Here is a 144,179-nt window from a genome sequence, read left to right as displayed (position 1 = left end):
TCCTTCTCAAAACAATACAACTGCAAAAATAAAGAAACCCTTCAGCATGTTAGAAAAGAAACAGAAAGATATTTGTGGATAAAGACATGCATTTTACCTGGAATCTTCTACCTTTTAGCACTCACAAATAGTGAAGGCCATGCAGGTTTCAGTGTGACAACTCCCAAATGTGTGGGAACAAAAGCCATGAGACAAATATAATAAGATAACTAAGGATTCCAATTTTTAGAGGCACAAGACATCACTTAAAATGACTTGTTTTCTGGACCATTGAGTAAAAGCTCTGACAGTGAGTTATCTGCAAACTTTAGTTAAATTTTAGTCATGGAGATGTCTGAAGGAATTGAATAATCCTGAGATGTCTGCAATGATGGACTCAAGGGCTAAGAATGAGTCAGCATCAGAGTAGGGACAAACCAGAACAATTGCCTGAGCAGTTAATAGTACCCAATTTAATGTCATGAAACACTGATTTCCTTCTCTCCTTAATTTGAAAGCCAATCTGACAAGAGAGCTTCCTCCATTTGCTCTGCTGCTTCATCACTGTGGGAGGAATAAAGATATTATCGTCAAAAGCTCTGAGATTCCACACAGAAATGGCAGCACCTCTACCATCTCCATCCCATTCCTCAGGCAATTCTTTTTCCTGAAGAGTCATTTTTAGTATCTAAATTCATGTTGGACCTGCAATCTGAATCCACTTATCTTGCAATCGCTGCCAAAGACTGCCATGGGAAGATTTGTTTGTGGTAAGGTAAATTATAATTTGCTCTACTGCCAGAGAAAATTTATAAATGAGGTTCCTCATTTTCTGAACCTAAATAATTAAATAATGATATTTTTCTTTTATTTTAGCAAATCTTGTCCATGTATTTGAAGATATCCATACATTAAGGATTATCACTGCATCTGCACAGAATGATACATTCAGGACAGTGAAAAAAGGATTTACAGAATCATCATTTGAGTTACAAATGCTGAAAGATTTTTCTTCCAAAATAATGAGTATTCCCTATAAAGAAGGAGGAATGAGAGACTGGGTTTGTGACATTAATTCATAATAATGCCAAATCCCTATCTAAAAAAAAAAAAAAAAAATTAAAAAAAAAAAAATCCACATTCAGCAGAGCATTTGCTTAAAATGACAGCTTGAGAGGTTTCCCTCTGGAACCTGTAAACAGGAAGATCCCCAGCCTGTCTTCTTCCTGTCTCAAAAATTGTGAGCCAATCAAGGAAAAACCATGGAAGTGAAACAAACCTTTCCCAACTGTTTCAAGCCTATTTTCTCCGTGTAATGCCTGTCAAGTTCTTAGTAAAGCTAAAGGGATTTATTTGCATTTGAATCTGAGCAAGTACTGAACACCTCATTTCATCTTAATTGTATGGACTGAATTCTGCAGCTAAAATGGAGCTCGCAGTTGTTAAGTAAACTGAAAAGCTCCTCTAATTGATTGCAAGACACCTGCATGGTTTGTGCTTTATTCAAAAAGAAGTGGTAGCATGTCTAGTCTTCTAGTGGAAGGTTCCCTGCCCATGGCAGAGTGGTTGGAACCAGATGGTCTTTGAGGTCCCTTCCAACCCAAACCATTCTGTGAATCTATGAGAAAGAAAATCCAAATATAATTAATATAATCAAACAAAAGCTAAATTTCACCAAGATTAAAATACTATGAATTTTCAAACATTTTTATAACAACCATGCTCTGGAGCCCCACTGGGGCTTGGGGCTTGCTGTAAAACAAATATCCACATACATATGCACGCTATTTCTTTTTACAGAAAGTGTCCATTTACAGCTTTATAACATACAGCAAACCTCCCATTTACAAAGGAAAATTCAAAACGAGTAAGAGGCTGGTAGGTGAGTTCAATCCCTGTGCACACTCCCTGGCCATCTCTCCTGCTATTGTACAACTGGATTTGCAGCTCCCAGCAGCTACAGATCCCACTGGCAATGTGCAGACCCCAGTCTCCAAGTCCCATTCAGTGTTCCAAATATAGCAGCTTATAATTGTGATCATCTGCATTTTATATTGGGAACACACTCACCAAGGACATGACCTGGTTTTTGTTGGGTGTGAAAGGGGGACATCAGAACTTCTTCCTGTGCTGATGCTCCTTCTGCCTCTGCAACTTCTCTGAGGTCACGAGAGGTTGGACAGGATTGTAGAACCGAGCTACCTAAATGGCATGGTGCTAAAAACATATTTATTCAGAATGGCTAATTAAGGTGAATGACTACCAGTCTTCATTAGCACTGAAGTGGTGTTAATTTGATTAGACTTCTGGCCTAGATAGACTTGCAAGGCGTTATGTTCCTAATGCAATTTCTCTAACGAGAAAGCATTTCAGATGAAATGTTACCCCTCAGTGTCTTTCTTTGTATAAATATTAAGTAGACGTTTGCCTTTTAATGCTGATGTAATTTTTAGGATGCAGGGAAACAGTGAAGATGTGACATCTGTATTGCCTTGGGATATGGGGAGAATGTGAGAAAATAAACTTGCAATTCTTGCTCCAGTTTCATTATTTAAATAGTTTGCAACATTTTCACAGTAGAAAGTCATACTTGAAAAGTGCTCATCAAACCTGACTTTTCTTTAAACATACCATTATGTATTTATTGCTCTTAACTACAAACTCTCGTCAATCAATATTTCTATGTTTAAACATAGTTAACATGGCAACATAAAATTTAGATTAGGAAAAATGCCTTCTGCTGTGTTCCTTTTACCATAAGCTGGGGGGAATAGGAGGAACATACTGTTTACTTATTAATTAGAGCTCAAAATGATCTGTGTTGGAATAATGCTCAAGAAAAAAATACCCATTTAGTTGGGCTATGTTCCTTCAGCACAGGAAGTCTTGTCTAATGACTCCTGAACTATAAGGTTTAGCCATCATCAGAAATCTAGACATGCCTAGTCCCTCTCTTCCATCTCCTCCACATGACACAGACCTCACTCATCCTCCTACCTCACTTCTCCAAAATGTTTCCTCTACACAGTTTTCCTCCACTCCCTTCCCTTGTAGCCATCACTTAATTTCATTTCACTTCATCTATAGAAGAAATTAAGAAACAACATCACTTGTCATCACTGGTGTGGCAAAATTAAATTTCCCCTGCCATCACAGGACACTTTATGCTGGATCTGTCATTTCCCGAAGTAGACTTATGGAAATCTCTTGTAAAGATACGCAGCGGGGAACCAGCTGCCATGAACAGGAAAAACAAGTTTTAACAAGGACAAGTGGGACTGGCAATTCCAAACTTCTTAGATCTATTTCAAAAAAATCTCTGGGAGAAAAATGTTAAATTTATTTGTATTTAACATTTTCTCAGTGTGTTTATAAACATACTTTTGAACAATAAAATTGTGTGGCAATGACAATTCAATAGTTTTGAGTAGAAGATGATGGAGGGCTCTGCCGAAGTAAAGGACCAGAATCTGGTCCATGGGGAATAAACTTACCCTATATTTTACTCCAATTTATCTTATGGTCTTGAGCATGGAACGAAAATTCTGCAGATGGAATATGCAGAGTATATACTTGGCTCTTGGAATGGCAAAAGCTGTGACTATTGCTTTGCCCTAGTGATTTCTCCTTAAAAACCCAACACAAAACAAAACCAAGCAAAATAAAACAACCCCCCCAAAAAACCAAAACAGAACCAAAAACCAAAAAAAACCACACCCCACAACAAACCAACAAACAAGCCCTAATCTTCTTAATATCATACTTAATCTCACTCAAAAATTTCCTCTTTTAAACTAACTAAATATTTTTAAGCACTTTTTTCAGGTTTGAGTCAACTACATAGCATAGGTTATTTTACTTCCTTATTAGTAAAAATAGTTGCCAGTAATTAAGAACCTTAACAAGAAGCAGTCAGAACTATTAGAGTGATTGGGCCAACATTTCAGTAAAGTCAGTGCTCAGTACTGATTGGAAAGAATGGAGTTTATATATATGTATATACAACTGGAGTTTTAGTACTGCCACCTCCATAATCCAGGTTGGGATTGTTTTTAAATTGATATATGTTATTTAACCCTAAAATGCAGATAAATCCATGGCAAATGGCCTGTGAGCCAAGGTAAGCTGGATGACAAAAGCACTGGGAGGAAGAGGAGGGTTCTGGAGTCATGGTATATGACTGTAACTGTGATTCACTCTGGCTGTCAACAGTATCTTGTTGAAGAAATAACTTTATTCCCCCTCTTTCAAAAAAGCATTGCAGAAGACAGCTCAAGAGAATGGATTAATGGTTGCACCCTTGTGTTCAGTAATATTAAATGCAGGGAATGCTTTTTTCATCATTGAAGCTTTATATGTAATTAAAATTTCTAAATAGATTTTTATAAAAGCTTCACCAGAATTTATAAGGCCAATTTTTGAAAAAATGATGGTCAATAGCACCATAAAAGATGCTCGTTCTCCCAAAATTAAAAAGTTGGCATCACAATAAATAAGGAAGTGCATTATAAACTAGTAAAAATTTTACATGCACCAATGCTCCCAACCACTTTACTACCCTTTTAGAGGACAGAAAAGCAAGGACTTCCATTTCATTTGATCAAAGCAACTTGAATGTTTAACTCCATTCACCAAGTTTCTGCAGCCTCTGAAGACTTATGTCCTTTTCTAATAAACAAGATTTTGTCTCAATATTATAAGACTGATCTAATAAAGACATTATAGAATCTAATGGAGTTATATTAAACAGACATGGCCTGGTTTAAATAGTCAAACACTTACTGATATTTCATAGTGAAATATCATATTCTAAAAGTTTTCCAGTGTTTCTTTTCATACTTATTAAAAGTTTTTCCATGAGCTGGACCTTTTCTCCTTGCCTGTGGACAAAACAAAGTATCATCTTCTACACAAGCTATTAATTATCAATTCTATTGAAACAAATTAATCTAAATTAAAATCTTTTTAAGAACAGAACTCAGCTAACTTTATAGACATTAGTTAGATACATATCAAATGAAACTGGATGTTATCTAAGGAAAAGTGAAAAACAAAAGTTGGTTTAACAAGTCAATCCAAGTAAAATCAGGTCTTCAGGTATCAGGACAGAGACACAATGTGTATTTCATATAAAGAGTAGGAACAGTCCAACATATGCTCTAAACTATATCCATCCAATATATTGATTGTAAATTGATAAGCCAGAAAACAGAATTCAGCACTTTATAATGCAAAAAGTAAGGAGCTAGTACACCTTGTCTGGGTATGTCCTTGCCTATCTAAGTACCTCTGGATGCAGTTAAGTTTTCATCAAATGATACTTTGAACCTATTGCCATCATCATCCATCTTTCTCACTTCTATTTCATTGTTATCTTCTATATCATAATGCACACTGGAATTGAAAATAAAAGTATAATTTTTTTTAAATTTGAAAATATAATTATGAGATTGAAGTTTTTGAGGGAAGCTAGGAGTGGATCTACCCAAGAGAACATAAACAGCGCAGTGGGGAGAAATAAAACCATTCATTGTTCTGTGCAGATTTTCTGGGCCCTTTTCTCATAAAGGTGGAAAAAACCCGCAGCTTATTTAACATTTTATGTTTAAATAATTTATTAGATACCACAGAAGAAAACATGTGGAGATGAATTTGACATAGTACAAGGGTGTTAAGGATAAGGGTGTCATTTATTCTTGGATCTGTTTTTCTACTACATAATCTTCAGATGCACTTAAGAGAGAGAAAAGTACACTTTGAGAAGAAAAGGGGCACAATAGAATATCTTACTTCTTTTTTACCTAAGCTCAAACCTCACCTTGACCTCGTCTTCCAGTCTTTTCATGGTGCCTTTCTGAGTGATTCCCTGTTCAAACTCATTCCTGTCTTTCCAATTAGAGATTTCCATCCTCCTGTGACAGGTCTGATCACAGAGAGCCTGAATGCACTGCTCTCCTCTCCTGAGGTGGGGGGAGTTGGGAGCCTGAGTTCTTGCTCCACAACAGGTATATTTTGCTTTTGTGAATTTCAAAAAAAATCTGCATCTTTCTCTGAGTCCAGTCAGAACTAAGTGTACTGGGTCTTTATGATGTCCAGAGTGTTACATGGATTATTGAGAACTTACAGGTGCCAGGGAGACCCTGTGTCAGAGAAGCAGGGCTGTAAAACTTTGTTAAGATTCCTCTTTAGTCCTTCAAATATGCATCTTCTCTCTCATTAAGGGCTGAGTTACACCATGCTTTGGAACAAGGTGCAGAGGTGCCGAAGCTGTTGAAGATCTGAGTAGTCAGCCAACAGACAGCATTTCCATCTGCAGAGCTGCTCAAGTTTCTGTACACCCATGGGGAAGGCCTGCCCCAATTTTCTCAGAGATAAAGAGCAGGATGTTCAGATTTGATACCCCAATCCCTGCAGGACACAGCAGCTTGTTGAAATCACGTCTGTTAAACCCCTGGTTGTGCTCACTGGTGCTGCAGGATCCTGGTGGAGATGGTGTTTAGTGGGGCCATGGGCCTTGAGGCACAGGCTGTTGCTCTTTTCCAGCCAAGACATGACATGGCTGCTGTTAAAAAATAATGTCTAGAGGGTGGAAGAGAGAGTAAAGGTCAAAATAATGGCTTTTATGTCAGTTCCTCAGCTTAGAACTCTCACAAAAATAGATGTCCCCAACTGGAAGAAAAACCAGAGAACCCTCCTGCAGTATTGCATTCTATTTCTTCAGTGAATGGGCCTGTAAATATAGAAACATTGAAGCAAAGAAACATAGAATATCCTGAGCTGGGAGGGACCCATTAGGATAATTAAAGTCCAACTCCCGTCCCTGCACAGGACAGCCCCAAGAATCTCCACATGTGCCTGAGAATGTTGTCCAAACATTTCTTGAACCCTGGCAGGCTTGGTAATCCCACTTTAAGAGGCAACCTAAAACTTGGGAGTGGAAAAATTGATCTCAGAGGAAAGAAACGGATGAAGGGAGTGTGTGAATGTGGAATTAGGAGCTTGCTGTGGGATTTCACAAGTTTTCAGATTCAAGAGTTTACCAGGCACTGAAGCACTGGCATGGGCACAAGCAATTAGTAGCAGTGTTAGAAAATCACTGATTAGATGTTGCAGAGTGCTCAGCTGTGCAGGAGTCTGCAAAGAGAATAAGGCCATGAGGAGGGAAAAGCACTGACTCAGATAAGAGCAGTTTTGCAGAAGGGGCAGGAAACAGCACAGATGCTCCTTTGCCTCTTTCCACAGCTAACATTGCTGTGGATGGAGCAGGCTTCTAGATGGGAAAGCTTTCAGGGAAAGATCCCCTGTGAAAGCAAGCAAAAAAATGCTTTCAGCACAAAAAGAAGAGCCCAGCAGCAACTAACAAACTAACCCAGCTTGTCACTTCCTTTATTACAGCTTGGAAGCCAGTAGGTCCCCTTGTGGGACTGAGGCTAGTGCACTGACAAAAATACACAGTTTTCTTGCCAAATGGACACATTTGGAGAATCTGTTATTTCATCATGATGAGACATTTAATTTGCCTTGCCATCTAATAGAAAAAATGAAAAAAAAAGGGGCTCTAAAGCATAGCACTGATGTTCCAAGCTTCTGAGCTCCTCTCCCTCAGATAACACATTTCCTGCATTAACGAGATGGAGGCACTCATGTGTGGTGCAATAAAGACAAAACCAAGTGTTCTTTCACAATGTTCTGTCAAATCCTCCAGGAGAATCTGTGGCTGCAGCTTTTATGCCCTGATTCAGAATTATATTGGAGAAAGATATAAAAAAGCAGAATTCAATATGGACAGACTCATTTTGGAGGCTGAAGAAGTTTCTGAGCATTTTAACATTTCTAGGGCATAATTAGGCAGAGGGCAGCACAATTAAACAGAACGTGGGAAGACTAAGGCCTAAAGTCTTTAAGGGTTTTGTTTGAGGGTTATTTTTTCTTTCACTGGGCTTGATGGAACACAGATTTGACTTTAACTGCATGTGTTAAATTTGTCCACAGTTTTACTGATGAGATTGTTCATCCTATTTTTCATCCCAGCATGAAGATTTTGTTGGTAGTTAGATGAAAACATGTAATTAATCAGGACTTCTACAGTAGCATGCATGCACTGTATTAAAAATATAAATCAGGCCACATGGGCTTCTTGCTTCTTTTTAATGAAAACTTGTTGCATCTTTTCTTCCTCATTATCTCTCAGAAATGAAAACAAGGAGCCAAAATTCACAGTTCAGAGTGCCTCCCACGTGGGACTCAGGCAGATACTACCCTTGATGTGCTATGCAAACAAAGCTTTTGCAGTGAAGTTGTCACTGCCCTCATGCTTGGTTCAGCGTGTCTGACCTGTGAGTCTCCCAGATGCTTCTCAGCCTTCATTTTAACAACACCTTAGTACAGCTGTTCCTTGCATTTCTTTCTATTCCTCTTAATGATTTTTTTTCCTCTGGAAAGGAAGATGGTTCACAAAAAGGTGCCGCGGGTAAGACACTTAAGTCTGGAGTCTTACAGGGCAGATGTGCAAGTTGGAGTAAGTCAGCACTTAGGTCTTTTCTTACTGTTAAATGGAAGAAAAAGAAGTACTTTTAGGAAACTTAATCTGACTTGTTTTGCTTTAGAATGAGGAGGATATTGCTCTAAAAATGTCTCAATATAGAAGCAGCCCAGGGTGACAGCACTATTCATAAATGTGGGTGTCTACATCCGGTGAGATGAAACATGCAAAACTCCCGGAAAACATTTCCAGACTATGTTCTCCTCCTTGCCAGTTTCTACAGGATGGAAAAGTGTGCACTTGCTGCAAAAACAAAAATTGAAGCTTTTACCATCCTTGTTTTTCCACCTGTAACATACTACAAGGCTTCATTTTATGTGGCATCCTGCAGAAGAACCATACGTCAAAAACCAAACATAATTAATTAAATACAGAGGTAAATCATCATTGAGAGGAAGGAAACAATGAGGTGATTTAGAAAAGGAAACAGATACTTGTTCTCAGTGGATGTTTGATGAGCCAATGCAAGTCAATGAGGCAGAGACAGAGGAGGGGTGTTCCAAAAGATTGGAGCCTCAGAGGAGAGATTCCTGACATGAACAGTTGTGATCTGTGTTGAGGTACACAGGGAAGAGAAGTGGAGGAGGGAGTGGGCAGCAGAGAAGCTCTGTAAAGGGCCATGACCACAGGCACTGGAAAGGCATGTAAAAAAACTTCAGTACGTATCTGAAAAAAAAAAAAAAGGATTTATTTGTTGCGGTGCAGTTACTCCTTTAAAAAGCTATAACTTTTCATTTTTGCAGTTATTTTTGCCTCCAGTCAGCTTGTGATGTTCACAGCCTGGTTCTCTTTCCATTAATGTTCCTCCAATAAACATGCTCTGATGTGCACTAAAGCATCTATCAGCAGCTCATATTACAGCAGAACCCCTATTTTTTTAACAATGAGATTAAGCTGTTTATGGAAGCTGCTGACTTTGGCTGGTCACTATTGGGATATTGGTTCTTTACCCTCTATGTTATCTCTGCTAAATCATCAGTTAGAAGGGCTCAGATGGGAATGCTCCAAGCTCCTTTATAGTCTTCCATCTAACCGGTGAGACAACACTGAAATACATGAACAAAAGTTTCAAAGTGTCCAAAGACAAAAAAGAGAGAAAAAAATACTAGATAAAAGATGTATTTTGCTCATTTCATTGGTACAATGAGGTTTGCAAGTAATTTTTTCTCATAGAGACTCATCTACTGGAGAAAGTGTGCAGCAGAGGTAGGAATCAGCCTTCATTAATCCAGTTACAACTAAGAAAGAAAGAATTTGTACCACAAGCAATTTATTCTGCTGAGATTTTATTTAAATTGCAAATGCAGGAAGGAAATAATTTCACTTTTGCCCTGTTCATCAGAAACTCCACCCTATCCCAAATCTATCAGCATCAGATCCAATCACAAAATATGCAAAACAATGTCATCAGAACAAACTTTAATTAGGAGATCATACCCAAAGGGCTTGGCACTTTTTTTCTAACTGAGTTTTTGTCCCCTTCAGATTAACATTTCAAAAGGTGTCACATGGAGTAAAGCCTTGGTCCTTTCCATCAGTTTTAGAGTCCTTTAAATTTGGGATATTACAGAAGGAAGAGATATGATACCTGTGTGAAATTGTGAAATTATGAAATTATGAACTGGCAGGCTGCTTTTTGAAAACAGGTAGATTTCTGTTTTATGAGAGTTTTTCTATGAAGAAGGAAGGAAGGAAGGAAGGAAGGAAGGAAGGAAGGAAGGAATTCGGAAGGAAGGAATTCGGAAGGAAGGAAGGAATTTGGAAGGAAGGAAGGAAGGAAGGAAGGAAGGAAGGAAGGAAGGAAGGAAGGAAGGAAGGAAGGAAGGAAGGAAGGAAGAGCAAATCTTATCACTAAAGTTAAAAAAAATACCCATGAAGTTTAGAAGTTTTTCTGCCAACTGGTGCTCCCTTTGTTCAGGTTACCACAACAGAAGTCTAAAATCCCCACACAGGTAGGGCAAGGCTCAGATGTTGCCAGGAAAATATTGGCAGCAGCTTCTTCATGCTCAAAAGCATTTTGACAAGGCAAACTTACTTAGTTACAATCAGTGTTTGAATAGAGATTGAAGAGAGCAGCTGCTAAGTGGTCTTCTCCTTTATTTCCCTTGATGGAAAGAGTCAAAAGATCAGTGGTTGTAGATGAGAAAAGATTAATGTGAAATATTATGAGCTGCAGGAAGTAATTGCCATATGTCCTGGTAGGTGATCACACATTCAGTACCCAACACCGGCAGAAATAGCATCCCCCACCCATTCCAGCTCCCACGCTTTCCTTTTCCGATGAACCAGGAGGGAAGGATGCTTACCATTGCTTAAGTGACCAAAGCTGCTGAAAGCAGATGGTCTTTTTATTTTCATCCTGTCCCTGCATACTGCAGGGCACCAAACCTCCTGCAACTGCCAGAAACATCTCTTGGAACCATCAGAGGACAGAAGGGCAGGAGGGATAAATAGGGAAGAGCCATGGAGAAGAGCAGTTCAGGGAAATGAAGGGCAGCCAGGTCCATCTCTGGGAAATTCTATGCCCTTGGAAAATCACAGCGAGAAGAATTGGTTAATTTAACCTTGGAAAAGAATGCTACATCAGGATTTGTGGTCTGTCACTGAAGGAAAAGTGGCTTTTTTTTCTTTTCCTGTAATTTCTAGAGAAAAAAATAAAGATCAAAAGAGCAGCATATCACTGGCAAAAAGCAAGACTGCTGAAGGAGAAACAGTATTATGATCAGCCTAAAAAATAAGAATCACTTTTATTTATTATTTGGAATTGTACAAGGGGCTTTGTTTTTGTGTGGCTTGCCTGTTTGTTTGAACTTGATTGATGCTCTGTGGAACAAAATTTTCAAATATTTCCCCATGTCAGAAGACTGCATTTTATCTCAAAATGAAAGTTTAGTTATTTATGCAGCAGGACATTAAAAAATGGGACCTTCAGGGAACCAAAACAAAAACATTAAATATCAGGAAGTTTGTCATAAAATCACAAAAGCTGATAGCACTGGCAAAATAGGAGAGTGTTTGCATATAGAGACAGTGTTCCATGTGCTGGTATACTGGGCCAAAATAGATTCCAGGCAACCTACAGCAGAGTGAAGAGGTGTTCAAAGCGGTGTCTGAACCATTAAGTTTGCAGATGATGCAGCACAGTGTGGCCTGGCCAGATCAGATCATTGTCTGGGCTGGACCTCTGCTCTCTGTGCAGAATTACCCTGCTGACAGCAGGGGCTGGCTCTGCCAGCCTGTGAGAACTCTGCTGCCCACCCTTCTGGTCCTGCACAGTGCCAAAATTCCCCTGGCCCAGGGCAGATTTCTCTGTGTCCGAGGCAGCCACCGCAGCCCCTCTTTGCAAGCAGAGATCTGTGCAATGCTCTTGGCCAGGCAGCTCCTTCGAAGGCAGGTCAGACAGGCAGCATTCCCAAAGGACACACTGCTTAGTGCCTGGAAAGAGGATTCTTGGAGACTTCATAGAATCATGTATTCACAGAATGGGTTGGGCTGGAAGAGACCTTAAAGACCATCTCATTCCAACACTTTCCATTTCCATTTCCACTGGGACACTTTCCATTATCCCAGGTTGCTCCAAGCCCCATCCAACCCGGCCTTGAACACGGCCAGTGATGGGGCATCCACAGCTTCTCTGGGCAACCTGTGCCAGGGCCTCACCACCCTCACAGTAAAGAATTTCCTCCTAATATCCAATCTAAATCTCGGGTATAGGCAGCTCTGTGACAGACATTCAACTTTAGATGAGAAAAATCCACCTTTTGAGGAAGAATGAATCCAGAGGGAGCAGTGGACACTACCAAGAGGGTTGTGAATATAAGAAGTCTTTTACTACATTAAGGATTCTATGTTTGTATGATCCCAGGAATCCCAACAGCAAGAGCCTCCAGTGAGGAGACCTCAGGCCGTGTGTGATCTTCTCAAAGAGCAGACACACACAAGCTTATGAGAAAGCTGCATCAACCTCTGTAACCTTCAAGGCCGATTAGCACAGCCTTTACTCAACTTGCACTGGACCTAGGAAAAGGAATAATTAATGTTTTCAGGAAAATTAATCTTGCTGGGAGCACTCAAGCACTAGCATTAATCTTTCTAACTATTATTGCTGCACTATTGTTTGCTTCCTTTTTTCTTGGCTTCAGTTATCCCTGACCTTGTTGACTATAAAAAAAAAATCAGGCGAAAATTTTATGTAGGGCAACAAGGAGGTCGAATTAGAAATTACAGGAGAAAATAATTCATTTTCTTAGCTCACAGGAATTAGTGATCTGATCTACTTAGCTATTCTTCAAGGTTCTTATGCATTAAAATAGTGAATAAGAATGTGCTATAAATAAGAAGACAACTAGTGAAATTTGAACATTTTTCCAAGGCTGCTTGAATGCCCTCTAAAGTCAATGCAGCAAAATAGAAGTGTGGGGCCTTGAGCTGGTTTTGATACTGGGAGGGATGAGTATAGGTAATGTAATGTCAATTTCCTTGGAAAAATATGGGATGTGAATTTGCTGCTCAGGTTACAGTTTGTGCAACTTATTATGGGAATAAGCTGTCATGTAAACATTAAATGCTTGCAAGACTTCAGTTCTGCTACAGAAATGAAGCAAAAGAAAGTGGGAAAAAACTTCCAGAGGGCAACAATTATTGATCTACATAAGGGAACACTTCAGGGGAGCAAAGTGAGCTTCACAGCTGTAGAATAGTTAAGATACATGGAGATTTGATTGTGTACAAATCTTCTCCCCCTGCCTTTGATATTCTGGTTCAGACACAATACTGACATCTCCATCAAATTGAAGGTTCTGGAAAATAGGAGATATTGAAACACTACATTTTCATCTGCTTTTGTTTCTGGGTTTTCTTCAAAATGTGATTTTCTGAAATTCAGATATTTCTCTTCAGCTTATTGAACTAAGTTCAAGCACTGCTTCATTGGTGTAGTAATCCCATCAACCATTACATGCTTTTTCTGAGCAGTAGTCAGGGTGCCATCAGCTTTCTCCTTTTGGCCATGCTTCTGGCTTGGATTGTGTCTCTCAAAAACACAATTATGTCATAACCAGTAAGAAGACCATTGGCTGAGACTGGAAAAACTAGTTTTGCTGTAGATCTGCAATCTAGCAGAAAACTCAGCGTGTAAGAGGAGAACAAGGGAACCAAGAATTAAAGTACAGCTCCAGAGGGAATTATGACACGTTATGTGGACAAATGTTAGTTCTGAAATAGATAAAAGATAACATGCATTGGGACTTTTTATGTTGGTGGGTTTTGTTTTTGTTGTTTTTTGGTTTGGTTTGGTTTGGGTTTTTTAAACATTATTACAGTAATTGTTTTTTAGTGGTAATAAGAGAGATGAAAATGGTAGAGGAAGATTGTGTTTTCTATTCAATTAACTGAAGTAAAATCAAGAAACTTTCAGATACTTAAACCTTTCTTCAAGTCTGAAGAAAGGCAAGAAACGTGAAAGCTATCTTGAGAAAAAGTCAGACCACACACAGTCTATGTACCTGTTCTAAGTACTCAAATAAACTGAGGCAAGAAGAGAAAATTTGGCTTGGCTTTTACCAATGATACGGCCTTACAAATGTCTCAATCACCTCTGGGATTGCTGCTTATATACGGAATCTGTCCTCCTCAGGACAAAACAAGATAAAGTTCAATCAGCTGAGAGGCTGTAAATCCCTTATCTGACCTAGCTGGGTTCATTGCAGAAAGACAGTGTCCAACTACTTTCCTGATCTGGTTTTTAAGCCCTCACACTACTTCCAGTCGTCATAAGGTGATGTCCTACCCTGGCCTTGAGCTTTGCAATCATCTCCTCCTGTGTTCATGTCATACCTGGCCAGTGCTGCCTTTATCTGAAATTGCTGCCACCATAACTGACAGAGGAATAGAAATTACTCTAGTTTAATAAATAATACTTTTGCCATAGTTCAGATTTTTTTTAAATTGATGAAGTATCGTATCAGTAACAGCCTTGGTTGTAGAAGACATCCTCATGTCCTTGTTTCTACTTCTAAGAATAACAAATAAATGATCCAGCAGAGGACCAAGAACACTGTTCTTCATCTGGAACCAAGCAGATGGCTTTTGTAGACTGAAAATTCATACAGACTCGAGCTTAAAGGAATTGAGATTTCACTGTGGGTTCTTTCTAGACGACTGAAAAATTCAGGTGACAGAAGATTTGAGGATACATAAGGGGGTTAAAAAAGATCCAGAAAATTATCAGAGAAAAAGAATTTAGGAAGCCAGGGAGAAGTAAAACAAAGTGGTGGGAAGGCAACACTTTTCTCTCTCTGTCCAGAAAATGGACGGAATGAAATGAGGGACCTGGGAAGGACATGAGTGGATTTACTAATCAGGAGCAGAAATACTCAGAAATACTCAGATATTCTGACTTCATCTGTCATCTGATCACAATCAAACCATTTGTAAGGACTGTTTATCTGAGACTAATGTTGGTCCAGGAATCTGGGAATGTTCTGATGAAAGTTTTTTTGGCTTCCTGCCTAGACATTTCTCCAGGACTGTCACAGACCAACCTTTATGAGTAAACTTATTGATAGATTGATTCAGATCTTTTTGGTCCAAATACCTGAGATCATCTTATGGGATCAGACTTTGTTTTGTTGTGAATCAAAAAAAGAATACATTTGATATTATTAAAATCCTCATTGAAATAAAACTTCTCCACTAAATGCTGCAAAGATCCCTTTTGTGAAAAGTTATGAAGTAGAGTCTGGGATAGTTAACTTTTTGTCTCTCTTTGTAAAATTCTGACAAGTTTGGTACCCTCTCTTTGAAGGTTACAAGTAGGTCCTAATGGTGCTTATTGTTCCCATTTTCAGATGCTGCATTTCTGGCTTTCACTGTGTGCAGGGCTCTTCTGGGTCTGCAAACACCTGAAATCTGTCCAGTGCTTCAGGCAGGAATTAAGCTGTGGTTCAAGCATAAGTGGGTAGGAAGGGGATATGTGATGTGAGGATTGTTCTGCAGCCTCCAGGGCAATCAGCACAGAGCAGCTCTTATTTCTGTGGCTGGACTTGCCTGGCACCCAAAACAGGGCTACATCCAAAGTGGCCATTGGGAAAGGCTGTTGGGAATGGATAATATAAACATCATTTACTAAGTAAGTATACCAGGGCAGAGATCTGAGCCTTGGCACGTGGCTGTTACTGAAATAGTCCCTCTTGGTGTTTTCCCCAGTCAGTTAGCATTGTTCCAGTGCTGCCTGGACACAGGAACTAGCCCTGGCCAGGAATATTCCCAATAGGAATGCTGAATGTAATTTTTCTTATTTAGAGTCGGAGAGTGTTTAACAACAAGGTTGTGTCCAAAAGGTGCCAGATGGCTTTGGGGCCAGTGAACAGGCCCTGGTGCTGCTTAGCATTAGAAGTACAGCCAGTGCAGGACCCTCTTCTCCAGCCTCTATCTCTACCATCTCCTGTATGGATTTTCCTCAGGGCCCTTGCATATCACCAGTCCTGCTGTGATCCACACATCAACATGTTCTCCAGAGCCTCTGGGCTCAGAGAGACACCTTCCCAACCTTGTCCCTGTCCTCTGCCATCCAGAGTTCATTCTGATGGGATTACTTTCCATTCCCAGGTGAGCCAGAGGCTATGTCCACAAATTTTCATTCCCATATTCATTTTTCCCCCCTTCCTTCACAGCACCCTCTTTCTCTCTCTCTCTCTCTCACTTTGAGATCCACCATTTAGGGTGTCAACACTTTAAACTGTTGGGAAACAGTACCGCTGAGACAATTTTTACACTGGAAAGTGTCAATATGTTCTGTCAACTGTTTATATGATATAGAGGCTGTGACAAGAGCTGGCTACTGACAGGATTTCAGCACGTCTGTCTAACACCAACATCTTCCTCCTCACTTCCCACATCTCGCCAAAATCAGCAGGCTTCTGCTTATATTAGATGCCCTCAGATATTCCACCTGGTTTCCATCTGCCAGATCAGAAGGATATGGGTATCTATACCTTCCAACCCTATGCAAACAGCTCAGGCATCTCCTGGGAATCTCAAATAAGCTGGGAAACTATGTGCCTACAACCAGAAATGATCCCCAAATGTTCTGTTCACTACAACAAGAATTAAGACCTCTGTTGTACCTGTACACACCTATGGACACCTGAACTTTGCTTAAACTGTGCTGAATCACTCTGTAGGTTCTCTCCAGTGTATTATTTGTAATGTGCAGATGCCTTGGGTAACCTGGGGGCATCACAAGGGGCACAAAACATCTATGCTCTGGCAGCAAAATCCCATTTCTAGAGCGCCTATAAGCAATTGCATGTTGACAACTAAATTCAGACCTTTTATCTCAAAGAGAGTTACACCTTTGAGGGCAAAGCTAAAACTACAAATCAAGTCTTTCACAGGCCAGATTTTAAAGCATTGTGTCTTACATTTTCGTTGACTTTCACAGTGCCAAGAGCCCAGGTCAGTTCAAACTTGTGGTCTCCAAAATAAACCCTTGTTTATATTACTAGCAAAGGAAAGTTACAATGCTACCCTATGTAAATGAGTAGTTAAATTTTAACCTTTTTCTTAACTCTATTAAGTGTTGGGAGAAAGAAGGGGAAAGAAGAGAAGGAGAAAGGAGAAGGAGAAAGGAGAAAGGAGAAGGAGAAGGAGAAGGAGGAGAAGGAGTTTTCTTCATCAGTGGGGCAGTGCAACACTTACAAAGATTGTCCAGCCTCCAGAGAGTTTGTGTGGTCTCCAAAATTGGATGTTTTGAAGACTTAAACAAAGCCAACATATGATCTGATCAAGTCTTAGCAATACTCCTCCCCTGAGTCAAAAGCTGGACTACGGGCTTCTAAGAGTCAATCCAACCAATATCTCTGTGATTGTATGATCTAAAAAGCTCTAAACTTTCACATACTATTTGAGTAGTAGTTGGAAGACTAGAGAACAGATTTTACCCTTGGATTTGCACTAAGCTTTCACTGATGTTAATGAGAATTATGAACATGTGATGTTGAGCTTTTGGCCCCAGAATGGAGATTCAAATGATATATTTGAGACATATGTCAAATTTTTTAGAAAGATTTTACAAGTGATACTTTTGCTGAGAAAGGTCAATGACAGGCATCTTATTATTAATGATAATTTCTAATAGAAGAGATCCTTTTCTCTGAACTGGAAACATTACATTCTGACTTGGAACCTGTGGCTAACCAATACCATACATCTTAATAGGGCTGCAGACCTTCCTGTGGGAAATGCTATCAAATCTTTAGAGCCAGTCTATTAAAGGAAATTGCAGACAGCTTGAAAACATCCATGATCCTTTATCCTGACATTGGCTTGTTAAAGCTGTGCCATGACTTTGTGTCACTGTTCTTTCTTATTTTGGTCTTTCACTTTATCTGACTTTGGCTTTCGTGTCATGTCTTATATATCACTTTGCCTCTTCTATCCCACCATCACCTCCTCCCTTTTCCTATTTCAGGTATGACAGGATCTATTTATTTTCTCCTGTGAGTGCTCTGCTCATGCAATTAATGAACAACAGCTGTGGGGGTTTTTTCATTCAAAATTTATTTTCTCTGCAAATGACACTTTCCATTTCACAGATTGGTCTTTAGGTAGGATCTTTGAGATAGGCATTGAGACCACTGTGGGTTTGGAGCCCATGGCACACCATAGAGTCCATGTCTCCCTTTCTTCTTAGTCTCAGCAGTCCAAATTCCTTGTCCCAGTGCTTTCATTATTTTTTTAGTAAAGGAGACAAGTAAGTCAAAATCTTTCCATTCTCTTTACAAAAGCTTGTCTGTTTTCACTGTCTGAGTACAAAGTTGACACATCATAGTTCAGTTCAACTGATAGTGAGGACATCACAGCTTTAAAGTCAGGCTATTTCAGCTGTTTACTTGAAAGACTAGGGACCAAGATGAATTTTCAAACTTTATTTTCTCCCACCTGAGGAAACAAATATCTTAGAATGATAGAAAAACAAGTTCCACCAAATTGTGAGGATGAAGAAAATAAGAGACTCTACAAACAAACAAAAAAAAGGGACAGATTTGTCCAAGCAATCTTTTTTATCATTATTTACAGCAAACGATTGCTGTTTTTATTGTCCTGACCTATTGTCAAATTTCATTTGAAAATATTGAAGATTTTTTCTCAAAAGAAGTAAAACGTCAGAGATGGAGTCTGAGGAGGAGGTATAGTGCTTTTCCTCTTGAACCATTTCTGTGAGAAGAAAGTCCCCAAAAATAGCTAAAAGCCAGTCTCAGTTTCACTCTTTCTTTAATCCCTTCCTACATCTCACCCCAGAGAAGCTTAGGAAACTCCCTCCCAGGAGCAGGGGCATCAGTCTGTTCCAGTGAGACAAGGAACTCCCCTTTCGTTATGGGACTTCCCACTTTCTGAAGGAGAACTCTAGTTACTGCATGGAAAAGAAATTCCTCTGTCAATCTGAAAATGGTATTTAAATTTATCTTTTGACTGTTCCCACTTTGCTTGAGTTAAAATGCTCCATCAAGAATAAAAAATCTTGTTTCGATCGATTTGTATTTTACCACAGATCATAAAGCAAAAATGAGAACTATGAGCCACCATAACATTTCCACTCACCCAAAGGCAAATTCCTTCCTCTGGTAGATCAAGGTTTCAATTCCAGAAATACGCTTTATTTTCCTCAGAATAAGAACAAATGGGAGTTAATGCAGACCTAAAGATTAAAATGAAAGAAAAATTATATAGGATTTGTAGCTATTTAATGAAAAAACATAGAATGGCCTTCTTATGCCAATAGCTTGGGTTGCGTCAAAAAAAGAGTCTGAAAAAATATGTCTGTGATCATGTTTAAACAGCAAAGTTGCAGGGAGATAAAAGAGGATTTTTATAGAAAGTGAAAAACAATGTTAAGAAATTCCAAAACCTAAGACATTTTCAAAACTCAGTCATTTAACTTGTGCTTTGTCTCCTCTCTTTGACTTGCATGTAGAAAAACATAATGGTCCCTAGGTTTGATGGGTAAAAGGAAGATTTGAGAACTGAAAGAGAATGTTACATATTTTTCAATGCAATTTATCAAAAAAGTAATATTTTTACCGAACAAAAATTAAAATACAAAGGTAAGAAATATGTTAAAAGCCTCTCAAGCTCTACTGTTCCTCAGTGGTAGATTAAAAAAACCGAGTTGGGAGATTTTAAAAAGTGCTATTTATTTTTATGAGTGTCTACACATACATTCCTACTTAACAGTAATTGCATGACCCAACCTGCATCAAATAAAGTGTGAGCAATTAAACCCCTTTTCCAAAATATACTTCAAGCCCTTAAGAGAGCTAAAGAGTGATTATAAACAAGTGAACAAAGGACAGTCACAATATTTATGCTCTGTTTTGGTTGATCCATCTCAAAGCATAAAAAGAGACATAAAGAATCTGTCCATTAAAAATGAAGCTTTTGTGATCTCATTATTTGGTAAGGAAGGAACTTTGAAGCTAAAATATGCTATTTATTAGGAAACATTTGCATTGTTCAAGAACACTTGGGTGGTGAAAAACCTTTGAGGAGTAGTTTAGGTGACCCTCAGGTCTTACAACAGTTGTAGTGAGTCAATGGGTATCCCTGACATCCACAGCATTGGCAGGCAATTACCCTGACTTGCAGAATTTCAGCAAATGCTGATTATATTTGTCTTCTTCCAACTATTGTTTATCACTATTCTGCAGGAAATAGCTTGAAAGTGTGAAAAATCATTTTGAAAATTATTTTAGCTGCATATTAGAGTCGCAGTTTCTAGACCAGTGTGCTGCTACCACCATGGAAACTACACTCAGTCAAGTTGGGATCTTCATCCAGGTGGCCAGGAGGGGACAAATCCCATAACAGACTGAACCTGGCTGGCTCTGTATCATGTGAGCAGCTGAAGCATCAGAAAACATTCAAAGGAAGACTGGAGAAGCTGGAGAAGAACTGAACCGTGAACAGGGAACCATAGATGTAAATCTGTAATTGTCAACTCCCTGACAAAAATATAAACAAATTTATATAATGTTGTTGCCATATTATGTGGAGAACACACATATCTCTAGATATTTTGAGAGCATTTTGCCACAACAGTTTTATGTGTCTCAAAAACCTTCACAAGAGTCAACATGTTCTTATAAAATCAGTAGGAGCACGCAAATAACTAAAAAGAGAAACAAAGGAAAACCTCGTAATTCTGAGTTATGGTAACATATTTGCTGCACCCCATCCTATTGCTTTTATTGGCTAAAGATGGATACTGAGTGCTGAAAACAGAAGGAAAGTGTCTGAGTCACAGGAAGGAAGAAAACAGATAGGTATAAAGAGTCTTTTGTAGAAGGTTGATGGCAAAGACCCCTCTTCCTCAGAAAAAAGTTTTGTTGTAATATTTCAGACTACAGCCCAGTTTTAGTGTTACCTTGTCTTAATATCCCAAAAGTTGTGAGGGGTGATAAACAAAATCCCTCCTCCTGACCATAGCACAGGACTCAATCCTTCTTCTGGGCTCAAAGAACTGTGTGTGGGGAATCCTCCTGGCTCCCAGGAGTGCATATACTTGGGTGGATCAAGAATCCTGGCAGCTCCCTGCTAGCACCCTGTCCAGGCCTTGTAGTGTCAGCAGTTTCCCATCACCTCCCAACAGTGAGTAGTTTTTTCAACTGAGCTTGGGTTTCTATTATTCCCTAAAACTATATATGTTCCATCTCATTTAAAAGCCGATGAGGAGAGTGGGAAGTGCCTTGGTCAGTGCTCCTTTGTTGATAAGGCTGAATGTCCATGACAATTCCCTGTGTCCTTCTGTTCCATGTATCAGCAAAACCAACCTGACTGGCTCAGACTCAGTCCTGTGAGGTATGTCCTGACAGGCTCAGCAGCACCTGTCCTGCTGACAGGAGAGAGCAGGGCTCAGCCTGCTTTTTTCTTCATGCAGCTGAGGAGACAAAGGCAGGGGAAGGACTCAGCTCCTGTGCCTGGCCAAAGCAATGATCCAGCTGCCATATCTGGAGAACTCCAGCAGCAGAGGGTCCCACACAGCAGGCACCTGCAGCCCCCATCAGCCCTCAGATCCTCCATGGAAGAGACTGCCAGACTCCAGCACTGGAGTTCAGGGAGCGGAAGAGGTTGACAGGGTGCACTTGTGGGGATCAGCCTCTTCTCCCAGGCACCTGGTGATGGGACAAGGGTAAATGGCCTCAAGTTGCACCAGGGGGGGTTCAGGTGGGTATTAGGAATAATTTCTTCACTGAAGGAGTGGTTAGGCATCAAAACAGCATCCCCAGGGAAGCAGTGGAGTCATCATCCCTGGGAGTGTTAAATAAATGAGTAGATATTGAAACAAAGATTAAAACCACAATGTGGTTTAGTGAGCATGGTGGTTGAAGGTTGAAGGTTGGACTTGGTGATCTTGGAGGTCCTTTCCAACCTTAATGATTGTACAATTCTGTGACTCTCTTGCTACCCTTGGAGGACAGCAGCAGCCCAGGTCACTCCCTCACCAGGCTGAAGTACATTCCCCTGTCCCTCAGGCTCTCTCACCATACTCAAAAAGATGACTGAATTTAGATGGAACTGGTGCATTTGCTGTGCTTGAGCCTAGTGGAAAAGAAGCTCTGGAGGCACCAAGCACAGAGCCATCCTCCCCTCAGCAAGGACAAGATGGCTGCTGGTGTGGCCATTGCTCCTCACAAAATGTCCACCATGGTGACCTGCCTGCACTGCAAAACCGCTGCCAGTACAAACACTACAAAAGTTCAGCTGGCTTCTTATAATTTTGCCCTTCCCCATTCCAGGAGTTTATTCTCTCTGCTGTTACAAATGTGGTCTCCACCTGCTGAAGGAGAGGTAGGCCTGGCACTTTCCTTCAGGGCACCATTAATAATCCTCCCACAAGGACAATGTGAGGAGGAAAGGTCACAGGCTCCCAGCCTCACTGGCACCTTCCCTCACTGCAAAGGTAATCTAGGGAGCTATGGGAGATTAAAAGACTACAATTCTTAATGTTATTGATATGGACCAAAGGAGATGAGGGAATGTAAACAGCCAGGGAAAAAGCACAGAGGAGAAAACAGAGATGGAAAGTGCAAAAAGGAAAATAGGCCAAGAATAAATTTGCATCTTAAATTCTGCTGAACTTAGTCTATTAATAAGTAGACAAATCTGTCAAATCTGCTCATCTGAATGGAAAGTTTTATATCAGGCTGCACATTCCCAGCAGAACTTAACACAGGTTGTGCAAAGAGAGGCAGCGAAAGCCCTACACGGAAAGAGTTGGCAGCTATTGATTGCCTGTTCTGAGGGGAAGCATGGCTGACAGCAGGGCAGGCTGTCCTGGTTTGACACTGGAAAATACAAATCTCTTTAACAAAATCAGATGTGTGCAAACTAGGAGGCAGCATCTTGGAAAGACTCCTGCCTCTGCTTGACTTGACCAAGTGGGAACAGCCACTGGAGTAATTGCAATGGAAATTAAACTTGTGAAGCACAAGTTAATCTTGATATTTTGATTTTTTTAGGAAACTCCAGGGTGCATTTTTCCTGAAGTGCCACTTTCTGGAGTCATGCCATTAGATGTTGTTTCATTCAAGATACATGCTTCTAATCTTGGGTGAGAAATAAAGGATGAGCAACCTGGGTCCAGTAAAGACATTAAAAACAAGCAGCACCCATACATGACCAACTCTATTATAATGTTGTTTCTTAAATGTTATGACTGCTGGGACCTGAATTATGACTTTCAAATTGTCAAGGCTGTTATGATTGTGCCTTTTCTCATCCAGTCCTCTATTAAGGTTTTCTTTCCTGAATTGCTGTACTTAAACTAGAACATAGAGCCATCCCTCCAGAGAAACTTCTCCCAAATCTCCCCTCCTGAGTGAATCATCTGAGGTGACTCCACAACAGACTGGCAGTTCTGTTGTATTCCAGAATTTGGTCTTTCTCTCTTTCTTTCCCAATATTAGAAACCTTCCATCTTTTTATATAAAGACAGCTCCTGCAGTGACTCACCAGACACAGGTAGGTGATATCCTGACACCCAGAGTGTGTGTCAAGCTGAGGCATCTACTGGCATTTGAAATGTTGGGGTCTGTTGTGTCAGGTCCCACAGTCTGATGGGACAGAGGACACAGGTCCATCTGCAGGCCATTCTTTTATCTCTCCCACTAGCCCCATGCAGATTCAGACACATGATGGGAATTTTTTTGGAGCTGTATTGTGCACAGCCATGGGTAAGGATCGATGATCTTTGTGGGTCCCTTCCAAAACAGGACATTCTACAATTCTATGATTTTTGGGATATTCCAGCATACCTCAAATGGTATTAGGTGCTTATTTTGTAAGCAACTGTGTCAAATCCCTTCAACTCAGCTGAGTTCAAGATTTAGATACCTAACTTTAAGTAACTAAACTAGGTGAGTTTATGGACACTAAGAGTATAAACATGTATCAAAAGAAAAGCTCTTGTCAGTACTCTTTGTGGAGCCTAAAGAACAATTCAGCTGTATAATTAGGAGGTGTTCAGTTTGAACATTTGCCAACAGATGCTGGGCATCACAAAGTATTCCTCAGAGGGATGTTCTCCTTCCTCCCTTTATAGTCAATGAAGAAAAATTGGCAACTCTAGAATTCATCTAACCTATTTCACATGACTATTTTTGGATGTGATTGTTTGCAGCCTAGAAATGTCTTTTGTTACCCCTATCCATGTTAAGAGTCTATAAGAATACCTCAAAGGCATAGAAGTACAGAGGGGGTAACTGGGGTCAGGTGAAATGAGTTCCACAGTTTGAGTCATGTTTATCTGTTATCTCATTTTCAAGCCATCCTATGGATCAAGGTTATGTCGTAAAGACACAAAGCCACAAGTTTTCCAGGCAGTTAGAAGCCCACTCTTTTGCTTCAGGATAGGCTGTTCTAAACCAACTTCAAACCAGAAACTGAGCAAGTATTTTTTTCTGCAGTATTAATTTAAGATCGCTGCTGATTGGCAAGGAAGGAGGATGGATCACTCTGCTAAAAGACTCCTCAGGACTTGCTGTTTGAGGTGGTTTGCACCCAAGTCCTTTGTCAGTTGACTTCAGATTAAAACAAAGATTATCTAGTTGCACCAAAAAACCAAAGGAATATGTTAAAACTCCAAACTTAGATTTGACCCAAAAATACTGAACAAAGTTCTTCTCAAGGTTATATTCTTAGAACCTAAGAGGCTTGCTTGATCTTTCTGGCTTTTAATTTTGTAAAGGTAATATCAACACAAATAAGGATGTTACAATATACATTGTGTTGGTTTGGGGTTTTTTTCTTGAAAACACAAATCAAAATGTTAATGAGGTATTTTAAAGCCCTTGAAGACTTGGACTGCAGCCTTTTTAGATATAATATAGTTTTCATTCAGGCAGTAGTTTGTATTTATTCCATCCAAATCTTTAAGTCAAGGTCAAATATTTGCAGATTTATTCTGTGGAAGACAATAAGCAAATATCACCATGAGAGTACAGTTTCGTATCACAACAGAAATACTGAAAGAGATTATTATTCATTATTCTGATAAATAATGAAACATTTTGTAAGTGGAAAGAAAATCACAAATGATACAGTTCTATTTTTGCAAAACAAATAGCAATGGAAAAAAACCCCCACAATATTACTAGCTGGTGTCATAGCCATGAAATGCAACACTAATATATATTTGGAGTGTTGCAAAATGCATAATTGCAATATAAACAATTTCTAGAAAGGAGTCTTGTGTGGTGATACTTTAAAACAGAAAAGCATTTTGGCATCAATAAAAAGATCTAACTATATGACATATGTCAGAAGAAATATATGTGCTTCAATGAGCTGCTAATGCAAGTTCCAATCACCATAGTCTCAGGAGAAACAATCTCATTTAAAAGTTGGCAGTCAATTTCAAACTGCACTCTTTCCTTTCTAGTCTCCCCTAATTTAATATATAGGAATAAAAAACATTTGGAAATAATTAGATGCCAAATAACGTTAATAATTTACCTTGTGACAAAGATCCAGTCTCTGAAATCAAGTATTTTACAGCTTCTAATGAAACCAGTAATGTGTCTTCATATTTAAGTTCTATAGCCTCCACAGAATTTGAGAAATGCACTTATCTATATGCTCTGAGATGGAATGTAGGCAGAATTTGGCTGCAGATGGACATCATAAAGGCATCCTTTTTGTGCTAAATGGGGGTTATATAATCTTTGCTTTTTAGCGAGTATTTGTGTACTTTATATTAACTGCCCAGGATCAGTTCACTCACAGTATTTATATCCAACAAAGACAAAACTATATGGTAATTTATATGCACTGTCCTGTGTTAACAATATTTCCTCTATTTTTTAATAATTATCCAAATAAGTTATAGCATTAAACACAAAATCAACGTATTTTACCAGATTTTAAAGAGGAAATTTAACCTGAAAATGGCCCCCCAGCCAGACATGCAATCAGCATGATGAGAAGGTAATCTGCAAATCCCTGTGCATGTTTATGAGTAAATTACATCCTTTTGCAGACGTCATTTTGATGAGATTACAATTTCTTTGCAGAAGGCTTGTTTTCTCCTCATTAAAATGGAACACCAGCCACCTGTCCTGGAGGATGCGCTAACACCTGGCCAGCCTCTGTGTTCCCAGACAAACCACTGTGTGTTCCCCATGGGGATGGGCCACATTCACTGTCAGGACCAGAACAGAACAGGAATGGAAGCCACTTGTCCTCATTTCTCACCCTTTTTAAGGACCAAGCAGAAATCCTTGTGTAAGTATTGCTCAAACTCCATCAGTCAATAGTTACTATTACAGTCGAGATCACTACAAGAGCATCCTTCCAGGCAATACTTTTATTGACACTGATCACTGTTCATCCCCTTGAATGAAGGCTCAGAACAAATAACACAGAGCAGTAAGCACTAACGAGTGTAGAACAAAAAAAAAGTCCACAACTGAGATTTGTCAATACAAACTAGATAGGCAGCACTGGCCATGACAAGGAGAAGCCAGATAAACTATTGGGAGAAGTGTCTGATTGTGAGAGCTGGAGTACCAAAAAAGGAATAAAATCCAATAGCACAAAGTACAGACTTCTGCCCTTAGGGACCAATAACAAGAATTTCTACTTTTAGGCAGAAATTTATCAGTCACAACTAATGAAAAAGTAAAGGGATTTGGATGTCTTACACAGTGACTGGATGGCTGCAAGCCACTGCTGTGATGTAGCTGTGAAAAAGGCTAATGCAAAGCTTGCTTGTTTTCAGGAGATGAAGAGAGATCCTGCTATCGTCTACAGCCCTCCTGAGACCTCAGTTAGAGCATCGTTGTCATCCACAATTAAGAAAGACCAATTCTAACTGAAAGAATAATGAAGGCCAACACAGTGATGTTATGAATGGAGAACCTCTCTTTAAGTGAAGTGATAGAGTTTGGCTTAGGACAACAAAGACTAAATCTTGTAAGGTTGCTTGGCTTAAATATATTGGCACCTATGCTCCAGAAAAATACAAGTAATAAGTAGCTAAATGTGGGTAAGGAACAATCAGTTATTTACAGATTTTGAGGGTTCAAAATTGCAAGGTGAGTACATAGTCATCAGATTTTGGAATGAGAGAAGTTTGAGGTATGACAATGGATAAGATGGTGGGGTAATATTAGAGTTAGGACAGCAGAATTCACTTTCTGAAAATGGAATTTGATTAGTTCATGAAAAGAGCTGTTCAAATACCTCTTGAAGATATCAAGAAATTTGATTTGGTGACCCAGGAACTTCCCAGTTTTGTGCTCTCATGAGGAACTAGCTGCTACAAAACAAAGGTTACATACAATGAGCCTTACTGGGGAATATTAGGTATTTTATCTCACTTTTGCTTGTTTATTGCTTGTCGGAATGTGTTTGGACTCAAATCCAATTAAGTGTTTAGGATCTCCTATTAATCTACTAAGTTCCTACTAGATTCAATAATTCCTTTATTTGGGAAGGAAAGCACTTTAAAAGATTTAAGGAGCTCAAATTTCAAATGGAAACTGTCACAGACAACACAGGGAAAGTGCAAGATAAGAATACAGGGAGGATGATCATGTATAGAACAGAGCAGTGTTGTCCATCATATGAGTCTTTATCAGCTTTAAGGAGTTCCAAGGCTGAAAAGACCTTTAACTTTACCTCCACTGTATTAAAAAAAAAAAAAAAAAAAATTACCCACAATATTAACCTCAATAACAAGTATTGTACTTGACTATAACATGTGTTTGGCTATCACATAAATTCCAGGAGTGTGTGCAGTCTTGACTCAAAGGCGTCAAGAAAGGGTGAATTCATCAATTCTACTGGTAGTTTGTTCCAGTGATTAATCATGCCTGGTGTAAAAAGTGTGTGGTGCTTTCCTAATTGGAATTTGTCTGCAAGATTAAAGACCCATTTTATATCTGGTATTTCCTCCCAGCAGAGGTTTATGTATTCTGCAACCAAGCCAGTGTTTAAGCTCTGTCTATATGGCACTCTGGCACCATCCCAGCTCCTTATCAGAGTGAGACTAAGGCATATGTCATTCCCCTCCCATCACCCACACTCTGACTTCTTTGTAAACAAAATCCTGGCTTCCAAGCAGCGTGGAAACCATGGGTCAGGACTACCAAAAAATCTCCACTCCAGGGCATTTTCTCCCTGCAGATAAATTAGATGTAACCATGGTATTTTATGTTCATCAGAGAAACAAATTTTACCAGAAAAATACAATTTTTCAGCCTGGAAAAATGTGTCTCTGCTTCATGTTGCATAGGATTTCAGTGTTAGTTTAAAACTTATTTTATATTAGCACTTTTTATTATGTTCCATTACTAGTCTCACCAGTGCCGTTACCCTGGTGAAAATGACCTTTCTGCCCTTACTTTGTCAACACATTTAAAAGATTCTCTGGGTTTTCCACATAATTATAGTGGGAGGTCAGATTCTATCACTCATCTCTTGTGACCCTACATAATTTCCAGTCTTTTTCTTTCCCTAGGATGTAGTTCCTTCTCTCTTGGTGTGATAGTTATTCAATATTCTACTAAATCCTAGTTAATACTGTGGTCTGGAAGAAATCTAGCAAGGAACAGTATCCTTAACCATTAGGTTTTCCATGACCTTGAAATCGTGTTTCCAGGATGGATTTGGATTTTTTCTTAGCTTTATTTTGGTGAAGTCCTGAAAAATAATCAGGAAGAGAAGGTAAGATATTTATATTTTACCTTTAGCTGACTGTCAGAGAGACATTTTGTGTGTAGTACCTCAGAAGTGGTATAATAAAGCCAGGAAAGTACAGAGAAGGCTGAAATGGATGATTCCTAGTCTGGACTGGCTTTCCTGCTAAAAGCAATTAAGACATGCAGGACTAAGTAAGCTTTGACTTTTCAGCCTGGAAAAGGTTACTCCTGAAGGAAATAAAAATTAATGAATGACAAGGATAGAGTCAATACAAGATTATTGCTTCCTACCTCCTCCAGCACAGGAAGAACTAAGGGTCACCTATTAAAGCTGTTGGGAGACAGGTTCAAATCAAAGGCAAAAGTGATTTTTCTCAGCAAACACAATTAGCTATGGAGAGCTCAACCATCACAATGGATGTTGTGAATACAAGTTTCACACATGCTCAAATGAAAACTGGGCAAAACAATATTACACCAAAGTTACTAAACGCACAGAAACTGTACAATTCTTGGGAAATAGTAAAGTCTGGGAATATATTCAGGAATCATATTCTTTTTTAGGGTATTCCTATAATCTTTTCTTGGCATTTTGTGTGTGCATTCTTGTATATATGTCTTTTATATAAAAGAGCCTTTGTAGCGGATCAAAAGGCCAGTGCATCATGAGACATCATCAACAGAGCCTGAGAAATTAAAATGTGCTGTAGCTCAATAGAGCACTGAAATGAATGCTTAGCTTGATTACATTGAATCTTTGGTTTATTATGCTTAACCTCTTAGTAGAATAGGAAAGGAAACAACTATCTGCTCAAGTCTTGTAAGGAAATAGTCTGTGTTCATACAACTCAGCGAAATACAGACCCATGTTCTGAAAAGGCCTGCATTGAGAAAGTACATCTTACATCCAGAATTACATATGTTGAGAATGCTGATTTAGAGTTTTAATGTGACAGACTGAAGGATGACAACATTTAAATGGAATTGTTTTGTTTTGTTTTGGTAACATCAGCTGTAAGTAACAATGTGTGTCAGAATAGTCCAGGTGAGCCTCAGTCTCGTCAAACTAAAGAAATGCACCTTTAAAGATATGCTAAGATATGCCTCATATAGCAGCTCCATGGGGAGCTCCTGGCCCATTTACCTGCTCTGCTTTGAGCTGTAATGTGGCACTAATCTTGCCAAGGAAACAAACCCACAGTTCTGAAAGTGGCATCCTTGCCAGCGGGAGCATAATTTTTTCCCAGCATTTTGCCACAAGACTTTAGGAAAAGTTGGGAAATGTTTTCAGCTACATGCAAGGAAAGTTAGAGTTGTGTATCAGCTGCAGGATCTTGCTAATTCTCATAGGGGAATAAAATTAGCAGGACTCAACTTCAAGAGACGCAAAGTTTTTTTTTCCAAAAAGCAGACATGAACAGGGCTTCTGGAAAACTCGTGCCCTAATGAAGCAGTCTGTGAAGGTGAGTAGGACACTTCAAGGCATCTCAGGGGCATGATATGTCTGTGCTTATGTAGGTGAATTTTACTCACATTTAGGGCATTTTATTCCAGGAAAGCTCAATGGCCCCACAGGTGCATTAACTAGAGCTCTAGTGTGACTGCAGGCACTATGGTCACTAGAGCAGCTCTCCAGCTGCCCCTTCAGAAGGACACAGACCCTCTGTAGGTCCTGTCTCAGCCACTGCTACCCTTGGTCCTCTTGAACACTGATCACTGACTTCATGTGGAGCTGAACCCGATCTCACTGATTACAGCAGAAGCTCATAGCTTGCCTCAGGTGTTGACCACCACCTGTCAGCATCTCCATTCAGGCAGTAACACCCCACCCATGTTCTGTCAGCTGAATCTGGCCACTGCATTTAGGAAAGCAGCTCATTTGTCTAAACATAGAGCCACCTGATATGTCCTACCATATTCATCTCCATATGGAGACACTATGCCATTCCAGGAAATCTCACATGACACAAGAGGCTTCTATTTAGGGAACTGAGTCAAGCCCTATTTCTCTGAAGTTGATTCCCACCCTAAATGTCAGTTTTATCTACATTAGTACTCTGATAAAGTTCACAAATATATCAGCATGTTTTAAGCTAATATTTAGACTCTAGTTAATTAAAACCAGGTTTTTAATCAAGAACTTTCCTCATTTCCTCTTTGTGAGTGTTAATATGATTTTGTAAATCGTTCATTTTTATCAGTGTCATGCCAATGCCAAGGATTTTCAAAAGGCTTCTTGCCAAAACAGTTTAGGTACATGGAATAGTGTAGCCTGTGATAAGATTCACACAGAAAGCTATTCCATTACGAATTCTTTTCTGCAAGGATTTTAAACCTGCAGACTGCACTTACACATAAAAGAGAATCTTGGAAATGAGTAGCATCTAATCCAAAGTATCCTTTTATTTCATCCTAATAACATTGTTTTAAAAGATTTCTCATTTTTATGGGAATTTTGTGAACAAATACTTACAAATTTATGAGCTTTTCCCCCCCTTAAATTATAAAATCAGAAAAAAAATAAGGTTTAATTCAAATGATATTTTCCAATGGAAAACTGTCTGACAAAGAGCATGAATAAAAAACCATTTTGATAAATTTCTCATTCATTCAACTGTTTAGTAATTTGCATTGCCATGTTTTCTTCTTTAGAAACACTAAATATAGTATAGTTTGCCCCAGAAGGGAATACAGTGACTGATGGTCTCCATCAAGGTTTTGTTGGTTCTCTGTACAAAGCCCAAATTTCACAATATGCTGTACTTGTGGTTATTGAGCCTCTGACAGCTCTAACTGTGGAATAGAAATGGGTGATCTAAGTTGGAACAGGTTGTACAGCACTTGCTAGGTAATATATTATTCAAATGATGTGATTCTTGAGCAGTCTTAAAAACTGTCAGTGGACTAGACTGGGTATCAGAGGAATTAAACAACACATGTTTTGCTCAGTTCTCTGCTGTGCTAAAACATCCTACTCAGCTGAGGTGGCCTTGCTGCTTCACAAGTTAATTTACTTGGAGCTAGTTTGATTATATCTACATAGGACTGCATTCTGTAGCAACACCTAACTTGGAGAAAATAACCCTTAATGTTCATCTTTCCAGACAACACACAAACTAATTTTGCTAGCAGTGCAGCCAGGACATTTTGTTTTTTCTGGATCTTTTTAGGTGATATAATTTTTAAGATCTAATTTTCCAAAACAGTGTTAGAAGACATTTCAGAACTTGAGAAGTCTTTCATTTGTCAAATTATTATGTGAATAACAGTAAATATGCCCCAGTAGTCTCAGAAGACTAAAAGCATTTCCATAAACTGGAGTTGAAAAGGATTTGTGGGCAATTAAAGGGAAGATACTGGTGCGAGAGACAGATGGAAAATGGCTAAAAGCTTAAGACTGGCATAATGTTTTTAAATTATTGTTAAAATAAAATGTCTTTAAAGGACATCTGTTTCATATTGGGCAAATACATCTGCTCAGCAAACCATGTTCTTAAGTCAAGGGGCTTGAACTCCAAGTGAAAGTCATTCAGTATCTTAGGAATTATGCAGAAACAGTTACTAGGAATATAAAATTTTTCTAAACTTTGTTCATGAAGTAATTTCACTAAAACATATGTCAAAGAGAGGGAAAGACAAAAATAACAATCACAATTGTGATCTCTGACTTCCCATATAGCATTGGACACAGGATTGTAGGATCTGATTATCTTTTCTGTATGAAATAATATGTTTGACAACCTGGTCTAGTGGAAGGTGTCCTTTTCCCTGACAAGAGATTTGGAACTAAATGATCTTTAAGGTCCTTCCCAACCCAAACCACTCGGTAATTCTATGATTTTGTGGAGACTAATACGTGCATTTCAAAGCTTTTGGTCTGTGAAAGATTTTCACTCACAAAGAATACTCTGGCTTTTCCCCTTAATAGGAGTAAATTCTGTTATTTCTACTTGTCTAGTTCTAGGTGTTGCATCCTCTTAAACATTTTTCCATTGTAATGATGTATCTACACCCATGAGAAGTGTTATCCATTTGTAGGAATAAGAGAAGGTGATCAAATCACTGCTATGCTCCTTTGAAATTAGCTAATAGAAAAGCTTATGTTTCTCCCAGAGAGGCCAAGCCCATCTATCTGTAGCATTCAGTAGCTATTTTATGGGTGGGCTTTTTAATTCTGTGATGCATATGATTCAAAGTTTGTTTATTGTTTTTGTTTAAGAAAGAGCTGCTTCAATTTAAGTATCACACCTGAGATGCAGGCAGATAAAAATACAAGCTATGGCATGAACCTCCACTCTGATAGCTACTCTGTGACTTCTTTACTTCAAACTAGGAACCAAGTAGGATTATGCATGCAGATTAAGTTCCTTCACCTCTACACTGGTGTCATAGGTTAGCAAGCATAGTCCCGGAAGGGACGTCCTTGCTAAGGGGTGCTTACAGTTTCCTCTGGGAACTGATAGAACCTATCAGCTGGCCAGTTTGAATATGGACAATTCTCTAAGCCACTTAAAGTTGTGATCACCTCTGTGATCCACATTTAAGAATAGGCAAACTCCCCCTCCAAGCTCTCTCTCGTTTCCGGCGCTGGGACAGGTGGCTGCGGGCCCCAAGCAGGGCCCAGTGGGCCTGGCCAGGCCCTGCTTGGGCCAGGCCGGGCCGGGCCACGGCCATCCTGAAGCCATGGACCTGTTCCAGCCATGGAACCCCCCCACTGCCTTGCCGTGGGCAGCCGGAGCGGCTCGGCTCTCCCCCCTCTCCACTGCGATAAGAAAATTCAACATTCCAGCTGCAAAGCTGCAAGGCTGAGGTGAGATTAACCCTTTTTATTGCTGTGAAGAGCTGAAAACCTGAGGGAAGAGAGAGAGGAGATGCTTAAAGCTGAAATTCTCTTGTGAAGCTATGATATATCAGAGTATCCTGTTGTAATTTCATGAAGATATGGGGGGTGGAGTGTTCAACTCGTGAGCAGAAGCACCTGCGTGGAGATACTTTGTGAAGAGTAAGTGTTTCTGAGAGGCTAGTGACTGTGGAGCAGCTGCTGAACTACAAGTTCCCCACCCAGTAACCCCACACACATCCCAGGGGGTTCTGTAATTCACTGGACTTTTATTAGAAGGAAATGCATGCCTTGTCCAGGAGCTATTCCATGTCTAATACACAATCAGTGATAAAAGAAAAATAAAGCAAAAATGATTGGGCAGTGTCCTCATCCCTCAGCAAATCTGCTCTCTGCAGCAAATCTGCATGACAGAAATTCTCACAGAGTGCTGATAATGCAGCAGGAGCAGCAAGGAAATGTCAATTAGCACTTCCACTGAGAGCAGAAAATCCCATATAGATGGATCCTCACTGCCTTTGTGAAAGATTCTATATATCTCATTGTTTAATCCAGTTCCTACCAGCATATCTGATCGAAATGATTTTACAGTAGCAAAATACATGGGATTTTTTCTTTCTTCTGAAAAGAATTAATGCCAGGAAATAATAGGGGGGATAAGGTAAACTATGGCAAGACAACAAAGTCTTTACACAGACCTTCCAGAATGTGCTGAAGTGCTGATTAAGAGAAACACTTAAGCTTTACTTGATTCCTTTTTTGAGATAAAGGGGTTTAATCAAGAACTGTAAGTATACCCAGAAGGCTAATGCTTCCCTGAACACACTGCCGAAGAGATTGCCATGACAGCTTTAACTTGCAGAGAAACTTGACACTTTTATAAAAGGTAGTTGGAAGGAGTGTCTGGTTTTCTGTCCTTTAGAATCATAGAATGGTTTGGGTTGGCCAAAATAAGTAATTAAAGATAAGAGGGAGAAGTCCATACATTTGAAATGTTTAGACACCAAGTGCTCTGAGTTCAACAGATGTATGATGACCATGAATGCAGGTGTAAAATTTGAGAAAGGATCAGTTAAAACATGCATACAGTCTATTAATTCTGGCAGAAAGTCTTCAGGATCAGTCTCTGGAGAGAGAACTGTTGCATGTTTTTCTGTATGGAGTATTTATATCAAAGTTAGGTGACAGGGATAGCAGAAGGGTTTTGGGTTTTTTCTTTGCCATCCTGGGGAGACGAGAAAATGTTCTGACAGACACAACAGCAATTTTTTAAAACCTTGTTGTCTCCTTGTCATTTCAGTTTCTCTCCTCCTTGTAACCATTCACCTCCTGTCTTCCCTTACCAACCATGCACTAGAATCACACTTATACTCCTTATTTTAAGAAATAAAGGTATGCCTTGTATGTAGAGTAGCTCTTTCCAACATCTCCTTTGGCTGCTTTTTACTTTTTCTCCTGACCTGTGCACCTCAGAAGTAAAACAGAATCTTCAGGAAAAGCTCAGGTGAAGCTAACTCCATTTTTAGAAAACTCAGGGCAAGTTTAGTCAGGGAGTTTGAAGGGGACAAAGCCAAGCTGTATCACCTCTTTTGAAATCACATCCACAATTGCAACAGCCAAGGTAGAGAAACACAAAATCTCCTTCAGAAGAGTTAAATCCCCCAGGATGGAGCTGTAAGGCCAAAGCCTGAGCTAGTGTAAATCAGCATTGACACTAAACACATTTATGATCCATGCCAGTATTTTCCTTCACCTCTGCAATAAACTTCCCATGATTTTCCCTTAGGGAACTTCAGCTGTAAATGCTCATGACATTAACTCCTCTCTTTCTTTCTCAAAACAAGACACAAATAGTCTTATAAAATCTTGAGCAGTGGCTACTTTCTTCTTCAAGTACAATTTGAAGTCTTGATGTTGCTATAAAGACCAGAAAACACTGTGCATTGCTCAGGTCACACAGATGACAGCTGGAATTATTTCTGTCCCCATCCTTACCTTTCTCCATTATCTCTAAGAAAAAAAAAAAGGTGAATCTTGCCTTTCAACCCACTAATTAAGCAGTGTCCTTTCCTCATTATATTGATTCATGGAAATATTTAATTTCCATTTTACACAGAAGCCTGGGGTCAGTGGTAACTTCTGTGTGTCCCAACACTGTTTAGCAGAAAAACATATTTCCTTTGCAGTATTTTTTGCCGTTGCCAGCATCACTTTTCAACCTAATAAAATAGAAAACTCTTCAATCAGAGATGAGCCAGAGAAGCAATCCTGTTCTGCCCCAGTCTGTGCTCTGATTCCACTTGACAAACACAGGCACTACCAGGTATTTTCAGAAATGCTTTAAGAAAAGAAACAAAAGAAATAGGAAAAAAAGCCCTCCTGACTTATTCTATCCTCCCATAATATCTTCTGAGGGAGCCATTCCTAATGCACTTTGCTCCCAGACTTTCAGGATATTGAAAGCGGAATATGCAGACCACAGGAAACTGAAACTCAGTCCAAACGTCTTAACAAAAAGAATTATTTGAGATTCTGCTGGCATGTGCAAATTATAGAACAGGAGCTGGAAAATTGGCACTCTTCTGCTGACTGTAATTTGCTGCATTTGACTAGTCTGCTGTTTGCTTCCCCACAACCCATGGGATGCCTCTGGCTAAAACATTGCTTGTAACTTGGATTTCTATTTTATTAACCTTCTCCTTTATCTCATGACGGTCTGTCATGTTCTGGCATGCCAGAACAATGTTTGCGTGATAAGATATCTCCTGGGAAAACAGGCAGTTATAAGGGATAAAAGCATACAAAAATGGCCAGCTTCAGCAAAAACTGCTGCTCTGTGAGCCTCCCTTAATTAATATGTGCTCTGTCCTTGGTGCATTTGTGCTGCCACAAATGTCATTATTTCCAGTTTATTAAGGATGCCTGCAAAGAGAGGGGAGTTTTTCTGGAAACCTGATCTCTTGTATGTCTTTCAGATTGGCAGTATGAAAAATGAAGTGTTCTTGGGGGAGGAGGAAGAATAAGCAAAGAGAAATTTTATTATGAAACTGCAGCTTTGAGTTATATGTTTTCATTTGGACATATAATACAGAAATAATCTAGTACCAGAACTCTGCTATGAGCAATCTGTCTTCATTGTGCATATTTAATATTCATGGAGAGAGCAACAGCTTGTGATTTTTCCCTTGGACTTCCTCATTTCATTTCCCTCCATTAACTCCTTTAAAACTTGCAGAACCAAAAAATAGACTTTCCTTCGGCACATTCTTTTTCTGTCTTCTCAGCCACCACTGGAATTGCTCCTGACAAAGAGAATTTCCTGACCAATAAATAAGCTTTCTTTGGACAGCAGTTTGAAACACAGGTGTGAATTGCAGAGAAAATGTCATGTACTTCTAGATATTCTCCATTTTAGTGACTAGGCCAAATTTTGATCCTCAACTCATACATCAATCTGTGCCTCATTCCTATTTTGAATCTGAGTGCTTAAGAGTTTAATATGGACCATGCACTGTCCTGTGAGAATCCCCTGAGGAAATCAGAGGACAATTTAGTTAATGAATGTATCACCATCATCACTGTAATAGGCAGTTTCCTATTGATTAAAATATCTTATGTCCTTCTTGCCTCATTGTCATCATGTTGATTCCCAGGACTTCACCTGTCCTAACACTAGCTATGTTATATCACTGTTCACATAAAACTCCTTATCTTTGGTGCTTTTTTGGATCTCTTTTGACTAAGAATCTCAGATGAAAATTAGTTTTGTCCTCTTAATAGTACATACAATCACAACTTCTGACAAAAAAAAAGCTCCAATAACTTCAGATATTAAATATTTTTTTTAGCATTTCAGCAAAGAGCCCTCTGTAGTAGCCTCATACCAGTTAACTGAACACTACATTTTCCGCTTGAAATTCTACAAGCTTTTTATTAAATCTGGGATGTGCTTTTTTTGTTATTTGCATGAGTTGGGTTGGGATTTTTTATGTATTGTTTTTGTTGGTTGGTTTGTTGATTTGTTTTTTAATGAAGCAAAATATTAAGCCAGAAACAGATTGTGAAACAGCAATACAAACAATTTAATTTCATATCTGCTTCTTTCTCCTTTTCATGATTGACATGTCTTTATTGCAAGGTCTTTATTTCTGTATGTCCTCTGTGCTTGGTAGATTCTGCATAGCTATAACATCTCTAATTAAGCAAAGCCAATGCCATATCAGCCAAAAATCTCCCAGGTAGATGGATCAAGTGGTGTCAGCTTTAGCCCAAGGGTACTGCTCCCTTGAAGGCACATTGATTAGATTTTACAGCTCATTACTTAAAATCAGGAGAAATATAATCTTCAAGTAAACTGTTTGCAGCTTAATTTCTCTACATAATTAATTATTCTTCCCCAAGAAGGGCAGACCCTTCTTGCCACATGGTCTTTTCATTGCTATTAAACTATTTATTGAGGTGGTGTGCACGGGAAGCTCAGCTAATTGTAAACAGCTGAATCCTAATGTGACTTTGATAGAAGTAAGGCTTAGTGACAGAGTGCTGGCAATTTTTTAACTGGAACTAAACTCTATCATCCTATTTTAATTCAGAGGATAAATTAAATGCCAATTTGAATGCCTGCATCTGTTGCAACAGCCTATATTCAATAAAGGTAGCTGAGAAAAGCAGTCAGAAAAGAACATTATGCTTCTTCAGGCTTGTCTTCAGAATTGCCATGCCTCTAATTGTTCAGAAATGTTTGGTATGGTTCAGATGCAGATCTGATACCATATTGTGAGTCATCTCTGCCCACCTATGGCCTCCTGATACAGGAGACACGTTTTTTGGAGAGAGGGAAATTGGTTGTCATCTGGGTAAAAAAACAATTTCATTGTCTGAGAAAGCTGCCAGGTGAACAAGGGACCTCTGATGGCAGGATCTGGAGACCTGTCAGCAGCAGGTCTGGCTCTCTACCTGCCACTAAGTGTCTGGATGTCCACTTGCCACTGAGCAGAGCCCAACAGTAAACTATTTACTTAAACTGTTCTCATTTCAATTTTCAAATCCTACTAAGTGTGAAATAGCATTAGGTTTGCAACAAAGGCGGTGTCAGACTGCTAATGTTCAAAGCTAGGTGTACACAAGGATGTGAATACACCTCTAATAGACAGCTTCCACTGTGCCGTCCCAGGAAGCTTGGGCACCAGTTAACCATAAATAGTAAAATTTACCTTTCAGCACTCCCAGCTGACACTGAAAATAGACTGAAAAACACAATGACAGTTTCTAGTCTTTGTGCAGAATTTCTCCCTGTAGTATCTTCATAGCTAGAGAAAAGAGGAGAATACTGTGGGGGCAGGAAACTAAGTGTTGTTACTGGACAGTTCCAATGTATTTTTCTGTTTCAACTTTGGATGCAAATATCTTAATATTCCTCCTTAACAGGAACCATGTCTCTTTAATCAGTAGGCAAATATCAGGGTGTCAGGACATTTTCCAATTTTCTCCTTCTTCTTTTTTTTTTTTTTTTTTTTGAGAAGGGAAAGTATACTGTATTTCCAGAAAAGAAATCGAAAAGCAGAATTCAGGAAAAACCATGAACTTGGAACAGTGACGAAACCACATACTCTAGTGCAAGCAGGAGCAATGCTAATTCAGGTAAGGAATGACTAGAAAGCCTTCACACAAAAAGCTCAGTCAGTCGATTCGATAGGACTGCAGAAATCCAAGTGCATGCACCTTCATTAAAAAGGCAGCCTTCATATAATCTATACATTTGTTGATAAGGTCTTAAGACAGCTGAACATGAGCAGACACCTCACACTGCTGAACAAGGACAGGCACAAGCACATTCTTACAATTAAGGGGGTTCTTGCAGAAGTTTGTTCTGCTGGGATCTCCTCCCAGCGTTGATTATAAACTTGTGTTGTAGAGATGAATCTAAAACCACAGAAAATTAAGAGAAAAGCTCAGTTAGTGAAGGAAAAGACAAACAGGGAACAAGAGCATTCACGTGCACTGGGTCTTATTTCTGGCTGCTCTGCCCCTGCGTTTGGTTGTCTCTTGGGAAAGTTATCAGGTGCTGTGTCTCCTGCACCACCCCAGCCTCAGCCCAATGATTTCTTACTCATTTCTGCTCTACGATTAGAGAAAAAGTGACAAGCATAGTCTCTTTCTTCACAGCTGCATAAGCAGGCTCATGACAACTTAGGAAATAATAAAAATACGTGCTTTTGCTATGACTGTACAAATATAAAATACATTTTTTTCTTTGCTGTAAATTTCCATAACTGAGATCTCAAGAATCACAGCTGACTGACAGAACTTTTTTTTTTTTTTTAACAAATGTGAGGGCAGAGTGTCCATTTTGCTGATAGGAATATTCAACAGCTTTCTCTGAAGGACGGAAAAGTTACCATGAGGTTGGGTCCAAAAATAAGAAAAGTATTAATATTCTTAATCATCAGATGTTTATCAGGTAATTGTATCACTATTGCTTGTAAATCAAAAAGAGAGGGAGGTCCCTGAGGGAACATTTGTATAACTCATCTGGCCCCTTTCCTCTGTTGTATCAGTAGCAAGGTCCTGGTGAGCTCCCATTTCTGTCCTCTGTTTAACCTTCAGCCTCCTGTCATTTGTGCTGTTCGTGTGTGATCCAAGACCTGTGAGACCCAGTTGTAGTGGGGAAACCTACAACACGTATATACAGCGAGGCCCGTGGAAAAGAAATCTAAGGACTGATTCTTGGTAGATATTTTCAGAGATGTTTATTTTCCCAGCCGTCTGGTTGGTGACTTGGCCAAGAACTGCGGCAATCACGGGACCAGAGGGTCCTTGCCGGGCAGGGGAACACAAAACCCAATTCCCAAAATTCCCAAGGGGGAATGAGGCTGACCAGGGGGCAGGGAAACCCTGTGTCTCGCCCCCCAGGGCCCCTCTCCCAGGACCACATGGCAGGGGGAGGAACCCCAACACTTCACCCATTTATTTTTAGCAAAAAGAGATTTAAAACTTAACATTGAAAACAACTGGATAAACATAACAAGAACAGTTTCAAGACAAAACAAGCTACCCTCCTGAGTCTGTAAATGTCCAAATGGATTTTTTTCTCTCTGAGCATGCTTTGTGGGGAAACTGAGGCAGGAGAGGGTTTCTTCTATTTGTACCTATTGGAACTCTAAACAAAAATAGTTAATTTCTTCCCTCCCCCTTTTCATCCCCCCTTGGCGTCGGAGAGGGGTTGTAGGGAAAGGGAATTGTACAGGGAAGCCATGGGGTGAAAAACAGATTAGGGATAAACTGGGGATGGGGTAAACTTAGGAAAGGGTTCATATTGGGTATAGGGTAAAAGGGGAATGTAGGTTGTGGGTAGGGAAGTTGCTGGGATGGATATTGTTTATAATTTTGTGCATAACGGCTGCCTTTGACTGGAATACCTCCAGGCCCAGTAACATTTGCTGCTTGTAAACCCTTCCTTCCTTGCACCATATCAAATTGTACAACTTCCCCATCTCCTACACTTTGCAGGTAATTTTTAGGGTTACTCCTTTTAATGGCAGTTCTATGGATGAATAAATCTTCCCCTGTATCATCTCGTGTTATAAATGCATAGTTGTTTTTGACATTGTACCATTTCACAGTTCCTGTGATTTTCGTTGCTACAACTTCTCCTATCACGTGCTTGCGTGTTTGTCATGGCTGCTGGTCCCGTGTGGCCGCTGCCTCGCGGACTCCAATGTCTGAGCCGGGCCCCCGCGTTGCGGCTGCTCCGCGCTCTCCGACCGGCGCTGCTCCGGTGCGTGTCTGGGCTCTGCGCGGCCCCGCGTTGCCATCGCCGCAGGCCCCGCGCCCTGCGAGCGGTTCTGCTCTGCCAACTCCACGCTGCTTTGTGAGAGGCTCCATTACGGCTCGGCGCTGCGCTGCGCGGCTTCTCGTGTCGCTGTGGAAACCGCCGCTTCTCGCTCTACAGGGCTCTCCGAGCCGTGTGCTCAGAGTGGGTTTCCACGCTGGCCCTCGGTTCCTGGCTGCTCGTGGGAGTCGCCTCTCTGCTGCCCACGGCCCATGGCACCTGCGGCATCGCTCCCTCACTCGCGGTCGCGTGGCAGGGGGCCCGAGACAGGGATGGGGTCTGTGATAAGGCGCACGCTCCCGAGGGGGTCGGGCGCATCCAGCGCAGGCACCTCCACTGGCATGGGCACGGGAGATCCTGTGGCTGCAGTCACACACTCCTGGGATGGCTGCTGCGCGGTCTCAGCCATGCGATGATGGTCATCTTCTGCCATAGAGGTAATGGGACCATGCACATGCTCCTGAAGAGCATCAGTGATTACAGAAGATGCAAGGATAAGTTCTATCACTAGTCCATGTTTTGATTGAGCCAATATCTCACCCAAGATTTTGAACCAAAAGTTCCAGTTACCAATTCCAGGAGGATTAATATCAAAAAGTAAGTCTCAAGAAATATAAAAGAAATTTTTGAAAAGCCAGTCAAAAAAATGTTCTAGATCTCCCAGAGCAAGTTTCCTGTTTTGTTGTGCCAGGATTCCTTTAACTTCTAGATACATTTCTTTCTGCAGCTCAGAGAGCCACATTTCCCACGATTCTTCCATAGTCCAGAGAGAACAGCCAAACCAAGGCGAGCAGAGAGAGATCTAGAGTGGTTTTTACTCATGAATTTTCGAGGATCTTCAGAATTTCAGTTATTTCACAGGCGCTGTCTCCAAGGGAATTGTTCTCCCCAGCATCTCCACCATTGTTGTAGTGGGGAAACCTGCAACACGTATATACAGCGAGGCCCATGGAAAAGAAATCTAAGGACCAATTCTTGGTAGATATTTTCAGAGATGTTTATTTTCCCAGCCGTCTGGTTGGTGACTTGGCCAAGAACTGTGGCAGTCATGGGACCAGAGGGTCCTTGCCGGGCAGGGGAACACAAAACAACCAATGGGGAATGAGGCTGACCAGGGGGCAGGGAAACCCTGTGTCTCCCCCCAGGACCCCTTTCCCAGGACCACATGGCAGATGGAGGAACCCCAACAAGACCCTACCCTGAATTCTGCATCCAACTCTGGGAACCCAGCAGAGGAAGGACATGGACATCTTGGAGTGAGGACAGACAAGGCCACCAAGATGATCAGAGGAATGGAGAACCTCTCCCATGAGGAAAGGCTGGGAGAATTGGGATTGTTCAGCCTTGAGAAGAGAAGCTTCTGGTGACCTAACTGCAGTCTTCCAGTACCTGAAGGGAGCCTGCAAGAAAGATGGAGAGAGGGTATTTACAAGATCCTGAAGTGACAGGACAAGAGGCAGTAACTTCAGACTGAAAGAGAGCAGGTTTAGATTAGGTATTAGGAAAAAAAATCTATTACTGTGAGGATGGTGAGGCACTGGAACACGCTGCCCAGAGAAACTGTGGGTGCTCCACCCCTGGAAGTGTTCAAGGCCAGGTTGGATGGGGTTTTGAACAATTTGGCCTAGTGAAAGATGTCCCTGGCCATGGCAGGGGGTTGGAACAAGATGATCTTTAAGGTCCCTTCCAACCTGTGATTCCATTATTCTGTGGTTCTGTGAAGATGATAATTCACTAAATGTGTACACATTGCAAACCCTACAAACTGTGCTTGTGCTTCTCACAGCCACATCAGGATGACAGTGCCCTGCCTACATGGAAAATTGTGGGGAGCTCTTTTCCTTAGCACTTCTTTCACAAGTGTCAAGTAGCCCTGCAGTCCCTGGATTCCAGGAAAACCAAGGAAATGTTACCTTTTCCAATGTCCAAAACCAGAAAAGCAGAGACACAAAAGTGCTTTACAAGTTTTGGAGCATCAGAAAAAGACTGGAAGAAATTTACTTCAAATTGTAAAATGACAAATCTCTATGAATAAGTATATATTTTAAAAAAATTATATATGTGGGACTAATAATAACAGAAACATTATGCTTTCAAAATGAAAGCACAAGAAAGTCACACAAATAACTTGTGGTCACTGTGGTAGAAGAAGGGCTTAAATGCACAAAGATTTCATTGTATGCCTAAGTCTATAACAGATGGGTATTTTCTTACTAAATTGTGTACTTGTGTGTCTATCTGCATATACATAAAAGAAATACATTTAAATAACAAAAAAACCCCAACAACTTCCATAATTAGAAATCTTCAAGGGGAAGTGATGCTTATGTTTCTGTTTCTGTTTTATGTTTCTGTGGTAAACTGACCCAACAAGACTCTGTGGCCATGTTATTGCTCTATTACTGTGCTTGATCTGTACATGTGAAAAAGCAATTTATCTGAGGTGGCCTGGTCTTTCTACTTCAAATGTGTTTTCAATCTAAATCCCTGTATATAGATTTTGAAGTATCTCAGGCTCTGAGTAGCTTTAAACAAGTGATATTACTTGCACAGAGATGAACTGTAAGGTGATGCCTCTCATAGGTGTTAAGTTTGACAGTGACTGTGGCTGAAGATTCAAAAGGTAGTTCAGAAACCGAATGATTATGAAAAATAATAGAATTGGCTTCCAGAGCACTCTCAGTTGTGATTTGAGTTCAGCCAAGTGAGCAGAAGGAGTTAGATGACAGTTTAATTTCAAGAGAACAGAAGTTCACAGCACAAAACCATTACCAAAACTTACAGCAACAAGATTCATCTGAAAAGGGTAAAGGACTTAATGGATTTGGAACCTGTACTACCTCTGGGTCAAGCCAGAAGTGTCCTGAGGAGAAGCTTGAGCTGTCATGGGGAATAGGAGACTTTGATCTCCAGGGCTGTATCAATCTTCAATCAGCACTGTATTAACAAGAACAATTCAGAAGCAAAGTAAAGGCTTCTGGGCTCTTATCACAGCCAGTCCTCTGTGACCTTTACAAATAAATCTAGGCTGGAAAAATAGTTGTGTAATGAAGGCTGCACAAGGAAAAGTGATGCAATAGCTAAACTTTAGAGGACAGCACAGGTCTGTAGCTCTTGATGAAAGGGAATCCAATCAAAAATAGCCAGGGGACACCCAATGGAGGAGATGGATAGCTGATAACCTCTGCAGCTCTTGACAGTAAATGTCATTGTTTGCTACCAAAAAAGCTCAGAAGTCCCTGCTAAGTTGCTTTGGAGTACTTCTGCTTGCTGTTCTCAATCAGTTCCCTATTTTCACTGCATTTATTGTGACCCACTGAGACCATTGCTGCCTTTTGGAAGGAGTGCAGGTCTCTGATATAAGCACACACCACTTTGCCAGGTTTCATTTCTGCTGAAGTTTAGACTGGAAATAGGCTAAATGAACAGGCTGAAAATTATTCCTACATTTGTCTGTGACATAGATGAATACTTATCATGGACAAAGCCACTTAAATTTGAATGTTTCCATTCAAATTCCTCATAAATAACAGGAGCTTGGAAGATGTTTACAGATTCCTTTTATTTTCCCTCCCCACCATCTATGGCAAGGGCTATTCCAAGATATGAGTCTCCAGCCTGCCTACTTTATGACTACACTAAAAGTTGCCATAATTTTGACCTTTCTTGGAATGTAAATGAAGTTCTGTTACAGCCAGGGAGGGCAGCTGCTACTGCCTCACAGTTTCTTTTGTTTATGGTCAGCTTCCCATGCTGCAGTTCCCAGTATCAAGTCTTTGATCCATCCCAACTGGCAAGAAGCCACATGGGAAAACAGGCGCTGTTTATAGAGCTGCTTATTCATCTCTGTTATGTCTAGGCTGGTAATCAATGTGCTCTGTGGTTCTCAGCAAGATTTCCCCTACAGATTTCCACAAGAGGTGGGAAGTCATCAGAAATATGCATCTTCCCCTCAGATGCACCTGATCCTATAGGAATCCTGAGTGAAAGCAGGAGAAGGATGAATCCCTGTGACAATCTGGCTGTATATGCTCATCCCTTGATTTCTCAAGATCTGGGAAGTGTTGGACTTCCCCTGGAAAGCAATGATCCCCCTGGATTCAAGCACACCTGCAGTTTCCTAAACAGCACAGCTGGGACAGTGTTGGATGCCAGGGACACGGGGCTCTGCTGTGCTTCACAACTCTGCTTTTTCCAAACTGGACTGAAAAATTGAAGAAAAGCTCCATTTTCTCTTCCCTGAATGATGGTTACCTCCAAGGTAAATCACAGAAGCAGAGAATGGGTAAGGGTGGAGTGGACCACAGTGGGATGTCTCTGGCTCCTCAAAAATGGAGAGGGAGCACTGTGTTTGGAGTGAAGTGGTGGGTTGTGCTTTTCCTCCTCTACAAAGGTGTTTTTTTTACTGGGATGGTGCTGATCTCAGTCCATATCAGACTGTTTCACTCTCTCAGAAGACCCAGTGTGGACATCAGTGCAGCACTGCATCTGATTCATGACAGTGAATTCTCCTGCAAAAACACTGTAGACACAGACCTAAAAAAACAAAGAAAAAAGAAAGGATTATAATAGAGACCTTGGCAGCTGCTACCTAGGTCTCAGAGCTGGAGAGACCTTAATCAACCCCTGAGTGTGCTGTGATAAACACTGCTACTCTCCAGCTTCATGTGATGTATGTCTCAGTGCTCAGCCATTGTACACAAGCTGTTTGAAAGCATAAGGCACCAGTATAGATCAGGTCCTGCCCTGAACAGGACCATCTACCAGGTGAAAACTGTACTTGAAATAAAACTGATTTTCCTTTCCTGCAGTTTTTCAAAAGTGCTGTTAAATATTTTAGTGGTGTTAATAAATGATGCTTAAGGCACTTTGGAGAGAATAACAATCTGTGCTGTTATACTAATAATGCATACTTTTAATCTCTTCTACAGCAGAACATGAGAAAGCAAAGTTTCACTTTGCTCAGGGCTTCATCTAGGGTTGTAATATAGTCAGATAAAATGTTGAACAGGGAAGAGTCTAATTATTATTATCCTCAAACAGTTACACAACATGCGCTGAGCTCCCCAATAAATTAGGAGATTATAGCAATAACAATCCAAGCAAAAGTGCTGCTTTGACTCACTTTCAGGTTTTGAGAATCTAGAGGTCAGATCTTTTGGTTTTTATATGTAACCATGAAAACGAAAGCATTCTTGTCATCATGTGATTCCAGAAACTGGATTTATTTGCAAAACAGACATTTTTGAACTCACACTGGCAATAACCTATTCAGGGGGCAATGATTTAAAACTGAAAAGGGGCAGGTTTTGATTAGATGTTAGGAAGAAATTCTTTACTCAGAGGATGGTGAAACACTGGCACAGGTTGCTCAGAGAGGTTGTGGCTTGGTCTGGTAAATGGCATCACTGTCCATGACAGCACGTTTGGAACAAGGTTATCTTTAAGGTCCCTTCCAACACAAACCATTCTATGATTCCACAATTCTGTTCCTGTGTAGACTGACTCAAGAGCCAGAACTATTTGAATAAGTGAAAGTTCTGGTGTTTTAACTCAGTTGCAGAAGAAAGTCCAGTTTGTTTGCACAACTTTAGATTTATATGAGGGCATTTGAAACAAATCAAGTAAATCAATGAAATGGATGAGTAAGAGTGCATGCAAAATGGTAGCTAAGTCAATCAGAGATAATAAATGAAGATAAGAAAGTGAACACTGGTTTCATTCAGTTTGATATTGTAGATAAAACAATACTAATCCAGGATGGTCAATGTCATACTTGTTGGCCTGTGAGGGTCAGGAAAACACAGCTGAATCAAACTGGCTGTGAGTCAATACAATCTACTGCACAATGCCATTCTTTGCAGTCGTGTCCTACATGGACTTGTTTAATGCGAACAATTAAAACCGGGCCTTCATCTTACCCCTAGAGATGCTTTACACCACTGGGCGCTGAATGAATGTAGAGCAGCCATTAAGGCAGGATACTATCATCTACCAAGTACTTTAAGCTGTTTGACTGTATTTGTGAGGATCTGTGAGACAGGTGACTGCAGAAAAATCAATCTCACCAATCTTACCTCTTTAAAAGGTAGTTGTTAACTGCAGGATTCCTTTCTGTGTGCTGGTTGGAGGTGGAGCAGATCAATCCGCTGCCAGTCAGCTCAGCTGAGCCAGGGTGGGTTGCCAGACCAGAGCAGAGTAGAATCGAATCCTCCAGAACCATAAGTATTTCTATGCTGTAAGAATTTTTCTAGTAACAAATCAAGCCAATCTCTTGAATATTACTTTGAACTCAAGATCTTGAGAATGTTGGAATAGATCCAGGCAGAATGTTTCACCCAGATTTTGCTCTTTGGTTTTAAGGGGGGGGGGGGGTAATACAAAACGAAGTAAAATTAATTCTCTGTCCAAGGAGGGACTACACCCTTTAGAAAACTTTGAGACTCATAAAATTAAATTTTCTGGATTTGTGGCTGGTTTTTGTTTTTCTTTGTGCTTGTATTTTTGGTTAGGGTTTGATTTGATTTGATTTGATTTTGTTTTGTTTTCCAGTAGGAAATTTGTCAAAACAGCAACTAGGACAGGTTCGATGCTTAATAAAATGACTTTCTTTTTTTAAAAAGAAAACATTTTCTCCAAGACTTCCTACCATTTTTAGTCTACTTCTACTCTAGCATCAAAAAATACGGTGTGATACTCTTTCATCCATCTGAATCATATCTGAAGTTGAATCCCAGGTGCTACCACATAATGCTTGCTGTGACCCAAGGATCAATGACACATCCTTCTATTGATGCAAGCGAAATGCTCTGGAACTATTTGGAAGTATTCTTTGTCCTCTCTCTCAAGAGGGCATTCTATTCCTTATATTTCGCAATATCCACATGCTGCTGTGTTCTGACCACAGAACATGTTCCTCTTATCCCAGCCAGCTGCATTATGTTGGGACACCATTAAATATTTACCTTCTGCAGCATAATGCAGCACTTAAACAGTAAACTTGCCATTTCTGCCAGACAAACATAAACTATAGCACGGCTTATAAAGTTATAAGTTCCAGATGGTGATGAATAAGTAATGTTGCACCCTGGGCCTAATTGCTCTAAGTTTTTAGATACCTGCAAACCATCAATTATACATTACAAGTGCTGCTCCTTAATTGTTTCTTGCTGGCACTTCAAAAGAAAATGTAGCACAACAATGGCACTGTATTGCAGGGAATTTCTCTTTGAAAAGTATTTCTTTGCCATTGCTAGATTTTTAAAATGCTCTTTGGCTCTGAACAAAGTTTACATTGAAGAAGTTCCCTGAAGATTAAAAAAGGGAGTCCTCACCGCCTGTTTTATGATAAAAAAGGGAATTTACTTGCTGCATGACACTCATTGTACCTAATACATAATCCAATAAGAAGCTGGGCACTGTGTTTCCCTTATTAGTGACTTTCAGAGGCTGATCCAATTAAGTTGGAATTTTACCCTAAATCAGACTCCATCAGTAGCAGAAATAATGACTACTGAGTGTTGCATAGTTCACTGTATCCTTCCAGCTCCCATGAAAGCATGTTCCCAGCCTAGTTGCAAGCTCAGCAGGAATTAGCTGCCCTCATCCTTCAGAAATCAGCAGATCTGTCTTGCCTGGTGAGCTCAGCTGTATTTCTGCTCATCTTGACCCAGCCCTCTCCCTTGCAAATGCATCTCTCCAAGGAGCTGGTGGGCACTTGCAGAAGACCTCCAGTGAGGACCGTGCCCATTCTGCAGGTCAGACCAACCTCCGGCATCCGGTGTTTGCTTCCCCTCAGTGAGCACTGACCCAAACAAACCCTGGGCTCAGCTGGGAATTAGTATGAGCAAGAAACTGCTCCCAAAAAAAAGTTTGTGTGTGGCCATCCTCCTTGGAGATTGAGAACTTTAATAGCTCAGAGAAAAGCTCTTCCAGGCCAGCTGGCCATGGAGCCAGAGAACAGAATGATAGAAACATGGCATCAATCATAGAAACACAGAATCATAGAATAGTTTGAATGGAAGGGACCTCCAATGGTCATCTAGTCCAACACCTCTGCAAAGAATAGGGACATGTTCAGTTAGATCAGGTTGCTCAGAGCCCTGTCCCACCTGATCTTGAGTGTCTCCAGGGATGGGGCATCTACAACCTCTCTGGGTGACCTGTGCCAGTGGTTTACCACCTTCACTGTAAAAAAACTTCTTTCTTCTCTAATCTAAATCAACCCTTTTTTAGTTTAAAACCAGTACCCACAAAATCTTTGTCCTCATCTTTCTTAAAGGCTCTCTTCAGGTACCGAAAAGACACAATAAAGTCTCCCCAGAGCATTCTCTTCCCTAGGCTGAACGACCCCATCTCTCTCAGCCTGTCTTCCCAGGAGGGGTTCTCCAGCCCTCTGAGCTTCTCAGCGGCCTCCTCTGGACTTACTCAGTTTAATTTTAACTACAGCAATGACTGGAAAACAACAAAACAAAATCATAGTCTGATGAACATAAAAGCTCCTATCTGCTGAGAAAATATATTTCACAGAATTAGTGAAACAGAGCATAGAATCAGAACAAAATACTGCGCCTCCTGCTACCTTCGTCCTGCCAGATATAATGACAGGAAAAATAAATACAATTTTAAAAATCACTCTGCCAGAATGCTGTAGTGATTAGGATACCTGCAGCCTGGACCTGCTGGCTGATTGAATGGAACTGTTCAAAGACTGATTTCTTTGCAGGGAATTCAAATTGGACTGAGGAAACACACCTACACCACTGTCCATGTCTTGGTCCCCACATCAACACACTTGTCACTGCCACAGCTCTTGGATTCCACATAGTAACTTGGGAGCAAATGTTTATTTCATTAGTGTTTTCTACTCTTTGCTGTGCTAGTGAACATCTTCAGCATAAAGATTTGGGTTTCTGGCTGAAGGCAGGAAAATTATTCTCATCAGAGTATTAGACCACCTGAATGTCTACTTATTTTAAAGCTGAATTCCAATGTCAGCACTGCCATCCTGTTTGCAGATTGTTTATTAGTGATCCAAAATAGCACAGGAGCATAATAGAAAAATGTCCAGGTATTTCTGCAATTTGCTGCAGCTCCTTTAGTGTCTTCACAACTAATTTTGTCAGGAGAAGCTGAACATTCTTTAGGGAGAAACCTTAATTATTACTTAAGCATTCCTCTACTAATATATAGCATCTGTCCTTCATATGTAGGCAGATGCCAAATATTTTTGTGTATTGCTGAGTTTTCTATTAAGATTTTCAATTTTATTGTGAATGATCTCCTCACACTCCCTCTCCTCTCCTCTCCTCTCCTCTCCTCTCCTCTCCTCCTCCTCTCCTCTCCTCTCCTCTCCTCTCCTCTCCTCTCCTCTCCTCTCCTCTCCTCTCCTCCTCTCCTCTCCTCTCCTCTCCTCTCCTCTCCTCTCCTCTCCTCTCCTCTCCTCTCCTCTCCTCTCCTCTCCTCCTCTCCTCTCCTCTCCTCTCCTCTCCTCTCCTCTCCTCTCCTCTCCTCTCCTCTCCTCTCCTCTCCTCTCCTCTCCTCTCCTCTCCTCTCCTCTCCTCTCCTCTCCTCTCCTCTCCTCTCCTCTCCTCTCCTCTCCTCTTTCCCTCCCACAACAGAGAGCCTGCAGTACTCTTCTGATTATTATATAGCCATGTGAACTACAAAACATTTTTTTGTCAGAAGTCCTGTACAGAGGGCAGATAAAACCAGGCACTGTGATTCATCTAATGTAAATTTAGATAACCAGTACATACACACCTACCTCCAGAATTTTCAGCTCACCAAAAATTTCCCAAATATACAACCCTAATGCATGATTCCTCCAAATTATTCTGTCTACTTCAGGACACCTTCTTCTGGAAAATATGTAGTCATCCAAGTGTTAGTCATTTAATTAGTTGAACCTAGGTCTGTGTGTCTCTTATTTGACTTTCAGTTGACTCGAATAATTTTTCTGTGTGGTCTCTTACCCCACAGACATCAGTCTGCAAATACAGCTGCTCTGCCTTGTGTTTTGTGTACAGCAAACTCTTTACCTATTCCTTATTTTATGTATTTCCTCTGACCCACCTGCTTGGGTTGCTTCTGAATAGGCTTTTATTTCACCTGTGATTGCAAGTGCTTTGGCCTTTTTAATCCCTTTTGCAAATGCCTGGACCAAACAATGACTTCAGCCTCTAGTTCTAACCTCCCGTCCCATTACCAATGGTCAGTATAGGATTTTCTGGTGAATTTTTCTCTCTTGGCAATGCAGAAGAAACTTTGGGCTTCCTCCTCCTTGCTGTAACATCAACCCCAGCCAGTGGCTTGGTTGTTTGTTTTATCACTGTGAATACAACTGTATATATCTTTTTTTTTCAGTCAATCTGTCAGTTCACAACCTGGTCATCCAAGTGCTGCAGAGCCCAGGTGACCTGTTTACCAAAAATATCAAAACAAAGAAAACAAACAAAAAAACCCATTGCATTGAAAAAAAAAGCATTTGATTTGGAAAAGATAGTCCATACCTATGAAGATACCTACATTTTTGTAACAGAAAATAAGATACAGAAGAAGAGAATTGCTTGGGCTGAAGGAAAAATTTCTCTGCCATTTGAAGTCACTGGAGACAGAAATCAATAGATCTCAGCTCTGCTCAGCTGCACTATTTTCTACAATCACAGAGTTTAGTTGGAAGAGGTATATTAGGTTTATCTAATCCATCTCCTTGTCATACAACTGCATTGTTCTTTACTGTACATTCTCCATTGCCTTTCCTGATTTAGCTTATAAAACCTGTAAAGCTTAAAATAGCAGGTTAAAGACAAGAAGTGAATAGTTAACTTAGGCTTATTCTATCCCTCGACTAAAATGCAGCACTAGTGCACTTTTCTCTAAGACTGACCTCTGTGTATTCCTCAGCTCCTCTGTGACATTGCATTTGCTTTACAGCAGTGAAAATACAAAATGTTTAAGCTGATTCTATTTGAGACAAGTAGATTGTCCCAGGGTTTTCCACCCATTTTAAAGAACACATATTTCTATCTATTTTGCTGAGTTACTCTGAGTGAAAAATAGCAGTGCAAAAGGAGAATCCCGTGGAAGAAAAACAAGGCTCAGGTAAAGTCTGGTTGTCAACCAACATTGTAAAACATTATTCATATCCTGCATACAACACACAGCTGTTAGGGGCTCAGCATCTGGGAGCTGGGAGAATTTAGGAAAATGGTTTTAAATGACAAAAAGGACCTGCAGAAAGACTCATGAGAATGGTCCATGTAATAATGAGCAAAGCAGTTGCTGAGACCCTGGAGAGCTGAACATTTCATAATAAAGCACTTGTCAGGTAAAACACCTTGGCCTTGTCACCTTGATCTCACCTGCTCAGATGTTACAGTGCTGCCTTTTCACTGACTCAGATGACCCTGATTTCTACCATCACAATTCAGAGCAACATTTGTCCCTTGCACTGGAACACAAGCTGATTATTAATAAATTATTTTGCAAGTTTAACCTTGCAGCCTCTAAAAATTATAGATTTGGGGGGTTATGAGTGAGAAAAAAAAAAACCTCAGAAAAAGCCATATAACTAATGTATTCCGGCTTCTACCTACATCTTAGATCTTCCCATTCTCTACTATTCTTTCAATGTCAGAATGGTTTCACTTCTGATGGTTGTTGGCATTCTCCTCCTTCTTTCAGCAAGAATATTTCTCTTGGGTCATACATTCACATCTTCTAGGTGCTTCTTTTTCAGCTCAGGCACTCAGAAAGTTTCTGTTTCCAAGTTTGTTTTAAAACAATTTTTTTTCCCCACTAGGGAATCTCTGATACCTCTGTTCAAGGAAGAAAGAGAAAAGGAAATCTCAGAAGGTTGTAACACAGAATGACACGATCACAGCTATTGCTCGCTCTTGCTCTCACCTTAAGGCATATGGAATGCAAATTACCCATGCAGCCACATGGCAGGGGAGATGTTATGGCACAACAGATGTAAGGGGATGAGAAGGTCCATTAAGACCCAATAAAATCATAAAATCATAGACACATAGAATTGCATAATGGGCTGGATTAGACCTTAAAGATCATCTTGTTCCAACCCCTCTGCTTTGGAAAGGGACACCTTCCACTACACCAGGTTACTCAAGAGATCCATCCAGACTGGCTTTGAACACTTCCAGGTATGGAACAGTCACAGCTTCTCTGGGCAACCTGTGCCAGGGCCTCACCACCCTCAGAGGGAGGAATTTTTTTCCTAATATTTAATCTAAACGTACTCTCATTCAGTTTGAAACCATTCCCTTATTGTCCTGCCACTATATGCCCTTGTTAATAGATAAAATCCCTCATCCTTACCCATGATGAGCATCCTATTTGATCGGGGATGGACTTCAAAACTCATCAAAATCACCAGCATCAGCTCAATGCAAATATTACATCAGTGCTTTGTAGGGCAGGCAAGAGGTTAGGAACTGCCTCAGAAGGAAGATAAAAAAATAACGTGTTATTACACAGCTCTAAAAATGGATGGTGCATCCACAGATTGCATATGGTATGCTGTTCTGATTCCCCATCTCCAAAGGAATAGAGAAGTTAGAGAAGCATTGCAGAGTAAGTAATAGATTCCATAGAGAGAAAATATGCACAAAATTCTTCTTCCTGGGACATAATGGAATGAGAGGAATATAACAAACTGTGCAGCACCTTAGAATAAACATCAGTTGAGGTCTTTAATCCTCTGCTGAAATTTGTAAGCTGAGGAATGTGTTTCAATATTCCTTGATCTCTTTTTTCATTCGAAAACAGTTATTACTCACAGTTACTAGTAATAACTATTAGAACAATATATACTTCTGACATCTATAGGAATTAAGTAACTGTCTTTGAAAGTTGCTAACACCTTTGCATCAATGATGGAGAAAAATGTCCAGTTTTGCACAAAAGGTCCCTTTTGGCCCAGCTACTATAGCTGCCCATAAGGATGCAGTAATTGAGGCACCTGGACCAATGGAGCAGTGCATGACTAACCCCTGTGTACAGCTGTGGTTCAGCCAACAGAGGGAGAGCTGAGGTGCCAGAGTCAAGCAGGTGTGGAGTACAGCCAGGCCTGTTCCTTGGTGTACAGGCATTTTCTTCCACATATTTCAAATTCCTCCCATTTCACTTCTCAGCAGACCCCTGGAATGAGAGGCCTTTCAAAGCCATGTGTCTCACTCCACTGACCTGGCAGCAATCACAGACACCAGCATCACAAAGTTGCTTTGTTGAGTGCTTCATAGTCATGTGCAAGTGAAGAATCCGAGCGAGATGGACTGGATCTTAAAGTTTCATTTTTCTCCATGGAAATGGTAGTAGGTTTCCCAATGGTAGCATCGACCTTTGCTTAGATTTTGATTATAAGCATTTGTGGAAGGAAAGGAAATCTTCTGGATCAACAAGGAGTCAGTACATGCTATTTAAATAATGCCTATAACTACAACATGTTCCAAATTATTTTGACTTTCTGAATGGAACAGTAACAACAAACTGACTGACCATTACATGATTTGGGTTAATTCTAGCTAGAGCAGCTAACACAACTCCTTACAGGTGAGAACAGATGAACAAATTCCAGCAAATAACAGAGGGCAGGCTAAGCCAGGGGGAAGCCTGGAGGTCTGGCTGCGCCCTCACAGTCAGCAACTGTGCAGGTACAAAGAGCGAGCTCCTCACCCAAGGGAGCCAGTCCCAAGCTACGCTGTAAAAGCAGGCAGGTGGAGGCAAAGAAGAATGAGGGACTCTCCATATGGGTTCCACAAGCAGGTTTATTGCAAGTGAAGGACCAGGGACAAAGAGCAAGTTTCAACAGAAGGTCCAGAGATTCCATACTCAGAGAGATCAGTGTGGAGAAAGGGGAGATAACCAATAGGGAAGAGCAATAGGGAAGGAGTCTACAGGGAATTAACCAATGGGGAACACTTGTAGGAGGGGTAAGAGAACAACCAGTGGGGCATCAAGTAACACAGAACTTTCCAGAACTAATACATAATCAACTAAGGGGATAAATATTTATGAACTTACGCATAAAACCAGGAGGGGACAACAGAAACCAATCAACTTGCAACAGGCAATCGGAGAAACAAAGGGTTGTGGGGACTTGCCCTCACCACAGAGGTTGTCTTTAACCTTCAGTGCCTGACCCCTAGAGTCTGGATTTTGTTGTTCCCTCTGCGGTCATTGTGGCCGCAGCCACTCTCACGGCAACAAATAACACTGTCAAATAACCCCAGAATTTCCAGTTCAGGTTCTCCTTAACTCACAGAAACTCAAATCTTTCCAGATCTGGTGTGTGTTTTTCTACTGTGATGCAACTGCTCTTTCGCACATATTAAAATTTAACAGACTAACGTGTTATGTTTGAAATTTTAATCTAGACACATAACAAAGTAAGACCTGAGTAGGAATGCAGAAGAACCTGCAATTTAGAATGCCACTGGAGCCGGATTTTAAGGGTATTTTTGTTCTCTCTGAGTTTCAGATTCTTAAGCATCTTTAACTATCTGGCTCTGAGTGAGGCTCTTTGTATGCTAATGATAGGCAGATTAATTCAGTAGCTCACTTGGAAGATTTAAAGAGAGGAAGAGAAGACCTGCCTGCTGGAACACTGAACCCTGGGTACAGCTGTTCAAGAAATACAGCAAAGGACAGGTTTGAACACAAGAGAACATAATGTACGAGTTAAATAGGTTCTTTCTGAGCTTGTAGCAGACTCACTCTTAGCTTTCACTCCTTTCCAATTTGGCATCTGGCCCTTCTTAAAATTTCCCTCTACTAACAGCAGAACAAATTTAAAACCACTCCAGAAGTACATTTAATTCAGAGCTTGTCTTTTCTCTCCTTTTCTGGTAGCTGCTCTGTTGTCAAGCAAAATAGTACTGCCCCTCCCAGTAGAGTGAGAAGGATTCCAGCTAAATGCATTGCCCTCCACCTTCCAGCAAACATTCAGAGCTTTCTTCCACTAATAAGAGATTTATTTCAGCTGAAGAACATATCCACAGGGGAGCAACTGGTCCAGCTCATTTTCATGCTGATATATTTTCTTCTCTGGGAACTGCAGAGCAACAGCATCACTGCTGCAGCACACAGCTTAGAAGCCACTAAAAGTCACTCCTGAAAACAGGTATAAAAGGTTTTCTGTCCCCAGATTCTCTCCTCTACACTGCAGTGTGGGGGGCCCTCTCTAGTCTGAGCCAGATTAATGTGTACCTTCAGAGAAGCTGTATTACTTCTGCTGTTTGACTCTCTGCAAATTTTACAGAACTCTAAATCCCTGATTTAATCTAAGAAATTCGGAGCTCATGTCCAACTAAAAAGCAAAAATTTTCAGAAAAAATGGGATCAGAAAGCATCACATGCACTTTAAAAATCAGGGGAAGAAGATACAGCACCACAGTTGCAAGTTTCATGCAAGCGTGTGTTCATGGATTCAGATGGTGTCTTCAAGATCAGTAGTTACAAACTCATCTCCTGCACACTGTATTACTTGATAATAACCCACAAATGGTGACAAACCTATTGTCACTGCCTTGGATTACTGAGCAGAGGTCCACAGTCACACAGCTCTTGTTTTAAGGGTCCTCCAATTGCAAAAGGTTGAAAATCATTGTCACTGTGAGAAATGGACTGAAATAAGTAAAAAATTAGTCATTGTCTGTTTCACATCTCTTTCTGAAGGCAACTTATATTGCAGCTGACAGAAAGTTAGTTTTCAGTAGATGAGAGCATCAACCAGATCCTTTGTGGTGTGACACAGAAGAAGCTTCCTGCTTGTAGAAGATCTCCAATGGAATGACGATATTTTAAATTTGAAGGGAAACATTGATCACAAATGTTGCTGGAACCTGAGAGTAAGAAAGTGAGTAAAGCCATGCTGAAATGGGCGCAGCAAAATCAATCAGTTTCTAAATTTAAAACTAAATTAATAAAGAACTGAATGACATTTCCCAAGTTGCTGCAGAAATCTAGAAAAAAAAGCAGAGTAAATTAAAAACACACCTATTTCATGGACTTCCCTTCCCTTCCCTTCCCTTCCCTTCCCTTCCCTTCCCTTCCCTTCCCTTCCCTCAGTAACCTTACCACCTGTTGGCAGGATAGGTGGCATCACAACCATTCTTAAATCAGGAGACACCCATTACAGCTAGAGCTCCAGGCACACAGAGCTTCCCCCTCAGCTTGAATCCCAGCTTTGTTTTCTGTTTTGCCACAGAGCACGTCCTACAACTCCATAAAGCCAAGAGACATCTGCAGGTAAAGATCTCAGAATCACTTGCTGTAAAGTAAAGAAATGCTGGAGCAAAGTGTTTTCAGAAAAGACAGTTTCCACTGTATTAAAAAAACCACTGAATTTAATGTGGTTTAGGGCAACTAATAAAGACAAGTGATATTGCAATAAACCTATTTTTTGAGCTGTTCATCTTTCTTTATCATGGAAATGGAGAAAATATGAACAGCATATTCATGAAATATGATGCTGGAATGTGATCACTGCATTAATAATAATCATTCTACAAGCTGTATTTAATTAACTTCAAGAACTGGAATTCATTGGGGGATGGATTTCAACCACATTCACTCCACTTACTGGTATTGTATGTGATGTAGAGATATATCAGTTCATTTAGTACTTTTCAATAGAGAATGTGAATCCCTGCACCATTTTTGTTAACAACAACACACATACAAACAAAAGCAAACACGAAACCTTCCGCCTGACTGGGTTTTTATCACTGAGGGTGTACCAGCCATCATTTCAACGAGCCCATTAATTTGTGATGGTGGAATTATCTGTTTTGATCCATGTCCTAGAAAAAGTCAGTGGAGAAAAGTAAACTCTTTCCCTTAGTACCAAGGAATCCTGAGGAATTTTATCCATGTCCGTTCATGAAGTAGGCAGTGTGCATCCAGGTTGTCTGCAATGGCATCCCAGGCAGATTTGGTGCTCCTTCCCTCAGAAATCACAAGTGAACCAAGGTGCTCCCTGGGCTGGATCCTGCTCCCTGCACACCTCTGGAGAGGAAGGTGTGATGTTTCACCTAATTCAGAATACAAGATGATTTGAATGTGGCTCATTTTTCTCTCTTCTTGGTGGTGATGGTGTTGTTGTTATTTTTGGGTTTCTTTGTTTTGTTTGTTTGTTTGTTTTTTCCTGTATTTCCATCTTTTTCTGCATCTACTTAGGCTGCTATAACTAGAATAAAACTAGAAAGAGAATGAAACAGCCCTGGAAAAAACATGGTCAGATGTCAGTGGCAGGAATTTGCAAAACCCCGCCATGGGTGAGGCTTTGACCCCATGAAACCCCAGGTCCTGTGAAGAGATACCATCTGACTGCTGCCACTGCTGCCATGGGATGTGGTTCATTCCTTGGAAACATGAACTATTTCAACTCAGGACAGTCTGACAGGCAAGAAAATAAGTTATCACAGCTTCGTCCTTTTCCTGGGGAAAAAGGATGAAGAGTAATGTGGCTCTTTTCACCAGAGTCTGTTCTATTTACAAACACTTTTCTTTGCTGTTCCATTTCAATCCCATACAAACAATTATTAGAAATGCAGATTTATTTTTCCAAATGTAATTGTGTTCTGTAAACCACTCAAGTGCTGCTAACCATGACAATGTTAGCTGGCAAGGCTCAAAGGGGCAGCAGCTCTTGGAGGTAGATGTTTGTGGCATTTCCCTTGGAAAAGAAATACAGAGGCTGAAAAATTATGCATAAAGTATTCCTTACACTCCCCAAAACACTCATTTGCCATTGCTACCTACAGGAAAAACAAATACACACTGAGGAAAAGCCTCCTACATGGTACTCCCTTTATAAGAAGGTTATGAGCACACTATAATTGTAGTAGTGCTGTGCAAGCTTTTCAACCAAGGACTTACCAGTCACTGCCACCCAGTAATTACAGTAAATTCAGTTTGCCTCTATTTAATTTTTTTACTTTGCAGACTGGTACTGCAGCAGTGAAAAAGCCTATGTGGTCACAAGCCTGCAGGAGATTGATGTGCAAAGCAAGATGAAATTGTAAAAAACAGCAGATTCTTAGAGATATCATATGCAGAAAAATCAGATAAAATAGGCAAACTGCCTTCTCATCATAACAGTCTTCCTTTTGTGGGTATCTGGGCACAGTCAAAGCTCAACTGATTAAATGTAGGCATCTGTATCAGGTAAGCTGGATCACGTCTTGGATTTCATTGCTTGTTTAACAGAACAAAATTTCTAGGAAAATAACTTTTACAATTTGTATTTACCTATGAACTTAAAAAAATAGATATTATATTGAAATACTTTACGAAGAAATATGCTGAAATTAGTATTAAGTTCAGGACATTCATAAAGTATAATTACCTTAAAATAGCTGTACAAACTGCACCTATGACAATTGTTATTAAAAAGAATTGTTTTATTTATTTACTATCATATAACAATTTGCTTGCCATAGAAAAACTTTTCAATTTCATAAATACTCTTTACAGCTGGGATTTGGTACATACTAGAATGAGATCCCTGCCAGTGTGAGGACCTGGCTCCAAAACCATCCTTTGGGTAATCATTGTTGTTTGTCAAGTTAATTGTTGATCCAAATGTACAGAAATGTGAATATGCTGGCTTGTTTATAGCAGTAAAGATGAGTGAAAATCGGGGTTTTTTAGTTCCCAAATCTGTCAAGTTTTGTGAAATCTCCATTTTATAGATGAAGAGGTAGAAAATATAGTGTCTTTTCCAAGGTTCAATGGAAGGTCATATATGAACCATCCATTAAAAAGCATTTATTTTATAAAAAATGTTCTAGAATTACTAGAATTGTTCTAGAATTACTTAATTCTCTAATCACTTTGTCTGTCTTTTTTCTTCTACAGTTTTCCTGTTGGGTCTTGTCACTGTGAAATATTTGAATCTTTCTAGGACTACACTTTCTTTTTAAATATTTGTACAAGGAATTACACAAGAAGTGCTGGAAGTTAACAGTGTTTTTTTGGACAAGAAGATGATAAATAGCATGGAGAAGAATCCTGATTAGAAATCAGTTTTATTGCCTCCCAAACTTGCCAACTCGCAAGTTCAGTTGTTTCTGGGGAAGTGTTTTAATGACTTAAACAATATGCAAAAGAAAGACAATATTGATGGCCCTAATCGATGTTGTTAATCACTCCAGGTTTCCAAACCGGGGGACTTGAGAAGTACTAAGGTTCCCTTATCAGCTTTGATTGCAGCAGCGGTTTAGGAAGGAAATGGCCAATTTTTGCCTCAAAACAGACATTTTTAAACTCTGGAAAAAATCTTTTTGAAAACTTTAACCACAAAAAAAAAAAAAAAGATCAGGTAGGAAAACATTTGAAAACTGAGCTGCAAAGACAGACAGTTGAGAAGAGGAGATAGACACAATTCCTGTCTGAGGGGTGAAATGAATTTCAAGGGTGTAAGTGAGATGAGGTTGAACTGTATCCACCCTTCACTATAAAATGGGAAGAGATTTAAGGCTCCCTAGACTTCTATTAATTTATTATGTTCATGTTTGTTAGTGCTTCTCTTTGAAAAATGTTTATGGTGAGGTTTCTTAAATGTCTATATATATAAATATGTATTTCTGGTTTCTTACTCTGTAATTTTAATTTCTTCATTTATAGCTGGAAATGTTGCCAGAAACAAGGAAAGTAAAACAATGTGATACAAAGATTTAGTTCAGGCAGCTCATGGAATTTGGAAAGGTCACAGAATAAAGTACAGAATAAAACTGGAAAGAAAATAAAACTCTCCAAACCATAATTTGAGCATAAAATGTAAAAGAACTTTTAGGCATGCAGCTCTCATACTGTAAGCTGATCCCAAGTACAGTTTGATATGTCCACTATCAGAATTTCCTGTTACTCAGAATTCATGAGATGTGAAAGTGTGCATCTGTGGAGATCAAACGTAATGCTTAAAAAATTCACCATCAAAATGTATAAATAGTCCTGCTATTTATACCAATTGCTTGGAGTTTTATCATCAGAACTGCGGCACTTACCATTGTACACATCAGAGACCAAGGGAGACACGTAAATGTTTTGAATAGAACATAGTTCATTATGGTTCTTTTAATCCATAGAGTTTTACGAGCTTTAGAAGGGACTCCATATAAAATTAGACCTCATTCATCCAAATAAAATGCATTGAAATAAAATGGGTGAATCTCAGTGAATATTCAGCTCTGCAGTGCTTTTGCACTGCTCAAGGATACACTGCTGAAGTCCTTGCTGCTAAATAACACCCTAATGATTCTTTCTGTCAACTAAAAGTCTAAAATATAAAAATAACTGTAAATATTTTTCTGTCATTACAGGGGCAGATCTCTATAAAGAACAACATAACCACTGTGCAGTGTTTACATATTTATTTTAAATGCAGTAAAGACTTTCCTCTAAACTGAAAAGAGCGGCAATAGTCTTTTATACTCTAGGTAAGGAGCAAATTTAGGTGGAGTTTCTATTTGTTGAGCCTCCCAAATGATGAATGTTTAATAAACTCTCAAGCCTCCCAAATTAAGAATGTTTAAATACAAACAAAATACTCAGATACAATAGATGGGATTAATTTAATTTTATGTGTTTCATATTTTAGATGCCTCTTTTTAAGGTAGTCCCTCAGTCATTTTTATTTGTAGTCAGTGGAGAGAAATTGAAACTGGGATTCACCTCATCCCACTGCAGAGGGTAAAACCAGTTCAAATTATTTAAAAAATATAATATTTCTCATATATGATAATTCTGTTCAAGTTCAATGGTTGTTAAAGACACTAAACCTGGAGTCTGTTGGAGTGTGTGTAGCTTCATCCCTTCATGCAAAGCCACGATGATTCACAGCAGAAGGTCTGACTCAGGGATTTCTAAAAGTCAGTGAAGTCAACAAATTTTGAGGTTAGCATGGTTTGGGAGGACTGAAGATTTTTATTTACTACAGCAGTTCAGTTTACCTCACAACTTTCATCACACCCCACTTAGAGCAGAGAGCACTTTAAAGCTCCACAGCAAACTCTCTGTAACAGATTGGTGGTGTCAGCAAGGTGTCACACACCAAGGTAACACCAAACAAAGCTGCACTTACAGCTCCCTCAAGGCACTTATAATTAACGTACAGGAGCAGTATTCTCCATAAGAGATCCCATTCGATGCATTAAAGGTGTTTTAATGAGCAAAATGCATGAACTTTCCAATTTGCTGCCAGATTAAACCTTACTTTACTTTGCTGCCCATGATTTGCTCCTGCACAGTCCCTTTTCTCATCCAGGTTCTTATGTGGAGTTTGCACCATGAAACGGATTTGCATATGTCACAACAGCTTCATTAAAAAGCCACACTGTTCAGGCACACAATCTTAATGAAGGACAGATGACAAGGAAAGGACCAGGTTTACCATTTCATAAGAAGAGCAAACAAAACCAAGCTTTTGGTGGAAATTCGGAAGAGTTTTAGACTGAGCTGTCATCCCAGTAGTTTCACAATCAAATTTCTAACTGTTCCAGTGTTATCATCATCATGCACTAGATTCAAATAGGGGTTTATGATTTGCTCTAAACATAGTTAACACTTCCTTGGACTCACCCTATTTGGGGCAGTATGTGAATACAGGAGCTCATCTGCTTAACCATGAGGCAAGGAGCACCTGATTCCCAGTGTTTGTCAAGGTTCTCTGAAAAATTTTGTTATAGGATTATCCCAAAGGCCCAGGACTCAATCCTTTTGCCTGTGCATAACCTGTGAGGTTTATTTTTTTTGGCAGATGTGTGGTATTTCCCAAAGGAAAAAAAACATGCAGGACTTTTACAAGTGTGTGATTTCCCTTCAGTACTTGGACACTTGGTGCATAGAGTCTGACCCCCAACACATGGAGGATAATGATGCACCTGCTTTCAGTGATTAACACAGGGCACTGTAATCATGTGCAACACCAGATATCCTCATGGACCGTGAAGCTCCTACGTTTCAAGCCCAAAGATTCTGCTATGAGTGTCATCTGAGTCATGTCAAGTATTTCAAAGCACTGCTTCAAGAAAGAATTCCAGAAACATCAAAAATGCCCTTTTGTCCTTCAATTCAGAGCAGTTGTTTAAAACAAAAAAAAAGAAAAAGAAAACCAAAGAAACCAACCCAACTAAAAAGCAGCAGACCCTTAAAGCAGTAGCAGTTTTTCCTTTCTATGAGTCCTTACCTTAGCTCTTTCAACTTTCAGGGACAGTTTTTTTAATTCCTCTTATGGATGAAATAGGTGTTTGTACTTGTAGGAGGACAAAATTGTCCACTGCTGTAAGTGTGCAACCACAGGCAACTAACAAAGCTTCTTTGATTTTTCTGTCATATGTCATCAAGCTTCAGCACTTGCTTTAATCTCTGCTGCTTTCCCCAGTGCATCCAAACATTTATGCCTTTGTTTCCCTTCCCCTTATGTTTTTCTTGTTTTCTGGCTGAACTTCTGCTTCTGCAGTGTAAGCTCCAGGCTTGGTGCAGACCTGGTCTCAGGCACCAGCTCTAATTATATAATTAAGTCTAGGCAATAAGAAGCAAGCAATACTTTCAGTTTATTTGCTTTGTGAGGAATCACACTCACCTGGGTCAAAATGACCTGACAGATATTTGTACATGCCATCTGTTTCTGTAAAACACATGCTTCTCAGTGCAATGTTACCCCTTCTCCTCGTGTTTCATTCCTTATCCTGGACTGCTCTTTGATGGGGTGTTTTGCAGAGGCCAGACCCTGTAAAAGCCTTGACACTAGGAAGACACAAAGGCATTAAAATTTTTACTGTCTCGAGAGAGACACCCTCTCAGTACATCGTGATCATTGGCGTCATTAGTAAGATTGCAAGGATTCGGAACATCTCATGTTGGAAGGGACCCATAAGGATCATCAAGTCCAAATCCCTGCTCCATGCAGGACTACCTAAAACTAAACCATGTGACTAAAAGCACTGTCTGCACACTCCTTGAGCTCTGACATCATTAGCATCCTCACATTTCAACAGAACCATGAACATTCATTCTATATCATGAAGAAAAGCAGTATCTAAATATGATCAAAACTAATAACACCTTATTTACTCTTTCTTCTTGCCTCAGCTCCTTCTCAAGGTGTTGTCCCTTATGCTGCTGCCTTCACTTTCTTGGTGTTCCACTTGAGAGCACACAACCGACAGCTTTCCTAAAACATGGTCATTGCCAAGCTTCTGTTGGTGGGCAGCACTTGAATTAACCCCGTTCTGAATTGTGCCTCACAAAATTCATGGGAATAGGTGTATGTCATGTACCAGTGGTTTCTGAGCTGCAGGCTATAGGGTAAAGGCTGCAATTACAAGGGGAGCACCTGTCCTCCTTTTATCCTTTTACTGGTGACACCGATGCCGTTGGACATTATCTTCTAGAGGACAACCTATATTAAGAACCCCCCAGGGCTGGGGTCTGCCAGACTGTGCCTGCAGAGCTGAGATTTCAGCATGTACAGTACCATGATAAAGCCTTTTTTAATGTGTCTTTGGCCACGTCTGAGAAGAACACACAGTGGCTGAAATCACACTCCTTCAAACAGCAGCTGTTCTAGATGAACTCCTGTTTTCTCTGTGGCATTCTTACCAATAGTTTACCTGGTAAGGACAAGTTAAAAAAAACCCCAAACCATTTAAAATTAAATTCCATGATTTTAGTTTTCTGGAATGACCATGTCTAGTGACCTGGTATGCATTATAATGAGGGCTGCTCTGAGGAACCAGAATGAACCCAGAATCTGGGATCACAAGCTCTTCCCCAGCTGGAGCAGCTTTGGGAAAAGAGAAACGGAACAGGATAACCAAAGACTTGCTGTGTCAGAAAGTACGTTTGGATCTGTTGGCTGTGATGGCAAAGCCATAGCAGCTACCACAGTCCCTGGCCTTCTGCATGGGCAGTGGTTTTCTTCCTCTACTGCTCTGCAGCTCAGGGTTGTCACTCTGTCACTCTTCATGAGGCTGCTCTGTAACCAGGAGCACAGAAATGCAAGGTGGATAGAAGTGAAATACAGCCCTTTAAAATGAGCAGGGAAACAGAATGAAGTTCTCCAAGCAGTGTAGCCAAGGAGGTGGGAATATGTGTGATATGTGTGGGAGCAGAAGGAGAAGGCATGTATTTTTAAGACAGTTTTACTATCAAAAGTAGAATTTTGTTTAATCTGCCCTCTCCTTCAGCATCCCATTCAACCAGTTGGTGCTACAGCACACCAGATTTGGGGTTTGCTCTTTTTCTCACCATCCTTGTATGTGTCTTCTACAGTTTCTACATCTTTCCTCAAGTCTGTGTTTGTACTTTGCCTGTTTTTCTGTGTTTCTATCAGCTGTCTTCTCTTGTGTCTTATTTTTTCGCTCCCTCATTTAGTTTCTCTTCTGTCTTTCTGACTGACTGTGTTCTCCTGGCCTCCTTCCAGCTTTGCAGCAGTATTTGTCCTCACAGCATCTTGCAAGGTTTTCCTTGTGCAGCTAGGTCTTTTCTTTTTCCTAAATTATTAAAAATTCTAGGCCTTTTCAGACTTCATTTTCAAGTGCAATATTTTCAGGTGTATATCTGAGACACTCCCATCAACCTCTGTTCACCTATTAAAAAAACAAACAAACAAACAACTCTTGCTGTAGAGGTGTTGAATAGAAAAACACAATTTGCCTAATAAGAAAGAGAAGAGCAGAAGGTTTCTCTAGGGGAAGCAACTCAGTCAAAGCAAAGACGCACTTATAAATACATCTCCACCACTCCTCATTTTGGGAACAGTGACTCAGATCTCCCAAAAGTAGACACCTGGTGACTGATTGGTTGAATTTACCCTCCAAGATCTGCAGGATCATTGATTCCCTCTCTGCTGAGTTAGACACTTGGTTTCCATGTAGACATTTCCATGCAGACCCTTCTGTTGTGTTGTCTGAACTTGAGACTGAACCCTGCCCACAGAGTCCATCAAACTCACTAAATACCTCATTCCAGATAAGGTCTTTCAAATCCTAGACATGTTTCAGAAGTCAGGAATGAAGTGGTACATCAGGGCTCAATTCAGGCACAGACACAAAGGGATCTCATGACCTTTGAGATACACTGGGGTGTCCAAAGATAACCAGACAGGTTTGGCAGATGCAGCATTTAACCTACAGGAGACCTACGTGTTTTGGGATGTCACTGTCAGGTCAGGGAGGGTAACTCCAGACATCTCAAATGCTTATGCTCAGTGAAGCTGCACTGTGGGCACCTAAGGAAATCTATATTAAAATTAGACAATTATTATAAGCACCATATCTCAGCTTTGACGACATGACAATCCTTCCTCTCCTCAGTCAGCACACATAACTGTGCTGCTCTCACCTCCTCTCTTGGAGGATACTGCACAGTTTCTCACTATAATCATCTACAAATAGTAAGTTATAATTATGAGGGTGGTGAGGCCCTGGCACAGATTGCCCAGAGAAACTGTGGATGCCCAGTTCCTGGAAGTGCTCAAGGCCAGGTCAGATGGGGCTTAGAGCAACCTGGGATAGTGGAAGGTGTCCTGCCTATGGAAGGGGGGTTGAAATTAGATATTGTTATTGTATATTGTTAGATATTGAAGGTCTCTCTCAACCCAAACCATTCTATGATTTTATGATTTTATGTTCTGAGTTGTTGGGTTGTTTTTATATATATATGTATATATGTTATCATTTCAGCACTGCATCATGAGGCAATACTTCAACCACTGACTCAAGCTGAGGCTGGATGTGCAGCAGTGATCCTGTTTTTCAGACTAACAGCTGTAGGTATTTCCTTCCCTTCCTTGCCTTTTTTGAAGATGTGAGCCTTCCTATTTCTTTGTTCTCCATGTCATCCTGCTCATACCTGATTTCTTTCTAAAACATTGTGCAATGTCCCCATCGAACACCTTCCCAATCTGTTCTCCATAATTTCCATTCAATCCAGAGGCTGCCCTCCTGCTCAGTCTAGTTGTTTGTTTTTTCCTGATAGTCCTATTCCCAAGCTTTCCTGTCAGAAACCCAGTGAAATTCTGAGCATGATGCAGTGCTCCATGTCTCTCTCACTTTATGGAACACAAACAATTATGGCCAAAATCCACCCATGAGATGTTATTGAAGAATTAGATATGTCTTGAAATTATCATTGTTGATAGTTGCCGAGCTTTCCCATACCAAGGTCCAACTATTCTTAACACTTGTGAAACAAATTAATATTTGTACAAATTTGGTACTGGGCTGATATTATTTCTTACTAAAATGAGAGTACAATCATCAAAGCAGCCATACATATTCATAGAAAATATTCAGATCCAAGGATCTGAATATTTTCTCTTTTGGGTCCCAGTTTACCAGCATCATTTTCACACTTGCAGTTGACCTGTCCATTCCTTGAGCTGGACTTTATCACCTCTTAACTGTCCTCATTTTGAGCCTCTGCGAGTCAATAGTCTCCAAAGATGGGCTTAGGTTTTACATTTTCATGCCTCTTTTTGTGTTTTTCTTTTTCTGTTGAGTATCTTGGCTAGAGGAAGTCTTTAGCACTATGGAGATGAGCTTGCATTTAATACTGATGTCCCTCCTCAAGCCAATTGCAAATGACTAGAGCTCTTTGATCTCCTGAGGGAGAGAATTTTCAATAGTTACTTACTTCAGCCCTATTAATTCTCAAAGTAAAATACAGACTTATCTTGGACTCCAGGACTGGGGAAGCAGATCCAGAAGCTGAGCCTTAAGGAGTTAAGAAAACCAGGTTGTTCAGCTGAAATATCATGCTTGGCCTTCCTTTTGTACTGTAGAGAGTATACTCCTGGTCTGGCTCAGGCTTAATAAGTGGGGCTTTCTTTGTTAGAAATAGTCAGTAAAGCCACAGTCACCTGAGACTGCCAGCCCTGGGAAGGATTCTGCAGTGAGGTGGCTGCAGAGGAAGTGAAGGACAACCAGTGCCCCAGGTCTGCTTCTGGGATCAGTCACACTCATCCTCCAAAGCTGGAACATTCAATGGTCTGCACCTTCCTTTCCCACCCATGTCCTGGCAGCAGTCCTTGCTTTGCCATTCCCATGGGGGAAGTGAGAGTTCACAATCACAAAATCACCTCTTTCAGCTGCCACTGCTGCTGGTGTAGCTGAGCAAACTTCTGCCTGTGTATGGAAGGAGTCGCAGATCCTGGGAGCAGCTCAGCTCCAGGATCAGCCATGGGATGGCAGCAACTTGAGGGGTTTTTTCAGCTCTACCGTGGCAGAAAGGGGATGGGAGGTGTCACTTGAGGTCTGGGGCATGGAGCTGAGGGCTACATAACTGTGAAATTAAGAAGAAACTATATATCAAACCAATTATTTAATTGTAGTTTAATATGAACTCTCTGATGTCCTTTGATTTATGTTTGTCAGCCTGTAAAGTTTAAAAAATTTTCTCCTCTGCCTGTGCCGCCTGTGGAGCTGTGTCTTTGATAATTTATGGTTTTTAGGACCCAAGGAAAAGTGCTGGAAGGCCATAGTTCACAGCTTGGAGACTGTGGAGGTGGACACTCAGAAATACCTGAGAAACAGGGGCTGAGAAGGAAAAATATAAGGAAAATTATAAGGAAAATATAAGGAAAAATACAAGCCAGACCGTATATATGACTTTTCCTTGGTGTTGGTGGGAGAATTTTTGCTGTCCTGCCTTAGCACAGTGCATAATCAAAAAGTGGAAAGCACTGGGATGCAGAAAAGCCATCAGGTATTCAAAGAATTAGATGAAATAAAATCAGTGCAATTTGCATTTTAAATATCTTTTTTGGGGACTCTGTGGCTTGTGAATTGCTATGTTGCATTACAGAATAGACTAGATTAAATGCCTTGCATTTTGTGCAGCAGTCCAGTTTTCAACTAACTAATTGTGGGGGGTTTCTTCTCTCCCTTCTTTCATTCCACATGCAAAAACCACAGACAAACAAACAAACAAACAAACAAACAAAAAACCCTACTCATGGAGTCTAATTTTTAGTATCTTCAAATGAGTGGTTTTTTCAAACATGAGCTCCTTTTTCATAGCAAGGAAAAAAATTCTTACAAAAACATGCATCTCAGCCCTGTTTCCATCCATTTTCAAATGATTACAAATGTCACTTTTAGCACTTTTTAATTTGAGTGTAATGGGGCATCACTAGATTCTGTAACCTTGCAGTCTGGCCTTTATCCCCTCTTATCCTTTCACTTAAATGTCGAATTCAGCAGGAGCTATGACTGTTTCTATTAAGACCAAATAAGACCCATGGATGGAGGAGAATAATGTTCAATACCCATTAAAAATGAGTAGTGCTCAGTGAGCTCATGGTGCATTTTTCTCCACGATACCATTCTCAGTCTCTGTGTGCTTGTGAGACTCACCTGTCTTGCAGAACCACAGTGTCCAACAGTGAAAGCAATGCTGTTTCAACACTTGACTCTACTAATACCAAGTGTGAAATCTGTATTGATGTTTAACAATCCAAAAAGATTACATTCCAGCTGATCTGATTCTTACTATTTTCTTTCAAAACCCTTCATTTCATCCAGTAAAATTTACTGTGAAGTGCAGAACTATTTATGCCCTAATCAGCATATTCACATCTTGGGACTGTCCATAGCACCATTGCTTTCATGAACCTTGGTGTATCTGTAGATTGGTTAAATTTGCTTTTGCAGAGCCATTAAGTGCATTGCAATAATTCCAGAAATTGTCTGAATTTACCTCAGTTCTTACAGCTAAATTGTGCAGGTAGTGTTGGCATTATGCACCCAACAATTTCGAGGGAAGGTAATCATAGAATCATAGAAGGGCTTGGGTTGGAAGGGACTTTAAAGATCACCCAGTTCCAGTTCCCTGCCATGGGCAGGGACACCTTCCACTATCCCAGGTTGCTCAAAGCCCCATCCAACCTGGCCTTGAACACTTTTGGGAATGGGGCATCCACAGCTTCTCTGGGCAACCTGTGCCAGGACCTCACCACCCTCACAGTGAAGAATTTTTTCCTAATATCCAATTTAAACCTGCTCTACTTCAGCTTGAAGCCATTCCTCCTTGTTCTGGCTCTCCAGACCCTCATAAATAGTCTCTCTCCATCTTTCTTTAAAAGTGTCCTTTTAGGTCCTGGAAGGCCACAATTAGGTCACCCCAAGGCTTCTCTTCTCCAGGCTGAGCAATCCCAATTCTCCAAGCCTTTCCTCATGGGAGGGGTGCTCCTTCCCTCTGATCATCCTGGTCTCCCACCTCTGGACTCACTCCAATGTCCTCCCTGTGTGGGGACCCCAACGCTGGATACAGTTATCTGGGACTCCACAGAAGGGGTGTCTCCGAACTTAACCAATAACAAGTCAACTACAAAGGAACTAAAGCTATTCAGACTCACTTTGCAATGCCCACAAAATGTTAGCAAGGAGAAGAGAATGGAAACAGAAAACAACACTTGTAAGTTTGCTAGACAAATATTTTCCCTTACAGGTGTCTTAATACTTGGGAAAGCTCACAAATAGAATTGAGCAGGGAACAAAGTAGATTAACTTCTGCAAGGAAGTTCAGTTGCTGAGCTGTTGTTGCTCTGGTTAGGAAAAAAGTGTTAAACTTTTTTTTTTGCATGGAATCCATGTAGTTTGTTTAAATTCATCCCTATGTGTTTATTATCTGGTTTTATGCTACATACGATTTTACAATAAAATAAATAGATGGGAAATTTAAAGTATTTTTACATCATTTTACCCCTAAAATACCAAAAGAGATAGTTTTAAGGGTATTTTAGATGCCTCCCATTATACAGAATGGATACAACACTTGTTTTCACTGAAATTTAATTTCTTAGCCAGAAATGATAATTCAAAAATCTCCCAAGACTTACAGACCTCAGTATCTGTGCAGATTCAGAGCAGTAGATAGATGAATACAAAATCAACCACAGTCACTTCTCACCTCTTCCTGTTCATTTTCACTGGTCTTTTTCACCCACTCCCACAATGCCTAGAATGAGATCTTTCAGCTCTCTGTTGCCCTGGATTTTTTTCCTGAAATGTAATCCTGAACAGATTAATTTGCTGAGCTTGTGCCCCTTCCTCACTACCTCTGCTGGGAGCAGAGACTGGAGGCTCTCCTGAGCTTGGGAATGGGTTCCAGCTCTTGCTGGCAACATGGAAAAACATTAACAAGGCCTGAGTCAAGTTGCTATGACCTGACACAAACCCTGCATCTCAGCCTGGCAATGCTCCCATTTGTGGGGCTTTTTCATGCCTCTGTTAATGCACTACTGGGCATATCAGTATCTGTTTAAGGAGCTTCCTTACCCTGGTGGACACACTGTGATTTGACTGCCAAAGTCTCTATTTCTATAACATTTCTTCAGAGCTGTCTGTGTGATCATATGGATCAGAGAGGGGCAGAAGAAGACCATGATCTCAGAGAAGAGGCATTGGGTCAGGTCAAACCCACTCCCTGTCATCGCACTTTGAGTCTCCTGTGGACTCTCATCAGAAGTGTCTGGGGTCACAAGGCTCTGGGGTTACAGTGAACACTTGATGTGGTTCTTCACTAAGTTGTGTTTCTTAATAAAATCTTCACATTGAACTCAGCTTTGCCTAACCCTAAGCTTTGCCTATTTCTAATGGTGTTGTCTGGAACTTCACAAAACAAAGGAACGGTTGTGCCATTCCAGCTCCTCCCCACTGTCCCCACCATTGTTTGACCCAGTCATAGGCTGGCACTGTACAGAGTGCACAGGAGTGGAGAAAGGGGGCAGGAAATTCGTGGTTTCAACTCGTATGACTCTGGCAGGATGCACAGCCAAAATGCAGATGCCTGTGCAGGAAAGGAGTTCTACCAAAGGCACAAAAAAATGTAATTCACTGGCTTCACATTGACCTACAGCAGACACAAGCTGAGAAATCCAAGAACAGTCCAGGACTGAAAATTAGCCATGATTAAACCATCCCATCTGACGCTTTATTGTCTGCAAGTAGACATGCTAGATTTTATGTTAGCCACAACCCAGTCTATTTGCAAAAAGTGCTTGTGTTTGAAGTCATCCATCTCATTTTCCACAGTGGGGGGAACTGGTTGAGAAAGAAAGACAGCAGCAGCATAAAACAGGTGTGTTTATTCACAAGGTACCTCATGCACTGGCAAGACTGGCAGTCTGCTTCTGTTTCTTCAACAGACTCCTGTAACTTTTAATATGTTCCTTGATCTCACTCAAAACCCTTTAAAATCGCTTCAAAATGACTGAAAACTGAGATTGGAGCTCAAAGGTATAGAGACATCAAGGATTAATTTGCTTTTTACCATGGTCATCAGGGAAAGATGAACATGTTCATCACTAACTTCAGGATGTGAATTAAAAAGTGAAAAGAAGTTGGAAAGGTGGAAAAGGAGAAAAAACCATCAGTCCATCCTTAAGTCTGACTGCTCACCAACTGACAGTCCGCAGCTGATCTTGGAATAAAAAATTAAGCCAATGCCACCCCATTTCAGCCACTGCTTTGCAAAAGCCCAGATTCTCTTTTGAATAGAGTCTACATTGAAAATTTTTATAACCAGTGTCAAACAGCCCAGATCAGTTATGTTAGCAGAGTGCTGTCATGGAGAAACACTCTGAGCCTGAGCAGGAGGCTGAACTGCAGCCACAAGAGCTTTGGAAGTAAGAAGAAACCTCCCATCCTTGCCTGTCTCATGATATGAAAAAGAGTCTGGATGCATGAACTGGGATGCAGGACCTGTGCTATTTTCAAGACTTGAATCATGGAATAATTAGGGTTAGAAGGGACCTCAAAGGTCATCTGGTTCCAACTCCCCTGCCATGGGCAGGGACACCTTCCACTAGACCAGGTTGTTCAGAGCCCCATCCAACCTGGCAGCAAAGGCTTTGAGAGGTTAGAGGAGGTTTTAGGACCACAATATAAAATACATGTTTCTGAAAGTTCATTGAAAGACGTGTTCTAGACTTGTCTGAAACAGAAAATATTCTAATTTTGGGGGGGAAAAAATGGTTGTTTACACTGCAGAAAGAGCTTTTTTCATACTAAAAAGATACTTCCTTCTTCAGGGTAATTTCTGCTTATGTTCAGGTATTTTACATATTCAACAATATTTAAGATCATTGAGACAAAATCCATTTAAGTCCTAAACAAGGTCTTTACTCTGTAGGTTGGCAGGCAGATGGGGAAATCTCCACTTAATCCCAAGGAGAAAGAGAGAGTTAAAGAATTTTTTGACTTAGAGACCTGAAGTCTGCTTCTGAATATTCTTGTTCAGTTGAGCAAGTTGCCTGTGCTATTAATTTTAATGATGCTCTAAGACCAGCAGAGGCATCTCCCATTACTGAGCATCCCTAACAGAGTGTGAGACCCACCTGCCCTGGCTCTGTCACTGTGAACAAGCACATCTACACCACAGTGTCCCTCTGCGCTGCACAGCCCAGCTAGGAGAGAGGAAGTCAGGTTCTAAGATGTTGGCTGAAAAATTAAATTTTCTCAACAGTAAGAAACACAGAAGATAAACAAGAATATTATTAAGCTTGTAGCCAGTACCTGGTCATTTTGGTCTGAGAGGTAAATAGAAGTGATAAAACAAACTTTCCTAGCTTAATTCTCTTACCCAAGTTGAAAGTAACAAGAAAATACTTGTGCTCTTCTTAATGGTTTCTGAGCCCTTACTGACTCTAAGGATATCCACACTGATTATCATAGAAACATAGAGTCATTACTGTTGGAAAAGACCTTTAAGATTACCAAATCCAACTGTGGATCTGCCACCACCACCATATTCACCATTAAACCATGTCCTCAAGGGCCATTTCCACAGGTTTTCTGTACACTTCCAGGGATGGTGACGCCATCACTCCCCTGGTCAGTCTGTTCCAGTGTTTTTCAACTCTTTCCATGAAGACTTTTTTTCCTGTTATCTAATGCTAAACTCCCCTGGGGCAACAAAAGGCAATTTCTCTATCCTAGGAAAAATAATCCAATCTGGCCCTAAATTCAACCACTGTAACAAAGCAGCCAAGGACACACCTTGCTTTTGGGTAGTTTGTCTTTGTGCTGTCTCCAAGCCAGCTTTCAGTTAGATCAGATATGTAGTAAATGTTTTATAGGGAAAAACAGCTCAAGATTACACAATTTGTAATCATAGTGAGAACATTTCAAAAATTTTAGAATTGAAGTTCTTTGCTTTCCTAGTTTCAACTTTATTCATGACAACTATCACCCAGAATTGCCATACCTATAATTTTTATTGAAAAACTGGGGGAATGGGAGTATGACAGTTACAGACAAAGACTAGAAAAATAAAATTTATGAGAAGAACACAAAAACATGGGATGATTTCTCCAAAGTGCCTTTTCTAGGGAAAAATACAATCAATCATAATTCTCAATCTGGCTTTGCTAATATTTCCAGTTTTAATTATGAACACACCAGAAAGCTAATCAGGGAAGAATCATACCTGCTAATGTGTGATCAGAGGAGACAGCTTGTCCTAAAAATTTCTGAGTGACAGTGGTCCAGGAAATTAACAACTGTCTCTACATACAGAGAGACAAAGTCATAATTAAAAGAGGGAAGCAAATAAAATAAGACCTTCTGTTGGCCATATTTCTTCATCCAATGCAGGTCTGTTTGTGGCATTCAATTATAAGTGTAAATCAGTGCTACTGCTTTGCTAAAATTAAAATGCAATATTTATTGCAGTGGTGCATTGGTTTTAACACTGCTCTGTTCCAGTTTGCCAAGGTGATCAAAAGTGAGTTCTGAAAAGCCAAAGATCCCTACTCTAAAAACAACTGTTTCCCGTGGAACAGATCCTTGAAGAGATTAAGTTTGATGCAGAAAGTGTGAGAAACTTTCACAGTGCTACTCTTAAATATAAGTTGAAATAACATATCTCAGGAGGATGAAGAATAGGTAATCAAAGACTTTTGTAAGACAATGGTGACAAGAGGCTTGGCTGCTTTTCTGTTTTATCCCTGAGAGATCATCCTTCTGGGAGCCCTTGTGACTTTGGGACAGTTTTGGGAAGGGGGAGTATAGCTAGCAAAAGGAAGAGTTTGTGGAAAACGTAACAAAATCAATCTGTTAGCACATGCTATAGGCAAATAGTTTTCTCCACAGGAGGCCAATTTAGCTCCAGAAATGTGGAGTCTATGCATTATTTATCTGCCAGAACACAGAACCTAAAACTTGGTGGGAGATAGATGACTTGGGCTTGTATGAAGGTACTCTAAGATGACAGAAGTCACAGATTATGTGAGAGGATGTGGCAGGGGCAAAACCTGCTTAGGTGTTTAAGCTCAGTCAGAACAGAAGCAGTTTATTCATTTTTTATCAACACATGATTAACTGACAAATGGCAAACTGTCTGCTCAGAGTCAGGTTCAGTTGTGTGACAGATGATCACAGGACTAGATACTTACAAATGTTAACTCCTACAGATTTCTAACCGTGCTGTCCCTCGCTGGCTGGGTACCAGATCCCTGTAGCATCCCCAGGGAGGATGTTTGGCCCAGCCTGGGCAGACTGGTGATGCCACAGGGCAACTTCTGGCAGACCCAAACCAGGCCCACTCTGCTACTCCTCTCCCTTCAAGATTTCTCTACTACAACACAAATTTTCATGCCGCTCCTTTAGTTTATTTGGGATGGCTCTTCATTTCAGAAATCCCTTTAGAAATCACCAGTTACTGTTTCATATGGCTGATGGTCGTCATCTTAATATGATGAGTTTGGGGCACACTGCCCTCCAGTTTGTGTGTTTTATGCATGCTCCCTGTGTGCTCTCACACTCAAGGCAAACAGGGATGATTGTCCAGGCTGTTTGCCAAGTGGGCTGTACAAGCTCTCCCATAAAGTATGAGAGCCACATCACCTTAAACTGCATCTCCAGCCTTGAATTTTAATACTACAATTTTGATTGTTGTATTTAAAAGATGTTGAAAGAGGCCACTTGCTCTCATAGTTTCCTGCTTGGGTTCCCAGTGGTGTTTTCCCCTTGAAGTTTATTCCTTGCATATAATAAGTCTTCCCTTTTTCATGTCTCTGTGTTTCTACTGATAAAATTGTCTTTAAATTTAGCTGCTTATTCTATTCATTGCCTGTGGGCTGAAGCCATAAATCTCTAACAGCCGTGACCAGAGCATCTGGCAGCCATTTTACTTTTGGTTCACAGGAAGAAATGGCAAAGGAGACTTATGTGTTAAGCTTTCTCCTTGAAAACGTGCAGTTATTCCCTTTGTTTTGAATAGAAAAGGAGGATATAAATGATCCTAGGTGTCTCAAGAAAATACTGCAGGGCGAACCGTATATTCCTTGCCCATGCAAATCACATTAGTGAGAGCTGTGGATTAATTGGTCCAATCCCCATATAATTTTATCACATTTTCTTTGCTCCTTCCCTGCCATATAACCTCATTAAACAGTTCTCTTTGCCATGTAGAGAGAAAAAGAAGTAGCTACCTACCCTCATAACTTTGGTATGCATGTACATAACGAATTTGAATATCCATTATTGTAGAAATAAATACAGATAGTGATCTCTCTATTAACATTCTCTGTACACAAAGACAAATGAAAAGACAATGTCATTAGGATCCCAAAGAGAGTCAGTATTGACTGAAGGATGGCAGCTAAATGAGAAGAAGGAGCTGTAGAAAGTTTTAACTTGCTTTTCTCAGACTTCTTTACTGTGATCAGATTTTTTCTGCAATACTGATGTGTATCGTTTGGCAGGCCAAGCAAGGAGTTGCAGTACCACGGGAACTATTTACAAGTGTAAAAGTGTACATGAGTGCGGATACAAGTGTATCCTCAAGTATGTTACTGATGTGCTAACACAATTTCATGGATCCCAGTGGACTGTGTTATGTTTCACATAGCTGAAGCACGGTGCAGCTGGCAGTAAAATACACAGAGATCTCCACTTGTTTGGGTAAGTTTATTAGTTTCTGAGCTCAGCTGACTCTACCTGCTGCTCACTTATTATTTCTGCAAGCATTAGCAAATTGAAAAGCTGACGGGAGCCCCGGGCCTCATTTGGAGCTCAGGCAACTTACAATTGGATGCTTCGGTGCTGTTAAGATGCCACATGCTGTTGTGCTTCCTGCACTCTGTTAAAAATGATCTTGCAGATGTCTTTTTAACTTCCGTAAGGCTTAGTACAAGGCTTACCGGGGTGGGGAGTCTTGCTCTTCAGTTCTTCTCATCCCATTTCTGGATAAAGTCTGTATTGCCTACTGAGCTTGAAGAGATAAGGAAATCCTTAGTCCAAAGGGACAATTGGCTATCATGAGGTCTTCTTTTTAATTAAGAGGGCTGAGAAGCAGTGACTTTGCTGTACTTTCTGTGTACAAGTGCAGAAGTAGGATTAGTGATGCACTCTTTTGGGACATTACATTAATTTGAGGGAATCTTGCTTTGAAATGAGCATCATCGAACTTCATCCGGTTTCAGTTTTGTACACCAAGCAGCTCAGGACACATCACTTACCCTTTACCCGAAGGAAGCAGAGCCTTCTTCATAAGCAGGTGGGTGAACATGTCCGTGAGATGGACATCTTTAGCTGTGGCCCCGGTGTTAGGAAGGGAGTTCGTGAAAATGTACTGCGAAGAGTGAGAGGTATTCTTGTCACAGCACTGGGCCAGCTGAGGAACCTGACTCCTCACAAAAAATAAAGAATTAACACACACACATCTGTTTTAACAGGAAACCTCTTCTTTGATCTCAATTATACGTGGTGGTTGCAAATGAAGAAGGGGCAGCACTATGTAGTAGTAGGTCTATTCTATAAAAATATGGCCAAAACAACATGTCCAACCTAATTTTTGAAGAGTTAATGGTAAGGTGCCAAGTCACACATGAGATACACAGCCCATCCTTAGGACTGATAGGGATTCTCAGTGTGGGTGTCATGTCTGCAGTCAGGGAATGGGATGTGTACTTCTGACTGCATCCTGATCCCAAGAGTCCCAGACTTGGTTTGGAGCCAGGCTGCTCAGACCAAGGCTGGGGAGAAACTCATGCGCAGAATCCGCTTCCCAGGCTGAGGCAGTTTGTGTCACACTGTCTGGGAATACATCCTGTGTGAGTGTGGAGTGAGACCTTAACTGCCCTTTGAAAACATCCATCCTGATGGCTGATGCCAATAATTCATTCTGCATTATCCAGCCACTGCTTATTGCTGAATCCCATCACCCTGAGTGAGTGCTCTAGTGAAAAGCAGTGGTGGTAAAATATCTTGAGTAAAGCTTTTGACATGGGATTGCAAAGCATTTTCTGTGATTGAGAAAAATACAGGCTGGATGAATGGGCTTAAGTGGGCTGGATATTAGTTGGATTACCAGACTTAAAGGGCAGTAATGAATAGTTCAGCATCCAGCTGGCAACCAGTAAGTGGAGTACAATGGGGACTGATTCTGGGACAATATTATTCCACATCTTTATCACTGGCCTGAATGATCAGACAGAACGCATCTTCAGCAAATTTGCAGGTGAAGATGCAGTGTGTGGAAATATGTCAAATGACAGTAAAACTTCAAGTTACAAGGAACTTGATAAACTTGAGCCTGGGGACAACAGAATCTGACAATGTTCAGAAATGAAACAACACAAAATTCTGCACATGGGTCTTTCAAACTGCATAATTGGCTGCAAGAGCAGTAAACTTCTCTTGCTTGTTTATAGGAAATTCACACCTTCAATGTTGCGATCTGCTTTGGGTCTCCTCTTCAAGACGTGATTGGAAAACCACTTGCAGAGTGCTAACAAAGTTGTCAGGGTCTTAGAGGATACAACCATCAAGAAGACAGGGGAGTTTTTTGTTTAACCTGGAAAAAGGAATCCAAAGAAGAATCTAATTGCCGACCACTTGAAGGATTTTAAAAGGGATGGAGCCAAATTCAGCTCAGTAATAGCGGCTGGTGGTAAAACATTCAGCAATACCCATGAAGTGCAGCTTGGGAGGTTGAGGTAGGTTAGTAGGAAACCCATTTTCACCAGGTGGGTGGTGCAGGCCTGGAATAGCTTGCTGAGAGAGGCATTTGAATCTCCAGTCTGAGTTTCTCAAAATCCAACCAAACAATGTATGGTTGACATGATTTATTGTCAGCAACAGCTCTGCTTGAGGTTGGATGTTGGATTAAGTCTCTCTGGAGGTCTGTTCCAGCCAAGGTTTCTATGATTTGTTCTCCAAAAGTGCATTGACCACACAGATATGACAAATGCTAACCAAGAACACTTCATTTTCCCACCTCTCTCTAGTGGCTGTGTTAGGTAATGTTGGCAGAGTTTTATTTTGCAGTCTGTATGCCATAAAAGTCCTTCATACAATGGAATCATAGGAAAAATTACTGTATCTGAAGGGATATCTGGAGATCTAGTGAAAACTCCTTCTCAACGAGCTGTCTTCAAAGTAACATCAGATTGCTCAAGGTTATTCAGATTTTGAAAATTTCCAATCTTATAATCACAGAATCGTAGAGTTATTAAGGTTAGAAAAGACCTCTAGGAACAAGTCCAAGTGTTAACACAGCACCAGTGTGTTCATCACGAAACCCTATGCCCAAGTGATACATCCATGCACCTTCTGAACATTTCCAGGGTTGGTGATTCCACCACTTCCCTGGGTAGGCTATTCCAATGTCTCACCAACCTTTCAGTGAAATTTTTCCTAATATCCAATTTAAACCTCTCCTGGCACAACTTGAGGCCATTTCTTGTCAAGCTGTTCCAGTGTTTAACACTTCCATTATGAACAACATATTGAAATACCTCTTGCTGTAATTTCTTCCTGCTGTCCATTTTGACTCTGTCTCTGGGAAGAGCCTGTTTCTCCTGCCAGTCACTCATTGGGACATGGAAGAATTCAGTGAATCACCCCTTAACCTTCTATTTCCTGACTGAATAAACCAAACACCCTCAGCCTTTCCCTATAAGTTGGGTGCTCCAGATCCAGTTCCACACCAGCACTACAACAGCACACTGCTGATTTCTGTTCTATTTGCTTTCCCCCAGGACCTTTCTTGCAAAGCTGCTTTCTTGCCAGTTTTTGAGTAGCAGCCCTGTCCGACAGGTGATCAGTTACTCCCCAATTTGTTGCAATTTGCTGTAATACACAAATTGGCCAAATCCATCCAGTTTGTCTGGAATTTTTCTGTCCAACCATCCAGCCACACCTCATTGTTCTGGCTGTAAAAACACCATGGGAGACTGTGAAAGGACTTGCTAAAGACCAGGGGAAAAAACCATCCACTTCTGTTCCCTCGTTCTCAGAGCCCATCTTCTCCTCACAGATAGCAATCAGGTTGGTACAGCAAGACTTAACCCTGGTAAATCCAATCTAGCTGTTCCCAGTTACCTTCATGTCCTTCATCCACATGGAAATTACTTCCTTGGAGACTTCCTCCAGCAACTTCCCTGGCAAGAGATGACTGACAGTCAGTTCCCCCTTGATTTTTTTCAGGTGGGAGAAATTATTACCCTTTTTTTTTTTTTTAAGTCCCCAGGGAAACCCTGATGGCCACAACCTTTAAAAGGTGATAGAAAGTGGCCTCAGAATGAAGCTGACCAACTCCCACAGCACCATACAAAACATGTACTATGGAATTAAATCTATCATTACATTTTCTAAGGGAGCTCAGAAATATCTTTCCCCTTAGCTAGAGCTTGTATAGAATTAAGTCAGCAGATTCAGAGCAGGGAAGCTCTCCCCCCTCCCCTTCCATATCACAATTCCTGAAGTATTATTTTCTAGCTATTTCTAAGAAATAAGGGAGGATAGAAGGGCTAAAAATAAAACCAAAAGGGTTTAATTAAAAAAAAAAAATCGAATTCCAGAAATACATTGGAGAATGCAAAGTAGGAGAAGCTTTGGAGAGAGCAAGAATAAAGTTCTCCTGGAAAATTTTTGGAAGCCAAACTGAAAGTGAGCAGCAAAATAAACTGACCCATGTAAAACCAAAGCTCTCTGTTGGCCTCCAGCCTGCAGCATGTCTCTCTTCATCAGAGTAAGAGAAGAACAGATGAGCTGCCCTCATTGTTCCTTTTGCATAGCTGCAAATGGTGCAATAGGCAAATGTTCCTAAGTCTCTGTGCTGCACAGAGCTCAGATTAAAACCAGATTTTTTCTTTACATTTTAACTTTTTTTTTCTCTTCTTCTAACCATTCCTATTTTATTTCCCTCATTTTCTGTGAAATTTGTTGATTTTCTTTTTCCCTAAATTATTTTTTCCTTGTGCTTCTATTCATTATATTTATTTTTAATAGCTTTCCTGGCATGCTCTTTGGTTATTCTGTGGTACCCAGAATATTCTGGTTACAGGGATATCTCTTCTGTGGTATCTCTGGCACAGCATTCCACGTGCTGGTTTGTCTTCTGTTTTACAGTCTCCAGACATACAGACTCATGGGGCACTAATGCAGATAAACTTTATTGCATGCCTGGAGTGCCACAGCATTAATGTAACACACACACACACAAAAAAATATTACTACACCATAATGGTTAAGAAAAAGTATTTCTATTACAAGGGAAAGTTATCGGGACAGTGTCCTAAGGCAACTTGCAAATTCATCAGTTGGAAGACTCTGCAGTTAGCTAGCCAATCTTCAATCTGGATAGTCAGAACTAGTGAAACAGCTCTCATTATTTCTGCACACTCTCTTTTCCTGGTTGTTCACAGAGCAGAAATAGTGGTTGGGTCCTTATTATACTGTCTCAATTCCTGCCCACCTTTCAAAAAAACTCTTACTTTTGTTTCCCACTTACTCACTCTGAATGGTGCCATGAGACCAGTGTTTGTCAGAGCCATTGGAAGCAGGGTTATCAATCCCCCTTCTGTCTCCAGAGCTAAATCCCCTGCAGGATCAAGTCTGAAGTTCATTCCTCGCTCTCCAGCGTCTGCTCACAGCCATGAGCTGCAGCAATCCTTGCTCCCTGGCTCAGAGGGAGTTGCTGTCCTGTTCCCTGAGCACTGCCAGGATTTATGTGAAAGATCTCTTTTAATGCCTGCTGTCCCATTTTAATGCCAGCCTCAGAGACGGAGACCCACAGTTTGAAAAACGTCCCTGTCACTGTGTCAATATCCTCCTTTTTGAGATTCTCTTTCAGTTCCTGCTCTCTTACACATCAAACTTCAGGCATGGACAGTTTATGCCAGACCTTCCAGGGCTCTTTCATTCAATGCAGCACAAATACATCAGGGCTGCTCTTGATATCAGCAGCATGTTAAGTTTTTAGACAGCTTGGTCTGTCATGCTAAGTATGCCCATAAACACCTGGGAGCCAGATTTAATGCTTCCCCACTTTCTAAGATCTCCTCTGTGTGATAACTACAAAAAACAAGGCGACTGGTCAGCTCTGCCTTATTTCCATGACTAAAAGGCTTTTGCTTTGGAGGAAATGCAGAGTTTCTTCTCTCATATGGGTTATAGATACTTGAAGGGCAGGGAACCAGGCGACACCTGGCACATGAGAGAGTTGGGGCACCTGAACCAAAGAGGTACTAATGTCCTCTGCATATCACATTACCTGACTCAGCAGGGAGATTCAGTCAACACTTGAGCTGTGCATGGAAAGATTTGTCCCGGATGTTCAGCTACAGGATGGATAAACACGGCTTGGCTGGGCAGCCATCCACAAAGCTGCATATCCATCACAGCTCTGCTGCTCCCCTTGACTGCTCCAGAGCCATGAAAAGCACCAGGCTGCAGAAAGCCTCAGCTGTTCCTTTACCAGAGCACCAGTCCCAGCCCCTGTCCCTCCCAGTTCCCTGGTGGCTGTTAAAAAGCCTTTCCACAGCCTTTCCTCCAACCTCCTCCCATAGCACAAAAAGCCCAGGGGACATTCAGGGAGAACTAAAACTCAGATGCCTCCTCCCTGTGCCCAGATCACAGAGGATCTAAATCACTGCATGTGCTCTGAGCTTCCCCACCTCTCAAAGACTGTGGCAGGAGGAACCTTCCATCCCTAGCTCTCAGAGGAGCCAGTTCCAGACAATGGGGATGCAGGAACCTGTTGGATTAGCAGTGCTAATGCCAGGTGCTAACACAGGGCAAGAAGTGGAATTGGAAAACCTTCGTAGCGAAGGGGTTTTCCTGCCACTGTCAATGTGTTGAATACCAGCTTTCCGAAGAAACAAATTACATTGCTGAATGCTGATAACATTTGACTCCGGGGGAAACATTTGTTTAATAAACTAAAGTTCTTTCTTTGTTGCAAGAGAGATACAGTTGTTATCCAGCCTCCTCTGAATCCTCAGAGAATCACAGGGGGTTGTTTTCATTTTCTGGTGATGCTGATTTCAGGTGATGTTGATTGTTTTTCATCTTTCCAGAAATATGTCTGCTAAGTTCTGTCATCCCCTTGATGTGCGGCTTCTCGGCATCACTGCTCAGCAATGTGGTTTAATGAGAGGGAAGACCTGGAATTACCCACCGGTACATGCTCTCATGCCTTCTCCAACTTCTCTTTAGATTGAATGAACTTCTTTTATTCCGGATATTAAATTGCTCTGAATTTTACACTTGGCCAATTCTATTATTCTCTCTTGCATTTTTTTCAAAAAACAGTTGGCCACTCTAAAAAGGTCTTACACTGTTTGCATGGCATAGAGGTTATATACTGTGAACAATGAATTTAGTGCACAAATATTCAATCAGGTCAGCAGAAACCAGTACCTGGGAATTGGAATATATATAACAAAACAGCCAGGACTGCCAATGTCATTAAAGAAAACCCTGGTGCCAGAACAGGGACCACAGCCAAGGGTGACAGTGCAGCCAAGGAAATGTCCCCAGACCACGAAACGATGATGGAGTCACAGATATCAGCCCTTTGGTGTTTCTTCACCCACACTAGGAGTCTCCTTCCCCTATGGAAAAGTTGTAGGTCAAGTGTAAGAATGGCTCTGCTGGGACATGCAACAGGCAAGGAGGATTGTGGGCTTTGGGTTCTGAAGCTGTGATGTTCCATAGTTCTGCTCACCCACAGAAGTTCTCACCTGTGACCTCCTGGGAGTGAGCATCCTGCCACTTAAAGCCACATGAGAGGCACTAGGACAGTGTGAAGGACTGTGAGGAGCAGAGATCAATAGATCAATGCACAGCAGCAGGAGCAGCAGGGTGGAAGAACTGGCTGCTCTCATCCGCAGTACAGGCGATGCTTTGCTGCCTCCTCAGCAGCTGCCCAAAGCAAGGGAAGGCTCTGCTCCCCACCTAAACTGTCTCAGACCTCACTAAACCTTTGCAACACCCTAAAACCACCCTGAGCTTGCTGGTGCCCCTCAGCTCTGTACTCTTGTCATTTCCCAAAGCTGCAGCAAGCCCTTCATCTCTTCCTGAACCAAGTCTGCTGCCACAGCAAAAGTGAGTTTTGTCATCCTTTGGATATCATCCTAAGGCAGTTTATCTCATTCCTGCCTGCAGTGCTGAAAAGCCTTGAAATGGCTTCTCTCCAAAATGAAGCTAAAAGGGTATTTTCCTCTGCTGAGGAACAAAGATTACTGGATGGCTCCTGCAATTTGTGTGGGCTTTGGGTGGGTGGCTGCTTGCAGAGAGCACCTTTGCCACAGTCTCCTGTGTATGTACCCCCAAATTCAGGCAGTTTGACAGACTGGGCCTCCCCAAAATCAAATCCTACAAATAAAAGCATTTTGTAGGTGACACAACTCAGTACCTGAGTGGAGAGTCAAATGCTTTTGCTTCTTCAGTCAATTCTCTTTCCACCACATTGCACTGGATCTTATATAACAACTATTTAAATAGATAAAATCCACCCAAAATGTTAAGTTGAAGGAACAGAAAGATATTCTTCATGACAGATGAAATATTTTCTCAAACTTCAGGAAATGAATCTGAAGTACATTGCAAAAATATTTTTAAGTAATTCTGAAAATGCCAAAGCTACCCTTTCAACAATTTCTCCTTGTTTTTCTCTGGGTTTTTTAATGAATTTTCACTACATTTTGTAAAAAAACCCAGAAAAGTCAGCATTTTTACCAGTCTTGCTTACCTTAGAGTTCTTCCACCTGCTCTAACACTTTATCGAGACAAAATGTCTGCTGATTTCAATGGGGACTCTGTTATTAAGCTAACTGAAACCAGTTTTTGAGGCGAAATATTAACAATGCACACACATTCAGCTAATATCGAAAGAATGATTTCATGGTGCTAAAAAAAATACTGAAGCAAAGCCATCACATTCCTGCTGTGTGACAGACCAGTCTTGCAAGAAGGGCTGCTCCAAGTGACACTGTGCATGAGGGCTCGCAGATTATCACCTGACAAAGTAACCAGGTTGGAAAATTGCTGCTACTGTAATTGAGATGTTCAGTTGCAGCTATTGTTGGAATTATCTCCTCCCCCTGGCCCAGGAGGCAGAGGAGCAGTCAGATCCTTGTACTTGAAATGCTCCTAGCATGGAAAGCTGCAATGCTGCTGCTTTGTTTTCCAGAAATTAAAGCTGATCTTCAGGGAAAAGGTGTCACTTAAAGATGCATGGAAATTTATCTATGAATCCCGAGGAAACTGTCAAAGTGAATATGTCTGAACCAACCAGTATTGGCACTGATGTTTCATTGGCTTCCAGCTTTCCTTGCCTATTTATAATTTCTAAAACTAGGTATAAAAGAATCTAGAAAGAGAAACTTGTTGGGAATTTTTATTTGGCGGCACCCTCCTCTGGCACCTGCTTAACTATCTCTGGCTGTAAGGATCAAAGCAAATGAGAACCACAAACACACAGAATCTGATGGTCTACTTTGAAAAGTCAATTGATCATCACATTGCACACATCAAAGCGTTACAGGGGTAGCCACTAGCTAAAACTGTTTTGCAGCTCTTCCTTGAAAAGCAGCTTGGTGGTCTAAGTATATCAGGACAACAAGCTTGTCTCCCCTGGTTCTGCAACACAAGCATAACCTCAGCCTTTCAAAGTACATGAAGGCCTATGCATGCAGTTAATTATAAATAGTGTTGAAATGGAAGCTTAAAAATGGAAGGTCATGTTCCCTCCATCTGAACATTAAATCCCTTCAAGATCAGGCTGCCCTAGATAGAAGTGGCTGTGTTCAGCTGTGTGGTATCTGTATTACAAAATGTTCTTTGAAATGATCAGGTGGAGAAGGGAGTTTGACTTGTACTTTGCCAGAGAGCCAAAGCAAAGAGGAAGGGTTAGGTACACAGCTTTTGCTAAGTGCTCAGCCAACAACACAACCGTGTTTGTCAGAGCTGCCGGGCCTCAGGGGTGTCTAACAGAGAGCTCACTTTATCCCTCTGGAGATGGGCTTCCAGGGAAGGGCAAAGCCCATGTATCATGGGGTATAATGCCTGTAGCCATTCAAATGCACTCATTGCACTTGCTGGTATGCCAGAGAACACTGGAAGGATTTGTTACATCCACCCCACTTTAAACTAATATTCAGTCATGAATGTAAAATATCGAGAGTCAGAAGCCTTTGCTAGTTTTTTGTCATTGCAAATTGACACTGGCCAGAATCCTTTGATTTTCCCCAAAGGCCAACAACCAGCAGAAAGCCATGCCAACCCTGACTCCAGACCATCCCTGGAGAAGCACTGGCTCTGCTCCCCTCTGCAAGGGTAATCAACCATTGGAATGGTCTGCCCGAGGAAGTTTCGTAGTCACCATCCCTGGAAGTGTTCAAGAAATGACTGAACATGACATTTAGTGCTATGGTTTATCTGACATGGGGATGTTCAGTCAAAGAACTCAATGATCTTGGAAGACTTTTCCAACCTAACTGATTCTATGATTTGCTTTCTGCCCATGTTAAGCTGGTCAGTGTTAGCTGTTTTTCACACTGTTATCCTGCTGAAGACAAATCCTGTGAACCAATCCCAGCAATGTTTGTCCAAAAACTTCTCTTCTTGCCTGACTATGCCACAGCAACCATCTCCCAGAGGACTGTTACCTCTCACTAGAAGCTCTTGGCACCAGCTTTGCCTGGAGCCTCTGAGTTGCTGGAGGGTCTGGGGTCTGCCCAGGGTCCAGGTCCTACACCTCCCATGTGAAACAACACCAGCCACAGAGACTGATGGTGCTGCCTGGCATCAGTTGTGCAGCACAGACACTCTGTGGGGTTGTGAGACCAAATTTCTTCCTGAGACTGAGCCCAGCTCAACCCAGTTCTAACCACTCTTCCTCTCTGCAGAAAAGTACCCTCAATTTTTTCTTGGGTGAGCTGAGTAAAGAAGCTGGTGCTCTTGCTTCTTGTGGAAAAGGGAGATAGGTCTTGGCATGACCACCTGAAATTGCAGCCAAATACTTTGCCCGGGGTTAAATAATACTTTTTTGTTCAAATTTGTTTTCTGGTTTTAATGAAAACTAAAAATGTGTCATTCCTCTTAAGTTTAGTCTTTGTATGGTATTTTTAAGGGTGGTGAGGTCTACTTTAGACCTTAGATTGATTTGTGTGTGCTGTACATATGTAGGATTACTCGGGAGCTCTTAGAGACTGTTTTGACCTTCAGCTGCAACACCAGACTGTCTTGTATCTCTCCTTCTACCTTTAAAAACACAAGAATAGCCCTTTCCAGCAGAAGCCTGTGTTTTTGGAAGCATGCAAGTCCTATACAGAGAGAGATCAAGTGTGAGCAGTGAAAAGCTCCATTGCCCCTCGTGCAAGGAGTAACCATCACCTGTTCAGCACAGAGCAAGGCCAGGGCCTACAGGAGTATGTGAACATTCCCAAATGATGCCTTTTAAACAATGGAAACAGCAGGAAGCACATTCCTGACACAAATCGGCCAAAAAGCAACTCCAAAGAAATGATGCAAATTTTTGATTCAGATTATGCAGGTACATGGGAATCAGTAGGATCAGATACCTTGACAAGGAAAAATAGTGCTGGTACCCTTTGCAAACATATTTTTGCAACTTCTGCTCATATTCAACAGAAATTGGTGCAACTCCTGTCTTAGAGTCTGATCAGAGGGGCAAGAAAGCTTTAAAGGATTTTACTGACTGGTCCCCCAAGGGCTTGGATGAGCATCAGTTCTACTTGGGCAAGCACATCTTGCAGAGTCAGAGCTCTGCTTTTTGGACCTCATTGACTGTTAAGCTTTACTGTCTCCAGTTTTGCTCTTGGCCAAAACTGTAGTATACACTTGTCATCAAAAATTCCAGCACCATATTTATCTGGTAAGAATTCAAACAATAAAGAAGATGTCATGAAATTAATCTAGCACTCTGGCAAAAATCAGAGTGGTGGGAATTGACAAAGTACAAGCTTAAACCATCCCTCTTTGAGTCTCACTGTCATTTCAAGGCCCACCTGGGGTTGTTCTATGGGATGGCTTTTAGGCTGGGTGAAGTTTCTGAGAAGAGATCAATAAGTATCTATTGATTGTATCTAAACAAAGACAACTACAGTACACTCATCCAATTCTTTCCAATGGCACATGGATTTTATGACAATATGTGTTAACTGATATAATCAGTTTTCTTAAATCAAGATAACATTAGGTCCTTAGTTAAACGTTGGTATTCCCTGGATTTTGCTGTCAGAGGCCTGATTTTTGAAAATCCCTTGGGTAAAAATTCTCAAGTGAGACGGGATGGTTAAAACCAAACCCATCCCCAAAGGAATCAACATAAAAGAAGAAAATCCAGTTAATTTTTTTTTTTTCAGCTCCTACATTACCTGTGTTCATTCCATTTCCTACCCTGTTTCCCATCAGAGACTGTGATCTTGCACTCAATGGTAGCATGAGACTGGAGGTAATTCCAGGACGCTTGAGGTGTCTTCTTCTCAGTCCTTCAGTGCCATCCATCCTAAAGATGTTTGTGTCATCAGAGGCCTGGAAGAATGTGCAGGTGCCTACAACTTCCTGTGCCCAAAGATTGGTGACTGAAAATGACAGTGGTAATGATATCCTGGCAATCAGAGCCGAGAATGAGTCACCTGCTGGCTTTAAATGGGACAAAGAAAACCAATCGTATTTCAATTCTGCAGGTGCTGGAAATTGCACTGGGGTAAATCAGTGTAAAAGATTCATCCAATTTTTTGTGGTCTGTTGATACTTCTGGAAAGTAGAAGCTCAAGCAAAAAAAAACCTTCGGTTGAACTGAAAAAAAACCCCTTCAGATAATTTTTGCTGAATTTTAAGGCAAAATCCAGAAATAAATATATTTTGGATCCTACAATTATTTCAGTTTTGGACATTTCTCCAGTGCTAAATCCAAAGAAATTGGAAAATTGATATAATTTCAGATCAATATTTTTTGGCCATTGTTATTAAAGAAAGGTGACTATTTTCCAATTACATTATTACTGTTGTTTTAGGAACTGGGATTTTGGAAAACTTTATGCAATATCATGAAATCTGATTTTTTGGAGGAAAAGAAGAAAGACGAATCTGAAACCTTTTGTACAGTTCCACATCTGGGACATATGTGATATACTAATATTCCCTGTGACTCAGGTTACAAATACTCCTTCTGCTGTAACCACCTGAATTTAACAGTAAGGCTGTGCCTCAAACATAGTGTTTTTTTATAAAATAGCACTTTGGCTCAAGGGAAGCTGTCTTCATTTTATGTGTGTTTCTGCAGGCAGAAGTTATTAAATTCTGTTTTCCATAAAGTCAAAGTACCCAAAATATTGAGGCAGCACACAGAAAACAGCTTTGTACAGGCAGTGCTCTGAGGAGACGGTGTTTCAGAACACATTCTGTGCCCTAATCCCAAAAGGACAAGACAAAAACAGCCTCAGCTCCTAAAAGTAACAGCTCGTGCTCTTTAATTCTCAGATCCCTGATTCAGTGACTGCTACAGCAGCAAAAATAGCAGCTCTCATACACATATTCTAAGTGCAGGTTAGGAATTGCAGTTGAAATTATTTCAGGAAGATGTTTGTAATGCATAAATGTCTGTCTAACCAATCCCATTATCTCTGGGATTGCAGAGGTATTACTGGCACTTCAAAAATATTTCATGAGAATATTCTACAAAACCACAAAAAATGCTTGATAATTCTTGTAGGTTTCTGAGAAGAAAATTCTTCCCCCATCCAGAGCTGAAAAGGTGTTACTGTCTTGTGGATGATCGGAATAGCTGGAATAGAATTTTAGCACAAATGAAATGTGCTATCATCATTGTAATTCATGCTTAAAAGGAGCTCTCAGATGTCTCAGTATGTTACAAGCAAGCCTCGTTGATGATCTCTGCATGGCATTGTGTCTGTTTTATGGAGTGCAGGGCAAAGCTGAATGTCTGGGACCTGCCATGCAAGAACTCATCTCTCTTGAGAGAGAAACCCTTGTGGACTGCCCGTGTGGTAGCACGGATGTCTGTGAGACCTCATGGCAACATCAAGCTGCATATCCAGCACCTGGACAGGGCATCAGAAGGATCCTGTCACTGTAGTAACTAAGGAGATCCTCTGGGAAAAAGAGCAGGAAAAGGGGTGGAAACCTCTAGAAGGGCTGTGACACTGCTAAGTTCTGCCCTTGGGCAGGCACAGCACCCACTGAAGAACTTTTTTAGGGACTGGCGCTTCATATTGCTGCAAAAATTAAATCCAGGCTGGCTCACCAAGTTCTGCAGGAGAATATCTTTAGAAAATTTCCTATAAATGTTTAATCACTTCATCTTGGATGGCATTTAATTAGCAATCTAATTAACTTTTTTGTATTTATCACTCGCAGAGGGTCTTAGCACCTTCTGCAGAAGGGCAGGGGATCACGGTGTACAAAGGGGGAATTCCTGGGGTGGGGAAGCCCAGGGGAGTGCCAGGACCCTCCAGAAGCTGGCAGCTCTCACCAGAGCAGCTGATGAGGCTTTAGGGGGCCAGGGCTAATGGCATCCACCCCCCAACCCCCCTACCAAGGGCAGCCCTGGGCAGTGAGCCAAGGCTCAGGATGGCAGCTTGTGTGGCCACTGAGGCTGGAGGATATGCAGAGAGGGCAACTTTTTGATGGAGGAATGTTCCACTGGCTGAGTGGAGATATTTGAAGTCCACATAACTCAGCAACTGGGCTCTGGAGGGGAAGCTGTACGAGAAATGGCTGGGGGCACTTGGTCTGTTCAGCCCAGAGAAGAGGAGACTGAAGTCAGACCTCACTGTGGTCTTCAACATCCTCGTGAGGGGAAGAGGAGGGGCAGGCACTGATCTCTTCGCTCTGGTGACCAGTGACAAGACCTGAGGGAATGGCCTGAAGTCAGAGGAGGTTTAGGTTGGATATGAGGAAGAAGTTTTTCACCCAGAGGGTGGCTGGGCACTGGAACAGGCTCTCCAGGAATGGTCACAGCACCAGGATGACAGAGCTCCAGAAGCACTCGGACACACTCTGAGTGTGTGACAATCCATGGTGTGATTCTTAGGGGTTCTATGGTTCCGTCCTGTGCAGCGCCAGGAGATGGACTCAGTGGTCTTTGTGGGTCCTTTCCCATTCCAGGTATTCTGTGATTCAATGCAAGGCAGAGCTCAGGCTGCAGGAAGGGCCTGGATGTTTCTCCTGGGGCAGGGACAGGCAGCAGACCTGCCTGCAAAAGCTGTGCCCAGGTGGGGACACACCTTGCTTGACCCACATGGGGTACTCAGTCCACTGGCTTCTTCCACTCTTTTGACAGAATTCACTCAGTCTAAGACACAAACCTGCTGAAGGTTTTCAAAGTAACCAGCAGCTCTCAGAAAAACATGAAAAGGCAGAAATTCTGCAATTAAACAACTTTTAATGAACTACAGAGGTGTTTTAGTGGGTTTAATTAATTGGTACCTAAATGGATTTATTGATTGGCATTTAAAATTAGGAAGTGAATAGATAATCTAGAGTGTCCTCTCCCCGTTTCATCACTTAGTAATGAGGAGAAACTTCAAAAACATCTGTTATTTACTCACATATCAGCACAAAACAAATATCTGAGAACTTCATACATCTGCTCCCAGTTTCCCTTTCACAGTCTGAGTGCTTTGTCCATGCTAAATGTGAATTATTTTGAGAATTTTCATATTGATAAGAGATGCTGCATCATTTGGTGCTTGATAATTGAAAACAAATTTCCTAACGTGGCCAGCAATTGACATCTACTAGCCAGACAATTCCTGAAGGAGGTGATCTTTGTTATGTTAGCAGGAGAACCTGTTTTGGTTTGTTGTTCTCCTGCTCCTTTTATCCCCTACAACAGCCTATTCTCAGTCTCTGATGAGTGTGCAGCTCAGTAGAGATTTTCTGAAATAATTGGGGGGTTATTATTTGGGGGAAAATACTGAAGTAACTTGCAACTGTAAATGTGTGCAACTGTATCTAGAAAAGAAGTAAAACCGGGAATCAATCACAAAGTCTGCACTGCTGCCATTCAGTGACTATGTTGATTCAAAGTTCAATTAAAAATGAAAAAAAAAAGGGCATGGGGACACAGGACTGGCAATTAGTCCAGGATTTGGGGTATTTTAGGATGACAATGAACACATTATTTGTGTGTTGTTCTGTCATATTTAACCAACCTACTGTCTTTTGGTGCTCTGGGAAGAGAGAGTTTGGGACTCAAAGTGATGAAGCAGTTTCCCTATGGAATAATTTATGGGAAGACTGAGAGGTCTCTGCTTTACTCCAAAACATTTTAGCAAGACCCAGGCACTGGGGTGATCAAATCAGGTCTCCAGAAGAACATCTAATACCTGAGAAGGGACTGTCATGAATATCCTATTTATAACATGGTATTTTGTACTTCCTCTAAATGGGACTGTACTGTATGTGCAAATTGCTCAGTGCCTGGAGGCCAGAGAAATTATCACCAAAACTTCTGCTTGCTAAAGGGATGGAAATTACCTTATTTGCTTTCCAAGGTTCTAGGAACCTGAGACAGAACTCTGAAATACATAAGGACATAAGATATTGGCTTCATCAGCTTCTGATCTGCCCTGTGCTAATGCCTAAATACATCACAGAATGACCAATCCTAGATCAACATTCCTGGCAATGCCCTTATGTAGAAATAAAATCTCAGCACTGCTGTATTTTCTGCGTCCAGACAGAAGGAAAGCAGATTTTGCTCAATAGTTAACACCACCATTGATCTAAAAGTGGGTCTGCTATCTCATTGCAATTCAGGTGCTCTTCATCCTTCTGACACAGTCTTTGTTCTCTTGGATATTACTGTGTCCCATGAGCTATTTGCAAACCCCACAATGATAAGCAGTAATGAGAGGAAAGAATGGAATCAGCATTGTTGGGTCTGCCTAGTAACGAGCCAGGAGACATTTTGAATGTAAGCCATGTTCTTAAATTTGCAAACTGCATAAAAAAAAAAGAAGGGGGGGAAAGCAGGAAGAAACTAGACCAGACAGATCAAGATCAAATTCCCCAACATCTGAAGTTTTTCTCATGCCAGTGGGTTTTATACAGAGACTAATTAAGTTGTCTGAAAAAGAGACACCAAAGACTATATGGCAGCAAAATCTGGCAGTAGCTGTACTTCTCTTCATGTTAATTCTCTGAGCTTGAAAAATCTGGTTTCTGTTTCAATGCTTTCAAAGACATTTTTTTTTTATTTACCATATTTCACTGATAATTATTTCATGCAGTAACTTCTATACAAGTGGTTGCTGGTTGATTATGCTCCAGATGTCTATTAACGTTGATGAATGTATTTTGGTACTAACATTCTGTAGAATGTAAAACAGTTGCAAAAGGACAGATGGCCTCTTGTAATTACTATTTCTGTTATTTATTTATATTTCTCTTTTGTCTAGAACTCCAAAGAGATGAGAAGATTGCTCTGTGAGGTGCATTTTCTTCCCAGTGAAAGAGATGATTCCTGGACAAGGAAAAGCAACTTGATAGGTAAGAAGGAGAGAAAATATTTATTTTCTACTATTGTACAGATAAGATGCTGAAGAATAAACATGGGAAGACCTTGGCTACATTTCTGCTAGCAAACTAAACATCACCAGAGATTTTCTCCTAAATCTGAGATGAATGTGCTTTTTCGTGTCCTGTGTGAGCTGGCATGGGTAAGGTGCAGGAACAACCACAAACCATGGATAAATGCAAAGAATAAATTTATTTTCATTACCTTGTCAAACAGGGGACCCCTAAAGCAGTACCTGGGCAGAGGCACACAAGCAAGGATGCAGGCACCATGGATTTTGATCCATGCTGGAAGACCAACAAACCTGCTGTTTTCACCTGTGTTTCAGGCTTCCACACAGGTGTAATTTATCACTGGGCTTTGTTTTTTCCACAGCAGGGCAGGAATCACAACATAGGGTGCCTCTAAGCCTGTCAGAAGCCTGTGTTATTTGAACACAGATGTTCTATTTGTCCAACAGACAAGGCCAAACAACAATTAGTATAATATGTGTGGGTTTTGACCCCTCGACTGAAAGTCCCTTGAGTATGTTTGCAATCTTTCTCACCCAACTTCCATTATTTCCCCACATGTGCCAACTCTTAAACACTCTTAAACTCCAAAAAAGATGTCTGAATTAAAGTGTCTGGCTCAAGCTGACTTTCAGATTGTGCCCAAAAATTGTCTGAGAGAACCTTAGCTGGCTCTGTAAAAAACCAGTTTCAACAACTAGTTTAATAATTTAAAATAGAGAAGTCAGAATTGTAGTGCCCCTGTGTTATCTGATTTGTGCATGGAGCCGTAGTACCATTTTAACGCAAGATCAAATTGACACAACATTAACACCTGCAATGTAATTGTCCACTTACATGTTCTTAGTCTAGTGGAAATACCGTGAAAATCCTTATCCCACCATCTAAGGGGTCTAAGTTAGATCTTTCCTGCTTTGGCAGAAGGACTAATGAAACCAGAACTTCACCTTCTGTTTAGAGTTAGCAACAGCACTGAAACCAGTATTTTGTGTGCTTCTGAGGAAAATGAGATGATCCCAGATATAAATTTGGGAAGGCAAGTTGGGCATGCAAACTTCATTAAAGAAATATTTTTTAAAAGATACATTTGGGAAAATAAATGGCTTCTATTTAGACACTGCAACTGGACCAATTATCTGACCTCCTTTCTGCAACAGCTGCATCCAAAATGTTTTAAGAAGTAATTTTTAGTGTTTTGACAAAAAGACAATCTTTTGGCTTTTCTTGGAACTTGGATTAGTAATGGAGAGAACATCTCCAAGGATGGAGACTCCAGATTCTCTGCAGGTACCTGTGATAAAGTTCTGACCACTCTCACGGTAAAAAATAATTTCCTTATATTGGGGTTGAATTCTGCATGTTGCAGATTGGATCCACAGCTTCTCCTGTTGTCACTGCACACTTCTCTGAAAAGTCTCTTGGTCTTCTCTGTATCCTCCAGCCAGAGAGAATCAGACAGCAAAAAATCCCCCCAGAATCTCTCTTTTCTTCACACAAACTCAGTTTCTTCTCTTTCTTCTTTTACAACTGGTACTGCTGCTCCCCATCCAGGTTGAGGGCTCATCTACACTGACTGCATCCAGTGAGTCCCCCTCCACTGGACTCAGACCACGTCTGTCGTTCACTGGAGAGCTCAGGACAGGGTTCACCAGCTGGGTGTAACAAAGGCTGACCAGAAGAGAAGGATCAATATAATGAGGCATGATGGCTGAATTCTGGCTAATGCAGCCCAGGAGGGTGCTGCCTTCTTTATTACAAGGACACATTGCTGGTCTCTGGTGAGCCTGTGGTCCAGCAGGACCCTCAGTTGCTCTTCTCCAAAGCTGCTTCTCAGAAGTCCCAGCCCCCATCTGGTGCTGGGGTTATTTTGTCTCAGGGTAAGGACTTTGCTTTTGCCTTTGCTGAACTTCATGAAGCTCCTATCAGCCATATCTCCAGCCTGGCAAGGTCTTCTTGAATAGCAAACATCTTCTGCAAACATGCTGAGAGAGAACTCTGGCACATCATCCAATCATTAATAAAGTTGTTAAGCAGTTAGCTACTGACCCCAGTATGGATCCCTAGGGGATGTCACCAGGAACCAGCCACCAGCTGGACTTAGCACTTCCAATCACTTGTTGTTTAACATTTTTCCTTCTCTAGTTATGTCAAATCTATTCTGAATAAGGAAAAAGTAAAAAGGAAGAATTCATTTTGTGATAGTAACGTAACATATATGAATAAAATAATCAAAAATATGTCCATAGCAATTAGTGGCCAGCTCTGGACTGTAGAAGAAAATTGATATTAATAATGTTTATGTTGGGTTCTGTTTCCAGTGCCTCTGCTGCTAAAAAAGCCTTGGATTTATTACACATTGGGTATTTTTTCACTTATAATGATAAAATGTTTTGAATAAACCAATTAACTAATATTATTGACAATACCAATATATTAGAGCTGTTGTCATACCTATTACTAGTGTACAACTATTCTTTAACTATTTCTATAAATTCAGTCTCCTCAGACTAAACTGAGTTAGTAAAGTAAGCCAAATAATCTACTAGGATGGTCCATTTCTGTCTGTGAATTCCTCTGGAGTTTGATTTCAGTTAGAAAAGAGTTTCAGTGTATGTGAATTCAGCATCAGGATTTCAGAGCAGTTCTGTAAATACAATGAGCAGCAATGTTTCTCAACTTTAAATTTGCTTATGCTGAGCCAGAACATTGTTGGATTTTTTTGATTTTTTTTTTTCATTTCCCATTATTATCCCTATTTGAATGGTATGGGGAGACCACAAGAGAAAGGCACCCTGCTGAGTTATTGCATAACCTTAAGAAAATGATCTGTCCTTGCCTGGACAGAAGAGGGCTGATAACAAAAGCCCTTCCCGGGAAATATTCAGACACATTCCTAAATATATCATAAGGGTGAACATTTGCCATCCATAAAGTTAACTACATCCATAAATCATTTATAGTTCCTAGGCTCTAAGGGGTGGGTGTGCATTCTCTCCACCACCTTAAAAGCTCTGTTTGTGGTACAAATTATGACCTAATTATAAACACAGTATAAAGCTCTGGTGCAAACATGTCTGTTTTCCTCCAGCAGAGCAGCTGAAAGCAGCCAGGAGCAGTAGCAGTGATGCTGCTGGTAGCAGATCTCTTGTTAAGACACCATCCCCTGATCATGCTTGATGTCATTCCAATTATATCTGACTCCTATCACTTCTTTGGGCCAGCACCAGAAACCTGCAGCAACAACCAAATATGTCACTAACATGAGCCAAAATTCATTTTATCAAACTGTGCATTGTCCCATGACATCTTTCCCTACTTTTTGCTATTTGCTGCCTCTGAGTTAAGACATTAGAGGATGTCTTTTGGAATGGAACATCTGATAACAGGAATTTGCAAGGCAAGAATGGAGCAGTATCAGCCACGTAGCACCTGCTGCATGTGTGAGCTCCTTTTAAGTGAACTCCATTGCAGATCCCAAAGGGCACTTTCCTGCCTGTCTTGCCTCTTACCATTTTTCCTCTCCTCTCCTTCTCCAGTGCTCTCTCACTTCTGTTTCATGCCACATTTATTAGATTTCTTTTAGAAGCACTCGCTCCTCAGGTGGAGAAATGTAGTCACTGTTCCCTCCACTATTAATTTTAATTCATCTTTAATGCTTACACAATTCCTCCCTTGAATGGTTTAGCCTAAATGTCTATTTTCCTTTGCATCAAAGACTGACCTTAAATCCATTCCCATACTTAATAACCCTCTTTCCTTTTATTTTGGCTTTATAATGAATGTACTTGCTGGAAAATGAAGACAACAGACCTCTAAAAGTTGCTGTCTTCCTCTCAGTCTCTCAGACTGGCTCTCTTCACACAGGTTGACATTTAAAATCTATGCCTACATGTTGTATGCACACACAAACAGACAAACATATATTTCTGAAACACAGCAGTGAAAATGCTGCCTGAACACAGCAGTGTTAGAAACCCACCACATCTTAGGCCTGACCTAGTGAGCCAGAAGTAACCAATTCTTTCTGATTTCAGTGGGGTTTTTTAACACAAACACACTTGATGGCTTGATTGTTTTTAGGATTAGTCTTTCTTGGTTAACTTTAATTCAAGTTATTGGAAATTCCATGATGTTATGGAAAGCTTTGGGGTCCACCATGGGAAAACATTTGTGAATTGAAATAAGATGATAATTCAGCATTATGTACAAGGCAACCCTGTTGCTTAGACACACTAGAGGAGTGCTTGTACCAGAAGAAGGAGAAAAATTGCAGAGGGAAATTCCATGTGGGAGGCTGGAAGAGTATCAAGACAGCATTAGACTGCAGTCTATCTCCTTTAAACTGTGGACCTGTAAAGGCTACTTTCTGTATATCCTTAATTGCTGAATTTGACTGAAGATAATAAAAGCATATGCTTGCCCCCGTGTGGAAATAAAGACTCTTTCAGGTATACCAGTCTCAGGAATCAAACACTGAAGAGTCTGTCATCACCTGCAAGTGAATTTCAGAAAGACCATGTCCATCTTTGAAGGATTAATCTGTCTGTAGTTGATACGTTTGGAGTTCACCCACCCCTATGGGGACAGTAAACATTGTGCCCACTTTTCACAGCCTGCACTGCAAATAAATTAGTTTACCCACTTGTTTCTTTGCCACCACACCAGGGAATTACATTTTCCTATTAACCAGTGTGGGGGGGTTACATCTGCTGGAGCTACCTAGCCAGCATATTACACAACACTGATATAAATGTTTTACTTCAGAAATTAGTGCCAGTAGAATTCTGCACAATGTTTAGAACAGGCAATGGAAGGGAAGGGCAGTTAAATAAGGTGCTTAAGTCATTAAATGTTTCCATTATAAATATTTATCTTTGGAAACTAAACACGCTGCTATTCCCTGAAAGTCATCAGCTATTAATTGTATAATCTGTGATCATAAACACACTTCTGTTGTTTCCTATGTATTTTGGACTCCAAAGGCTGAGAACAGTTGAAAAGCAGTCAAAATTTATTTCCAAGCAACTTGTTCACTAGACAGATTTCCTTAATAGCTTTTTCCTTGGAAGGATTTGAAATTGCACCATATCATACGTCGAAGCAACCATCTCAGAGATGGATTTGAAACATTGAAGATGAAGGGGGCTCCAATAAGTCTTCACAAACTCATGGATAGGTGATCTTGCTGTATAAATTTCCTAAGTAACCACATATGAGCATAAAAATGCCTATTCCAAGCAACGGTGAATGTCCATTTTTAGAAGCATGCTGTCACCAACAGCAACTGCAAGCAAATACATACTGTGTAAGAGTATAACAAAAAGCTAAGTAAATTATATTTTTCCCTCGTGGTCTGCCAGCCACTTCAAGGGCTCTCCAGCAGCACCTCTGTTCCATATGGGCTATGACAATATGGGCATCCTTAATACAAATAAATGTGAATTATTTGTTCAGTGGGGAAGCTGATTGTTTTCACTCTATTTTATGGTCTTTCCATCCCTCAGTCTTTCTTTGCATGACAGTACCATTGGCCCCCAGCTACACCAGGCCAAATGATGTCTCTCAAGCCACAGGAATCCCATGATAGAGGACTCATGCCCTGGACCATGTAGTAACAGGTGACTAAGTCATGGAAGTGAACTCTTGTATGCAACAGAACACCATGAGTGCCTTACCAGGCATCTTACAGCATGTGATGAATGTTCTTTATAACCTTCTACAATCAGTGCTCTGCCATGGCAGTCTCCTGGATGCCAGGTAAAACTGGTGGTGGGATATTTACTTACATTTAAACAACAATAACTGTCATATACACATTCCAAATGTGACTGCCGAGTTGGATGATCAGATGGAGAGGATAAAATCAGTTGCATCATCTAGCGGAAAATTAAGGGCAGGATTAGAAAATGGTTGGATGAATAAAATACTGAAAGGACTTGGATTTTCTCTGGTTGGTTGGCCTCCCTCTTGCAAAGTATAATTGTGATTGTAGTGATAATTGGGATTATGATACTTGCTTATGTTGTGTAAAAACTGTGACTGTAAATGCAACACAAGGAACAAATGTGATGTCTGTAAAGAAGCAAAGTGAGGCTTATGAAGGCTTGAGACAAAAACCTCAAAGGGGGGAAACATTGCCAGAGGAAGAACTATTTGCCCACCTGGTGGAAAATACAATGCTTATTCTGTAGGATCATGTTAAACATTAAACAGAAGAAGGAACAAGAAACTGCACTTGGTTAACCAAGTGTCTCACAAAACAATGAACCAGACTAGTTATGCCAACACAGCCCAATATTTAGGAAGTGACACCAAGTTCATGGAGAACTTTGGGGTTGATGACCACCAAGGACCATGGGAGGGACCCCAGTATAAAAGAACGCACAGGCCAAGGGAAGGGAAAATATGTTCATGACTTTTGGGAAATGATTATTGTAGGCATGTTTCTTCTGGGAAAACTTATGAATATGCAAGTAAAATACAGTGTTGCAACAGGAGCTTTTTCTGTAGTTGGCATGTACAATAGGTGGAGATATCCCCAGGCTATACTATAGAATTCCTGCTCCTTAATGCAACGTTGGTGTTGAGGGGTTTATTCTGCCAGTTTCAGTAACACCTTAATGCCACATCTGCACATCTTTTAAATATCTCTAGGGATGGTGACTTAACCACTTCCCTTCACAACCTCTTCCAATGCTTGAAAACCCCTTTGGTGAAGAAATTTTTCCTAATATCCAACCTAAACTTCCTCTGGCACAATGGGAAACCATTTCCTCTTATCCAATTTCTTCTTTTTTGAGAAGAGACTGACCCCCAACTCGTTACATCCTCCTTTCAGTAGAGAGTGAGCCTCCTTTTCTCCAGCCTAAACACCCCCAGCTACCTTTAGCTGCTCCTCATCAGACTTGTGCTCCAGAGCCCTCACCAACTTTGTTGCTCTTCTTTGGATGGGATGACCACAGGCATCGAACAGGGAGTGAAACAACCACTCTCTGCTTTAGGTTTGAGAGGCACAAGTACAGTCAGGGGTAGGTGCAAAACAATGGAGAGAGCTTGAAGTGAGGGCCAAAACCTCAATCTTAAGCTCAGCACAAGCTTGGCAGGTCTGTGGAGGGAGAGGAGAGAAAGCCAGTTGCTAGATTGATGCATTTTCTTTACAGTAATGGGATCCCAATGTCCCTTCAATTGTATCCATAGCCAGTTTACTTTCCTAACATCCAGGAATTTCAGGGGGCATTTTTATCTTTAGATGACCTCTCAGCTGCTAAAGAATCATGTAGCCTACAAGTTAATTAGTCACATCTCAGCAGTGCAATTCTGTATAGAGCAGTCAAGTCCAGCAAAGCTTTGTAAGTTCACAGCACATGGAATCCTGACACTTCCCTCTCCTATGCTTCTCTTTATCAAATGCATCTACTCCCCTCCCTGAAACAACTGCCATATTAATTAATATTTTACTTGGAACTGATTTCTTTGTGAAGGTGACAATGTCTGTGTGTCTCTTTCTTTGTCTGCTTATCGGAGAATTGCAATGTCAGTGGAACACTGCTGAACGCTGGAACACAAGTTCTATTTGGAAAAAAAACCCAACAGACAGATTTCCATATTTACAGAAACACTTTTTCTGATCATTTTGTTTAAAAAGTTTCATCCTTTACATTTATTTATTTTAAAAATAGCAGTCAGCTTGTAATTAAAAGGGTTTTTGTAAACAAACACCAAAACATTGCATTTCCAAAGCCTCTAAAATAATTTTTGATGTCTTGAAGTTTTTTCTCTTGATTTTTGAAACAAAATTTCATCAAAATCAATGGGGCTTGGTGGACAATATTGAAAGTATTGACTAAAGTTCCTGGAAAATATCAATGACCAAGTACAATCACACTCAGTATCTTGGAAGGAGCAACTGACTATAGAAATTTGTGTGCAGCATTCCTAAAAAAAACAAACCCCAAATCTGTTGCTGCCTGCTGTTAAGATCTGGCAAGTAGCTTTGCAGATTGCAAAGGTTCCTGCAGTTTTCAGTTCCTCTGTTCTGTGCTGCACAGCTCTTTACTTAGCACTAAATTTGCCTATAATGATCACGCTTGTGTCTAATTACTATTCATGTGCACTCTCTGTGCTTTGTCATCACTCCTAAGGATTGAATAACATCTCTTAGGATAAGGAGTAAAGTAGAAGGAATGAAATTGTTCTGTCATTTGGAGGTATGCCATGGCTCACATGAATGTCACTTGGTGCTGCCAGAAAATCTGGAAGTTGAACCTTATCCCCACTCTCTCTCCACTGAATTGATTTCTCACAAGTCTTGCTCTTGAGTTTTTCATCTCTGGGTTTTGAAATCATTAGAATAATTTTGACATTGTTTCCATGACAAGATCAGTAAAGGTCTTGCTCTTAAAGCCTGGTTGGGGCTGTGAAGGTTGTCTGTGTGTAGCCTACATGCTGAGTTTCTACTCAGTGTTAAAAGATCATCACATCAGTCAGCTGAAATCTCATATTCCCATATGGAAGGGCACCCAGTGTTACTGGAAACTGCTACTCCAACTAAAGGAAAGAGACCTGTTCTGTGCTGAAATTCCAGCTAAAAATATATGTGGTGCTAACAGCTGCCCTGGTTGCAAAAGGAGTACATATTTGTGCTTCATTGAGGTTGAAATCACTCCCTCAGATGATCATGAAATATTATTACAGATGTGGTTTACTGGTGAGTTTGGCAGTGCTGAGCTAAAGGTTGGGCTCAATGGGCTTAGAGGTCTTTTTCAACCTTAATGATTCCATGATTCTAAGTACTGAAAGATTAGTTTTCATTAGATAAGCACTTTGACATTTCAGAATTTTTGATCTTGCTCAAAATATTAGGAAATTTCTCTTAAAAAATTACTTTGAAAAACAAGCATATGGGATCCACAATGACATTTCTGATTTTTTTTTTTTTTTTTTTTTTAATTTTTATTGGTTTTGGTTTTGTTTCTGGCAACCTTTATGAAAAAGGCCAATTTTGCAAATTCTTATGTGGCAACTTCCTGCATTTGAGAAGTGGGAGTTTTTTCTTTCCTTTTCTAGCTGGCAGGCCATGCTGGTTTTCCAGCACAGCTAGTACTGAAAGACTGGTAGGTGCAAACACCATTTGGCTCCTCCCCAGAAATATCTCATCAGGGAGAGTGAATAATCCTCTCGCACTGCCTGCAGAGGGAACTAAGATGCCACCTTGGAGTGCACAGCTAATTTTTGGACATCCAAAACTCAGAGTGATGGATGTCACTCAGGGAAACCAAAGGAATTGGAATACTTTTATGTATTAGAAGTATTAACTTAACTTAGACAAAGAGCTGCAGTATTAAATCCATGCTATGTTTTCCCCATCAAAACTAGATTAAAAATGCCTAAGTGATCTGGAAGGTGAGGTCAGAAACAAAGAGGTTGCAGGTGAGGAAAGTAGTATCAGGAATCAAAAGGATTCTCATATTTTATTGTAAGGAGGAAAGAAACATGTCAGGATAAAACTCTGACATATCTCAGAGATTTCAGTTGTTACAAGAGAAAGATAAATCTATCTTTTCATCTCCTGAAAGGAGTTTGCTTGTTTCCATCTTTCCTTTCAGGAAAAAAAAAAAAAAAAAAAAAAAAAGAAGGCAAATCTTTTTCAGTCTGACATCAGATTTGATCTCTGAGTAAATGGGTTTTGGAGTTCCTTATCAAAATATTCTGGGAAACTATCATACAAATGCAGTATATATTACAAATGTCAGAATACCATTTGTGAGCAGAAACGAACAGCATGGGAACAGAAAGGGAATATCTGTGCGGTGTTTTTAAATTAGGATGCCAATACTCTGATTTCTAAAATTCAATCAAAGCATGAGTGTTGGAGATAAAGGAAATGCTGCACCTCATAAGTAAATGTTTTGTACAACCAGCAGCTTTACAAAGAGGTTCATGGGGTGCTGGGGTTTTTTTAAATCTTAAATTTTATGTCAAAATTAAAGCAAATACCCTGAATTCTCACCAATATGTGTGAACTAAGTTCCAGTCCTCCTAACTTTAACAACTGACTGTCACTTGAGAACTTAATTCACAACTGTGAGGGCTGTGAGCCCTCGGCACTCCCTTGGAGGAGAGAACCCTGAGCCCCAAAACACTCGCGCTGGAGATAAGCAACCCTCCTCTGGGTCATGGTGACAAAAAGAGCCACTCCTAACACGCCTTGCTTCTTTATGGTAATAGCCTGTACCCCGTTGGCTAATTGGTTTCTACCCCACCCCTGCCTTCCCCATATAACCTCTGTCCCAACCCCTGATGACAGCAGGGTGTTCTTGTCCCTGCCTTTCCTTCACAGGGGCTACTGGACAATGAAGGACCTCTGTGGAACTGCCATACAAGGCTCTTGTCTCTCTGTCCCCAGGTTCTGCCCGGGTGGTTTCACAAAGAGCTGGATCACAAGAGCTGATATCACTTGTAGCAGAGAAGTTGCTACACTTGCTGAAATCACCTGTCTCCCAGGGAAGTTGCTAAAGCCCCTGGAAAAACCATTCCCAGGCAGGATGCTTTTTCTAGGAAGGTCGCAACACACCGGGTTGTCCACCGGACCCCTGAAAGTGATACACAATGGTAATTCAAAAATCATTCTGCACCTCTGAAGTATTCTGATAATTTTTTTAATTAGGATATAAAAACAGCGTTTTCACTGCAGGCCAAGTATTCAAATGTAGATGGCCAGAAGAGGCCTCAGGAGTGATTAAATCCAGGGATCTTAATTAATCTGACTTGTTCATTGCCAGATATCTAGAGCAGAAAATCCAGCTTTATGTTGATTGTCGTGGTCTTCAGCCTGAGGTAGCCCCAGTCCATAAGAAATTAAAGACAGACAAACAAACAAAAAAATAGTTAATTCCACGCTGTAAGACAATTCTGTCCATCCACAGAAAACAGCAGATCCATTCCAGATTTCAAGACTGAAAATTATTTCAAACCACTGCAAAGGATGGGTAACTACTGAAACAATCAGTGAAAAGAAATAAAAGCAGCTTTACAACATATTCAAAAGATTTGGTTTGAGTTTGACTTTCCTGTAATGCAAATGAAAAATCTGAATTAGTCATTTTGAAATGAAGCAATAAACATTTTTTCACTCTAAAACTGCCAGCCTAGGGCAGGATGGTTTGATGTTGCCATGCCTATTTTACTAAGTGAAATCCAATAGAAAGCAGATTTGTTTAATGACTTTTATTTTCTTAATGCCATTTAGTTCCCCTGAGGTTTCTGTAAGTTCTTCTGTACTGCAGACTCTGTTCAAAGTAGAAGAAATTCTGGATTGAAGATCTTCTGGAAAGAGATTTTATCAACTGACCCACATCACTGTCAATGTGCACAGAATGATTTTATTCAAGAGAGCAATGGACTGAGTCAAAACTACGGCATTGGAGCAGGATCATTAGCTTATGGCTTATCTGAATTCTGTCTAAGAGGTCCATCTAATACAACCGCTGCAGAATAAAGGGGAAAAAAAATCCCCATTCTTCAGTAAAATCAGCTAAGAAAGATACACACGTGTATAACAATGGGGCTGCAATCCTCAAAGCGACGCCAGCTTGTTTGTTTTCCTCTTTATGGAAGAGGAATGCTGTTTACAGTGCTGTGTGCTCCAGCAGAAATCCCAGCACACACAAGAGCTTTATCTTTATTGGCCTCTGCTGCTGCAGCCGTCTCTGTGGGTTTCTTTTTGTCCTTATCAGTGTTAATGGCAAAGATCATTGCAAAGCACAACAGAAAGAGAAAATATTGTCATACATCACATGGCACAGTGTAAGTCTCAAATTGGTTGGTGCTACTAACCATAGCCAGAATTAATACTATGTTACACAGGAAAGAATCAGAAAAATACTGCAAATATAATCAGTTAAACTGGGTTGCAGTTCAAGTACCCAGCTGAAAAATGCTTGAACAGAAATAACGTCACAATTAATACAGATAGCCACACAAGTAATAATGTTATGTATTCAGATGGTTTCTGCTAGTTGAACCTCATGTAGCTCTATGTACTGTGTGACTTTCAGAGTAGCAGGTTAAACTGGATGTGGGGTTATGCCATTGGGAAACACACACTTTTACCCTTTTTTTGACAGTGTTTTTTTCACTGTACATTGTCATCCAAAAATATAAAGTAATGCATTTAATAGCATCCTTTACAAATATAATTTTGCAGCTTTATCTGAATCAGTTGACAATTCCTTTTACCAAAATTAAAAAAAAAAAAAAATTCTGAAAGCTTTCAGTAGCCCTTCCAGGATTTTTTTTGTACCAAAAAACAGTTCAACTTGCTATTAATGCTATTCATTACTGGTGCATATGTAGTAATTAAAACATTTGATTTACTTTTACATTATTTCACCTTCAGAATGTTATTTATGAATAATTGCCTGTCATTTTACTGTGATATAACACAATGAGACCTAAGATCCCATTAATATTAAAAATATATTTAAATCACATAGCTGTTGCCATGAAAGAAAAAGAACACTGCTTGCTTTCCAAATTATTTTGAACCCAAATTTGGTAAAATAATACAAATCTTGAAACTTTTGAAGGAATGTTGAAAAAAACCAGTGATGTTAATACTTTCTCTTCAATATAAATTAATTTCTTCCGATCCAAAATATATAATACTGGTTTATCTGGGCTATTGTTCAAATACTTCTTATTCCAAATACATTTACCAGGAGGTAACTGTAGTTTTCATTGGGATTTGGGAGGAATAAAGCTGCATGGAAGTGTTATATCTCACACATACCCAAATTCCTTTCAGAAGTATTTTATTTTTCTTCACAGTGCTGCTGCATATTTGGATTAAGAAATAGTTCTGTGTCATAATTGAAACTCGTAGAGGGTTTTGATGGAAAGTCTATATCTATGCACTACACCCGACTCCGGGTTTGGTGCTCGGCAGGCTTTGATTGCTGGATGTGACATCCCTGCTGTCACTCCCGGTGGTTCAATGCTGTCAGCTTGTGCCCCATCCCCCGCTGACATTCCCGCTGCATAAGCAGCCCACAATTACCGAAGTGAAAGGCTGTCTTTGCCTCCAGAAGAATGCAGCCCTGCCCTGGGGCGTGCAAAATGAAGGGGTTGCAATCACCAGCCTGGGAGAAGCCGTTCCTGAACAGCCCCTTTTGATGGAAGTTCGGGTCTGACTTTCAGAGCCGTACTCAATGTGCTAACACACATAATTGATGCCTTTTCATCCTCCTTTGTTCAAGTCTCCAGTCAGCTTAATTAAGATCTTGTGAGGCAGTAATGAAGTAAACATTTCCACGAATATCTGCATTAGCTGGGTGGCAGATGCCTGCAATTAAAATACTGTAGCTATATTAGAGCACATATATTCCATGTTGCTTTCAGATCTGCTCAAAACTTCCCAAAAGAGTGTTTGTGAGTTTTTCCAAAAAACTGATGGAAAAATACCAGCCTGACCCCTGAACCAGGACCTGCACAAATACCAAGGGACTTCAATGCGACATGGACTAGACCCTTACAGAACTTGGGCTCACCTTTGATTTTCTTTTTGTGAAAAGAGCTTTGACTATGGTGACGTATGTTAGACAAATTGTATAAAGTCATTTGGGTGTTACAGTGCGGATACTGCAAAACGATGTATCAGACAACGAGGCCCATGGAAAAGAAATATATATGGACTGATTCTTGCTAGATGTTTCAGAGAGATGTTTATTTCTCCAGCTGCATGGCCGGGATCTGCTGAGGAACTGCAGCAATCCCAAGACCCGAGGGTCCTTGCCCGCGCAGGGGAACAAAAAACAACCAAGGGGGAGCAAGGCTGAGCAGGGGCAGGGAAACCCCGTGCCTCCCCCCCAGGGCCCCTCTCCCAGGACCACATGGCAGGGGGAGGGACCCCAACATTTCACCCGTTTATTTTTAACAAAAAGAGATTTAAAACTTAACATTGAAAACAACTGGATAAACATAACAAGAACAGTTTCAAGACAAAACAAGCTACCCTCCTGAGTCTGTAAATGTCCAAACAGATTCTCTGGAACATCTTAAGGCTGACAGAAGGGAGACAGAACTCTCTGAGCTTGCTTTGTGGGGAAACTGAGGCAGGAGAGGGTTTAATTTCTTCCCTCCCCCTTTTCATCCCCCCCTTGGCATCGGAGAGGAATTGTAGGGAAAGGGAATTGTATAGGGAAGCCATGGGGTGAAAAACGGATTAGGAATAAACTGGGGATGGGGTAAACTTAGGAAAGGGTTCATATTGGGTATAGGGTAAAAGGAGAAAGTAGGCTGTGGGTAGGGAAGTTGCTGGGATGGATATTGTTTATAATTTTGTGCATAACGGCTGCCTTTGACTGGAATACCTCCAGGCCCAGTAACATTTGCTGCTTGTAAACCCTTCCTTCCTTGCACCATATCAAATTGTACAACTTCCCCATCTCCTACACTTTGCAGGTAATTTTTAGGGTTATTCCTTTTAATGGCAGTTCTATGGATGAATAAATCTTCCCCTGTATCATCTCGTGTTATAAATGCATAGTTGTTTTTGACATTGTACCATTTCACAGTTCCTGTAACTTTCGTGGCTATAACTTGTCCTATCACGTGCTTGCATGTTCGTCATGGCTGCTGGTCCCGTGTGGCCGCTGCCTCGCCGACTCCAATGTCTGAGCCGGGCCCCCACGTTGCGGCTGCTCCGCGCTCTCCGACCGGCGCTGCTCCGGTGCGTGTCTGGGCTCTGCGCGGCCCCGCGTTGCCATCGCCGCAGGCCCCGCGCCCTGCGAGCGGTTCTGCTCTGCCAGCTCCACGCTGCTTTGTGAGAGGCTCCATTACGGCTCGGCGCTGCGCTGCGCGGCTTCTCGTGTCGCTGTGGAAACCGCCGCTTCTCGCTCTACAGGGCTCTCCGAGCCGTGTGCTCAGAGTGGGTTTCCACGCTGGCCCTCGGTTCCTGGCTGCTCGTGGGGGCCGCCTCTCTGCTGCACGTGGCTCACGACACCCGTGGCACCTGCAGCATCGCTCCCTCACTCGCGATTGAGTGGCCGGGGACCCCGAGACAGGGATGGGGTCCGCGATAAGGCGCGCGCTCCCGAGGGGGCCGGCCACTTCCAGCACAGGCACCTCCGCTGGCACGGCTGCAGTCACACACTCCTGGGATGGCTGCCGCACGGTCTCGGCCATGGGATTACGGCCATCCTCTGCTTTTGGGGTAATGGGACCATACAAATGCTCCTCAAGAGCTTTGCTGATTATAAGGGATGCATGGAGAGCTTCTATCACCAGTGCATGTTTTGTTTGATCTCTTATCTCATCCCAGATCTCGTGCCAAAAACACCCGTGATTAATTCCAGTAATTCCAGGAGGATTAATATCAAAAAGTAAGTCTTGAGAAATAGAAAAGAAATTTTTGAAAAGCCAGTTAAAAAAATGTTCTAGATCTCCAGGAACAAATATTTTCCTGTTTTGTTGTTCAAAGATTCTTTTAACTTCTAGATACATTTTCTTCTGTGGTTCAGAGAGCCACATTTCCCACGATTCTTCGATAGTCCAGAGGGAATATCCAAACCAAGGCGAGAAGAGAGAGAGATCTAGAGTGGTTTTTACTCACGAATTTTCTGTCCTTAGGGATCGGTGTCTTGCCAGCATTCCTGCACCATTTATTACAGTGTGGATACTGCAACATGATGTATCAAAAAACGAGGCCCATGGAAAATAAATATATATGGACCGATTCTTGCTAGATGTTTCAGAGATGTTTATTTCTCCAGCCGCATGGCCGGGGATCTGCCGAGGAACTGTTACAGTCATGGGAGCAGAGGGTCCTTGCCCGCGCAGGGAACACAAACCAACCAATGGGAACGAGGCTGAGCAGGGGCAGGGATACCCCGTGTCTGTGCCCTCAGGGCCCCTCTCCCAGGACCACATGGCAGGGGGAGGGCCCCAACATTTGGGCGTTCATTTTAGTTGTTGAACTTTAGTCAGGGTCAGATTTAAGAGGGATAGAGTGAAAAGGATGGGTGAAAAAAGACAAGACACTCAGTGGAAGAAGGGACATGGTACCTCAGCTCCTTTCCCAGAACAGTCACTGGCATGACTTACGAGGTTTGAGAGTTCATAATATACACACATCTGACCATGCCTTTGAATTCAGGACAAGAGGATGGGTCTAGATATCATCTGTGGCATGGAATATCCTAATTTTCATTAAAAGGTGCTTGACTGCTCTACTTAAAGGCTCTTGAACTGAATGCTTTATCTCAAACTACCACCCCTCACAGCCAAGTAGGTACTTCCAGACTTGCAATTGCTCTGAAATACACAGACTGTGTGCTTATGGGGGACAAAACAGCTCTCGTTTGGCATCTACACTACACCTAGGCTAGAGGTATCTCCAAATAAAGTACTCATCTCCCTGTGCCAGAGAGCAGCAGGCTGTGACCTCATTAGCTTTGGCCATTAGAAGGTACACCCCCACCTGGGCTGGGAGAGCTTCCCTGGCAGGTTTTGTTATCCTGACAGCTCTGAAGGACACAGTTCAGGACCAGGCAAGCTGGTGCTCAGAGTAATCTGATAGACAAACCATGTGGAGCAGAAAGGCAAATAAATCCAAGAGAGCTGGCTTGTAGGTATTGCTGCAGAGAAGAAAGAGGCAGCCCGCCCAAAGGGCAAGAAATTAGAAACGGTTGGCTTTGACATGAAATTTATTGCACAAAAGTGTCCCTTAATTTATGCAAGATTTTTTAAATTAGTTTACTCAAAGAGAACACCCATGAAAAAGGGACGGAAGGAAGGAAGGAAGGAAGGAAGGAAGGAAGGAAGGAAGGAAGGAAGGAAGGAAGGAAGGAAGGAAGGAAGGAAGGGGAGAGTCCACAACCGTATGTCCATCTGTCTTTTCACAGTTGGAGTTCTTTTTTTGCATCAGCAACAGAAAACCTTTTTGGGAAAGCCACCGTCACTGCTGGCCTGCAGACCTTATGCAGCACATCCAATAAATACACTTTGGCCTTGTTAGAGAAACACTTGTGTGCCACATCTTCATTTTTATTCCAGATTATGGAAATGGAAGGGACAGGGATGGCAAGAGCCAAATAAATAGAATCTGTTTCTTCTTCTTTCATTCCCTCCTTTCCCACTACCCAATTAATAGCTGGGCTCTTAGTGTGTTGTCCTTCTACCTGACTGTGACTTCCAGTTCAGCAGTAAGCCCTTCATTACTGTAACCCTCCAGAGCTTCTTAATAAGGGAATTACCATTCACAACTGTTGTGACAAACAGAAAGAGCAAATCCTCTTATCACCTGGTTGCTGATAACATCTGCAAGCCAGTTCCAAGCATCCGTTCACCTTCATAGTCTATTCTATTGCAAGAGAAACCAAAACAGCCCAAACTGGAGAGAACATAGATATTGATAAACAGCCCTCAGCCATTGGGAGCTCACTTCTGTTGTGCTGTGTTCCTGCACTACTTCCAAATGTTTGGATGAAAGCTCTCTGGGAAACATTTCACCTTAATAGTGCTAAAGGAAATGAATTACAGAGAACAGATTCAAGGCACCTATTAGGGCTCCAAGGCACTGCACATTGGTCTCAGGAGCCTATTTATAGTGCTTTGTCCAGTGCAGCTCTCATTTTGCCAAGGGGCTGTATGGGATCTGGAGGGAAATGTCTCTGAAAGAGAGCTATAACTATCTACAGTCAGTTAGGACTCAGCAGCTAACAAAAGGAAGGAAAACTGCCTGGTCTGTTGTGCTACCGCAGCACCTAAAACAAGGCAACACCCCTGCCACCGACATAAGTAGGCATTACTTTATACTGCTAGGAAAGCTAGAAAAACTACTTAGAAAAGTGTGTGGAACAAGAGCCGGGGTAAAGTGAAAATAAAATGTGTGCTGGAAAAATTGGAGCAAAGTAATAGAATGGGGCTTTGACATGATTAAAAATAAACTCTGCTCTACAACAAAGGATGTAACAAGTGAGGAAATTAACTCCAGGACACTAAACCACAGCTGCAGCCTGCATATGATAGGAGCAACAGGTCAGTATGTGACAGCTTTTGCTGTTGGAGTAAATATGTTAAATATTGTTTTGTGGAACATGGCACTTTCCCCAGAGGTACATCAGTGTTTCCAGATACTCATTTCACAGGAGGTTTTATAGGTTGGCATATTCTGAACCTTAAAGTTACACACTGAAAAAATATGGCAGTAAAGAAAGCACCTTTTTTTTTCCTTTTTACTATCCCCATTTAAAAACGCTCTTCCATAAATGTACCAAATTATGTTGGTGTTTTAAAAATCTCGTATCAACAAGAGACAGTCTTCTTTCTTGTCAGCCTAATGTCTCCTCATTTCAGCTTTTAGAAGGACTAAATAACAACACATCAAGACATCAATTCCACACAAAAACCGATGCTGAGTTTTGAGGCATATGTTCCAAATTTGACTTTTAAAAATGTGACTTTTCGGAATATTTGCATCACACCACTCATCTTTTTGTCACAAATTAATGGCTAACAATATATTTCACAGAAATACAGTCTAGGAATTTCCATTGTACCGTTGTTTACAATTGCTTTGCTTCTGGTGACTAGTGAAAGCCCTACTAATTAATTGCATGTTATCTTCATGCTAATACCTCATCTGAACTATTCCAAGGATTAGAAGTGTTTGCATTTAAAAAGATGGGGATAAAATCTAGTGATAGAGTGAACCAGCACAAACACCATATGCAGGGAGTAAATAATATCTCTCAAAAGACCCCAGTCTTATTAAAAAGATCTTTCCAATGGTGGTTCCTTCAGCTTTCTGTCCCCATAAGGTACTCCTGCATTTAACCATCCCTATTACACAAGATACAGGAATGGATTATCGGAAGGTCAATTTTCTTTACCTTTTGTTCACAGCCTGCGATTCCTGTTAAGAGATTGTCCATAAATTTGAAAACCTCACTTCTGCCACACATCTCTACATATAAATAGCTGCACATAGGGATTAACTCATCTCTTTTTTTCTTTTCTTTTTTTTTTTTTTTTAATGAAGTGAGTTAGATAAGCTCCATGGAGCTCACATTGTAAGCACTTGAATCCTCACCTGAATTCTCTCTATTTTCACATCTTAATATGGATATCCCACAACAAGAAATGGCTTAGACCAATCTTATCATGGCCTTATTTATGGGAAGGATCACTTTTTAATGCCTGAAATGTAGCTTTTTTGCAGGTTGGAGTCTACAGACCCCAGAATCTTCGTCAAGTCCTCAGCAAGTCTCCACATGCCGTGACAAAGCCTGTTCTCCTTTTTCCCTGTGTATTACTTTTGTTTATCTGCACTGAAAGGTTAAATGTCTAAATTTCTACTACAGGAAATTAAGATCTAGTCAATGTAGTCAATCAGGTCCAGAAATTCAGTTCATCTAATACAGATTTACTGTGGGAAAAGCTTTATTCTCCAGGCTTGAAACCAAGCTATTCCAACCATTCTAATAAATTATAAATTGCCCCCATATTTGCTGCTATGTCAGTCTTCACGTCATCAGTCAGTCCTGACATAAAGTATTGATAAAAATATTAAATGCAGTTGAAAAATTATCTAGGGACCAATACAGGTAATAGCTAATGAATAAGAGATTTGAGATCTCTTGAGAGATCTAGCACTGAGACAGTTTTTAACTCATTTAATACCTGACTAGTTAATGAAAGAATTTTCCATCAAAATAATACTAAATCTAGTGATTTCCGAGTCAAAGGAAATTTAATTTCCATCCTGTTTATTTAACCAGTCATAAATACACTCCCAGACAGTGGGGAATTAGCAAGAGGCTGTGTGGGGTTCAGTTGCTGACGGGAGTTAAACCACAACGCTACCTGACAAATCTGGTCCTTGACCCTTCTTTGAACTCTTTGATCTAGGTGTTTTTAATAAAGAAATGCACTAGTTTTACAGCTGCTATCATAATTTCAAAGATATGTGCATATATTAAAATTATTATGGCTAGTGTAAATTTACTATAGTAACATAAATCCATTACTCTGTTAATTATTCCAGGCATATTGTGTGCACAGAATAATATTCTGTACAATAGCTAATATTCATTTGGCCTTTTGGGTCATTCAGCATATAAACTCTTCATGCTTAAAGATTGCACTCCCTTATGCCATGGTATTCATGCAATAACTCACAGGTCTAACCTTCAATTTCAAGGCATGCTTGCAAGCTTTTTAGTTTTCCATTGATCCTCCAAGCTCTGCCTATCCTGCTAAGTAAAGCTATTAAGGACATTTCTCTGAGGCCAGATGACATGGTTTTACGGGTGGTCATATATCAAAACTCTCCTTACCCTGAAACAAAGTGTCTAAATTCAAATTACCAGTGGGAATAGTTTGTGAGAAATGCGATCCCAGCCGGTGCCAGAGCCCTGTCTGGGGCTGTGCTAATTAGCACACACCAAAAGCGTGCCAGGAGCTGTGCTGGCCATTAAACTGTACAGGCTTTTGGAGGTCGTGCCTGAGCCTGAATCCTGACACCAGTTTGTTTCTGGCTGATCTCAGCTGCAGTTTATACACCACTGAGGCTCTAATATGGCTGGTATCAAAGCCAGGTAACTGAAAAAACTACTTGTGGGCAAAGAACAGTGTCTCAAGGATCAGGAAATTCCTTATCCCTACAGCTGTCTCGTGGAAATCAATACCACTGTCAAGATGTTCCACGCTTTGGACAAGCAAGGTGACCATCCTGAGGGATCCCAGGGTGCATGTTTTCCTCTCCAGGACTTTTAAAGGTAGGGAAGGATATGGAAATGTTAAAGATGTTTTCCCTGATGTTTTCCTCAACTCCTTAAACCTTAGAGGTTGCATTTTGCAGATCTAGCATAGAAGAAGATTGCATCCTCCTCTGTTACTGCCCTTACTGTGCTTGCTGTGTCACCAGACTGATGTTCACTGTTTCTCACTATTTGATCAGAACAACCTGGTCTTTGCTCTCTCCCAGACTGTTGACTCCCTCTTTAGTTACTTCATGGAATTTTCTGTGACACAAAACCATGTAGAGATGGCAAACAGCACCAAATTATTACCCTGGATGGCTTTGTGGATCAATGGGATTTTTGCCTGCTCATTTTGGACGTCCAACTTTAAACCCCCAAGGAGTGGCAGACATACCAGGGAATGCCAGAAGTTCACAAATGAAGAGCTGTATCTGAAAAGTCTTGGAATGGTTAACAGCAAGGGCATAGAAAGTCAGTTATATGATTGAAAGAGCCTGAGACATCTGAATGAGAAAAGTTAGAGTCTGACAAGATTCTTAATGTGCTCGAGGTTTTGATGGACTTGTACAACTTTCATTCTGTGGCAATTTATACAGGCACAGATTTGGAGAAGAGTTTTGCTGAGCTCTAGTTCCAGAGCAATTTATGCCACTTTCTCTCTGGAAAAAGAGATAATAATGAAACGAATTTAGGGTTCTCTATTCAAAGGCCATTTAGTTCCTTGATTAGATTGTTTTGGTAATATAAATTGCCTGCTGCTGGAAAAAAAAATAACCTAAACTTTCAATCAACTTTACTATGAGAACCAAGCCTGAGAAAAAGTCATTTTAAAAAAATCTAGCAAAAGAAAAACAGAAAAAATTAATGTGCCTCCACAGCTCAGCCTGATAATAACCTCCTCTGTAAAATTACATGAACTCCTCCTCTGTAAAATTGCAGGAACCCTCTGTTCTGGAACAATAGTATAAATGAGTTAATTGTAGATCTAAAAATTGTTTGCCAGCTGCTGTCTGTTCTGTTACCAACACCTGTTTTGGCTCATGCCCTCATTAATTAAAATGTGATGAGCAAGCAGACAATTTCAAAACGTGCTGACAATGTCTGTACAGCTGACAGGAAATCCATATCTGTAATCCTCATCCAAAACAAGGAAGTAATATGGCTGTAATGCAACAGGCAGGGGGTTCATGGTTTGGGGTTTTGGGGTTTTTTTCTTCCTTCCAAACTGCTACAATAATGAATCTGTTCATTAAGGCTACATTTGGTTGTGGTAAATTGAGGGAAGAAATCATGGGCTTTCTAGACCAGAAAAGCATCTTTTAAAAAATTATACCTATTAAATATTGCTAGTTAACCATTCCAAACATTATGTGGCCATTTAAAAATATTAAAGCTGTTTCCAGTTTTCATTGTTGTCTATTCCTTCACTTCAGAACTATCATAACTGGTTAATAACCCCTTTTAAGAAATTGTACTTCTAAGTACTTTTCTGTGCTGCAGCAGAAGCTTCCAGACCCCCATGACATACAGTCCCATCTGTTTTTCAGAGTTGATTAAGCTGGTTGGAAGCATCTCAAAACTGTGAATGTCACCCAGCTCAGGTTGAAACTTCTTGGAGCATGTAGCACAGAGCCCTGCTCTGTTTACTTCATGATGGGCACCACTTCTTCCCTAGAGATGTACAACCAGCCAAGCTATACCTCCAGGTTTCAGGACTGCCCGGATGCCCTAAAAAAGCCCAAGGGGTTAAACATTGATAGAAATGTAAGTAATCTGGCCAAATGTGCCAGCATCCTGTATTATTCCACAGGATTGCCTCCTCATTTACTGCATTCCTGCACAGAGAGGAAGGCTTTGTAATCATGGAGATTTGTGTACAAAAAAACTGAAGAAGTCAGTTGTGTCATGATAAATATATTCTACAATGCAATTTGATGTTGAGACAGGACAACAAACATCTTGGGATCAGAAAATGACCAGGATGAAGGGAGTCTTGTCCTAGCTTGGGAGTTAAGGAACTCTTGGCTGCAGAGTCCCAGAAGTCCTACCTCTCTTGTACATTATATATTTAATATAGATATTCAAGAGATATTCAATAACCATCTGGACACAATCCTGTGCCATGTACTCTGGGATGACCCTGCTTGAGCAGGGAGGTTGGACCAGATGACCCAATGTGGCCCCTTCCAACCTGACCCATTCAGTGATTCTGTGATTAGAACATCACTGGAAAAACCCATTCCTGCAAACTGAGTCCCAAATCCCAGATGTGCCCACTCACCAGTCAGAGAATTAACACCTCCTTATTGCTGTTCTTCTGGCCTTAGTCCTGGCCACACAGAGATTTAACTTCAAGGGAAGAAGAAGAAAGAGGAAAGAAGGGGAGAAATATTGAGGCAGGATATCCTGAGATATTAGAGAATACATGTGACAACCACCTCAGCCCCGAACATTACCCTTCGTTGTCATGAAATGTATTGCAGAGCTAAAGAAGCACCTAGAAGATGCCAGCTGTGTTAATACCTAATTTCTCCTTCCTGTGATGTTACAAAAAAAAAGTTTGGTAATAAGCAAATGAAATAATTGAAATTGTTGAATAAATCCCAACAGGGATATTTTCTCCAGAAGTGTTTCTCCTTGTCTTGTTCTTTTTTAATGTAAAGCTTTGGAATAATAATTTGACTATGCATGATGGCACAGAATTAAATAATTCTATACTATATATACTGTTTAAGATGTTTTGTTTATGAAATTAAATTGATTTAGATATTTTACTTTGTTGGGTTTTTTTCCAGGTTACTGTTAGCGTTGTGTTGTTTGGGTTTTTTTCCAGACTGTTGGAAGGAAATAAACCATAACCATAAAAATGAGAGAAAGGGAAAGCGACAAAATGACCTTTTCTAAGATACAACCTAGACATTTTTAATGTTCCCTTTATTTTTTTTCTGTCCCACATTCTGGTCTCATCCAGCCCTAATGTACATACCAAGTGGGAATGACTGTACAGGGTTTATCTCATCCGTATCCTGGGGTTCTTTATGACAAATAGTGCTGATGAAGAGGCACAGTCCTCACCTAAGACACAACTCATAATATTCAGAAATGTCCTGGAAAATGCATTTGAAGCTAATTTCCCCAGTGAATCTCCATGTTGACTGGCACCTAACTGTTCAACGCAGCAGGAGATATGCAAAGGAAAACAATTCCTGGCATGGATTCACTTACAAAGAGAGAGTTATTCCTTCATGTTCTTTAACAATGGCTTTACAGCGCATTCCTCCTTGAAATTTGCAGACTTCAGATACTTGCAGTTTTTACTCTGTTTCTCTGGTTTTACTTACATGGTTGTACACAAATGAAAACAAGTGAAACTCCCATTTCCCAGTGGTCTGTAAGCCTTCTGATAGCAGTCAGTACCAAGAACATGTATTAATTTTCTTTATTCTTTGAATTTCTTACAATTTACCGATCTTTCTATCAGTGTCTTCAGAGTCATAGTAATTGTTGTGTATTTTCAGACTCCTCTCCAAAGAGGAGTCATGGAATTTCTTCAACAGCAGTATTATTAGTTTTCAAACATACTTCTAAAATTGTATTCTGGGCCCATAATGCAGACGAAAAGTCTATGACATCAAAGAGATGAATAAAAAAACATGAGGAAGATTGAAACTGCTATTTGCATATACTCAGTGTTAACAACATTGCCAGCCTTTGTTTAATAAATACAATTCTCATGTAAAATTAGACAAAAGAGACAATGAAATTAAGCATATGCCTAAAGTAGTTTGATTCTATTATTTTAAAATCCTATTAGGAAATAATTATATCGCTACGCTTACTGCAGTTGATATGTAATAATATTGGAACAGGTGATATTGGAACTGAAAAGTTTTTGGAAGGAGTTTTTATCCAGGAGCAGTTATGACACAGCCTTCCAATTAACTGCACGTTTGGGGGGTGTTTAAGGGGAACAGACTTGAGCCTCAAAGAATCACATGTTCCTTGTAGAAGGCAAAAGGTAATCGGGTGAGGCCAGAGGTATCTGAGCTATTAAAGCATTATTTCATGTATTTAATTTGGAGTACTCCACCTAATTGAAATAGAAATTATGGTTCCCAAAAAGCCCTCACTGAGCTGTTATAGGAGAAGCAGAGCTGAGGCTGCCAGGCACAACGGATCCTACCCTTGCTAATCCAAAGGTGTAGCAATTCCACACTGACAAGCTCCCAGGTGAGAGAACCCAGAGCTTAATCTGAACATGGGAAGACATCCACATCCTGCAAGAGCCTGAAGACCCCAATACTGCCTGGCCCAACACTATTTCATCCCATGGAAATTCAGTGGTTTCTGATCCATCCTCCAGTGCGCACCATGGACAGGCCTGACCTTCCCTGGCCAGAACAGTCCATGGGATGGCTGGGGGCAGCATTGCTGGGAGCCTGGTGTAGGTGACTGCCTGAAGTGGGTTCAGCTGAAGCCCATCTACCTCAGTTTCCCACATACCAGGGCAACTGGTCTTGTACAGGAGTGCACACTATTGAGGAAAGGCCCCAAGGCTATGGCAAGGAACCAGTGCCATGGCATGTTCTATCCCCGGCTCCTCTGGTTGATTTTAGGGTGCCTCAAAGGAGAACACTACAACCAAACCTACCAACAGTGTTTTGGGGCAGAGAGGTAACAATTCAATGTTTTCTCATTTACTTCTCTACAAATTCAGGCTAACTTTACAGAAGCCATTTAGCATACATTAGCATAAAACAAGGCATGTGAGAGACAGGGAATGAGGCTCATTAACCTTATATCTACTTTTAGGTGGAAGAATTGCAAGGGTTGTACTGGTTGGGATGGAGCTGACTTTCTCCATAACATTCAGTTTTGGATCTGTGACTAAAGCAGTGCTGACAACACAGCCATGACTTCGGTGTGGCCAAACACACACTCCTGTTTCCTTCACTTTCAAACTGCCTTTTCCTCAACTCACAGTTTTTTTTCCTTTTGTTCTTCCAGCTCTTTCCCCTATCCTGCTGGGAGGTGGAGTGAGTCAATGTGTGGCTGTGTGGGTGCATAGCTGCTGGCCAAGGTAAACTTGAGCTCAGTTCAGAGATGGTGATAATTGCTGCAGGCTCACCAGAAGAAAAAAGTGTTTCAAAGAGAGGTTTAAATTAGACAGCAGGAAGAAATTCTTCCCTGTGAGGGTGGTGAGGCCCTGGCACATGTTGCCCAGAGAACCTGTGAATGCCCCATCCCTGAAAGTGTTCAAGGCCAAATTGGATGGAGCTCTGAGCAACCTGGGATAACAGAAGATGTCCCTGCTCAGGGCAGGGGATAGAAACTGGATAATCTTTAAGTTCCCCTACAACACAGACCATTCTATAGTTCTGTGATAAGATCAAACTATGAAATACTCTACATTTTTAGAATTAGGCCACTGAAGAATTGAGATACGGATTTAGGACGGCTCCTGTGTTCATCACTTGTGACTCTAATGTTTCTAAACATGTTACTGATGGATCATTTTTAGCATTAACTTTTCCTTGAACCTAAGCTAAGTTAGCTTTCCCTATATAGCTTTGAATAAATGAATTAAAGAAAATGAAGATCAGAGGGTGGTGAGGAGGGGGTGTCTGTGATCCCAAAATAACACCATGTTTTATTTTGTGTTTTTCCCCTACTTGCAGCAGAAAACAGAATGAGCTGTGATATCACTGGGTATCTCCAGCTCTGTAGGACCATATTCTAGCCCCATGAGAGCCTGACTTTCAAAGGAGTGACCTAATGGCTGAGATGTATGACACATTTCACTCTGCTGAATGATCCAGTTTTAGAAAAAGTGACCAAGGCAAAGCCAAGGCCAGGGGGAGAAATTTGTACTTGTTTATTGTGCTGAATATAAAAAACTAACCAGTGTGCCTAATCTAAGAGCTGGCCACCCATGCAGTCAGATGCTGCTCCAGGGGAAGGACAGGTAGATTTGGAAGGAGGAGGTGGTCACTATAGAGGCAGGCCAGGGCACCTCATTTCCTAAATTAAGTCATCCCATTAAGTGCTTTAATCTAGGAGGATGTAGCTAAACTATTCTGTTCCTCTTTGAAGTGACAGAACTTTGCTCATGGGTGGATTTGAAACCTGTAGGTCACTTGAAAGAGAGGCCATGTAGTGCAACCCAAATACAGTTTGGATGAAGCCACCTTGTTCTGGAGACTGGACAAGCCAGATGTGCTTCTGGTTTATCTGACTAATATTGATGTAGCTAGACATGACAGGAGATGGGAGCTTTGTCAGCTCCCAAATTTCTCCCAGACTTTACTGTTTCCATTTGAACAAGGATTTGGTACCTTTGTCTCAACATACATCAATTATACAAGCTTTATCTATTCTCAGTGTTTTACACACTTTTTCCTAGTTCATTTACAATAAAAGGTTGGAGTTTTGTACTGAAGTGACTTTTCTATCTCCTCCTTTAAAAATATTTTTTCCTCTCATGATCCAGCAGCATTTTTCAGCTGGGGGAACATGCAGGAAGACCTTCAGCAGTGTCAGGTATTCAGCAGGATCTCAACAGGTTTAATTACTTGCTGACCTGCTCCCATTTTTTCTTCACTGCATCCATTTAAGCTGTTTAAAAGAGGTATGGCAAGATTGCATCTTCTGCTTCCTTCAAATTACTTGGAAAGTTCTATGCCTCACCAATACAGGCAATGTTGATTTTGGAACAACCTCTACAAATTGCCTTGCTGCAATTTTGTACGTGTGGGAGTATGTGAAGATTCCAAAGCTAAGTAATTAGATTAAATCCCTAAAACTCAACCATATAAATTATTAATATTGAGCTAGCAGAGATTTTTCCCAAGAAAATAATTCCAATTTTGCTGACTGGTGCTTTTACTGTGTTAAATCCCAGAAGAAGTTTGTGGGGTTTCGTTGTTGTTTTCAGAAAGGACAATTAAAAAGAGTGTATTGAAATTATGAGTAGAACTTAATCTGGAATATACCACTGGCTGTTTGAAACGCTAAACTGGTGCCTGACTCAGAGCAGCTTCTCTTTAAAATAGCTGTTAATACCATCCTGGGTGATCCCAGGGTGTTCCTTGCCATTCCACAGCTCCTGCCACTTCAGTTCCAGTGAGCTGTCATGTCCTGACAGTTGAAGCTGATCACCCAAACAACCTGACATGGATTCTGTCAGTCACTAAACCTGAGGCTGGAAGGTTTTAAAAGATGGAGAGAAAGATGCTGCAGGGGGAAGACAGGGAAGAGGTTGTGTAGGAGCTTCCATTTCAGTGACAAGCACTTTACTGACACTAAGTTATGCTTAGTGAAACATAAGCATAACTCTCATTTGAAAATGTGCATTTTTTGGTACATGAGATGGTTTTTCCCCATATTGTAACACTCTGGCTTGGCTGCCCAGTTCTAAGACAGTAAATGTGAAAGAGAATAGGAGAGAAGGGGTCAAAATACACATTTACTCCAGATATCTGTATGGATTTAGGAATTTAGGACCAGATGCCTCAGCCCCACTCTTCCTAATCCAAGACATCCATATCATATTAATGTAACAGGCAAATGTCTTCCTTAAAAGTCCATTATATCTGCTCCGACAGATCTTTGAAAGTCTCTTCCAGGGCCTTTCTTTTGATAGTTCATCCCCTTGCTGAATTCCAGCTTCAACTTCTTTATTATTTATGTCCCATTGTGTTCTTCTGGCACAACTATTCTTTTCCTTCAACACTTCTTATTCCTTTCAGTTGCTCATATGGTTGTTATTACACTTGACATTTTCTAGGGCCTGGGTCTCAAGTAAGCTCTTTTGCCTTATGAAGAGACCAAAAGTTAAGATTTCTTTCCATAAAAAAATGTTCTACCTTTTCCAATTTTTTCCCCACTTTTTTTTTCTGCCCTACATGTTTGGGCTGCCATCACTGTGGAGAAGGACATGCTCATACCCAAGTACATGCATGTGTTCTATTTAACAACCAGGGCCTCTGGGGAGTGAATTGGAAGTTAATAGAGATGACAAGGAGCAACAACAATGAGGAATAGCCATGCTACCTGCCTGTCACCCAAGAGGAAATGAGTTTGCATTTTTCAGAGTGCTGGCTATTGAACGGTAGTTTGTCTTGATTAATTTTTACGTCATGCTAGAGAGAAGCAGTGCAAGTCCCTTCATTACTGACCTGGCTGGTAACATACACTGACAGGAGACAGAGATGGGATCAGTGTGACCCTGTGCTCACAGCTCACCCCCTGAAAATCCGCTAACTTTGCCAATCTTCTAGAATCATGAATCATTTTCCTAGGCAACATTCTCCTGCGTTGAACAATTACATGAACAACTTCCAAGATTGTGGAAAAAAATTGACCCTGCTTCCTTGATGGGAAGGCTACAATAAACAAAGTATGTTTTAAAGCCCTGAACTTGAACAAGAATGTAGTAAAACAAAAAATGGGCTCAATGGAGATGTGAAAAGCACCTTTTGATGTGGTTGGTGCAGCGACAGAAAACAGAAGGATTGGCTGCCCTCCTGCCATCACTTTTAGAAATAACCCTGTGGTTTATGTTGTCACAGAATCCTGTAGAATTCGGTTCTAATAGTTCCTATCGAAACCCACACAGGCTCCTGTTTTTAAATCTCAAGCAATAAAAGAATAACAAGTAGGTCTATGGTATTTCAAGCACTCACCTTTTGACAGCTCTTCTACTACGTCTCTCTCTTTTGTAGCCTCCTCTAAAACACTACATTTGGAAAGTAAATACAAATTCTCAACCAAACTTTGGTTTCCTCTGTGCCTTCTGGCAGCAGTGCAAGGATGGTTTCTAGTAATAATCATCCTCAGGTGGTCTTAGCCATAATACTGAGTTTTTGAGCTGTCTAAATGCACTACATGGATGTGCAGGTGGATGTAGATGTGGAGCACATTCCAGCTGTGCTGCACTGGGCAGATGACCCCCAGAGCTGTAACGTCCAGGGCTCCTTGTATTATTTACAATGAAGATTATACTAGGCCCAAATTTAGGAGAATAAAATACCACATCTTAAGAACTAAGATATGCTCTATTTAGGACAGGAAGAAATTTATGTCTACACAGAGAACAATCTAATGAAGATGTGATGTGGCAGAAAAAAAAAAATTTCTAACTTAGTTAAGACTGTGAGGGAAAAAAAAGATTTCCAACTTAGTTAAGACTGTGAGGAAAAAGTAAGCAGAGTATTAGCAAGAGCATTGTTCTCCATCACAGTGAATGAATTCTGAAATGAATTCTAAGGTCTCATTTCCTTCTGCAGGTCATAAATCTTTAAATCCAGGGACATCTTTTTTTTTTCTTCATATTACCATCCCAAACTCAAGTCACGAGAACTTTTCAGAGACTTAAAGTTCTGAAATTTTTAACTTCTGAAACCCATAAATTATAATGCAAATTTTATACCAAAACGAATGTATCATTTATCAGGTGTGTACAAGCTGTGGCAACAGTTCCCATTTAAAAGAGATTAGTCCCTAACCAGATAGAAAACATAGTGATCTTCCAGGAGAATGGTTTGTCTGAATTTTGTCATATATTCATGATATTATGCAGTAGTTTTTCTCAAGTACCCATTAAGTATCTGACTTTTCTCAGATTATGATTAATCTATTGAATTCATACTTAAGTAAACTGAATTTGGACTTCCAAATGCAGAAAAACATCTGCAGTTTAGCTACCTGGGCATTGTGTTTGTTTTCTGGACAGATATCTGCACACTGAATTGCTGGGAACATGATAATAATGAGCAGCACTTTTGAAATCATCAGAGTAGTTTAAACAAGAAGCCAGACCCTTTCAGGAGAGTGTGCATTGATTTGCTTTAGATCAGTTGGGGTAGTCACAGTAAGAAAGAGAAAATGATGAAAAAGCAAGACTGAAATAGAACAATTAACCTCTCTGCAGGAAAAAGGGCACAAAAACTACCTAAGCTGACTGCAGATAGCTGTAATTAAGGGATTGTAACTCTCTTTGAACTAGCTAATACCACAAAGACCAAGACTAATCCATTTAGTCTACCACCCCACCTCCCACTGGTCCAAGATAAAGGTTTATGGCCTGTGATATTCAGGAGATTAAGTTAAATGACCATAATGAACCCTCCTCATTTTCATCTCTGTGGAAAGACCCATTTTCTTCCCCACACTGAGGTGGTGGTCCAAAGTAGGGCTTGGGTCAGCCATTCAAACCTAGGCATCAGCTGTGATTTGAGGTCCCCCAAGGGTTTCTGTGGCATTCACAGCAGATTGGGAAATGCAGGACCTCTGAGGAATGTCTGGTTTTCCTCAGTGGCAGCTGGAGACTGGGCAAGGTTTCTCACTGCTGCTAGAAATCTCATTTGCTGCAAAGGCCATCATGTGAGGTAAAAAGCCCAAGTGGAATACAGTGATTGAGCCAAATCTCACACAAGGAACAGGAGGAAAAAATTATTTTTATGATCTCTACCTCCTGAATGAAGCCCTGAACTGGAATGTCACAGTATTGACCTAGTTGAAGGAGACAACAGTTGTACTCATGTGACGATATAGATGGGTGGTGCTGGTCACAAGTCATGCTAAAACAAATGGCCTGTGAGCTTCAGCAGGTGCCAAAAGAGCAGAGTGAGTGGAACTTCCTCCTGCCTTGAGAATCACAGCTAGAGCCAGACCTCAGCCTCACCCAGCTTCATTTCCTCTCATTTACAGGCATTCAGATCCAGGGCTTTCTGTGTTCCTGTCTGCAAACTCTCCATCACAAGCACCATTATAAGTACAATTATTAATACCACTGAGGAACTGCATGACTTTAGCCATTCTAAGAAAAAAAATCTGAAAATACATAATTTTTGAAGCCACATAGATATTTTTCAGCAGAGTAATTTCTTCCTTCCAAATATAGTACCTCATCAGCAGCAAAAAATGAGCCTTTTTTGTTGAAACAAAGTGAAGATATAATAATATGTTTCGAGAGTATCTGAACTCCATTTTCCAAATTACCTCTTTTTAACTTTTTGAGATGCCATATTCCATAACAAATAGTTGTTATATCCTAAAATCAGGAGGAACATTTCAGAGTTGTAGAGGCAACTGGGGAGGTTCAGTTGTTTTAGATTTTTTCTTCTCCCTTCAGAATAGACATCTTGCTTCCCAAATGACAAAATTTCATGGAAAGGAGATCATCCAATTCCCCCATGGCCTTACTGGTTTTATTAATCAGCCTTAAAAACAGATATATGAAAACATACACAGAGCTAAATGCAATATAAGGCAGCATGCTTGCAATTGCAGTGTGTGCCAAGGGATAAATCATTGCTTGACACCTCAGTGGAATGTTGGATTTCACTTCAGTGACTCAGTCCTGCTTTTTCCACACTCGTTATCCCAAAAGGAAACTGGAGCAGGGCCCTTCCATTCATCATCTTTTTTTTTTATATATATCCCATTGTGAGCACTCCCAGAAGATCACAGACAGAAATGTTATATACCTGTGCAGAATCATAAGAAACATAAGAGGGTCACAGTTCTGCAGTTCAGCATATCCGGGGCAGTCATTTGCAGAAATGACTGTTAAGTGCTGTGTTTTCAATTTGTCTTGCTTTCTGCACAGACACCTGCACAACTGTAATGGACACCAAAAGTAAAGGACTATGGATAATCATATCCAGCTCAGACACCTCTAGTATGGTGGTACTGCATCATAAGACTAATGCACCACAGGTATTCTTTCCTTTGTTTTGACTCAAAATGTGCTAATGATATATCCAGAAAAACACAAAATGGGAGGGGATGGGAGGGGAGGGATTAAGACCATTGCAGGTACAGTTTCAAGAAAAATTTGCTGCCTGCAGCTGGTCACAGTCAGCTAAAGTGGGAATTTCCAGCCCTCCCAGGTGGGCTGTCTTTCAGAGCCATCTCTTTCTTCATGTACCTCATTCCTTCCAGCATAACAAGTCAGTACTCTTGGGAATGTCATCATCTGTGTTTTCAAGTGAGTAACTGCTCATAGTGCTCTCAGAAGCCACTGTAACTCTTTTTTAGTAATGCAGGATTCTTTTCTGCTAAATGGAAGCTGGTTGCACACACCCCATCTGGCTACCACCTCACCTTTGTCTACTCACCAGACCTGTACTATGCCCAATTCACAGTCCAAGACAAGGACTCTGTTTCTCATGAGTGTTTTCAAAGCTGTAGTTTTCCACTTTGCATGAGAAGTGTCTGCTCTGAAAGACAAGACACTTTTCTCAGATATGTCTTATCTTTTGCTTAAGGATACTGTGGTCTTCATCACATTTACAGCTGGGATAATAAGAAAACTTTAGAAACTTTCAACTGGCATCAACTAGTTATGTCTTTTTAAAATATTTCTGAATAGGCATATTTAATTGCTAAACAAAATCTGTATGGGTCAGATCTTATCACTAGAGTAGCTACTATAAATTAACAGTTCAGTTGATTCATGTTATCTGAGAATCAGCCCCTCATTCATGGGCTTTGCAGTTCCATGAAACACAAAAATATGAGGAGCAACACTTAGGCGAGGTTAACCTTGCAATAATCTACCTTATAACCCTATCCTGTCCAATTCTTGATTTACTGGATGTCTGAGATTAAAGCAATGAGAGTTGAATAGGTTTCAGCACTTTACAGAAGCAACCCCAAATGCAGGGCTACCTCTGGTTCTCCCCATTTCGTCTGGATGAGAGAACTTTCCCTTTGCCTTTTAGTAATTCCTTCTGATACAGCTCCTTATTTTTATCCCTCTATTGCTACAAAGTCATTTTCTGCAGTCTCCATTATTTAACTTTCATATATTTTATCCAGTACCAAAATTCCACTGCCCATAAAGATTTGCAATAACTCTCATCCCTAATTGATGGTGAGCTACATTCAGTCTTGCACAAGACCCCGTTTTCCAAAACACCATATAAACACATCATTAGAAACAGTCCCTTCATCAAGAAACGTTCTCATCTAAGCATCAAGAGGAAGGTGAAGGTGTCATCTCACTGACATGTTGGCATCCCATCCTCTGAACTCAAGTGCCTCCTGTATCACGGCGACTTTCCTCTTGCTTTCAGTGTTTGGAAGAGACCTCATGTGGCTGAGCTGCTGGAGGCCAAGTCAGGAATATTTTTCCTACTCAGGAACTGTAATAGTGTTTGGCTCTTCAGGGCTGTTTAGAGCAGCCAGGACAGCAGGTGTGTTTGGATGGTTCAGAACACCTTCTGCCACTTTCACAGGCCGTGCTCAACCATAACATCACCGAGCCTGCAAATGAACTGCTGTACTTGCCTTTTATACTACCTGTGCCAAGGAACATGAAGGGAAAATTTCAAGTATAAGAGAGAGAGAATAGAAATGGAGGGAACCCCTATCCTCACTATATGTGGGGTTTTGTGTTTCAGAAGACTGCTGAAAATGATCAGCTATTTCAGCTTCCAACTTTTTGCAAAAACCCAGAACAATGCTTGCTGTTGAAAACCTTGCTGGGAGGAACAATTCCAGAGCTGCTGAGGAGGTTTCCTCAGCCATCCACAGCAGGAAGGATGTGACCAGGCCCCAGAAAGCTGTGTGATCACAGCTTACAAAGGCAAACATCAGTATTTACACAGCCTAATTAAAGACAGGTAATGGGATGGTCCTGGAACAGCTGCACATAAACAGCAAGGGCACCCAGCAAGCTCAGTCAGGAGATGTCAGATTTTCTGCTATCACAGAAGTACCTGAACTATTTAGTGTTAACTTGATTCTTGTATCTATTCTGTGAAGACAGAATATTTTCCTGATGCCAGGTTTAAAAGATTACATCTCATCTACTTTAATTACTAGACGTGCTGTGTCAGTCCAGTGAGAAGGACAGCCCCCTAAAAAAGGGGAGTTGTCCAAGAGAAGTGTGGGGTGCAGTAGGGTGCTCAATGTGTGAAGGAACCAGAGGTGAATCCTACCCCACAGCGACTGTATGGACGTATAAACACATCCATATGTCTGAGTCACACGTCTTGTCTTATTCCTACCGAGTTACCTGTACATTGTCTCATTAATTCACTATCCATCCTTCCCTCTGTGAGAAGACAGATTGTGGGGAGATAGATGTAAGGGTTGTTTTGCACATATTCATGAGTAACCCTGTGTATGTCTCTGTGGTGAGCATTCATTTACAGGATGAACATTGGGTTGCATTCAGGAAAAATACCCACGAATAACTTACATTGAGAATGATTTCCTTCATTCAGCTGAAATGCAAACCCTAATAAGAGTTTTCAATAAGAAGACTGAAAGTTTAATATTGCAGTATGTAAAAAGTTTCTTTCATCACTTTTAAATAGGTGCTGCTATTCAGTTCCAATTAATTCTGCATTTCATTTCCTATGAAGAAAAAAGTAAACCATTGCACTCATTTTATCTTTCTCTAAATACTATTTACTCAATTTGATTAATCTTTGTTATTCAACAGAGGTACCTTAAAGAAACTCAGATTAAACTCCATTATGCAAAGCATTGTATATTCATATAGCAAGAGACAATGCTTGCCTCAAAGAGGTTACAGAATAAATAGATACCAGGCTTGGTAAAGTTCTCATTTTATGGATGGAACTGATGCAGCAAAACCACACTGAATGCCCAAGGACAGAGAGGATTTCTATAGCAGAACTGACTTCAAACCCTAAGACTTTTAGGATGTATCTACTGGTTTTAAGGGATTGAGGACCAAAAACTCTCCCATATAAATGCCAAACACTGACACTGAAGATAGCACTAAGCAGCACCTGCAGAAATACCCTTCAAGCCATATACATCAATAGGATAGGACTCCCCTTTCTCATTGCATCTGTGCCTCATAAGATATCTATAAACTGCGCCACATGTACCTGCACTAACCAGATTTTTGGGATACAGTCCAAATAAGGCTGGATCCCTCATTATCTGTAGATAAGTTTACGTTCCACAGAAATTAGTTGCCTGACTTTATCATATGTAACACTGTGCCATATGAAAGCTTGTCCTTTGGGCTTTTGACTAAATGTGTCAATAGAACACAAATATTTACATCATTTTTTTTCCCTGCTGGCAAAGAACATCAAAAAGAAAAACATCATATCATTTTTTCCCTTAGCAACTTTAGTCTATTCAGGCTTGTGAGTTGTAGGTCATTAGAGTACAGTATTTTTCCCCCAGGGCCTACAGCACAGGAAGAACTGTTTATTCCTTATTTTTCCCTGCTGCAAAGCATCCTATAAATTTAAACATAGTTACAAGAAAGTTTTTGATAACAATTGAGTCCTCCAAACTGCTAGGCTACATTCCTGCTCTTTATCATCCTTAAGATATTCTTTCCTGACACTGTGGGGAACTACCCAGTCTTAAGGAACCAGCACAGTAAAACTTTCTCCTAACTTCATAGAAATAACATACCATAAAAATCATTTCAGTAGTGCCAGAGATCAGCAAGTACCAAGAACTTCACAAAAAGTGCATTTAAGCACAGGCCAAATAATGAAATATTTTTAACTTCCATAAGTTGCTGTGAAATTGCTGGTTAAGGCACCTGCCAGTAGTGGAAGATGTTCCTTCTTCTCCAATATATTCAAGCTTTCCCCTTTTTGTAGAAAATACTACTTTATTTTTGACCAATAAACAAGAACTGTGGCATTTTCTGTTGTGTCTGCTACATGTTCATCACTGCTGGCATCATCACTGCCTCTGCCCCCCTCTAACACCCACACGAGGGTGAGCAGAAAGGAAAGTACAGTCACTGGTCTGGTGCTAAAAAACAGTACAGGACTTTGATTGGATAACTAGGGCCTTAATTTAATTAAATCTTTGGGTTGGAAAGGGCCTTTAAAGGTCACCTAATCTCTACATCAGGTTGCTCAAAGTCCCATGTAATGTGACTTTGAGTGTTTCCAGGGATGGGGCAGCTACAGCTTCGCTGGGCAACCTGTTTCAGTTGTCCCACCACCTTCATCACGGAATATTCTTCCTTATGTCCTGTCTAAACCTACCCTCTTTCAGTTTAAAACCATTGCCCCATGCCATGTCACCAAATAATTCATTTTCATGGCTGTGACTGTACAGGCCAGGGAAAGATTAAGTAAATGCTAATATTCAAAGGAAATGCTAAAATGACAAGATATGTAATACTGATACAAGGAAAAAATACGAAGCTGTATGTCACACAAATCAGGAAGTCAGCTCAGAAGATTTTAATCAGTCTGTTCTATTTTGGCCAGCACTGTGGTGGGTGCATGTAAAACAGGGGAAATGCTCCTTCTTTTATTGCTAAGGAACAAGACAAGATGAGGGGAATGTGCAAAAGTTACAAGAGTAGTGAAGTTCTCTCTTGGTCAAATAATCCCTTCCTCATCAATGTAGTGCTCCTCACTTCCCACCATGTTTTATTCAGTCCTCATCCACTGTGTTTGACAGAGCTTTTACTATTTCCCTTACACAGCTAATCTGCAGTCAAAACAACATTGAAGAGGGATGTAGAGTGCCCTTGGTTCCCACCTGACCTAGGAAGGCAGAAACTGTTATTTGGCATTGAGATAAGGCACATCTAATCCCAAAGCCATCCCTGACAAAGGCCATTGACAGGGGCTGAGAAGCTCTTGAGTGCCGAATGCTTCACTAGAGTGAAACGAGCTGCTTCTCATCTGTTTATTATATATTACTAACTATTTATTACTAATCCTGCAGCAAGAGGTTTGACACCACCTCCTAGGTGTCTAGAGCAATGTGAGAAATATTATCCATGTCATGGATAACCTTTTTTCTTAATTTATCGCATTTTTAGTCTTAATTGTACACTATAGGAAAATTCATTTCTTTTATTGATCTTTTTCTTGGTTTTCTTGAGTTTTCTCTCTCACACTTCTCAATTTCACATAAATCTACCACATCTAAACCTTTCTTCTGGAAGGTTTCATATAATGTTTCAACCCAGAATATGCAAGGACATCTCAGTGGTCCAGTAAGTGAAGCAATCCATGTCTTCCACCCTTTTCTGTAAACAGGTACACACAAGCTCTGATGTTCAGGATTCTGGATGATGATTTTTACAGTGGTTTCCTTTTTATGTGCCAGGAAGTAGTGCAGTTTCCATGAACAATAGTACCTGATATCCACTTTATATCCCTAAGACTGCCTTGTGCTTCATACTGTTCTTCCTCCCCACAGCACAAAAATGTCAGTATGACAAACTGGCATGATTCAGGGGGAAATTAATGGTTATTCTTGGAATAAAAGTATCGCAAGAGATGGGCTCTGTAGGTTTAGGAATTCAAAGACAAGAGCGCAGATTCAGACACACATCCTTCTACCCCAGGGTTAACAAAATTAAAATAGTGACACAGGAATAGCTGATTTGTGGAGGATTCCTGTTGGAGATTGAATCAGCTGCTCATGCATAACTTAACAAGTCATTTGAGATGTGCTAGAGTGTCTCACCTGCCCTCCAGATTCCTCTGCCTAGTGGCACAGATCTCACATATGTCCTGCATCGTATGGAATCATAGAATTATTTAGGTTGGAAAAGACCTGTAAGAGCATTCAGTCCAACCATCAGCCCAGCACTGCCAAGTCCAGCACTAAAGGTGTTCACCCTAAATGCCACATCTACATATCTGTTAAATACCTTCAGGGATAGTGATCAGCCACTGCCCTGGGCAGCCAGTTCCAAAGCCTGACAAACCTTCTGGTGAAGAAACTTTTCCTAATACCCAATCTAAACTTCCCCTGGTGTGAATGAAATCCATTTCCTCTCATCCTATCACTTGTTACCTGTGAGAAGAGCCCAACCCTCTCCTGGCTGGACCCTCCTGCCAGGGAGTTGTAGAGAGCAACAAGGTCCCCCTGAGCCTCCTTCTCCCCAGGCTAAACAACCCCATTTCCTTCAGCTGCTTCTCGTCAGACTTAAGCTCCCAGTCTTATGAGGAGCCACTTATATCTACCACTCTCTTGTGCATGTCTCAGGTATTTTAAGGTACACCAAATGGCTGAAAATGCCCAGTGACCCTCAGTGACCAGCAGTCTGCTGACATATGGGAAGGTGCTGCTCATTACAAATGATACCTAAGCTCACCCCTAAAATCTACTTGTTCAACTAGGGCATCAATCAGCCCTTGGACATTTATTTCAAATTAAACTTCTCTTCTTGATGGTTTCACAGGCCATTAGCAGTTCCCTGATCCAGCTGTAACTGAAATCAATTAAACATTGTAGGAGGTGTTAAAACATTTGTCTCCTCTGGCATCACCTTTCTAGTGACTGTTGTGGGAGACCAGACCCCTGGAGACATGTAGACACATACTTTACAGGGACCTAAATCTCAGTGTGTAAACCTGGGTGCTTGTGTTCAGAAGGCCTCCTTCAAGACTGGAGCTACAGGTGGACAACAACCCAGTATATGGTCCAAAAGTAAACACATGGTAGATCTTGACTTGAAACTTCTATTACTCTAAGTTTCTGCAAAAATCGAGGGCCATAAACCACATTATCATAGAGTGGTTTGGGTTGGAAGGGATCTTAGAGATCATCTTGTTCCACCCTCCTGGCATGGGCAGGGACACCTTCCACTATCCCAGGTTGCTCCAAGCCCCATCTAGTTTGGCCTTGAACACTTCCAGGGATGGGGCATCCGCAGCTTCTCTGGAGAACCTGTTCCAGTGCCTCACCACCCTCACAGCAACGAATTCTTTCTACAATATAATCTGAATCTTTCCTCTTTTAGTTTAAAATCATTCTCCCTTGCCCTAGCACTATATGCCTGTGTAAAAAGTCACTCTCCGTCTTTTACTTCATCACAAGAAGCATGAAGACTTTCAAATGTGTCAAGGGATGGTGAGAATTAGAAATTAACATAGTGTAAACTCTGATGTTTCTAATACCTCAAAGAAAATACAGTCCTGTTGCTACATGTTTAAAGAATGATGAGGCACTAAATGGAGGCATTTCATCCCACAGATCTGAGGTCTGCTTTCCATCTTCCTGATGAAGATCAGAAGTTATTAGATTTAAATCTGTTTTAACTGCGAGTCATGAGAAATAACTGTTGGGAATCAGATTAAGTTTTTTAACCAGAACTACTACTGGGGGAAAAGTTTTGAGGAATATATACTTGGCATGTTCTAATTCGATTTGACTGCTTTTCAGTGTACTGACTATGACCACAGCTTATACATTTTATCAGCCCAATGATGGTGGCATCTGTAGTGAGAAAGTGAGTCTTAAAATGCTGAAAAATAAAATATTCCAGTTCTAGAAACCCTGAAGACTTAGTGGATTTATCCTGTAGATATAAAACAACTTACCATATCTAAGTTTAGTTAGTTGGGCCAGCTCTATTGCCAGTGGAGAAAACAAGGTGACTTCAGCAGCGCCAGTGGGTGATTCATTTCAAACACCTACCTAGAGTGAACTGAGTAATTCACAGCAAATGTCACAGATTATATCTGCTCCTCTGCATGTAACAAGGTCTGAGGGTCTAGTTCAGAAGGGAGTTGTTATTTCACTTCAGAAATCAAATCCCAGCATCTCAGGGTAAGAGGAATCCCACCCAAATTAGCCTTGTAAAAAATTCCCTGTTGTTAAATCATAATATAAACACTTTAAGTTAAATTGCTAACTTCTAACAACTTGGTTTTCACTACTTCTGTGCTGATTTTTTTCTCCTGATGGGTACTTGCAAACTAAAGGGCTCTAAAACCAGTCTGAGACATATAAAAACATTAAATATTGCAGTATGAGCATTATTTAATGCTGCACTATTAATCAGTTGAAGGACCTCTGACTTTCAGAAACAAAGCTGTAAGTAGGAGGCTTTCTGCTCTGCAGCAATCTCCTCTTGGTTGCAGAGCACTTGCTTTTGTTAATAGGTCACTATTTCAAATAACTGCTATGATTCAATACTTTCCAAAAATTCCTTGGAAAGAAACTCAACAATCATCTTTCCCGAGCACTCATGTAAATCACACAGCTTCTTTCTATTTTAAAATATTTCCTCTCTGTTCCTACTCTCACCAGAGCACTTAACAGCTATTTTAGTTTTCCTTCTGGCTGCCATGTGCACCACTTCCCATCACAGCACCGTGTTCATCAAAGTGTAATTCCAGGAATTAATCACATGAAAAATCCTGATCCAGTACTTACATTTGGGACCCTGACTAAGATCATTTCTTACTGAGATCCAAAGTCCACTACTTGTAACAATTTTATTGAATGCTATTGCTCAAATATGTGCACCTCCACCCTTACTTCCATTAACAAGTTTGTGCACTGGCAAATGTGATCTGTCAGCCAGCGTTAATCACATCATCATCTTTCTGCAGTGTCCTGGGATTTAGATTGTAATGCATCAAATACAATACTCAAGAAAAGATGAATTGCATCCACCAGATGCATTTCACCCACCCACACTGTAATAAGCCAAGATGTCACAGTTTTTGTCAGATGTGATTAATGTCTCAAACTCATGGTGCTTATTGCTCAGCAGGTTCATTTCCCCAAAATACTTATTTTTACAGTCCCCTGATACTACATTCTAGCCTACTGAAGTCAAGCTAAGTGGTCACTGATTTCCCAGGTGGTCTTAAATATCCACTGTGCTATTTCCATTCAAATAGCTTCTCACTCATTTTCCAAGAGCATTTTTCTCCAACTTGTGCACTGCACTCTATATGGCATTTTTGAGAATTAGGATGCAATCACCGTGTTTTCCTCAAAGACTTGAAGATTCAGGAGTTTCATCTGGTGAGTCAGTGAAGGTGCTTTGTAGCCACATTTCTATCAGAAAGTTATGGTAAAATATAGAAAGCAAGATGGTGGTTCAAATAAAGACAGAGAGAACTGAAGCCATTTGCAAATGAAAAGTCTTCCCAGATTTAGAAACCAACATAAGAAGAGATCAAAAAAACACATAACACTGCAAATGCACAGGGATCAGTGTTGGAGTGGTAGGCGAAAGAAATGAATTTCAACAGGCATTCAGACTAAAATAACCTTCATCCCAGGAAGACAGGGATTATAGGAGGGAGGCAGAGAGAAAAGAAAGGAGACAGTGGAGGAGGAAAGTAGGAAAAAACTACATAATCATTACTAAAAAATTTATTAACCAAAAGCCAGAAAACCAAATTAGCTAGGATGATGTCAAGCCTTGAGCTGTGCAGCTTCCTTCACAGCAGGGAGAGAATTTAAATTTGAGAATGATGGATGCAGAAATGCATCAAAGAAACTGGAAAAGGAGTTTTACTGTTCTTCTTGAACTAGAATGGAGAAAATTAGCCACTGAGGACAAGGCAGGAAAAAGGAAGAGGTGGTAGTTGTGGCACAAAGGAAAACATGGATCTGAAAATTACCAGAACAAACAGTGAATAATTTGGAAAGGACCTGTGTGTGAGCTAGCATTCTGCATTGCACTCTCCTCTTTTTCCCACACTCCAGCCTTGTTTCCCAGAGTCAAATACTGGGATCCACCAGTCTGTCTGCATCCAGCCCAACAGGTGGGCACTGGCCTGAACACACTGCCCAGGTCGGGTCTCTTTGGTGGCTCCATGTCTGAGGGGTCAAAGCAAAGTACTGTCCCTCTTCCCTTTTCAGACCCATTCTTCCCAACAAATAAAGTCTCTAAGTAAACAATAGGAAAACATAGTCAAGGATGTTCCCAAATAGCAAACACCAGCTTTGCCAGTTCTAATTACATTTTGTCTATAGACTTATTTTCCTTTATTGCTAGATCATGCTATTTTTGTTAAGGAGCTGCAGTGATTTGGAGTTAGTGAGCCATTGGCATGGTGTGAAGGGGAATATTTTTGTTTCCCAAGCCTTGGCAAACAGGTAAGCAGGGAAAGGAATAGATCTTTTCTTAAGGAGCAGAGTGAGAGCTGTGGTTACAAACACATACCAGCAGAAAACAGAGATCTGTCATGTTTATATAGAAGCTCACAGTGACTTTCTGTATCCCTTACAGGTAAAATGCCTCTTTTACAACCCCACAGTGGTATCTGAATGGTGCATTGTGTTTCTCAGCAAAGATGGATTTCTTAAATAAAAGCATAATTATCTATAGGCTCATGGGGTTTGTCTCCACCGTGAGCTCCTGGGAGCACCACTGTAGCCCAGAGGAACGATGCTGACTCTGATCCCCTGGATCCCATACAACTTCTGTTCAATCAATTCTCTCCGTGGTGCTGGTTCCTGGCACTGCTCAGCTCCCATCACCTCTGTGCTGTATCATCACTACACGAAGGATCTGCTCCTGCTCTGGGGAGAGCAGTTTTTCTCCTCAAGCTGGTTTCAGCAGCCAGCTGTGATCAGCAAGACTCTCAGGCAGCATTGCCCATGGACTGGGAATTAAACAGAGGTTTGGTCCAGGAAGTCACCCCTACCTGTGGCTACTTTTCTCCATTTTTATAGCCCATTGCATCTCACAGTTCAACTCTGGGTCCTTCACTTCTGTTACCCACATCCCTACCTGAGGAAGAAATTATTAACTTTAGCCATGTTTCTCTTCTTCATAAAACTGTCAGTCCTGTGCAAGGAGAAATTAATCTGATTTAAAGAAGATGCATGAAAAAAGTTAGAGCAAGAAAAAAAAGCAAGAAATCATCCCACTGGAAAAGCCTTTTGGTTTTGATTAGTGACTAATATTATACTAGCAGTCCAAATGCAGAAACCAATTCCTTGCTGTGGTGGATTCTACAAAACCTCTGCATTGGTTCTGCGGGGAATTAACAGGTAACCAGAACAAAGGAGAAATGTGATCTATCCATTTTTTTGACCAGCTATCTCAATTTGTTCTTGTCTTTTTTTGTTTGTTTGCTTAATGTGAAAGCTAGAAAAATTTATTTTAATGTCAAACAGCTTTTGTATGACTTTCTTCCCAGTAGATTCATTTAAGTACCCTCTCACCGCTTTGTTGAGCAACAGGAAAGATATGAGTTGTTCTGCAGAAGTGCCCTCCAAACAGAGGAGTCCTTGACAGTTCACTGAGCAGGCAAATTGACATTGTTGTATCTGCAGATCAGCATAGGGAAGCTCAGCTCTGCTTCCCCATGGGAGCTCAGCCAGGGACATCTGCAAAGGCCAGGGCAGTGCCCTGACTTCTGTGAATTTCCTGGAAGGAACTAAAAGTGCGTTGACCTTTTTGCTGCCATGGAGAGCTGCCCCTGCTGAAACTCTTCCTTTACGTCTCAACATCCAGTTGTTCAGCTGTCCTGAGCAAAACATGCCACAGAATTCCCGTGCTCAGAACTGAAGCCCAGAGTGGACAACTCCACTTCTCAAGGGGAGTGATAATATTGAACAGACAGGTAAAGCTCTTCAGCACAGCAGAGATTTGTCAGGGACAATGGAAGAACTCGGGATCATTTAAACCTATTCCAAGCTAAGGTACAAACTGCTATCCACAGCATATATAGAATAGACACCACGAGAAATTAATCTCCAAACCCAAGCACCACACTGCACACACAGTCCTCTCCACAGAGAAAATACAAGATCAGGATTGGCAAATGTTAGTCATATTCTTTACAATAAAATGCACAGTGAGGAGCTGCATCAGCAGGGATGAGGAGCTGAGAATACAATGGACAGAGATCCATTTTGCCCACCTCAAGCAGGTAGAGAGAAAGATAAAAAGGAGAGGCAAAGACTGCTGGAAACAGCTTTTTTTTTTTAGCCATATATTTCAAAAAGTAAACCATTTTCAGCACAGCTCCCTCAAAAAAATAAAAAGAAAAAGGGAAAAAAACAACTACAGTATTTGATTAAATATTTTGTATCAAAGAAAAAGGTGGAGTTTGGAGTTTTTTCTCTTTCCAGAAGGACTAAACAGCCCCTAGTTTCTCCAAAGTGCTGATGGTCAGAACACTTTCTGTGTCTCCTCTGGTTCCAGGCTGCTCGTCCTCACAAGGACATCACAGTCTACCATGAAGCAGGATAATCGGGACCACAACTGCTTGCTTTGGGGAGCACTGGCTGCCATGCAGTGGGGAGGAACATGCAGCTTGGTCAGTGGAGCCAGAACACTGATCACATGTTCCTGTGGGCCCCTCTTTTCCTGAAGCATTCTATTTGTAAGCTTGAGGTGTAAAGCCTCAAGAGTAGATAAAATCAAGGATCATTTGTGGATATGGATGTGATGGCAGGACCCCTACTGATCATCTATCAAAGGTCTGTGCTGACTGGAAATTAGCCAGGGTTATTCCAGTTTTCAAGAACGATGTGAGGGAAGATCCCGGAAACCACAGACCTGTTAGTCTAACTTCAGTTCCCAGAAAAATTATGGTGAAAAATGTACTGGGTGCTATTGAAAGGCATTTAAAGAATAATTCCCTCTTCAGGCACAGACAACATGGATTCACAAAGGGAAAGGCCAGACTAACTTATTTATTATCATTGATGATAAGATCATCTGCCCAGTGGATGAAGGGAAGGTCATTGATGTACTTTGCAGAGAGGGTGCTCCAAGATTGGAACAGACTCCCTAGAGAGGTGGTTGATGCCCCAAGCCTGCCAGTGTTTAAGGATGTCGTGGTCTGACGCTGGCCCGACACCAGGAAAGTGAGTTGCTTACTCACCCTCCCCTGCACAGCTGGGCAGAGGAGAGAGGGAAAAAAAAAATAATGAAGGCTTCATTAGATGAGATAAGGACTGGGAGAAACACTTCAAGGGCAAAGCAGGCTTAACTTTAAGTTAGAAAGTGAGTTTATTGCTAACAGAATCAGAGGATAATGATAAGTAAAATAAGCCCTTACAACACCTTCCCCCTGACAGCGAAGGGGAACAGGACATGGGGGTTTGATCAGCTCATCATCGAGATTTCCTTCCGCTGCTCCGGGAGAGGAGTCCTTCCCCTGTGAGGCCGTGGGGTCCCTCCCACGGGAGACAGTTCTCCGTGATCTTCCCAGCATGGGTCCGCTCTCAGGAGCAGCGGCCCCACCGCCCCCTGCTGCAGCCTGAGCCCCTCCCACGGGCACACAGCCCTCCCAAACTGCTGCGCCGGGGCTCTCTCTGTCCACAGGGTGCAGTGCTCCAAGGCCAGGCTGCTCCAGCCTGGGAGCAGGGCCCTCTCTCTCCACCGGGTCTCCCACTGGATCACAGCCTCCTCCAGGCATCCACCCGCTCTGGCACGGGCACCTCCCCACGGGCTGCGGGTGGATCTCTGCATCCCACATGGACCCATGGGCTGCAGGGGCACAGCTGCTTCACCGTGGTCATCACCACGGCCTGCAGAGGAATCTCTGCTCCGGCACCTGCAGCACCTCCTGCCCCTCCTTCTTCACTGACCTTGGTGTCGCCGGGTTGTTTCCCTCACATGTTCCCTCCCCTTCTCTGACTAGAATCCAAAATCTTGTGACTTTGTTTTGATTTTCTTCTTAAATCTGTCATCACAGAGGCACTACCAACCTCTCTCATTGGCCCAGTTCTGGCCAGCAGCATGTCCATCTTTCAGAGCCATCAGGGATTTGCTCTGCTGGACATGGTGGAAGCTTCCAGGAGCTCCTCACAGGAGCCATCTCTGTGGCCCCTCTGCTACCAAAAACCAGGCTGTGCAAAACCAGTACAAAGGACAATGCCCTTAATAACCTGCTTTAACTTTTGGCCAGCCTGGAGAAGGTCAGACAGCTGGACTGGGTGATCATATAGGTCCCTTCAAACAGAAATAGTCTGTTCTATTCTGTACAGGTCAGCAGAAATAATTTTGAAGAGGCTGTTTTTTATGCCTCCTGTACCTCCTCTCAACAATCCTCTCTCTTTCATGCAGACTTGCCCATTTCTCTGGGATAAAGAACATGCTGCCTTATGCTAGCAGTGCTTTGCATTTTTGTAGCATTTGCTGACAGGGAATTCAAGGGCTTTGAAAGACTTCAGACTAAAAAATGCTTGTAGGAGCTTGACAAAGGTAAGGAAATGGGAGCCCAGAGCAGCCAATTGAATACCTAAAGATGGGAGATAACCATGGGGGAGTAGCTACACCTGTGCTTTTGGATCATCATCAAGCAGTATGTGCAGGCAGATGCATATCAGTCTTTTAGTTACCAGTGCAGCTGACTTCAGAGCAGAACTGAAGTTAACAAGTGCTTAAATGAAATTACTCTGAATGGTTTCCCCATGAGGCCCTACATCACTTTGGTTACATCCAGAGCAGGAGAAAACATTACAATCCAGCTGAAGTGAAACCTGAATATGCATTGTGCTATTGCTGGATACCACAGTATTAATGGAGGGATTGTCAAAGGTACCTGAAAGTCCATCTCAGCTTTTGGTTGGGAATACAGTATATGAGGGATTTTAGTACTGGCCAAGGGGAAATAAATATTAAGCAAAGCACAAAGAGCTTATCAGCAAGGCAATCAAAGAGGAAATAAATGGGCAAACACCAGCTACAATTCAGGCGTTATTATGAAAGAAGCAGCATATTCAGCTAAAGGTCTGGACTTCAACCTTTCAGAAAGGCAGGGGCATTTCTTGTGTTAACAGCCTGAGAAGGTTTTACCTCACTTCAAATGCAGATGCTGTTTTGTCTTCAATATTGCTACTTGACCATGTTTTCTGAGAAATTTAGCAGAAAAGTGAATTATATAGTGGTTCTCAGGATGGCACTTTACATTTTAGACATGCAGGCAGAAAAATAAAGTCTTTCGTTTATATCACGCTCCTTAAACTTGGAGGGCATCCACATTTCAGAGAGAATATTACTTGGAAAGAGGAAAATCTTCATAGTCTAAATGCTCATTGAAAGGTTAGCATTCCTCTAATATGGTTTCAAATAGTAGCCTCATTAATTTAACTCTGTAGAATGGTAGTGCAAAGCCTCTTTTGCTAGCATAGCTCATAGCTAGGTTGATTCTGTGTTTCTACAATGCCATATGCTGTGCAAAAAGCAGTTTATTTGCATTTTTATATCCTACTTCTGGTTTTTTATTGCAATTGCTAGTAATGTTCTTTTCCACATTCCCTCCACTGATACTTAGTAAGCATCTGGTGTTTTTCCAAAACAAATTTATCCTTAATACTTAATAATAGTAGCCTACATTTGACCTTCAAATACAACAGATTTTTGTCTTAAAAAACAAGAAAAAACTGCTCTTTATATTATTCCCTGCCTCCTGTCCCTCTCATTTTCATTTGTCTATCACAATACCACAATACCCTGTGGTATACAGATCCTTAAAATAGTCATATTTATTTTTAGTTTTCCTCTCTTCTTTAATTTCTTATGTAATTGCCTTACTGAGACATCCTCACTCAACTTCTCTCTTGAAAGCAGTTTCTGTTTGATGTGGAGGACACTGAAAGTAGCCCTGGTCCCAGGAATTACTGCAACAGAGCACACTCAGAGCAAGCAGACTTCCAAGAAAGGCTGTCCCATGTCAAACCAAATTTGCTAGTCTCTGTTCAAGGCTTGTAGCATGTGCCTCAGGAAAGGGGACAAGGAAGCAAGTCAGTACAGAATAATCCACCCATTAGAGCCCTGAAGTTTCTAGCAAGCTGTAGTTTGGGGATTTTCAGAGCTAAATGTTATTGATAAACGTATTTAATAGTCATTTTATGGCCATTTTGTTTTCTACCATTAATTCCCCTGATGACTTTTTTTGAGCCTATCATGGAATCATGGAATGGTTTGGGTTGGAAAGGACATTAAGGTTCATCTAGTTTCAACGGCCCTGCCATGGGCAGGGATGCCACCCACTAGATCAGATGGCCCAGGGCCCCATGAACATGTCCTTGGACACTTCCAGGGAAGGCGCACACACAGCTTATAGGTCTATAACTCATTTGTGTAGATAGATGAATAGATAGATAGATAGGCAGATAATCTTCAGTCTCCACTATGTCTCACAGTTATAAGTCCCACATTTACCCACCAAATGACTTCATCCAGATGAACCAAGAGGATAAGGAAAAATGCTCTGGTTGCTGTCCATATTTAAATGGGGAAGGTATTTCTATGAGTAAGAGAACCTTGAGACCTGCTATTTCTGTGCTGTCCTAAGTTTTTTTCAAAATTGTCTAAAGAAAAAAAAAGTCCAGTTGGATTCTAGCAGGTCAGATAGGGTAGAGGTACTGTTCTTTTTGTTACTTAACCCAAAAGTTCAGCCTGGATAGATCAAATCTGCTTTCCATCAGCAGAGAATTTTTCAGTGCAGATAATTCTATTGCAAAAAGATCACTCTGCAGCATCTACCATAATTCAATTTATCCACAGGGGTAACCAGGACATAGTCCAGCTCTGCTGATCCTGAGATCTATTGGGTAAGACCGGTAGGACAGGCTGACCTGAAGGCATGTTTTAAAACTGTGTAGGTTAATCATGTGAACAACCTAACTACTTATATGTGGAATCAATTTCATGTATTTAGGTGCCTTCCAAGCTTATTCAGAACTTGTCTACAGTGTCACCATCACAGATTCACAGAAATATATATTGCCACACTTACAGCAATGATATCATATCTCATCTTAGAAAGAACAATGACTTTAAATCAGGAGGGTATGTCTGGACTGTCAGAAAATATGGATGTATATGTGCATGACTACACTTCCCCATGGGAGTAGCATGCCCAAGACATGCCCAAGATTTCAGAAATAATTTCTATATTCATATTTTTAAGCACTAATAATGCACTGATATAATGGCCAGTATGTCTGTGAAAACTCACCATTGTGTTTAATCTATTACACACAGCAATTAAACTACCATAGCTTCAGGAATTTTATAATTCTTAATGATCAAAGTAATATGTTTTGTAGCCCTAGTAACTACCCTTAATGGAGAAGTGACAAAAGCAATGCAATAGTTTTTAATTTAATTTAATACCAAGGATGTTGGTATTAACCAGTGTGGGGGAGGACTGTGGGTCCCAGGTTGCATTCCTACCTGCCCACACTGTAGTTAAGAGCTGCCAGTTCAGGTGTGCCTGTAACATGGTCGAGCCCAGGCACAAATCCTCGTGCTTCCCCACCTACGCTGTCAGAACTGATTCCATTACATAAGAGATCACGGAATCACAGACACCCTCGCCCTTCTGGCAATACTTTGCCTAATGTAGCCCAGTATACTTTTAGCCCTCTTTGACACCGGGGCACGTTGCTGGCTCATGTTAAATTTGGTGTCTAACAGGACCCTCAGGACCTTTTCTGCAATCCTGCTTTCCAGGAATAAACTTTATGGTGGTGTC

The 144,179-nt window shown here is 40.9% G+C and overlaps 2 long non-coding RNA genes across 4 annotated transcripts; one reads left to right on the top strand and one right to left on the bottom strand.

Moving 5' to 3' along the window:
* Nucleotides 1-5,655: 5,655 nt before the first annotated feature.
* On the bottom strand, nucleotides 5,656-25,643 carry LOC109143738. The gene is made up of 3 exons (XR_002044077.3): nucleotides 25,535-25,643; nucleotides 19,124-19,220; nucleotides 5,656-9,187 (listed from the first exon to the last, which is right to left on the bottom strand). It is a non-coding gene; the product is annotated as an uncharacterized LOC109143738 (long non-coding RNA).
* A 30,483-nt stretch (nucleotides 25,644-56,126) lies between these two features.
* On the top strand, nucleotides 56,127-106,723 carry LOC109143724. 3 transcript variants are annotated; one of them, XR_005604308.1, is made up of 8 exons: nucleotides 56,127-56,535; nucleotides 57,090-57,270; nucleotides 59,361-59,582; nucleotides 60,276-61,855; nucleotides 67,103-67,188; nucleotides 94,105-94,195; nucleotides 104,640-104,845; nucleotides 105,483-106,723. It is a non-coding gene; the product is annotated as an uncharacterized LOC109143724 (long non-coding RNA). The 3 variants fall into 3 exon arrangements; XR_005604306.1 differs by having other exon boundaries at nucleotides 104,640-106,723; XR_005604307.1 differs by lacking the exon at nucleotides 56,127-56,535 and having other exon boundaries at nucleotides 57,007-57,270; nucleotides 104,640-106,723.
* The last annotated feature ends 37,456 nt before the right edge of the window (nucleotides 106,724-144,179 follow it).

The sequence above is a fragment of the Corvus cornix genome, chromosome 3 (assembly GCF_000738735.6).
Source record: "Corvus cornix cornix isolate S_Up_H32 chromosome 3, ASM73873v5, whole genome shotgun sequence".
NCBI classification, from domain to species: Eukaryota; Metazoa; Chordata; class Aves; order Passeriformes; family Corvidae; genus Corvus; species Corvus cornix.
The sequence above is the reverse complement of the archived record's forward strand: the minus strand, read 5'-3'. Positions and strand labels throughout refer to the sequence as shown.